The sequence below is a fragment of the Tachypleus tridentatus genome, chromosome 7, assembly GCF_004210375.1.
Source record: "Tachypleus tridentatus isolate NWPU-2018 chromosome 7, ASM421037v1, whole genome shotgun sequence".
Lineage (NCBI taxonomy): Eukaryota > Metazoa > Arthropoda > Merostomata > Xiphosura > Limulidae > Tachypleus > Tachypleus tridentatus.
In genome coordinates, this window is record NC_134831.1 from 117,021,811 (window position 1) to 117,165,989 (window position 144,179).

Genomic DNA, 144,179 nt, shown 5'->3' on the forward strand with positions numbered 1-144,179 from the left:
TACATATGGACAAATTAAAACAAAATATTGCTAAATACAAAATCCTTCAAAATCACAAATAACAAAACGACACTAAACAATCCTTCTCTAAAATAAATAAAAAAAAAACAACATAAAATAAAACAAACCCTTCAGGTCACATACAAAAGGTACAAAATATATCGCCTTTATAACATAAACAAAATACATAACAATATCAAAATCCTAAATAAAACCAAAATTTACTATTCATATAACGTTGGAGAGGTTATTTTAGATTATTCGATAAAAATAATGCTGGTTCAGTCCAAGTTACGATAACAATTTATTATCCAGTCAAGTTACGTACAGGTTATTAACTGGTAGGCATAATTTTACAAACAACGTTTCAGTGAAACTTTCTTAAACAAATGATAATCTTACAAATAAACTTACTCAATCCTTTACTAGCAAATCATCTCATCAATTGACAAATAACAAAATAATAACTAACTTACTGACGCGATGATAATTGACGTACACACCCAAGAACACTCACCACCTAACTCACCCAAACTCTTTTTAACTGACACAAAGCAGACTTGATTTATTATGAATTATCCAACGTTTCTTGTAATGTTTTTTTACTGTATTCCATTTAAGAAACATTCGAGATTCCATGAAGACGGCCCGGCATGGCAAGGTGGTTAAGGCACTAGAGTCGTAATCTGAGAATCGCAGGTTCAAATCCCCATCACACCAGACATGCTCGCCCTTTCAGCCGTGGGGGCATTATAATGTTACAGTTAATCCCACCATTTGTTAGTAAAAGAGTAGCCCAAGAGCTGGTGATAGGTGGTGATGACTAGCCGCCTTCTCTTTAGTCTTATACTACTAAATCAAGGATAGCCCAAGAGCTGGTGGTGATGACTAGCCGCCTTCTCTTTAGTCTTATACTACTAAATCATGGATAGCCCAAGAGCTGGTGGTGATGACTAGCCGCCTTCTCTTTAGTCTTATACTACTAAATCAAGGACGGTTAGCGCAGATAATCCTCGTGTAGCTTTACGCGAAATTTCAAAAACAACCAAATCAAATTCATGAAGGTATAAAGTTCTATGAAAATTCTTGGTTTCATACAGTTATTATGTCACGTAAAAAACAAATTTCATCCAGTGAATAAAATGTAAAAATTACAGCCTTCAACTATAACTACAGGTGCAACTTTTACATGTACACACAAACAGAACGTACAAAAATCACTGTACATAATAACAGTGGTGATTCCACAGTGTATTTACAATGAAAATAAACAAGAAAATCTTGCCTACTGAAGTCCCATTCTACAACTGCTAAATTCTGTCCTGATAGCAATATTGCTGGCATGAGTATTCAACAAGTCAATATTCTGGAGTTTTCTCTGAAAGGTCAGACTTACTTAGTCACACTTCTTGCTCCATCCAATAATACTCATTGGTTTTACTGAGAGCAGACCTTGGTGCAGCGACATTGACCACAAAGGGTTGGCAATATAATGTAAAACCAAGGAAACTGTGTATTTCTCGTTACGTCGCGAGTTGAGGTAATTTGCGAATCGTTGCAGTCTTAGAAGCAACCCAATTTCTTATCAGAATATGTCCGAGAAATTCCACCTGTGTGCACGTGATTGGCATATTACAAATGGCTGACATAGTGTTTCGATCGAGATTTTATGATGTATTCATAGCATATCCAATAAGTTCTAGTGTTGAGTGAAAACGTCACACGCACCGTGATGTGCCGTTATGTTTTTTTATTGGATATCAGTAGTAAAGATAACGTTGTTCAAAATTATCACCACTCTTTATACCTTAGACGTTTCCCCACAGATGCAAACAGGGCGTAGATTTTTTACATCCGATGGGGGGGGGATGATTTTTGCAACCACTTATGTGGACTGTTCAATTTGCAAATGGTAATCTCTGATTACGTGAACCTAAAAACTGTAAACATGCAGTCACAGAGTAATCTTGTTGCCACGATACTTCAAGGTTTCCATGTAGGTTTGTATAAGTGAGGTGTTGTGAACAGCTTTCAAAATGTTAAAAGAATAAAGACAAAACACAAATTAACTGCCATATAAATTTATTCCTGCACACTGCACAGTATAAAAGATGGCCATTATACTTGACAAGGTTGCTAATAACTTTCATTGCATGAATTACGTTTTCAAATATTAATAAAATTAGTAATTACCCTTGATAAGTTTATATCTACTGAAAAACTGTTCATGTTGTTTGATAAAAATAATTAAAATGTCTTTGCGAACTCTTGAAAATTACACATCAATACAAAGGAGCACATAATTATTCATACTTTTTATTAAAGTAAGATTCATTTAGTCCTCTAGTCTACATGTTCCCAAACATAGACCTTCTTTGTGATGATCTATTTATGAATTATTTCATGAGCACTTCTATATTTATCTTGTCGAACTCATCTTTGTGAGTGTGACAAACTGCCACATGGTTGAAGCGGCACTGAGACATAGTTGACCTTAACCACGTCTTCAACCGTCTTAATGCAGAAAATCTGCGTTCACATTCGCAGTTGGATACTGGACATACAAGCAAAATTTTCATGAGAAGAAACACTTCACTAAACATCTGCTGGCTTGCTTCATGCATTTTACAGTAAGCATCCTTCGCACCTTTCAGAGATACTGCTTTTGTTGTTCCTTTGAACATTGGCAACTGAAACTCGAGCCGTTGTGCAGAGATTTCTGGATAGAAGTTTATAACCGAGTTATCAAACTTGCCAGATGTGATCTTGTTCTCAAGTGCCAGATATTGCCTCAAGTCATTGTTGTTTGCATTGAATCTAGTGGTCAGATGTTCTATGACTGTGTCCACAAATTCAAAAAATCGGCTTCTGTAGTAGTCTCTAGCTGTTGCAGAATGGTGTGCTGAGCTATCACCTGTGATCCTTCTGGGGGATCTGTGAATGGGGGGTCTTGTTGTATTTTTCCTCTGTTCGCAATACCCGCAATTGCACAACTGTCATTGCAGATGCTTCAATCATGCCAGATACTGTCGCTGATTTTGCTTGGAATGCACGGTTTAGTTCCTCTAATGCAGCTAATGGATGCTGAGCCATCAACAATCCTAAAACTGTCTTTCTTTTGTCAAATCTGTCCAGCAGACCTCGTGCTTTCACTGCTACATATGATTTTTCATTTGCTAATTCAGGCAAAGAATCAACAATGTACTGTAGTGATCATTAGCACATGTAATTGCAGATAGGCGGCACAACCAGCGTGTTGGACACAGTGGGCGGAAGTATTCAACTGGACCATATGTGGCTGTCTGACGATACAATATTTTCAAAAATTCTCTTGTATTTGCCTGACCTCTGAAGCAAGACACCAAGTTCATGTACCCACTGGATAGAATCTCGAACACATTCACAAGCTTTAACTGCATGTTGGATTATTAAACTAGCCTTGTGTGCTCCGCAGTGAAAAAACAAAGCTGACGGTTGCTTCTCTTTTATTTTTGCCTGGCATCCACTGTACGTACCATTCATGTTAGCGGCTCCATCATAAGTTTGTGCTCTTAATCTTGACAGTGGTATATTGAGTCTAGTCAGTACATCAAGTATAGTCGAAGATATTAATCAGTGATGTCGATAAAACCCACTTGTAGAGAAATATATATGCAAAAACGGCTCGTTTGGGTTGAGAAAATATTTTATGTAGAAGAGTGAACAACGTTTCGACCTTCTTCGGTCATCGTCAGGTTCACAAAGGTTCTACGTAAAATATTTTCTCAACCCAAACGAGCCGTTTTTGCATATATAGTCGAGGATATTGTTTCACCAGTTGTATTGGAATCACTGTACAAACCAAGAAATGTCTCATGGACGTCAAGGTTCTCATCTACGTATCGTACACATATTGCTTCCTGTTCGGTACCTGTAACATCTCGAGTGCCATCAACCATTAATACAAAGATTTTACTTTGCTGCACTTCGTGTGCTATGTTCCTCAGTATTTGATGGCTGAACATCTCCATTATTTCATTCTGAGCATGGGGTGATGTGAATGTGGTTTTCTTTGACAAGTAGGCATCAACTCAGGATTTTCCTCTTCCAGGAGCTGCATTAACTGCAAGAAGTTCCCCTCAGTATCAGTATGTCCACGTAATGCTAAACCTTGACGCAGTAAAAAACGTAAACTTCTGAATATTTTTGGCTGGACTTTTTTTGTATTCTTCCTGCTGCTTCTTTTTTCCATCATGTAGCTGGACAGTCACTGGAGTTACATCAAGTGAACCTTCTGGAGATCTAGCGAATTTGTGCTGAGAGGAGGATTGGTGCTCGTTGAATTTCTGTTTTGCCTTTTTCCAGTTGCAAAAACCGGTGGATATGAAGGTATACTCCACTGGCCTCTCTAATTTCCCTGTAAAAACGCCTCTATTTTTCCGCCTTGGCACAATGAAAGCATATGACTTTTTGAGTTTGATTGTCGAAGTGCAGCCATGGGAACTCATCAAACCACTTGCCCTGGAAGTTCATATTTTGAGATTTTGCTTTCTGTCGTGGTATTAGTTGTGCGTCTGGATGATATGGCTTTCCGCACTGTATCTGTGGAGTGTCAGATTTTTCATTACTGTACAAACTTGTTTCACAACTATCTGGAGATTCATGATGTGCAATAGTTGCACAAGCATTTTCAGACTCGTCCTCTGATGAACATGGTATTTCATTTGCATGGGAAGTTTTTATTCTTTTCCTTGATGTTGTTGGATTATCTGCATCTGCATTGCCACTTGTAGTACTAGTAACTGGCTTGTAGAACTGTGTAATATCAGAAAGTTTCAGACGCTTGCTTGTCATAATTGGAATCTGTTTCCCAGATGACTCAACAGGCTAAAATACAGTCTTTATTGAAAAACTCTAACGTACGACGAACGAAGATTGAAAAGAATGGAAGTAGGACTGAACTGTGCAATGTATTTAAGTCGAACGCGCGAACCTCACAGTAACTACTGAGCCGACTGACCGCCTGGGCATCGCTGGGACAATAATGTGTGCTAGTTACAACACAAGTAATTGAAAGTTTCTCGAAAAATACTTAAACAATCACAAATATATTATATTCTTGTTAAAGCTCATCAAACGACAAACACGTTGTAATATAATGTCTATAAGCATGTCTATTAAATAAAAACACCCAAAACAAAAACTAACAATACAATTCGAGTAGAGGCTTCAGTCCGTTGAAATCGCTCCTTTTGTATTCTAATTATACAAGAAAATACAATATTTTTACTATCTATGATAAGAGAATATGTTGTTCTTTTACCACAAAGCACCAGCACTTTATTAGAGGGCGGTGATAATCTGAAATTTCATGGATTAATGAGGGCCACAAACACAGGTCTAATGAGCCCTGTTATAAAATCGAGGCTCAGACTAAAGGGAGCAGAGGGGAGTGATGTAGGGCGCGTCTGGATCCGAACGGCTCGAACCTGTCCTTAACTGTACACTTTGGTCAGCGGATTCGGCAGCTCAGAAGAGTAAGGCGTTTGACAATAAAACCGGCTATACAAGCATAAGAACAAATGGCGTAGGAAACCCGCACAATATACACAAGATTGATGCAGCTACATGCTACAAATGGCCTGCCAGATCCAGATCACAGAAGTTTACGTTTGGGAGTAATATTTTCGAATTTCATGCTCTGTTCAATCTGTTGTAATGAAAATTGTACTTAATCTTACACTACGTACAAGACGTAGGTAGATTCTGTGATAGTGCTTGCAAGCCTTGCATGTATACTTAGGCCTACTGACTGATACTTACGAACTGTCGCTTAGATCGAAAAGCTTAGAAGCACGCCTATATTAAAGATGTACATTTCGGCAACTGAAAAAGCCTACATCTAGGCCTAATTATGTAATTCGATTGGTAAGAACACGAGAATCACAAGAAAAAACAGACAAGTTGTTGGCCTGTGATGCAATAAAACAGACCAAACTATAGGGGGGATGATTGTTTGCACCATACCCCCCACCCATCTTCCCAGGATCTACGCTCCTGGATGCAAACGTTATCGCTGGTTTTAAAACTTTAAGTTCAACAGTTTGTCGGCCCGGCATGACCAGGTAGGTTAAGGCCTTCCACTCACAATCAGAGGGTTCGAATCCTCGTTGCACCAAACATACTCGCCCTTTCAGCTGGGGGGAGGGCTTATAATGTTACGCTCAATCCCACTATTCTTTGGCGGTGGGTGGTGATGGCTCGCTACCTTCCCTCTAGTCTTACACTGCTAAATTAGGGACGGCTAGAGCAGATAGCTCTTGAGTAGCTTTGCGCGAAATTATAAATCAATCAACAATTTTTATTGAAATACGTTTGATAAAATACAGCGTAAATCACGAGAGAGCACATTGCTTCAACAGTTATTTAGCGCGTTTATCAACAGACTTCCCTCCCTAACGAATTTTTCCGATTTATTTCGCCAAACAAACATCAGTATTGTTTGGTTGTTTTTGAATTTCGCACAAAGCTACTCGAGGGCTATCTGTGCTAGCCGTCCCTAATCTAACAGTGTAAGACTAGAGGGAAGGCAGCTAGTCATCACCACCCACCGCCAACTCTTTTACCAACGAATAGTGGGATTGACCGTCACATTATAACGCCCCACGGATAAAAGGGCGAGCATGTTTGACGCGACGGTGATGCGAACCCGCGACCCTCAGATTACGAGTCGTACGCCTTAACACGATTGGCTATGCCGGGCCCAAACATCAATAATGATACTCTGAGGAAATTAAAAAACAAATAACCTTTAACCCGAGATAGTTCTGCTCCAGGTGCAAAGTGGGAGGTGTCCTGTAGTTGATACAAAATATAACGTACAATCCGCTTTTCTCGCTATGATTCGTCTTTCACGTTAAGAGTTGAAAGCGCCCTCTAATACTATATATCATGACGACTTCAATTGATGTTCTTACTGTCAATAAATTTCGTGTGATAGGTGTTTTACTTTTATATAATTTATCACGAAAATTCCAGTCCAAAAGTTCTTAGGTTACTGAAAAAAAATGCCACATTTTCTGTTTCTCCCCTGAGTTTATTCTTAATTTATAGCTACAGCAAAATCTGTAAATAAAGCTAATTTTTATAGTTTTGTCTCCTCCGGATTCTAAACTAATGGTAAATAAATTTAATTTGTTTGAGAAAAACATTAACAGGTTTAACCAACTACGTGGAAGTAACATTAATATATCGTCTTACAGACGATTATTCTAATGTGATTTTGCTTAAAGTAACTTCATGTACGAGACATTATTCAATAATGACATATGAAATTAACAGTATTTTACATTTAGGGTTAACTTTTAAAATTAAACTCATTTTTCTGTGTATCTTGCATCAGTAATAATACTGAATTGCCTAGTGATCATGAGCTATGGTATGAAAAATAAGTTTATTTTTGAAATTATGTAATAGTACTTGTTATATTATTTACGTCTTAGATGGTGATATTTTGTGAATGAAGTAACGGAATCTGTTGTCTTATGAGACAAAGAACTCTCTTGCACAAAAGATTTTATTGACAACTGGCAACACAGCATCCAAGTATAACCAACCAACCTGCTATGAAACAAATGATTTTTCTCGTCTTCAGTCCACTCTGTCATTTAGTCTTAACTTTATAAGTGCCTGAAGAATCAAACGGTTACTTGAACAACACAGAACCACTGTTTACTATCTGAAACATGAGGGGCTAAACACATTCAACATGGTGGTACGCAAGTTAAACATAAGTTTAAACAGTTTTAATTTTTTACTGCAATGTAATTGTTAACGTACTTGGTAAAATGGGAGAGGGTTTTTACTAGTTCATTTTTTGTTTAGGTATTTAAATCCATACAACTAAATAGCCAGCAAACACATTTGGAATACATTTAGATATTGTAAACACAAGGTGGAAACATTCCATTATTTCTTAAGATTTCAATGCTACAAAACAGCAAGTTTGGTGAAACTACCTGGACAAGAATATAACCAAATTTCAAATTTATCTTTAATGTTCTTAGTTATTATACTAAGGCAAAAATAAGGAATGGTTTGTAAGACTTCTTGACTATAAAAAGGTAGAAACAACATTCCATACATTTCTCAAAGCAATACCTGCCTGTAAACATTACATTTGAACACCTTACCCTAAAACTTCTTATAACAACCAGTTTGAGTCAGTAATTTGTAGCATAGCTTACCATACAAATATTTTTCAATTGTCTGCTAATGGAATTAATACTTTGTAGAGTATGAAATGAAAGAAATATACCAATACACATTTTTGAGCTTACTATAGAAATGTAACTGTGTGTAATACTGCACATATATAAGAAAGTTTATTTTATGAATACTATTCAAAATACTATCTTTTTAGTACTTTTAAATTTATGTAGAATATTTTTATTAGAATGAATATAAGCAGAAAAAAAGGAAAATTACAGACATTACAATTACTGTGTAGAAGCAACACTTCTGTTTCTAGGTAATGTACAATTACCATTAATTTTACATCCTTAAATCTCTCTCTATTTTAATTACATGTAATGACCATTTTCCCCCTCTATTCTGACACTAGTTTTACTGACAACCAACAAAGATTTCACAATGGAAATTTCAGTTAGTAATAATTTGACTGACAGACTAAATACAATGAATTGAATATCATCTACACAAAATATATTTTAAACTAACAAAGAGCAGGCCAAAACCTCCTAGAATTATTATGCAATAAACATGCAAGTAACACAATAATATTTCATAACAGTTTTTAAATTGTGTATTAAACCTGTAAAACTTGCTAAAACACATCAACTGGAACAAATCCCAATGTAGAAGAAAGAATACATAAAAATTCATCTTAATTATGATCAATTGCCACAATGAAGAAAAACTAACCAATCAGTGGTATACTTTTCAAATTCATGTGCAGGGCTACAATATTCAATATAACATTAATTGTTTGAAAACAAAATCAACAAAAATTATAAGAAAAAACCACAAAGAAAACCATGTTGACTTCCACAGATGTAATACGTTCACCACAACTTGTGGTTACTGAATTACATGCTATTGTATTACATTTCAATTGAAGATGAGTTACATCACAAAACACATCCATTTTTTATGACTGAATATTATCAAAAGCAACCAGAATATTATAAGTTCATGAAATATCTAACAAGGTATATATATATATATATAATTACAATTATTTAAACTATCATTAATACTTCTTGGAACAAAATCAGCATGTGGGGTTTTAACATTCAGAATAACATGCACAAAGCATAGAATATTCTGACAAAAGTCTCCATCACTTCCCAAGCAAGTACAATAAACAATTTACTGTAACACCAATGAAAGTCAAAAGATGTTTATCTTTTGAAATATCAAATCAGAAATTCTAGGATTAACAAACATCAAATTCTATAACAGGATACATACTGAAAAGTGACATAAAGAAGTCTCATGGTGGGTACACATACTCATGAACTGTAAAGTACATGAAGAAATACACATAGCCCTGTTGTTATATTTAATAGTACAACTCTAAAATTCATATCAGTAGTGACTCTTAATATCTCAGAATAGAAATGGATACAATTACATAAGGTTTTTTTCTCTACCACTGAAGGAACTACCAGAGTACACCATTTACTAACACTGAAAAACCTGCTTATAAAACAATTTTTTTTCTTCAGTTGCAAACAAACGTTATTAAATCAGTACAAAACAGCTGTTTTTCCAGGTACTGTTTTATGCAGGTATATTAAAGCAAGCAGTTTAAGTCACTTCAGTAAGACAATTACATCTGCTATAGTAACATATTAATATGATTTCTATATCATAAAGCAACTACATGGCTCTCATATCTTAAAATCGCTGATTTACATCCGCGATAGTATTGACAACTTTATGTGTTTTTTACAAACACAAACATAACCTCGACTTACACCCACGTTAAACGATTTAGGTTTACAGTATCTGTTATTATTCTATTTAAAGCAAATATACTGTTTACTCATTTTTATAACATGAAACTTACAATAAAAGATGGTTTAACTTAATCCAACAAAGCATTACACATTCATTGTCAGCTGTTTCACATAGAAAAGTATACACTGCATCATTAACAGATACGAAACGCACAAATTATATCGTCAATATTACCGTCACAAACTCTAACTTGTTTTAATACCAGAAAATTAAAAATACGATAATTTTGTAATCAGTACCTTTAACTTGTTTGAATATTAAAAACACATTTAGTCTTTCTCAGAATTTCAAACAAAAAGTTATCCCATAGTGTAAGAAACACTTTATTAGAATACATTCTTATAAATATTAGACAAAGCTTTTAATCTTTGACAACATTAAGTGTAATCACTTTTTCTACTTACTAAATGTTATTACACAGTGTAATTTTTCTGAATACACTGTTTTAACTATGACATATGTACCGGTATCACACATTAGGTTAGACTATTTTTTATAGTCTATACTTGTTGTTAAGAGTTATTTTTTGAATACGTGTTAAAGCAAATTCGTTAGACACATTTTTGTTAGTAATCTTAAAATGTTTATAACTAATCCAGTTTTATATATAATTCACAATGCCCACTCTCCAACTTTCAGACTTACAAAAGTAATACGTTTATATTCTCACACTGAAGAAAGGAAAGTTCAGACTTAACAATAAGACGTGTAAAACCCATTTTCACAAGTAATGGTTCATGCTTCCATAGAACAATCCAAATATACTAGCCAGTATTTTATCTTTCGTTTGTTTTGTGTGTGGCTAGGTTACAAGTTAAGATTAGTTTAAAAGTAGCAAAATCGTTATTCAGAATTGAATACTGTTATTTCAAAGAAAAAAAAATCATCTCAGGTTATTGTCTTTTTTTTTTTTCTTTCTCTTTTTTTTATATTCTAAATGAGCTGTAATTTCACAGAAGCTCTTCAACGTCGGTGAATATTAACAAGCTATTAATGTATGTTTATCCTTCTTACGTTACTATACAAGTTATTGTAGTGTTCAAGACATCAAATAAGGTAGGAGACGTACCCTAACATATTACTGGTTTAAGAACTTCTGGCTCATTTGTTAATTTTTTTCCACTTATGATTACATTATACCAACGTTTCAAAACTAACTTGAAAACTTCTTGTCCAGTTAGAGGGTTGCTCCACAGTATTATTACGTAGAATGCCTGTGATCACAATAATCGTGCTTCTTATTGTTGAAATCCTGTGTACTCAGTTTTAGATATTTTGAATCTTCATGAGTCAGGACTGAAGTCCTGGCTTTTCTGTCTAATTGTAAAAGAAATAACTCTCTTCTATAGAATTCTGAATGCCATTCGTTAAAAGTAATGACAAGTTTGACACATGGCATTTACAGTGTTTCATACTTTTAACAGTTTTGCTCTCTCTCTTTTTGATTTTTAACAGTGAATCTTTCAAACAAATCATTTTACACAAGTCCTAGCACCAGTGATTCCAGTCAAAACACTCAAGACAGGAAGTGTAGCATTCTCCTGACCTGCATTTTCAAAGTGTCCTAAAGCTCATATATCAACAGCTGAAGAACTCGTCAGCTGTAAAAAATCAACATTACAAAAATATCTTATCTTTAGCATAGTTCTAAACACAAAACAAAACAAGATGTGGTTCGTTAAACATGCAGCTACAACATCAGAATCTAATGTCTTCTATGAAAAAAAAAAGCTGCATTTTTAAAGAAACACATGAAAAAATGTTTTTTTTTTTCTTAACTGGCTTTAACTTTGTGGTGGGACTTTCTGAAAACAACCAGTCAAAAGTTGAATCTGACTGTTTGAATACCACCATGGCTGAAGAGATTCAAGTTTTATTGAAAACTGTCTCCTTTACCCTGGTTGTCAGTAGCAACAGGATAGGGTCCGTCATTGAAATGGTTATAATTTTCTTTCTCTGTTTTGTACATGGTCTGGTTATCTTCTGAGTCAACATGCTGATCACCACCACCGTATGGTACATTTTTACCATTAGCTGCACTTGTATCAGGTGTGCTACTTTTTACTGGAACGGTCTGACTGATAAAACAAACGAAACATTTGTTATTAACCAAGAAAATAAATCATCACAAATCCAGTCAAAGCTAGTTTTGTTGTATGACCCATAACTTTACCCACTCAATTTTTCTTTATTAACAATACAGATTTAAATACTATCTTTTGATGGTAAAATTGTAAACTTGGAAAATATTCATTGTGGATTAAAAATAAAAATTCGAGCCTATGTAATATAGCAGAACTCTAGAAATTGAATTAAAAAGACTGGCAGATAATTATATACTTGTTTGTGTTGGAAAATTTTGAATATTTTGTTTTGAACCAGAAATAGAAACAGTTCAATTAATGTATGTTCAGTTGTAAACAGTATTATTTTGTTTCTTATAGTGTGACCAAAATGAAATTATCTGTTTCCAAACAGGTCTCCTTAGCCATAAGATACAAACATATAAAGTTAAGTCGAGGGTATCTTGAAGTTTGATAATGAAATGCTAAACTACTCAGTATGACACAACAGCTTCATCTATACAGTGGTTCCAGCTGACTCATGTTCACCTCATAGGATTACTTGCATTTACCCAATCTATGAGCATTTTTAAAAAGTATTGAAAAATACTTGGTTCACAGTTTTGTATTATGAGATAGTTGTGGGCCAATGATTAGTGTACCAAACTGTTCATCGAAGGGTTCAACATTCAAAATGTGAAGTTGTGGGTATATTATAAATGTGACTGTCAACCCCTTCATTTTATTTAAAGAATCAGATAAGGTACTTGTGGCACACCTTATGTTGATAGCTGCCCTTCCTATTGTCAGTTGTTCAAAATTAGGGAAGGCTATACCAAAACCCTAGAGGGCCTGATCTTGCTGCTTATAAGGAAAACCAAAATTCTAATTATAATAATTATAAACCATGTGACTGTAGCCACTGGTCAAATTTTAACAACATTATTACAAAGTGACTGTAAACAATTTTATGACAAGCCACTACATACAAGATTTACAATTTAATGTACTTCTGGAAAACAAGTTTTACATTTAAGAGCAATTTTTGAACAAACTCTTTTATAAGAACTATTACCTTAAAAAGTACATCTATAAAAACCTTACTAAGTCACAAATAGTGATATAACTGACTTAACCATTTAGTTAACCCTATGCACATGGGTGTGTGACATAGTGCATAAGCCATGACCTTTTACAGATCTTTATCAAGTACACATTTTATCCCACACTGCTGCAGCTTGTAGTAGTGGAAATACTGGACAAAATACACAGATACTGAACAAACTGTGCAGATACAAAGCCATGATGGACAAAAATAATTTTATCCTTTAGAAGAACACAGCTTTGCACCCTGACTTCTCAGAGTTTGAGTCAGATTGATGTCATGTATCTAGATACATATCTTAAGTACAAATACATTTGTAATCCATCTGATATTTTGTGCTTGATGTACTTGTATATTTTACCAAAAGCTTGTTGCATTTTCTTTAGAATACACAAAATACATTCAGAATTATAACCAATGTTCCTTCTCCAATTTGAAGTCACTTCAATGAACTAACCAACATAAGTTTGGTTAATTTGCACAAAAGATTACGAATAAAATAATATAATTTAGTTAATCCAAACAAATGATTATGAATATTGTCATATTTACAGTTTACTTTATTCATACAGTTAATATTCATAGAAAAATAAGTCCACAACCTCTATATATAAGTCATGAGAGTCTATATTTCTATTTGTCCCTTATCTAACTACTTCTAAATTACTAGGCCAGTCTCAAACAACCTTTGTGGAATGATAGCTTGGAACAAGATGCATGCTACTGGGGGTATACAACCCCCTTCATTATTACTGACATGGAACATTTAGTATCTCTGAAGTAAGTTACCATTAACTGCATTCATAGATTGTGCCATGTCCTTACACCATAAAAAAATTCTTTATCAAATTTTATACAACACAACATACAATTTGATGGAGGACACACAAACATTTTTTATATCTCAGAAAGTGTACAAACACTCTATACAGGGGAATGCAATAAAAAAACTGCCACCAATATATTGCAATAATACATAAACTCAGCATTATTACTGATGCAAAATACAGAGTAAAATATGAGTTTACTTTTACAATGTTAACCCTAAAAGGAAAATACTATTAATTCTATACACAGTTGTCATTATTGAATAATTTCTCACACACAAAAGCTGTTTTAAGCAAAATTACTATATTTGGCTACCAAATCCAGTCTTATTTAATTTGATCAAAAATGTTTTGGACATTTTTACTGACCAAAAAATAAGACATTTCTCACAATCTTTTAGTGCTAGGGTTGTGAAATGTAATTTGAAGTGGTAATGTGATTGTTAGTGTGAATTAATGATGCTAAAAACATGGCTTTATATTGATATATATTGAATTTACTCCCAGCAAGTAGAAATAAGTACTAGTTAGTATGGAGACCTGAGGATGCTGTATTTCACTAAAAAAAATTATCAGTTAACGTTTTTGTAATGGGCTCAGTATAACGTATAGATGTTCATATACACAGTTGCACACATTAATAAATATTTACCCTATAACTTTTGATAAATGTACCTTCACAAAATTTGGTATTGTACAAAAACATTCAGATTTTTTAACAAAACATTTCTACTTAAGATTTGTTTAAGTGTGAAGTGATTTCATGATGTGTTTAAGTGTAAAGTGATTTCATGATATGTTTAAGTGTGAAGTGATTTCATGATATGTTTAAGTGTGAAGTGATTTCATGATATGATTAAGTGTGAAGTGATTTCATGATATGATTAAGTGTGAAGTGATTTCATGATATGATTAAGTGTGAAGTGATTTCATGATATGATTAAGTGTGAAGTAATCTCATGATATGATTAAGTGTGAAGTAATCTCATGATATGATTAAGTGTGAAGCAATTTCATGATATGATTAAGTGTGAAGCGATTTCATGACATGATTAAGTGTGAAGCGATTTCATGACATGATTAAGTGTGAAACGATTTCATGACATGATTAAGTGTGAAGCGATTTCATGACATGATTAAGTGTGAAGCGATTTCATGATATGATTAAGTGTGAAGCAATTTCATGATATGATTAAGTGTGAAGTGATTTCATGATATGATTAAGTGTGAAGTGATTTCATGATATGATTAAGTGTGAAGTAATTTCATGATATGATTAAGTGTAAAGCGATTTCATGATATGATTAAGTGTGAAGCGATTTCATGATATGATTAAGTGTGAAGCAATTTCATGATATGATTAAGTGTGAAGCGATTTCATGATATGTTTAAGTGTGAAGTGATTTCATGATATGTTTAAGTGTGAAGTGATTTCATGATATGATTAAGTGTGAAGTGATTTCATGATATGGTTAAGTGTGAAGTGATTTCATGATATGATTAAGTGTGAAGTGATTTCATGATATGATTAAAAACAAACTATTCTTCATCCCAAAAATATCATTTGTTTAATTTCTAAAACATCCTTAATACATTTCAAACATTTATGTTGTTTTGTACACACTATGTACAGTCTGTGAACAAAGTGATCTCATAACCATAAAAAAGGAAATAAATATAAATTATCATGTTTTTTTCATTCTAGAATGACTGCATATTATTACACAAAAATACAAATGTTTATTCAAAGTAGATTAAATTTCATAACATTATATATTTATTATTGTTTTATAATACTGACCTTCTAGATGTGCCTAGCTTACATTACATAACTTGGATCGACACTGTAAACATGCATTGATGTTATGGCATCCAGTAATATAAAACTGACCTGTCGTGACTGTGTTTCAGTTGACTCATATTTTGTATTATACAGTAACATTTGAATTATTATACATTACATATGTATATAGGTCATACCTATTTAGAAATAAGTTATGAAATTTATTTTTCTTAAAATATAGAACAATAAATAAAGAATGGCCTTTGAACTCGGGAGCTTTTGGATATAGGTTGCTTAGCCTTTTAAAACTTCACAATACAGTATATCAAATAAATTGTTTTTTAGGTTTTATATATATAACCAAAAAATCCCAAATAACTATATTGATACCATAGAATTCCACTACAACTTAAGTTTAGTAATTAAGATGTATTTAGGTCTAAAAAATTATTAAACTTCAAGTAGACTAATGACACAACCTACTTTTCACAGATTAAAATGACTGAGAAACCCACCAGGAGGACATTCTGAGCAGTTGATTGGTTAGTCACATGTCACATATTGTAGTTAGAGTATATATAAGGCTGTTTCTCAAAATGGAAAGAAGTGAAAAGGACCACTGTCTGATTCAGTACCTAACCCATATTTGAGCAAAATAAAAGGATACGAGGTTCTTATTTTATATTCTAGCTTGTAAATATTAGTAATTTGAGTTCCTAATTTGTATGAAACTATAGACTTAGTATTCTGACATCACAAACATCTAATTTTAAACAGTGCTGCATTCAACATACCATGTGACTCATTAAAATCTATATTTAGGTGGGTTCTTTTAACACAGTCAAATTAAGAAATTACCTCATATATAATATTAAAGTTTAAATTATCATCTACAATTTGACTCCAAACTTATTAACATAAGTTCATAAAATATTAGTTCAATAAAATTTTCAATGCAAGTCAACAAATGAGATGAGATGGCCTTTGACCTGTGACCCATCATGAAAGGTTTAAGAAATGAAAACTTACCTTGAAAACATACATCCAAAACTACACTCTTTGGGAGTTTCCAGATTGAACTTACTTTCAATAATCAACAAACTGTAGTGTATAGACACCCTTGGCTCCTGAGGATTGTGTAAAATAAACGTTTGATATTTCTCTGGTTAATCTTCCTGGAAATTTTCATTGTAAAAGCTTTTACATAAAGCATGTCTTGTGCAAGTACATTATTGAAATCTTACCTGTCTGACGTTTCTGAAGAACAGTCAAGACTTGTCACAGGTTGAATGGAAGATGGATCTTTCACATTATCTTGTTCTTTGGTTTCATTTCTGCTCCTCTGTTTCTTTTTAGTCATATTCTGTTAACAAAATAAAAGCTATTATCAAACACTTAATTATTATAATGACTAAGACATAACCAAGTCTTACCAATGCTGTCAATTATGTCACAACCTGTATAAGGACTGAAAAGATAAGTGAAACGCACAGTAAGTGAATATGCTGTATTTTATTTCATACTGTAAAAATATTAGTAACTCATAACACATTCAACTGAGGTCGTACATTACATCTTTTTAAAAATGAGCTTCAGACATGTCAAGTTTTACCTTTGTAACAAAGACCTACTGACTTGAAATTACAAGAATAAAAAAACCTCAGATTACTAGAAATATGAATATAGATTAATAAAACTTTCAGTATGCAATTACATTCTCGAATAAAGTATTTAATAAGTAGACAACAAATAAGGTTTTCTAATAATTCTACAAAAAAAAATTATATGAGCCCCAAAAGTGTCACCTTTTGGAGGGTATGGAGTTATTTGTGGTGGACACTGTATTTTATTAGCACTTTAAGTTTTAAGTTATGAATGTTTACATACACACACGAACACATACATTCAGCATTTTGTGATTAAGACTGTATTTTTGTTAAACAGTCCCATATGCATGCATCACACTTTTGTGCAAATTATGAAGTTCTGTGACAAGCTTTAGACCATTTCTTGTTAAAGTGAGCATCATCCAACTTAGTTCTGTGACAAGCTTTAGGTCTTTTATTGTTAAGATGAGTCATATCCAACTTAGTTCTGTGACAAGCTTTAGATTATTCCTTGTTAAGGTGAGTTTCATTCAACTTGGTTCTGTGACGAGCTTTGGATCATTCCTTGTTAAGGTGAATTACATCCAACTTAGTTGTGTGACAAGCTTTGGATCATTCCTTGTTAAGGTGAATTACATCCAATTTAGTTCTGTGACGAGCTTTAGACCATTCTTTGTCAAGGTGAGCTACATCCAACTTGGTTTTGTGATAAGCTTTAGACCATTCCTTGTTAAGGTGAGTTACATCCAACTTATTTCTGTAACAAGCTTTAGACAATTCCTCATTAAGGTGAGCTACATCCAACTTTGTTCTGAGACAAGTTTTACGTCATTCCTTGTTGAGGTGAGCTACATCCAACTTAGTTCTGTGACGAGCTTTAGACCATTCTTTGTTAAGGTGAGCTACATCCAACTTAGTTCTGTGATGAGCTTTAGATCATTCCTTGTTAAGGTGAATTACACTGAGCCATTTGACAACACAACTGTTAATTTATTTTATTCTTGTTTGCTTTTGTTATCTGTTTTAAAAATATTTCTCAGTTATTTATTTCAAGCAATTCCTTTAGACAAAATACAAATTTGTGATTTACTATTAGTCTCTTAGGCTTATTTCAGGATTGGAAGAAAACTGCAAAATGTACCTTGTTCACTAAATGCTTAGAGAGCACAGTTTTTCTTTGGTGCATGTTTTATAGACATATTGTATAATTTTTAACAATTCATTATGTAACAGCAATACTTAAACTGCTGTACTGCAGAACTTATAAGTATCATAAACCTGCAGTTTGATGAAACAATCACATTCAAATGTAAGTACAAAATGTTTGTAGTGTACTTCTCTTAGATGGTTTGTAACAGGCCAGACAACCACACTTCACATCCATCCTTCACGTGTCACAGTTGATCGTCCGTGAGCACATCCACGCAGTATCAAAATTAATTAGCTGTGGTTTACCACATACAAGTAAAAACGTTATTTCTAGTTGTTTGAAGCTGCTTAAGTGAAAGAGTCTCTCCGTGCCTACTGTAAGTATTAAAGCATGTGAATCAACAACAAAAATGGTGTTTCTGATATCTGTATTTTGTCTGCTCCTTCAACAGGTCCAGCCTATATGCTAAAAAAGAAAAAAACTCCTGTGGGTAATGGATGTGAATTTGTAGTTTTACTCATTTTAAATGAATATTGTAAAAAACAACCTCAACCAATCGTAATATCCAAACATCTTATATATTGTGAACCTTGGTTTCTGTCCAACCATTCATCTATCTTCTGTTTGAAAAGCTATGCATGCAAATGAAGCTCAACATTCACTTTTGAAATGGTGGGAGAAAGGTACGAACGATGTTAATGTTAAATTTTATTTCATAAGCAGGATGTTCTACACTAAACTGGTATCAATGAATCACATTGTCATTCACATTTTAATATGTGACATAACTTAAAAAGTAGAAATGTTGATTTACCATATGTTATTGCTAAGTGGTTCTTAGTGCAACTGAAATGTTCAACAAGTATTTTTCATGGTATACAGTATAAATATCTCAGTGTTTTGGTTCTAAGTGAAACCAAGAGTGCAATACAGTTAACCTTTTTATAGTCCAGGAAATAATTTACAGTGATAAAACTTTTCCCATCACTGGAAACAGGTATTTTTGCTTGTACACAATACATTCATGGGGTCCAAAATACTGGTGAAAGTGACTTCTTTGAACTACAAACTTTCATGTAGAAAAACTGAAGAGTAAATTTGTAAACAAAAAAGGGAGAAAAAAATAAACAAAAAGAATGAATTTTAACACAAAGTGGAACAAAGAAATATGACTTCTTTAAATAACAGATCTGGTAAATGTAAATAACAGAGGAATCCCACCTGAATAGCTCCAGTGTTAGATTTGCGAAGTTTGGTAGAAATGGTTCGACGAGGGGTAACCCCTCGACCAAATCCACTCATATTAGAGTTTCCATAACTGCAAATAAAGATTGTTGTGACATTCATTAAAAACATGTTAACAGTAAATATTTTACATTTTGGGGTTTTGCACAAATTATGGTTCATAATATTCTATGAAAACTTTGGAAAATGGAATTAAAATAGCATGGAGGAAATTTAATGTTTTTGGTTTCTGAGTCTATTTCAAAAGTTTGTTTATTTTCAGTTACGAGGTAAATCACATTGGGCTATCTGCTGTGTCAATTGCAGAGAACAGAATACTTGGATTTCAGCACTGTAATAAAGTCTCAGATTTATTTCACAAGGTACAAGCTAAATTTCAACTAAACAGTTTGTAAATAGTTTCCTAATAAATGAAACAAATAAATATTAAAGAAAGTAAGTTTGTTCAATTCACCTTAAAAGTATTTTAGCATCAAAACTAAGTAGAGATTGTTTATCACAATTTGCCTGTTAGGCAGATGAAAAGCAACATTAGGAGGGTTACAACACTTGTAACAAATTAATATTTCAGTGCAAATTATCTTTATTAGGGCATGACCAGGAAGAATAAATTGGGTTTTACAACCTGCCAATTACATAAACAAAACAATAACATCCAAAAACATTTTTTATAAACTGTCTCTCTATGCTGGGACAATTGGTTAAAATACCTAGGCCTGGAATGTGTACACTGTAACTGAAGACAAATCTAATTGAATTCTAGGCTTATGAAAGCACTCAACTAAAGTTCATTTAAATTTCCCATTTAGAGATTATTGTAAGACCTAAAACATTTTATAGATACTTAATGTTTCTCTGTCACACATGCATAAATAATTCTTTATTTCAGACTCAAATAATGCATAAAAATGAATTCCAAAGTAAGTCAAGTAAAATTTAAAATCATACTAAACTGCTATTACATACAAGGAACTTGGGTGGTAATAGAGCCAGGTAAATTTTAACCTGTATAAGGACAACAAAGGACCTATTGGTCCATTTCAGCTATTCTATCCTCTCAGCCTAATTAAAACTATTAATTTAAAAAATGTGAATCATACATCTATCAAGCTTTCTTTTAAACTTGCTCAAATTTACATTTTACAGCATTTCTAGTCTTTACAATATGAATTAAAAATATATCACAACAAAAAAGCTTTTTAACATACACATGGTTGAATACTGGGGTATTCAAATCTTGGGTACTTCTTCTGCAGTTTCTTCCCCCCAAATCAACATACATACAGAGTAATGAAAACCACATCTAGTTATTTTGACAAATAATTACAATGTAATTAACTTTGAAAGACCTATTGTGTAACCTTTCACTCACTAAATGATTCATCTACTACAGCTTGGTAAAACTGACAATAGTAGAGTACCAACTCACTAAGGATAATTACTCATCGCCCCACGAGGTGGTACCTGGCCATAATTAGCTCCCCAGCTGCCCACTACAACACCTGCTATCTCCAGTTGTCCACCACGGTCTATAACTCGGCCTAGAAGTAACAAAATGCTTAGGTTTATGTTGTATTCACCTAATATAAAATGCTATATGATGTTTAACAGTCAGTACACAGTTTTACCATATACTACACATTACTAAAGGTTTATTTGCTCTGTAACAAATTAAATTATTAAGAAATCTAACTTAATCTAGGCTTGCATCTCAAGATGGCTAGATGGGAATTAAAACTTTTATTAAAATAAAGAACAATATTTTGACCTTCGTAGGTCATCTTTGTTAACCTGAAGATGACCTAAGAAGGTTGAACTGTTGTTCTTTACTTTATTGTAATAAAAGTATTAATACCCATACCAGTTGTCTTGAGATACATTATTACTTCAAGTGGGTTTCTCGTCATCACAAATTAACCTAGGCTTGTGGTCAGGACTTGAGGGCACTTAGATGAGTACTCTACCAACTAATTAATAATGTACTTGGAACACCTGTGATTTCACTGAAAATTGTACTTACAAGATATTAAATAAAAATTTCCTACTATACTTCATATGCTACTAATTAATCAGTAGTGTATTTAGAACTTTGACACTTCACTGGAATTTCATTTAAAGAAATATATCACAAGGAAGCAACTTTTTTTAAAAAACAAACAAACCAGGGATAGGGAAAAATAGCATTAGTGGTTGAAAAGGACTCTCCACTAGTTATTTCAGTACTAGGACTAATATTATAAACATCCATACATTAAGACCTGGACAGAATGTGTTCCACATACTGTACAGAAACTTTATATAAATAAAGAAATGAAGGATTACCATACCTCATTTTACTCACAAACTTACTGTTTCAAGATTAAACAACCTATGAAATATGGACAGAAATTACACACTTTGTGTGGCTGTGCTTTAAATAACCCTTTGAATTACATAAAAACTGGATTAAGAAATTAACAGTAAGCTGTGGTAATGTTTATGATGACTTTGAAGAAACAGCATTTAACTAACTATTAAAAACCAAAACCACACAAGTTTGAACTACATCGCACACACAACAACAGGAGAACATACAACAGATATCATGTTCTAAAAATAAGTCTATGAGTAAAAACACACTTGTGAAAGCAAGAATACCTTGCTCGTTGTTGAGTATCTTTACTGCAAACATAAATAATGCAGGAAACATTGTATCATACTCATAAAAACAGAGGATCTCATCGTTACATGCATTGTTTTATATTACATTATACATAAAAATAGAGGATCTCATCGTTACATGCATTGTTTTATATTACATTATACATAAAAACAGAGGATCTCATCGTTACATGCATTGTTTTATATTTCATTATACATAAAAACAAGGGATCTCATCGTTACATGCATTGTTTTATATTTCATTATACATAAAAATAGAGGATCTCATCGTTACATGCATTACTTTATATTTCATTATACATAAAAACAGAGGATCTCATCGTTACATGCAGTTTTATATTACATTATACATAAAAACAAGGGATCTCATCGTTACATGCATTGTTTTATATTTCATTATACATAAAAACAGAGGATCTCATTGTTACATGCATTGTTTTATATTTCATTATACATAAAAACAGAGGATCTCATTGTTGCATGCATTGTTTTATATTACATTATACATAAAAACAAGGGATCTCATCGTTACATGCATTGTTTTATATTTCATTATACATAAAAACAGAGGATCTCATCGTTACATGCATTGTTTTATATTTAATTATACATAAAAACAGAGGATCTCATCGTTAGATACAGTTTTATATTACATTATACATAAAAACAGAGGATCTCATCGTTACATGCATTGTTTTATATTACATTATACATAAAAACAGAGGATCTCATCGTTACATGCATTGTTTTATATTACATTATACATAAAAACAAGGGATCTCATCGTTACATGCATTGTTTTATATTTCATTATACATAAAAACAGAGGATCTCATCGTTACATGCATTGTTTTATATTACATTATACATAAAAACAGAGGATCTCATCGTTACATGCATTGTTTTATATTACATTATACATAAAAACAGAGGATCTCATCGTTACATGCATTGTTTTATATTACATTATACATAAAAACAAGGGATCTCATCGTTACATGCATTGTTTTATATTTCATTATACATAAAACAGAGGATCTCATCGTTACATGCATTGTTTTATATTTCATTATACATAAAACAGAGGATCTCATCGTTACATGCATTGTTTTATATTACATTATACATAAAACAGAGGATCTCATCGTTACATGCATTGTTTTATATTACATTATACATAAAACAGAGGATCTCATCGTTACATGCATTGTTTTATATTACATTATACATAAAACAGAGGATCTCATCATCACATACATTGTTTTATATTACATTATACATAAAACAGAGGATCTTATCGTTACATGCATTGTTTTATATTACATTATACATAAAACAGAGGATCTCATCGTTACATGCAGTTTTATATTACATTATACATAAAACAGAGGATCTCATCGTTACATGCAGTTTTATATTACATTATACATAAAACAGAGGATCTCATCGTTACATGCATTGTTTTATATTACATTATACATAAAAACAGAGGATCTCATCGTTACATGCAGTTTTATATTACATTATACATAAAAACAGAGGATCTCATCGTTACATGCAGTTTTATCTTACATTATACGTAAAAACAGAGGATCTCATTGTTACATGCATTGTTTTATATTTCATTATACATAAAAACAGAGGATCTCATTGTTACATGCATTGTTTTATATTTCATTATACATAAAAACAGAGGATCTCATTGTTGCATGCATTGTTTTATATTACATTATACATAAAAAACAAGGGATCTCATCGTTACATGCATTGTTTTATATTTCATTATACATAAAAACAGAGGATCTCATCGTTACATGCATTGTTTTATATTTAATTATACATAAAAACAGAGGATCTCATCGTTAGATACAGTTTTATATTACATTATACATAAAAACAGAGGATCTCATCGTTACATGCATTGTTTTATATTACATTATACATAAAAACAGAGGATCTCATCGTTACATGCATTGTTTTATATTACATTATACATAAAACAAGGGATCTCATCGTTACATGCATTGTTTTATATTTCATTATACATAAAACAGAGGATCTCATCGTTACATGCATTGTTTTATATTACATTATACATAAAACAGAGGATCTCATCGTTACATGCATTGTTTTATATTACATTATACATAAAAACAGAGGATCTCATCGTTACATGCATTGTTTTATATTACATTATACATAAAAACAAGGGATCTCATCGTTACATGCATTGTTTTATATTTCATTATACATAAAAACAGAGGATCTCATCGTTACATGCATTGTTTTATATTTCATTATACATAAAAACAGAGGATCTCATCGTTACATGCATTGTTTTATATTACATTATACATAAAAAACAGAGGATCTCATCGTTACATGCATTGTTTTATATTACATTATACATAAAAACAGAGGATCTCATCGTTACATGCATTGTTTTATATTACATTATACATAAAAACAGAGGATCTCATCATCACATACATTGTTTTATATTACATTATACATAAAAACAGAGGATCTTATCGTTACATGCATTGTTTTATATTACATTATACATAAAAACAGAGGATCTCATCGTTACATGCAGTTTTATATTACATTATACATAAAAACAGAGGATCTCATCGTTACATGCAGTTTTATATTACATTATACGTAAAAACAGAGGATCTCATCGTTACATGCATTGTTTTATATTACATTATACATAAAAACAGAGGATCTCATCGTTACATGCAGTTTTATATTACATTATACATAAAAACAGAGGATCTCATCGTTACATGCATTGTTTTATATTACATTATACATAAAAAACAGAGGATCTCATCGTTACATGCATTGTTTTATATTACATTATACGTAAAAACAGAGGATCTCATCGTTACATGCATTGTTTTATATTACATTATACGTAAAAACAGAGGATCTCATCATCACATACATTGTTTTATATTACATTGTACATAAAAACAGAGGATCTCATCGTTACATGCATTGTTTTATATTACATTATACATAAAAACAGAGGATCTCATCGTTACATGCATTGTTTTATATTACATTATACATAAAAACAGAGGATCTCATCGTTACATGCATTGTTTTATATTACATTATACATAAAAACAGAGGATCTCATCGTTACATGTAGTTTTATATTACATTATACGTAAAAACAGAGGATCTCATCGTTACATGTAGTTTTATATTACATTATACGTAAAAACAGAGGATCTCATCATCACATACATTGGTTTATATTACATTATACGTAAAAACAGAGGATTTCATCGTTACATGCATTGTTTTATATTACATTATACATAAAAACAGAGGATCTCATCGTTACATGCATTGTTTTATATTACATTATACATAAAAACAGAGGATCTCATCGTTACATGCATTGTTTTATATTAAATTATACATAAAAACAGAGGATCTCATCGTTACATGCATTGGTTTATATTACATTATACATAAAAACAGAGGATCTCATCGTTACATGCATTGTTTTATATTACATTATACATAAAAACAGAGGATCTCATCGTTACATGCAGTTTTATATTACATTATACATAAAAACAGAGGATCTCATCGTTACATGCAGTTTTATATTACATTATACGTAAAAACAGAGGATCTCATCGTTACATGCAGTTTTATATTTCATTATACTTAAAAACAGAGGATCTCATCGTTACATGCAGTTTTATATTACATTATACATAAAAACAGAGGATCTCATCGTTACATGCATTGTTTTATATTACATTATACATAAAAACAGAGGATCTCATCGTTACATGCATTGTTTTATATTACATTGTACATAAAAACAGAGGATCTCATCGTTACATGCATTGTTTTATATTACATTATACATAAAAACAGAGCATCTCATCGTTACATGCATTGTTTTATATTACATTATACATAAAAACAGAGGATCTCATCGTTACATGCAGTTTTATATTACATTATACATAAAAACAGAGGATCTCATCGTTACATGTAGTTTTATATTATATTATACGTAAAAACAGAGGATCTCATCGTTACATGTAGTTTTATATTACATTATACGTAAAAACAGAGGATCTCATCGTTACATGCATTGGTTTATATTACATTATACATAAAAACAGAGGATCTCATTGTTACATGCATTGTTTTATATTACATTATACGTAAAAACAGAGGATCTCATCGTTCCATGCATTGTTTTATATTACATTATACGAAAAAACAGAGGATCTCATCATCACATACATTGGTTTATATTACATTATATGTAAAAACAGAGGATCTCATCGTTACATGCATTGTTTTATATTACATTATACGTAAAAACAGAGGATCTCATCGTTACATGCATTGTTTTATATTACATTATACATAAAAACAGAGGATCTCATCGTTACATGCAGTTTTATATTACATTATACATAAAAACAGAGGATCTCATCGTTACATGCATTGTTTTATATTACATTATACATAAAAACAGAGGATCTCATCGTTACATGCATTGTTTTATATTACATTATACATAAAAACAGAGGATCTCATTGTTGCATGCATTGTTTTATATTTCATTATACATAAAAACAAAATAATTCCTGATTTTAACAAATCCTATACGATTAATTTTCTTGAGTGTTCTTTCAGACCATAACCATCACTGACATTTTACCTACACAAATACGATTCATTGTTTATTATGGATGTTTTTTGCACTGTTAGAATCCATTAACTCTTCTACAAGATTTCTTGAAAAACAACTCACTAAAACACTGCAAATATCAAATCATTCAGGCCTTATATTCAGATAATTAAAGATTCATAATAGACTATCAAGCAGAAAATCTTCTCTGGGAATACCAGTGTTTACATTTATCTAACATTCACTTAGAAAACAACTTCCTTTAAGACTTTAGTGTACTGGTATCATTAGTGTAAAAGATTAGGCTTAAGTTTTGATAGTTCACAGCACAATATTTCTTTGTTTTAACACATATTATTTTCTATGAATATAAAAGTAACCAAAATGTGAACATTAGAAACTTCTTAACTTAGATTAGTGACATAATTAAAAGAATCTTTACAAGCAGCTGGTTCATTATGTAATTCAACATAGTAGCTTGACCTACATGTTCAGTGTGTGATTTACAACTTTTGTGGCAGGATTATTAGCTAGAGACTATGATCAAATGGTAATAATATAATCAAGTTAAGTATAAATATGAGCATTAAGCTATTTAAGATAAACAATTATAGTTTATTATTAAAATCTCCATTTATTCTAAAATGAAAAAAGAGAACTTAGATTTATTTATGGTCATCATGAAGTAGCCTAAACTGACTTAATGAATATGCAGTATTGGTAGAAAAAATAACAGATAAAGTTTTACTTGAAAAAAAAACTTGATATTTATTTAGGAAGTTTTAGAAATTACATAAATGAAATTTGAGAATTTTAGGTCAAGAAAAATGTTTTTAATATTAACATGAAATTCATTTTGCACTTGGAGCAGTCCAACACTCTGAGCCCATATATTCATGGACACATTTTAGTGAAATTATTCAATCAAATATTAGATTTTTTTGTATATGAAACACTTATATTCTTGACTGAAAGGTTTCCAAATTTCTTGAAGATACACAAAACACAGTTATAGTATGGAAACCCTGATGGCTACTTTGTGTTATGAGCTCAGCTGAATTGATTGAGCCTGTAGTAGGAGGATTACAAGTGATTCATTTTGACTGCTCTAAGATATTTATTGTCTTTAGCAATAAAGTCATACCAAACCTAAAATAGTTAACTTCATAGTTGTCATTATTACACATGGCTTACTTCCACATATAACTATGGCCATAGCTAGTGGTCAGTTAAAACTTGAAAATAGAGATGACATAGTATTTAATTTCATACCTATATATATAAAACATGTACAATATGTAAGGGTTATCCCACGTACTTTTCGGTTTTTGGACCTCAGGTTAATTATCACTGTATTTTTGGCCATGCACATAAACTCTCTTTCTTTTACTGATTCATTGCAGTGTTATACCATTAAGCTCTTTTGATCTCCTGCCACTTAAGTATCGGTCAACACCTGTGGTCACTGATGCTGTGAACTCTTGAAAATGTGCCAACATTTTGGATTGAGAAAACTATTATTTGATTTTCTGAAATTGTGCTAGTTGCCACTTTGATATTAAACCTCAAGGATAAGACGTACACAAAATGGAAGAAATAACTTACTTTTTCGACACATAAGGTACTGAAAGTAGTTTTATACAAATCGATGAAATGTTAACGACTCACCTCCAGGTCCATAACGAATGCCTCGCCCACGACCACGATTTGAAACTGGAGTGGGTAAAAGTGGTGATTCGTAGTATCCACCAAAGGGAGGATTTACAGGAGGAAAAGGTGGATATGCAAATTGTGGTTGGAGTCCTTCAAGGATGGCTGCACGCATACGTTCTACTGTAGAAACTTGGTCAATCTAAAACATGAATGTAACACCTTACAACACAGATGGTAACCAAGAGCTCTTCTAGCACTGTATAATCAAACTCCTTCATGTATTGTAGTTCAAATTAATCATTAAGTTAGAGAAATTAAATACAGTTTGCGGAGTGGTATATTCCTGGGTACTGACAAAACATGTCCTTATGACAGCAATAACTAAATAAATATGGCATTATTAATCTAATTAGTCTTTACCCCTTCCAACCTCACAATTAATGGAAAGACGAGCAAAAAGTTGTTAAACTTGTTAATGTTCTTTGCTAAAAATGGAGAAAGAACATATATTAGGAATCAATTCACATTCTTTCTATCAATCATTTCTTTGTTTTTGAATTTTTGTGCAAAGCTATACGAGGGCTTTCTGCACTAATCTACCTTAATTTAGCAGTTACAGACTAGAGGGAAAGCAGTTAATCATCACCACTCCCCAGAAACTCTTAGGCTATTCTTTATCAATGAATAGTTGGCTTGATCATCACTTTATAATGCTCCTATGGCAAAAAAGGCATGCATGTTTGATGGGACAGGGACTCAAACCTGCAACTCCCCCCCATTACAAAACAAGCACCCTAACCACCTGGCCATGCTGGGGCCTATTTCTAATTATGTGTTTGTTATTGAATTCACTGACTGATCTAGGTTTGAAGACTTTAATTGCAACTCTTCTTATTTCTTACACAATGTTTCATAAGAAAATTATATACAAATATTCTGTCTAATTACAACCTTAAAACCCTGTTTCTAATGTGTTGGTAAATGAAGTGTGAGCATCATAATAACCCTTCAACAAATACATCATGACATGTTTATATTTTGCACAACAAATAGAAGTTTCTGTATCACATGCATTAGTAAGGTTACATCTATGCTTATAATACTGAATATACCCTTGACTTGCTCTGCTGAATTTCATTTATTAATTCAACTTTCTCGTACTTCTCTCTCTTCAAATATTCACTTCATTTAAACTTTTCTATTAAAACTTGGAATTACCCTCTTACATTTAATCCAAGTAGAACTACATTAATACACACAGATACCTTTAAATTAACAGTACAAATCAATGCAATGTAGTTTTAGTTTAAGTTAAAAAACATCAATTCGCCTAGGATGACGAAGGAGCATTTATGTGAAGGTAAGAAAATTAGTCTAGGTGGAAATATTAATAAAACTGCTATCAAATCAGATGTATATCAAGTAATAAAGGTTTCACCTGTCCGTCACATATGTCAACAAGGTTCTTGGCACCAGCAGCTTTAAGCAACTTCTGATGAAAGAGTTTGCCATCGAAAAACAACCATGGACAGCACATCAACCATGGAAGTGGAGCACCACAGCTATCATTGACAAACAGTGCACACTCGACTCCTTGCATAAATAAAGTGGCCAGTTCAACACCTCTGTTGGTGATAACTGGTATCTGAAAGTTCATTCTAACACTTTAATATATTCTTTAAGGAATACTGCCACTCAGCACTATTTAGTTGAAAAATCTGTTTTTATTACAAGTAAACTTTTTTCTTTATTAAACTCTGTTTTCAAAAAGAATACAATGTGTGATCTTTCTCATGTGAAACTACAATATGCTATTTTAATTTCATAGTTCCTAACCAAAATAAAAACATCCAGGTTAAAAAAAAACAAAATAATGAAAACATGTACTTTTAGAGCATGTAATACTCAAAATAAATATAATTCTATTTCAAAAATAAGAATCATTACGTGTATTACATAAATGTTTTAAACATGATTTCTCAGATTTTATATCCATTACTTTAGTGCTTCTCCACAGCAGTGTTATGTAGTCACAAAAATACAAATATTTACAATACTGAAGCTATACAGATCAATCCTAGCTATGAAAAGAAAATAATGAATTATTAAGAAACTAAAGGAACCAATAATGAAAAAAGTGTATGAATATTTAATGAAAAGTATGACGTTTGGTAAAGAAACCTAATAATACTGATGGAGGGTGGGGAGTTTTGAAGAAAAATAATTTTAATTAGTTAATCTGCCAAATTAGTCTTGATGATATATACATGTAATGAAACTAACAGGAGAAAATTAAGAATTTTTTCATTCATAAAACAATAAACATCACATATTCATTATGTGGTCCACAGCTGCACACAAGAAATGAGACAGTTTTATAATTAGCAAGAACAGTGGGGTAAACATGTCTAGAAAGCTACAAATTAACCTACAATACACTGATGCAGTGGCCAACAAGTTTGGGTCCCAAATCTATTTCTCGTATTCAATTTTTATATTCATAAAAAGTACATTAATACACAAGTTATTCATGTGATATTAACTGACTGCCACTAATAAGTTTGTTATAATTTGTCTTTTTTTTAGTTGAAAAGTGTGAACAGAGAAAATGCAATATTAATTAAAATGTATCAAAGTACTTTATGCAGCTAAACACTGAAAGTTTTAAAACTAAACTATCACTACAGTGTCTACTAAACACTGAAAGTATTAAAAGTAAACTATCAATACAGTGTCTACTAAACACTGAAAGTATTACAACTAAACTATCACTACAGTGTCTACTAAACATTGAAAATATTAAAACTAAACTATCACTACAGTGTCTACTAAACACTGAAAGTATTAAAAGTAAACTATCAATACAGTGTCTACTAAACACTGAAAGTATTACAACTAAACTATCACTACAGTGTCTACTAAACATTGAAAATATTAAAACTAAACTATCACTACAGTGTCTACTAAACACTGAAAGTATTAAAACTAACTATCACTACAGTGTCTACTAAACACTGAAAGTATTACAACTAAACTATCACTACAGTGTCTACTAAACACTGAAAGTATTACAACTAAACTATCAATACAGTGTCTACTAAACACTGAAAGTATTACAACTAAACTATCAATACAGTGTCTACTAAACACTGAAAGTATTAAAATTAAACTATCACTACAGTGTCTACTAAACACTGAAAGTATTAAAACTAAACTATCACTACAGTGTCTACTAAACACTGAAAGTATTAAAACTAAACTATCAATACAGTGTCTACTAAACACTGAAAGTATTACAACTAAACTATCACAACAGTGTCTACTAAACACTGAAAGTATTAAAACTAAACTATCACTACAGTGTCTACTAAACACTGAAAGTATTACAACTAAACTATCACTACAGTGTCTACTAAACACTGAAAGTATTAAAACTAAACTATCAATACAGTGTCTACTCAACACTGAAAGTATTAAAACTAAACTATCACTTCAGTGTCTACTAAACACTGAAAGTATTACAACTAAACTATCACTACAGTGTCTACCAAACATTGAAAGTATTAAAACTAAATTATCACTACAGTGTCTACTAAACATTGAAAGTATTACAACTAAACTATCAATACAGTGTCTACTAAACACTGAAAGTATTAAAACTAAACTATCACTACAGTGTCTACTAAACACTGAAAATATTAAAACTAAACTATCACTACAGTGTCTACTAAACATTGAAAGTATTACAACTAAACTATCAATACAGTGTCTACTAAACACTGAAAGTATTAAAACTAAACTATCACTACAGTGTCTACTAAACACTGAAAGTATTACAACTAAACTATCACTACAGTGTCTACCAAACATTGAAAGTATTAAAACTAAACTATCACTACAGTGTCTACTAAACATTGAAAGTATTACAACTAAACTATCAATACAGTGTCTACTAAACACTGAAAGTATTAAAACTAAACTATCACTACAGTGTCTACTAAACACTGAAAATATTAAAACTAAACTATCACTACAGTGTCTACTAAACATTGAAAGTATTACAACTAAACTATCAATACAGTGTCTACTAAACACTGAAAGTATTAAAACTAAACTATCAATACAGTGTCTACTAAACATTGAAGTATTACAACTAAACTATCACAACAGTGTCTACTAAACATTGAAAGTATTACAACTAAACTATCAATACAGTGTCTACTAAACACTGAAAGTATTAAAACTAAACTATCACTACAGTGTCTACTAAACACTGAAAGTATTAAAACTAAACTATCACTACAGTGTCTACTAAACATTGAAAGTATTACAACTAAACTATCAATACAGTGTCTACTAAACACTGAAAGTATTAAAACTAAACTATCAATACAGTGTCTACTAAACACTGAAAGTATTAAAACTAAACTATCAATACAGTGTCTACTAAACACTGAAAGTATTACAACTAAACTATCACAACAGTGTCTACTAAACACTGAAAGTATTAAAACTAAACTATCACTACAGTGTCTACTAAACATTGAAAGTATTACAACTAAACTATCACTACAGTGTCTACTAAACACTGAAAGTATTAAAATTAAACTATCAATACAGTGTCTACTAAACACTGAAAGTATTACAACTAAACTATCACTACAGTGTCTACCAAACATTGAAAGTATTAAAACTAAACTATCACTACAGTGTCTACTAAACATTGAAAGTATTACAACTAAACTATCAATACAGTGTCTACTAAACACTGAAAGTATTAAAACTAAACTATCACTACAGTGTCTACTAAACACTGAAAATATTAAAACTAAACTATCACTACAGTGTCTACTAAACATTGAAAGTATTACAACTAAACTATCAATACAGTGTCTACTAAACACTGAAAGTATTAAAACTAAACTATCAATACAGTGTCTACTAAACACTGAAAGTATTAAAACTAAACTATCACTACAGTGTCTACTAAACACTGAAAGTATTACAACTAAACTATCACTACAGTGTCTACCAAACATTGAAAGTATTAAAACTAAACTATCACTACAGTGTCTACTAAACATTGAAAGTATTACAACTAAACTATCAATACAGTGTCTACTAAACACTGAAAGTATTAAAACTAAACTATCACTACAGTGTCTACTAAACACTGAAAATATTAAAACTAAACTATCACTACAGTGTCTACTAAACATTGAAAGTATTACAACTAAACTATCAATACAGTGTCTACTAAACACTGAAAGTATTAAAACTAAACTATCAATACAGTGTCTACTAAACATTGAAGTATTACAACTAAACTATCACTACAGTGTCTACTAAACATTGAAAGTATTACAACTAAACTATCAATACAGTGTCTACTAAACCATGAAAGTATTAAAACTAAACTATCACTACAGTGTCTACTAAACACTGAAAATATTAAAACTAAACTATCACTACAGTGTCTACTAAACATTGAAAGTATTACAACTAAACTATCAATACAGTGTCTACTAAACACTGAAAGTATTAAAACTAAACTATCAATACAGTGTCTACTAAACATTGAAGTATTACAACTAAACTATCACAACAGTGTCTACTAAACATTGAAAGTATTACAACTAAACTATCAATACAGTGTCTACTAAACACTGAAAGTATTAAAACTAAACTATCACTACAGTGTCTACTAAACACTGAAAATATTAAAACTAAACTATCACTACAGTGTCTACTAAACATTGAAAGTATTACAACTAAACTATCAATACAGTGTCTACTAAACACTGAAAGTATTAAAACTAAACTATCAATACAGTGTCTACTAAACATTGAAGTATTACAACTAAACTATCACAACAGTGTCTACTAAACATTGAAAGTATTACAACTAAACTATCAATACAGTGTCTACTAAACACTGAAAGTATTAAAACTAAACTATCAATACAGTGTCTACTAAACACTGAAAGTATTAAAACTAAACTATCACTACAGTGTCTACTAAACACTGAAAGTATTACAACTAAACTATCACTACAGTGTCTACCAAACATTGAAAGTATTAAAACTAAACTATCACTACAGTGTCTACTAAACATTGAAAGTATTACAACTAAACTATCAATACAGTGTCTACTAAACACTGAAAGTATTAAAACTAAACTATCACTACAGTGTCTACTAAACACTGAAAATATTAAAACTAAACTATCACTACAGTGTCTACTAAACATTGAAAGTATTACAACTAAACTATCAATACAGTGTCTACTAAACACTGAAAGTATTAAAACTAAACTATCAATACAGTGTCTACTAAACATTGAAGTATTACAACTAAACTATCACAACAGTGTCTACTAAACATAGAAAGTATTACAACTAAACTATCAATACAGTGTCTACTAAACACTGAAAGTATTAAAACTAAACTATCAATACAGTGTCTACTAAACACTGAAAGTATTAAAACTAAACTATCACTACAGTGTCTACTAAACACTGAAAGTATTACAACTAAACTATCACTACAGTGTCTACCAAACATTGAAAGTATTAAAACTAAACTATCACTACAGTGTCTACTAAACATTGAAAGTATTACAACTAAACTATCAATACAGTGTCTACTAAACACTGAAAGTATTAAAACTAAACTATCAATACAGTGTCCACTAAACATTAAAGTATTACAACTAAACTATCACAACAGTGTCTACTAAACATTGAAAGTATTACAACTAAACTATCAATACAGTGTCTACTAAACACTGAAAGTATTAAAATTAAACTATCACTACAGTGTCTACTAAACACTGAAAGTATTAAAACTAAACTATCACTACAGTGTCTACTAAACATTGAAAGTATTACAACTAAACTATCAATACAGTGTCTACTAAACACTGAAAGTATTAAAACTAAACTATCAATACAGTGTCTACCAAACATTGAAAGTATTAAAACTAAACTATCACTACAGTGTCTACTAAACATTGAAAGTATTACAACTAAACTATCAATACAGTGTCTACTAAACACTGAAAGTATTAAAACTAAACTATCACTACAGTGTCTACTAAACACTGAAAATATTAAAACTAAACTATCACTACAGTGTCTACCAAACATTGAAAGTATTAAAACTAAACTATCACTACAGTGTCTACTAAACATTGAAAGTATTAAAACTAAACTATCAATACAGTGTCTACTAAACACTGAAAGTATTAAAACTAAACTATCAATACAGTGTCTACTAAACATTGAAGTATTACAACTAAACTATCACAACAGTGTCTACTAAACATTGAAAGTATTACAACTAAACTATCAATACAGTGTCTACTAAACACTGAAAGTATTAAAACTAAACTATCAATACAGTGTCTACTAAACACTGAAAGTATTAAAACTAAACTATCACTACAGTGTCTACTAAACACTGAAAATATTAAAACTAAACTATCACTACAGTGTCTATTAAACATTGAAAGTATTACAACTAAACTATCACTAGTGTCTACTAAACACTGAAAGTATTAAAACTAAACTATCACTACAGTGTCTACTAAACACTGAAAGTATTACAACTAAACTATCACAACAGTGTCTACTAAACATTGAAAGTATTACAACTAAACTATCAATACAGTGTCTACTAAACACTGAAAGTATTAAAACTAAACTATCACTACAGTGTCTACTAAACACTGAAAGTATTAAAACTAAACTATCACTACAGTGTCTATTAAACATTGAAAGTATTACAACTAAACTATCACTAGTGTCTACTAAACACTGAAAGTATTAAAACTAAACTATCACTACAGTGTCTACTAAACACTGAAAGTATTAAAACTAAATTATCACAACAGTGTCTACTAAACATTGAAAGTATTACAACTAAACTATCAATACAGTGTCTGCTAAACAATTCTATTATTCATATTTTATGAAGATTTACCTGCATATTCTGAGTAAATTCTGCATTTGTAAGATGTGGAGAAATAGCCTGAGCAAGGAAAGCATCTAGTTCGTATTTGAGGAAAATGGGACGTTCGTCCGTCATCATGTACCTGTAAAGTTTAAAATCAGAACTTATTTCACATTTCCAAGAACTGAAATGGATTAGGTATCTTTTTACACAATCAAATACATAAGGATATGATGCACAGCTAACATTTTTTTAAATATAAAATACCTGAAAATTCATTAATATCTTCAGAATACATAAAATGTAATACCAATGTTGGCAAGAACCATGTTTATAAGTACACATTTAGAGAAAGTTGTAATAAAATATATAAATGTATGCACAAAGAAATCTGAATACCATCCACTTTTTAATATACATTTAAAACTTATGGCATTTTTGACTGACTAGCAAAATGCAGTTAACCCTGTTTTAATAAATTTTAATTAACAAACACAGTACCTTAACACACAACACAAAACAAGAAGGTGCTGCTGTGCACGATGCTGTGTTTAACATCAGTGGCGTGTCACTACGATGCTGCGTTAGAAAAGCTCTTAGACGACGCTTCTTCTCATCGGTGCAGTACCACACCACAAACGCTGAACAGTGGGAACAGCCCAGCCTAGAGGTACAGCAGGAACTAAATCTGGACTAGTGTACTGTTTATGTTTGTTCCAGGCCCATTCCTTAATTATAATATCTGGTACTTTTTCTGTAGGGTGACAATAATAAGCTTGGTTTTAGGGGAAGTTTTGTAGACACGGTACACTTAGTCCAATTCATAAGTTTTGTAGACACGGTACACTTAGTCCAATTCATAAGTTTTGTAGACACGGTACACTTAGTCCAATTCATAAGTTTTGTAGACACGGTACACTTAGTCCAATTCATAAGTTTTGTAGACACGGTACACTTAGTCCAATTCATAAGTTTTGTAGACACGGTACAGTTAGTCCAATTCATAAGTTTTGTAGACACGGTACACTTAGTCCAATTCATAAGTTTTGTAGACACGGTACACTTAGTCCAATTCATAAGTTTTGTAGACACGGTACACTTAGTCCAATTCATAAGTTTTGTAGACACGGTACACTTAGTCCAATTCATAAGTTTTGTAGACACGGTACACTTAGTCCAATTCATTATCTATAAGCTGATTTTATGACTTCATAAAAAACAAATTTCAAGCTGACATTTTTACTTAAGACTTTCAACAGCATTTTAATTTTATAGTAACTCACACAGTTTGCAATTCATCTAATATTTCAGATCATTTAAAACTTTCAGTTTATTTCAAACTAGAATTATTCTTGCTTTAATATTTTCAAAAAAATATACAGAAATCATGTGGAAGAGATAATTACACAATAATTAAAGTCATTAATTTAAAACAAATAATTTAGTGTGAATATTTTAACTCGATACAATCACATCTGTTCAAATTAAATAATTATTATAAATTAACTTGAAAATATATCATTCAATTTAAATATCATTACTCCATGAATAAAACACTGAATATTGTTTAGAACATGTCTTTTTGACTGTATCATACACATAATTTACTGCACACAATGCCAACAGTCTCAAGAACCTAATAAAACACACACACTGTGGAAGATGATAACCATATATTCCTGCACAGTGCTAGCCTTAATGTCAAAAGAGTATAAACCTGACAGTTTCTTCTAACTTTTTAAATACTAATTCCAGAAATTTGTTTTTGCCATTAAGTAGAAAACTCCTGTACAAAATACATATGAAAATACACTAGAGTAGAAGATTTCTGTATTTGAATTTTATTTGCTCAAAATAAATCTGATGTTCAAGTACATTACTGTTACTTCAAAAGAGAAAGCTGGATTATTCAGTTTTATTATCCACTAGTTAGGGACAAACACGTTACAAAAATCTACTTGTACAATCAATATTAATAATCATGTTACCTTCGACTCCTTCTTTTTCTTTCTTTTGTTTTGCTAAGAAATGTTGATGGTGCAAATTAAACAAGATAGCATAGACCATTTGTCTTAGTGGCCTAAACAGTATTGCTCCAAGAGGCACATCTCTAGGGATGTCTTCTTCAATTGTAACAGGCAATTTAATTTCACCCTGATTGGAGAATAGCAGACATTAGGTTCAGGCTCCAACTCCCTTATATTAATTTTAGTAATTATCAATGAATTTACCTCCAATACAAATAAAGGAAAAGCTTTCAAAAGTGAAGTAAACAAATTTTCTTGAAAAAACTAGCAAAATGAATGAATTTCCATTGTCAGATTTGGTGTAAATTGTCATATTCACTTAACACTGATTTTCCTTTATAATCTTTTTGTTTATTAAAGAAACCAGAACTAACAAAACAAGGTTAAGACAAGCTCTGATCTGCAACATTAACAAATAATTCTTAACTAATAGCATACGAACACCTGACAATTAAGTTACAGTGACCAATGATAGTCATACAAACAAGGCTCAAAGTAGATATAAGATGTTCAATAAAGTTCTGAAACTCAATCAATGTAATAATTTCGTACACATTTTACTGAAAACATACATTTTAAAATTCAGGACACCCAATAACAAGAGCAGCAGTAAACAGATTAATTATACTTGAAAACAACAACAACAAAATATCTAACACAGAATATAATTCACCTAACTGTTTCAGTTGTGTCATTTTAAATCTAATACACTGGCAATGCTGTGCTATAAGCATACCTGAGTTAAAAGCTGATATATCCATGGAGACATCAAACCACGCTGGTGACGTTCACTAGCAGTCCTCATTACTTCTGGAGTGACCTTGGGCAGTTTGGGAATCTCAATGCTAGTGGTTCTGCAAGTATGTAGCTTATCCTTAAAAGAAAAATTTAAGTTTACAATTATTAACACTACCCACATAATGTAATAATAGACCAACTCTAATGACCTAAAATACACATACCACAAGACAGAGGTAAGATAACACTCGTTACATCTTTTCAGTCTGTTCATTAACAGGCAGCAGATGGTAAAATTGCTGTCCACAAACATGTTATACATTGAAAACATTTTCAGACTTTATAATTAAGCTATTAACTAAGTAGAAAAACAAAAACCATGAGTGAAATTCACTATTCAAGAAAGCAGATATTTTATAGATAGTTCTATTTATGTATTTATTTTAAAAGTTGTAGTTGATGAGAAATTTGTCCCCCACCCCCCAATTAAATTGTTTTTTCAAGCTTGCAATGAGAAGGTAAATAGGTGAATGCCATCACAAATTATTCTACCAGAAAATCACAAATAACTGTCATAGTGGTTTGGAAATTATGTAGTGGACACTAGATTATAACAAAACTGACCACAAGAATAATATACAAATAAATCTCCTCACTGATACCTTTTGTTGGCTAATTGATCCCGACCAGGAGCTTTCTGGACTTGTTCTATTAGGGCTAGAGATATTACTTCCTGAGGAGGTATTGCTAGAACTGACCACTGTTGTTCCATTGAAACCAGTAGAAGTATTACCTAATACAGCCCCAAAAGCATTCAGCTTACCATTGAAAAGTTGTCAAAATATTCTATACTCAAGACTGTAGTCAACTTTATAACATTAAGTATGAATATGTAATTAGAAGCATTAAAAAAGTTGCTAAAACCTAATCTCCCATCAATATCTGTTAAACATCATTCACAATACTGTAGCAGCCACCATGTCTGCAACACAGATACACCAAACATACGAATAACTGTACATTTCTTACCCTAAATACGATTTATTTGTAAATTTACAGTTTTACAAACCATATGATAAACAGTATCATGAGACAATCCTTTTTACTGAAATACTTTGATATACATTTATCTTATATTACAAAAAAAAACTCCATATTCACTTCAGAAATTACGTACAGTTGTTTAAAATACTGTCATGATAGTAGTTAAGGCCAGTGCAAGGCTCCAGAGCATAAAAATACTGGGGAAAGGTTTTGAAAAGCAAAAAAGACACTATTAGTTAATTACATGAACAAAATAACAAACAAATATGCAGCACACAACAATAGAAAACCATGTTATACTTAGATTACTGCAAGTTGTGTCTTCAATGTAACACACAAAAATACAAAACTATTTTATATAGTTGGATTATTCAAAGGTGCGACTTCAACTGAGGACACAAAAATATAAAACTATGTAATTGTTGGATTACTACAAGATGTGTGATTAAAAAAAAACAGGAACTCAAATAATTAAAAGTTTAGAATTTCACTGTCCATATAAAAATGGAGTGAAAAGAGAAAGAAAGACTGACATAAAACCTTTCAGTTGGTACACTTATGATTCTGTTAGGTTTAGATGCTTTGAAGTTGTAAAACAAAAAAATCAAGTTAATTTGGAAACCACTAATTTCAAATATTTATTGTTTTCATACTATCTGAACTCTTTCAAAGTTTTTTTGTTTATAAAGATTAAGAAAATATAAATCAGGTATAATGTCATAACCTCATCAAACACAAACCTTAAATTCTCTTGAAACATTTAAATCTACAGGCTTATATCAGGCAGTTTACCAACAATGTCTCAATAAATTAGTTTATATGTGAAAGATAACTCTTTTTAATATTTAAGAATTGAAGGCACTGTGTCTGATTTAATTTTAGCAGGTCAGGTTTTTTGAATTACTTAAACTAAAAGAAATGTTATTACAGCATACTACAACACAAAGATAAAAAAGCTGAACACTTTAGTTATAATATTATTTCATCGTGGTTTGAAGGAATATATGAGACTGATTTTCTTAAATGTTCACAATGCTATATTCTCTCATAAAAGACAAGATTCCAGAATGAAAATGGTTAATAATATTAACTATTAACTTTCTAGTTACATTATTAAGTTGTCATCAACAAAACAACTGACTTTATTGTCACAATTCCTTTCAGTAGAGTAGAATTATTTCTATGAGTTTTCAAACTCCAGTAATGTATGTGATTTTCTAAATATGAATTACCTGGACTAGTATATCCTCCTCCAACTTGATATGTAGAAAGAGCTGAAAACTGTTAAGAGAGGTTAAGAATATTTTTTATGTACCGAAGCATCTTTCTAATATAAACTAATCTGTTTTATAATCTAAAGAAAGAAACAATCAATGATTTACAACTGACATAATGTAAAGACTTAATCCCACGTTTGCTTTGATAATAACAATTTAATTACTCAATACCTTTATAGGTATCACACCACAAAATCTGTTTAATCATTGGTATATAATTTTCCACTAACCAACAACAAAAATGATGTTGAAAAGGTCTCACCTCTCCCACTGTTGTTTCTGAACCCAAAGCATTTGTTTTGGGGAAGAAGTCATTGCTGTTCGCTGACAGTGTTGAGGTTGATGTGTTATTCTTCTGTTCTCCTTTGATTGCCATATAAAAACAGAAAAACTTTTCTTATGAAATTAATAAAACATTAATACCAAACATATCAAATCACATTAAAATCACTTTTATTATTCATGCCTGATAACATATTAGAGGAACAAATTGTCACATTAGACAGTCAATTTAAGAGTGTACTTCATTATTTAATTTCTGTGGTTTCATATTGGTATACACATAAAATTACAATAGTAGAGATAAACTACCTTATAACATCAAATTTGTTATTTTTATTTAATTGGATAATTCACTGTACAGCTTCTTGAGGAGCATTCCACAAAAACACGAACTTCACACTCCAATAAGGAAAAAAGAAATTCCATGCGTCTCAAATTTGATTTGCCCTCTAAGCATTCCTAAAAAAATGTGCACTAACATCCCACGAGTCTATTATACCCCTTTATTTTCACACTTATTTTGGAACTAATCATACTGGCACCACGAGCACTCTCTACTGTTCTAGCACAATCATCACTTTTGAGAATTGGAAAATTACAAACTAAAATACCAACATATCACTGGTGAGGGAGAGATGAATTAATTACTTGTTTGAAATACATTTTCAGTGTAGGAAAATGTTAACTTCCACCGAAACCTGAAATCCCACAATGAAAAAGTGGAAGAGAGGAAGTGCTTTGGATCCAGAATGGTATGTTATTGTCTATTCAATAATTATAATGGCAACAGCCCTTTTTTTCACTAAGTAAGTATTTGTGTTTTTCATTTCTTTCATTGTACAATCCCCCCCTTCAGGAGGAAACCTCCATGATCCTTCACTCCAGTGACTGGGAACCAGAGTGGTAAGGACTATTGTGCTCTACTAAAAGGCACTGAGAGGTCCAAAGGAACGACACATTGAAGACTGTGGAATGGATGATTGTGATTCCCTATTTTGAAAAGCAGAAAGACTCAGACTGTAAAAATCTCAGGTCACTGGTGATGGGAAAAAAATCATTTGCTTTTCTAGTGTAGCCCATGAGTGAGGGTTCTTTATATAAAATACACTGATAATAAACTTTTAATATACACACACACATTACAGGAAAAGTGTCTGGTAGTCTTACAGAAACACCTCAATCTCTACAGTGAGCATTTAGAAATAATAGTTTTAATGTAAAGATCTGACATTCAGCATACCAAACCAGGCAACACATTCCATTTTGTGAGAACCTCAAATATGTTGTATATCGACTGAAAGAGATACAAAATAATAACAAGTCAATTTATTCCAGTCAAAGATGATGATTCTCCACACATCTGTTCACAATGCAAGGTGAAAGGGCAACAGGATGAACCAAGGGATCATGGGAGAAGTTCCAGTGATCAATAAGCATCCATTGAAAGAAATGTGTGTGCCAAAACCAAGGGAGTAAGAGCTTCCATGGAAGCCAAAATCCCCAAAAGAGATAGAACCTTTCATGCGGTGAGAGAAGGTAAATGTACTACCTTTTTTGTCTGTGGAAATGGAGAAGGATGGAACCTAAATAAGATGGGAATTGAAGAACCCTAAATGATATAGGAAAGAGTATAGGGATTAGAAGGGACTTCTCTGACTTGATAAGAAACCCCATCTAACCAGCTTCTTGAACAATTAATTGCATGCGAGAGATTGACTGGGTCTGGGAAGAGGTAAGCAGAAGCCATTCATCTATGTAATGATAAATTCAAAGACCCAGAAAGCTTAGATGGCACACAAATGAGCAAACTACTCTGACAAAACATATAAAAAGTTGAAGCCAGACCAAACAGCAACGTATGGAACTGAAAGATAGCCCTTGTAGATGAACAGAAGAAAATAAAATGACCCTGGATCATGTAACTAGGTAATTTTTATATACCATGAAGATACCTTTAGTGGTCTTGCAGATCATCTCATCTTGACACTGGTAGGACCAGAGCATATCGGTTAACCTCTTTCTGTTCCCTCTGGCTCAATGCACATTTTGTGAAATAAGCATACCTTGGAAGGTAACACCAGCTACTTTGAATGATCCTGTTGAACAGGGAGGGAGAGGAAAAGAAAACATATTTACCAATCTCAAAGACAGAGGTTCAACTGAAAAACAGTGGCCAGCAGAAGTCAAAATCCTGCTGATGGAACAGCCCAATGATGAAAATTATGAGAAATTAATGGGTGAGAAGTCTGCCAGATGCCTGTCTGGATGATCTTTTCTAAGGACACCAAAAATAAGAAGAAAGAAAGTGAGGTTGCAAAAGACAAGAAACCAGGGAATAAAAGGAAAACTGATGATGGGCTACTTCAATACATTGAAACCTGAACACCATCAAGGGCTTCTGGAGAGAAGGAAAAAAAAAAAGACTGCAGAGATATGAAAAAAGGCAGATGCACATTAGTGGGGAGTATATCCACAGGTTATGATGTTATAGAGAAAGGAAGAAACCTTTCTGGAAAACTCCTGAGGAGTACATTAACGTGCCTCAGACAAGGAAGAAGGAGGGGGAATGTAAAGGTCGAGTGAGACAAAGAAGGCAAAACAGTGAACTTAAGAATGAAATACAGGACACAAGGGGTTCACACCTGAAGCAGACAAAAGAGGTTCTGAAAATTGGAAATTTAGAAAAGGAAAATAAAAATGTGTGAGGGGAAAAGGCATGTATGTGAAAGTGTGGAGGTGCTTATGAAGGAAATCAGCACAAAGTGTAATATTAGGAAAACAAAGTAATCTCGAGAATGGGTTTCATGGAGGAAAGAACAGCTAGAATCAGACACAGCCTAGAGATAAAAAAAGGAACATCTCTGAGAAATTAAATCCAGAAAGAGACTGAAAAGTTCAGGACTTTCCCTGATTTGTAAGGCAGTATCCAAAGCAAACTCAGGTGAGGAAAATGTTACATTCATTTTTCTCCTGGCAATTTAATGTACTCAGGAGAAAAGACGTGACCAAAAGGATGGAAAGAAAAGGCCCATTGTGTATGAGGGAATCCACAACAATAGCTGTAATGTTGCCAACAATCAATATACCTCCAGAAACCAAAGTAAAAATAGATCCCGTGTTTGTAACTCAGTCGCTTACACAGGATAAATGCGAAGTCACTGTCACTTGAGAAAACATCATGTCCATCAGTAGTTTTGAAACAAAAGGAAAGACAAAATAAAAACATAAGCTTTAGTGAATATAGGCTAAAAGAAATTAACATATCTGTTCAAGGAAAAGAATGAAATTATTTGAGGTATTTAATGGATGCAACTATCATATGACTGTTGTCATACCCCAATATTGTTCACATTAAACTTGAATTTAGGTGAGGGTTATCTCATAGCTAGTAATATGCAAAATTGTAAAGCAGACATGACACGACATGACTATTTTGTGTGTGAAAGTGAGATATCTTCAAAATATAAACACATTTACAAGAATAATTCAAGTTCGTTGACAAAAAATTTTACAGAAAGACCACTTTCACAGTTTAGGTCTTATCAGATTTCATATGTTCACTGGGAGACTAAGTTTAAGCTTTAATAGATTTTATATGTTCACTAGGAGACTAAGTGTAAGCTTTAATATATTTCATATCTTCACTAGGAGACCAAGTTTAAGCTTTAATAGATTTTATATGTTCACTGGGAGACTAAGTTTAAGCTTTAATAGATTTCATATGTTCACTAGGAGACTAAGTTTAAGCTTTAATAGAATTTATATGTTCACTAGGAGACTAAGTTTAAGCTTTAATAGATTTCATATGTTCACTGGGAGACCAAGTTTAAGCTTTAATAGATTTCATATGTTCACTGGGAGACCAAGTTTAAGCTTTCATAGATTTTATATGTTCACTGGGAGACTAAGTTTAAGCTTTAATAGATTTTATTTGTTCACTACGAGACTAACTAACTATTACCAAAAAGTAAAATTTTTAAACAGTTAAACAGTTGGTACTACATAGTTGGTGCAACTGGAATTATACAGTTAATGCTGATGAAAATATACAGAAAACTGAAACCAATTTATTTATTGTTTATTTTGTAGTATAACACTAGATATTAAACTACATTCTCATTCTAAATGAAACAACTGTATAGTCACTTTTAACCCAACCTGTGTAAGGAAATAAAAATATATCACTAGAAATTTTACACTAACAGTTATAAAACAAATATTTATTTATGATAAACTTCCATCCAGAAGTCCAGCTGTCATTTGTAGGGAAAACACGAGTGACCACACTTCTTGATTTGAAAATATATAAAGAGCAACAATAAAACATGTCAAACCTTTGAGATTATCTTAATAATTAATCATTTTGTGAACTTCACCAAAAATTCAAGAAACTTCATCCTATGTGTCACAAACTTAAAAACTAACCTTGTGGACCACAATTTTGAAACTTTTGTGACGTCTCATCCCTAACCTCAGCTTTTACAGGATAACAACCTGGTTCAGCCTTACCACCTGCAAATAGAGAATTCTACTACACAGAAAGCAATGATAACTTTCAATTATATATTAAGTTAGAGATTCATCTCCTGATATGCATATTTCACAAGAGATGTGTGTAAACTAACCTGTTGCAACATAATAAACCATTTTCATTATGCAAAGAAGTACCAGACTGCATACTTTAACAGCTTACATAAAAGTGTGGAATAAACCAAAATCAGAAGTGTGGTATGCAGATCATGAAAAAGAGAAAGAGATTACAACTGTGAGATTATATGATTTTAAAAAAGTAAAAAAAAATAATGAATTAATTTTCATGTTTATCAACAATGGATTAAATATTAAAACTATCAGACCTTGTAAAAAGCATCTCCCAAAAGCTTAAAACTGATTGAAGTAAGTAAAAATATATGGCTTAAGAAATACAGAGACTCGTGTTTCTGATGTCTTTGGCTATATGTTGGACTGGCCAATGAAATGTACTGAGATTGTTAGAATAAACATTCCTCCAATAACATTTTAATACTAAGCACAGTATATACGTGACCACATAACATAGGGCCAAGTACAAGTAAAATGTATAAAAAAATGTTAAACAAACACTTCATATTGACTGTAGCCACACTTGAGATCTATGTCATGTAAACAAAAGAAATAAATGTTTTTGGTTGTTAAAAAAGGCATATATACTCATTAAATTTTCCAGATTAGCTGACAGTTCAAACTTCATTTAAGTGTTCCAAAGCAAAACTAAGAATAAAACATATAAAAACATATCCTTCAGTTACAGTACTTTGAGAATAAATGTATGACTTAAACATTTATGGTTATAACATGTATGTGTGTGTGTGTGTGTGTGTGTGTGTGTGTGTGAGACTGAACCCTCCACAATAACACACAATAAAGTTACACGACCTCCACCAAGTGGTTTAAGCAAACTACACGAAGTACTGCTCTTGGAAAGCAAATAATAAAATTTCTCAAATTATAAAAATGCACTTTACAAACAGTTAGTTAAAGCTACTCACTTGTCGGAGGAGTGGCTTCCTTTCCTCTGATAGTCCTGTGGTCTGTAAGTGTATATTTAAGTCAAGGTATATAAAGTAACAAAGTTAATATCTTGAATTATACACTTCATTACCAATATAATAAAATGTGTTTTTAATACAATGAATAAACATGATGTTGGTGGGAATTTTACTAACTGTTACTGGCTTTTTGCTATTCCTTCTACCTAAGTTATCCAGACTACATCGATATTCTTTGAAGATGTGCAGAAGCTATCAGAAAAAGTAAAAACTGAAAGAAGCTGAACCATTTGATGGACAAAAATCTAGACTTCACACTGAAAGTGGTATGGTTTTACATTATGGAAGGAGGAATGCACTAACAGATATCAACGACATACCAAAACCCAGTATCCTTCTAAGCCTTGCAAGTTACATTATAATAAATGTTACACAAGGTTTTGACTTCAGCTAATAAAAATTAGGTATTAATTACCATTTTGGAATGCTATTAAATTGGTTAACTTTTTTTTTAATTAAATGAAAGGTTATTCTACTTTAATTAACTCTATCAATGTTTACTGAAGCCATCACAATTTTTCATATGGTATTTCTAGTTGTTTTCAATAAATAATTAAATAACTATTATGATTTTTGAAATAATCCAATGATCACACAATCTAAGGAAAATTAATTTCAGTTATTGAAGAATGCATGAAGTATTTAGTATTCAATCCAATCATGGTGTAAATTTATGTTTGATAATACAGGGGTGGTCAAAAATTGTTAAATTTCTCTTAGTACCTTCCTTGGCTGGTATAATAACTGAAATTCTGGAGATTTGGTTTTTGTTTTCAGGTTTGATCAAGTTTTCAGTATTTAGTAACAGTAAAACACCAATTACATGCAACAATGTTCAGAAAAAAAAAAAGAGAGAGAAAAAATGTAAGTTAACTTTCAATACTCACCTTGCAAAGTTGGTTGATACTGTAAAAAGCCATCCTTAGTTCCATTTAGGTAATACTGAGTGCTGTGTTTAAATTTCTGGATTTCTTCTTGTCCAGCTTGCCCAAAAATCTGGGTACCTATAGTATCCAAGTTGTCAACATTGTTAAGTGAGCGTACAAATTCAGCCAAGGCCTGAATGAGAATTTCTGAAGGGATTGGCTAAAAAAAAATCAAAAAAAATCAGATAAGCTAAATATTTTTCTTTATAAGATTTTCACTATATTATTTTTATTCAGTACTTATGTTTTAAACTATATATACATATATTGTTTTTTTATGATAATTACGTATAGCTTTGCTTAGGTTACTGTATTGTTTGACTTGAAGAATACAACAATACTTACAATAAATTTTGCTAAAAAATTAAAAAGAAATTAAATTAATATAAAAATGATAATGGAAGGTTAGTGTACAGAAGTATAAAGTGAAAAAGAAGTCAAATATTTTAATTAAACAAAAATCTTTGAGAAGGTAGTGATAACTGAATTAGACTTCTGTTGAACTGTTTAGATACTGAAGGTTTAACAAGTTAAATTTTAATTCAAGAGTACAACTTAATATTGTGGTTGATTAACACTAATGACAGATATAACTGATGTTATTTTGAAGCAAATAACCCATTTTAATTCCTCTGTAAATGGCTTGTAGAATATTATTCTGTTGTTTATATCCAATGAAATACCAAAAGTTATAATTCTGCTGTGCTAATAATGTATTTCCTATAGGTACTTCCCTCCTCTCGTAACATTAGCTGTTCTTCTTCATTGCTGTCCTATATGCAAATGTTTTATTTACACCTGCCAAAAGCATTACGTCCTCCCTATTGGAATCAAATGATTTCAACAAGTTTCTCACGTAAATCATCATTTGTCACCTCTCCACCAAGAGGAGCACAGTATACTCACAATACACAAGACTCCCTCTATGAAAATCTACTAAACTATCACAATGAATTTTGGCAGATGTAAGCACCAAAAGAGCACAGGGAGGAAGGGTGGGAAGTGTGAGAAAAGTACCTGTTGGAAATACATTTTCAGTACAGGAAAATTATAATTTCTGTAATTCTACTTCTTTCCACTTGCAAGATTAGCTAGAATCCCACAATGCTCAATAGGATCCAGAGGATACTTCCATAGAGGAGAGTCAGATTGGAAGATCTGAATGGGAGAACATCCAAATAGGAGAAAACTGAGGGAAGATATCTTTCAGAACCCTTAAGTAGATATACACAAGTCAATTCCATGAAGCTAAAAACGTAGGTTAACAAAGGAAGAACCCAATGATGTAGAATGGCTAGGGTGCAATGAACTGTACTCGAAAAGGCAAATGAATCCAACACCCATGTTGCTGGAAACCAACATCCGTGCAGGTGTAGGATGAAGATCATACTTTCTTCACCTTAAGACCCAGAGACTGGAGAGAATCTTGATCCACTCCAACTTCAGGGCATAACTCATGTTATTTAAAGAATATCTTGATCTGGGAACCAGTCATCCACTATCAAAAGAATGTCTATGTAAACAAAATATACTCCCCCAACAGAACCATCTGATATAGCAAAAGGGTAGAACTGGAACAATTCCCCTTACCAATGCTGTAGCTATCAGCTCAAGAGAAAAAGACAACCTTGAACATGTGCAAGAACATAAGTTGACTGATTCATTCTAAATTTAAAACCTAGCTATAGTGTACCAACACCCCTGTGGAGGTAGGATGATGGTTCCCATTCAAAGTGGTGAGCTGCAATTCAAAGTCTCACTAATTAGTAACTATATAATGCATACTGGAGGAGAGCATGTCATCTGCACCAGCAGAACACCACTTCCATACTCTGTACTGAATGTTGTCATCTTTTTTGTGTGGAAAACATTCAGCTGGGTGCTTCCACATTTGACCACCACAACAGCTTGGAAATGGTAAGTGGTAGGGATTCCCATACCCAACTTGAAATGGAGGGGGTGAAAATGTGTAGAAGAATCCAGAGGAACCCAAGCCAGTGGAATGTGTAATCATAAAATTATATTTTGAAAAGCGGGGTATCCTCATTTATTTAATCAAGGTATGGCAAGGGTAGACAGCCATCCTTTTCTGCTTTACCCATAAAGTCTATGGGTGATACAATCCAGAATGGTTAAGCTTATGAAGCAGCATCACAAGGTTATTCAACTTCAAATGATCTTGTAAAACACCCCACCACAACAGTGAACACTGCAAAGCCATGGAATGGAAAGCACAGGTCAACATGGATATGCAGTGAGGATTTTGCATTGCAGAATACATGGTAAGGAATCACTCACCACATAGTGAGATCTACATAACAATGGTCTGAAGGATGTACCTCTGAAATAAAAGAAAGCATTACTATAGACTAATGCTGTCTCATAGTTGCACTGAAGCTTGAAGAACAGCCATAAGTTTGAGGTCAAAACCTGATGAGACTGAAAGCACAACATGATGTAAGTAATGGGAGATTACTAAGTTTGGTGTAGTCCACATGCCTAATTCAGGACTTCCTCCATTGGCTGTCAAAGACAAGAAGTAAGGGAAAAGATGAGGTGTCAAATCTGATGAGAAGTTACTTTACACAGACAGTTAAACAAAGCAACAGGTTAATAATTTGTTAAAATCGTGGGATCCTTCCAAGACACAGAAAAGTGTAGTATAAATGCCTGGCACCAAGCATCAGGAAAGACATCCTCCTGCCAAATCCAGTTGAAAATAACCAGAAGAACAGAAAGAGAGGCAGGAGATAAATGACATAGCATCTCGTAATGAATATTGTTGGGTCTGACTGATACTGTCAGAATGATGAATAGCGATTTGCAATTCCATCACAGTGAATGGGCACTTTCAGTCAGAGAGAACCACTTCCCAAAAGGAAAATGACAATCTCTTGGTCTGAGTCTTGATGGCCAAGGATGGGGAAAAGGTAGAAGAGCTAGAAAGATAAGAAAACCTCTATCCAAAGGTGTTAGCAGTGTCAACTTCTTGGCCATCAGAAAGCAAGACTGAAAGAGGTTGGGAGATATATAACCTACCAAAATTCTGAATCTTGTCCCACACAACTTTGAAGTTGGTGGAACTAGAGATGTTGGAGGTGAGGCTAATTCAAGATTCTTTCTAGCTTTGATGCCTGACCTGCCAAGTGTAGGTGCAGGCCTGCTGATAAACAATGTGGTTAGAAAAAGAGGAATATTATCAGAAGGTATGCAAGGCTTGTTTTTGAGCCTTCCGTGCCTCCCAGCAGGCCAATTTCACCATGGACGGAATACCATGAAAAACATTGAGGTCACAAGAATAGAAAGAACAGATGCCTGGACTATACACTCAGTCATTGCTTCTATGCAGTCATCAATAGATGGCAGACAGACAACAGCAGGATCAAGTTTCAATTGAGTGAGGAAAGAAAGCCAGTCAGCCTGGTCCAACTTTCACCATGGAATGCAGATCGGGTGTCACCAATCATGGCCAGTTTCCTGCAAGATGATGGGAAAATGGTCACTGCCATATGAGTCACACTCCAAAAAAATGAAAATAAAGTGAGGGTGAGGCAGACAGATATATCTATAGCAGTGAAAGAATGACTGGGTGCATGAAAGTAAGTAAAAGAATCATTATTGAATAGAGAAAATTATGATCTGAGAGTATACATTCCTCAGAACAACCCCTCCCATCAATGTCTACATTTCCTCAGAGGGAGCTATGCCCATTACAATTACCCAAGAGCAAAATGGGAGATGGCAACCGATCTAAAAGAACATCTAGATTTAACTGATAGTAAGTCTGTCCTGGACACAGGTAGATGGAATAAATTGTGATGGTACAACCCACAGAGAGACATGATGTAAATATAAACTGACTGGATGGTATGAATCAATCAGGGTTTTAATGTCATCCAAGTCTTAATGTAAGTCAACAGTTCCACTTTATCAGTGTGGTCATTGTTATATAGAAAGGAACGAAGGTAGAGGGGCCTTTGGCTTGCAACCATGTCACTTATCCTTAAAAGACAAAAGGCTTGTTGACCTCCATGGATTCTGCTTGAGGAGTGAGTGGGCAGATCTCTATCAGAAGATGGTGAGTCTAGTGCAAATGTATAATGATTTTGCACCTCTGGGCCATAGGTAAGGACAGAGACATGAGTTCGTGTTGACCTATTGACTCTGTTTTTCATAGAGGGCAACAAATTCTGAAGAGGAAAAAGACTCTTCAGAAAACATGGAAAGGTTGGTTTGCACACCTAATGAGGTAGCAGAGTGGAGGATGGCAGCATACGTCTTTGTCTGCATGGAAGACAAAAATTTCTGTGCCTCAGGATATGACATGTTGTTAACAGCCCTCAATCACTGTACCTTTTTTTCCTCAATCCACATGTGACAAAAACAGGAATATAAAGAATGGGAGCTATCAAAAGTGATGCAGTGAGGCTACTAGTCACACAGATCTGCCTTGTGGTCTTTGCCATCATAATGGGTGCAGCACAAAGAGCTATGACAAGAGGTCTTATGGTGACCAAACAGCTGGCATTGGAAATAATGGAGAGGTTTAGGAATATAGAGCCAAACATTACAATGTAAGTAACCCACCTTCACAGATGTAAGAGAATGCAGAGAAGTGAATGTCAAAATGAGAAAGCAGTAGGCTGACGTACCCCATCTTTGAGGGTGAAGGTCACACAGTTTAAACTCCTTAACTGGAGAAATTTGTGAAAATTTCCAATTTGGGAATGTTAAGAAGATCCCTCTCAAATATAACTCCTCCAGATGTATTCAGAATAGCATAAGGAGTAACTGAATAGATAAATCCTTTAAAGTCTTGGACTTAAAGAGGAGTTAGGTGTGTTACAGTTTTGATGTTTAAACCAAAATATCTTTTTAACTTAATTTTTGGACATATTTGGGATAGCCAGAAAGCCCCTCCAATCTCTTCTGGAAAAAAAATATAAAAATGGTGACATTTGTCCAAGGGACTGTTCAGACAATGTGTGTAAAATGAGAAATTGAGATACATTATCAACTGTAGTTTTGAACCATGTATTACAGACCTCCAAGCATGGTCACTTACCAATCAAGAATTGTTTAACCTCAGCAGTGAGAGGTGTGAGAAGCCATGAGACAGAGAAAAGCTTGGTGTCCACTGACCCCACCCACCATGGAGCCCTATGAGGGGACAGGCTACTAAACTGGAAGCAAAAGGCTCAGCAGCAATGCCAGGGTTTTATGGACACTACACCCAAACACCAGAATTAGATGCAGTGTCCACAACACCTGATGAGAATGTCCAATACTGGTTCTTGGTTGACCCCTGCCCTGGAGAACCAGTCAAATTACCCTGAGAGGGGATACCTCAAGGTTACCTGTTTACAGGAAATCAAGGTCAAAGTGGTGTCTACCAACAGGATCCTCTCCTCCCCTTTATGGGTCACCACACAGAGCAAATATGGGTGAATGTTTAGATCCCAGAAGAAAAAAATGAAAAGATAAAACCTTCTCTGGGAGGTCCCCCTGCTACACATGGGGTGGGGGATGTTAGAACTGTTGTCAGAGTTCATTTGCAAAAAAGCTGACAAACGTAATTAAATATTCTCAAAAAAAGGTTTAGAAGACAATCCTCACCAAATTTATCATGTTTTTACAGAGTTTCTACTATTTTGGAAGAAGGCAGCTTGGTTGAAATTGTATATTTTGACGTTTGAATATCCTTTAATCAGCTGTATCTAAAAAAATTAATTACTAAGAATGTGATCACAGAATTTGTATAAAATTTAATAAGTGAATAAAAAAATGGCGTAATAGAAAAACAGTGACTTCTGGTGTTTAGTAGAACCATCTTGTGAGGGAACACTTACAAGTACAAGCAAAATCTGTCAGTCCAAATGAAAGACCTGCATTAGCAGTAGTGAATGAGGTATGAAAGGAATGCATGAAAAAGGAAACCAAATAAAATGAAACTATTACAAACGTTGTTCTGACTGAAACAAAATATTTGGGCTGTGACGATTACATGATTAACCTGTTACGGTTCGGTTACTGCTCTTAACCAGTTACGGATTTCCTAACCGGTTAATCTAAGATTTTTTTCAGAGAAAAATAAATGAGTGAAAACAATACGATTATCGACATTTGCGTGTAAATATTCCATTATTTGATCTTGACATTGGTACGTTTGCCTATCGCGATTTTATGAACTGCTTGCCTTTTTGTTTGGCTGAATTTTCATTGTTGTTGTTGTTGAAAGCCCTTAGAGTTTTTGTTAACGTTCGGTACGGCCGTCACGCGCAAATTCCTAGGGCTGTGACGATTACACGATTAACCGGTTATGGTTTGGTTACGAGGCAAAGATTAGCCGGTTACAAAAGTCCGTAACCGTTGCAGCCCTACAAAATATCAAAAACGAATTAGGATTTGAGAAAGTTAGGCACTTGCAATATGGAAGTTTAACTTGAGAAAGAAAATTGTCAAATAGGAGAAACATTTTTACTGTTAAGAATAAAAACTAAAAACAGAAACGTAGAGTTATACACTTGTTACTTGTGTATATTTCTCAACTGAGAGAAGCATGTGTTACAAACAAAATTTAAGTAACCATGACTGACTGCATAGAAAAACAGTAAACAAAAAACACAAGTTCTATTAGAAATTTGTTATTTATGAGTTAGAAGGTTATTTTAATTTTGAATAAGATCCAGTAACATCTTATTTATAATACTGAGTGTACTCCTGATACGCTCTTTTAAGTAACTACATGAGTTATATGTTAAAAAAGGCCGAGATGGACTAGTAGAAAGATCCATAATACAAGTGTTTTATACTTGTTTAATTTGAAGTGTGAATGAATTAGACTTGATTTAGGTCTTCAACAATCTATGGATGGTTTGAGTAGTTGAATGAGGTTAGAAATACCAACCTGAATTTGTTGAGGAAATAGGTGCAACTTACTAGAAGCCTAAAAGTACATTCTCAGGATGTGCACCTAATCTCAGTCCTTCAAGGTTCTGCTAGTTATACAGATCTCGATGGTTATGCTTAAGTTTGATGTTTTTTTTTTACTTTTAGGAATGATTTTAAAGGAATGAATGACCTGTAATTGTTTCTTAACAACCTGAGTTAATTCCTATTTATGACCATTCATTGTAAAGCCACCTACACACACATGTATATGAAGACTTACAATGAACAGTGATGACAGAAAATCAAAATTACCTTGTTTATTTTTTCCTTCAAATTACAATAACATAAGAAAAAGTCGCAAGGTTCTATTCCACACCTATAAACATGTACACACTTTAAAGTAATGTATATCTTTTCTTACCTTTCCTTTTGGCTGATCTGGACACAAATAATGATGAAAAGGTGTTAGATCCTCTTCTGTCAACAAGTAATTACCCAACAAAGCTGCAAAGATGCAGAACCGATTCTGTTGAAGATTTAGAGATTTGGCAACCTCATTTAGAATAAATTCTTTAGTTTCAAGTGAGCCCTAGAAACCAAAGCAATCAATTATTTAAAAAAAAAATCAGAATATTAATTTACTGCACCAAAAAAACTACTTGAGCTGCTTCCCTTTTATTTTGTAAAAAATTCATTTTATAAACTTTATCATTTAAAAGAAAAAATTGGAAAGTCCAAGTGATAATGTTTTTTTTTTTTTTTTTTAATTTTGCACAAAGCTACATGAGGGCTATCTACACCAGCTGTCCCTAATTTAGCAGTGTAAGACTAGAGTTAAGGCAGCTAGTTATCACCACCCACCACCAGCTCTTGGGCTACTCTTTTACCAACAAATAGTGGGATTGACCATGACATTATAACATCCCCAAAGCTGAAAAGGCAAGCAAAGTTTTGGGTGATGGAGATTTGAACCTGTGACCCTCATATTACAAGTGCCTTAACCAACCAGCCATGCTGGGCCACCAAGAGGTAATGACAAAAGAAAGATGTGAGAGTGGTTAGTCAAAAAAAGGTTAAACCTCCTGGTAAATATTGAATATTTCTGGGATAATGTGACTCAAACACAAATAATTCAAAGTGGATTTTACTTAAATCTTTATTCAGTAACCTGAAAACTAGGAATTCAGGGGGTCTACTTATAGAAATGTTTAACTTAAAAGAGTAATAAAATTATTGTAAGTTCAAAAGAGGCAATGGTAAGGCCTTATACAGAGTATGGTGACGATTTCTGTCCTTATAATACAGGAATTCAGAAAAAGTGAAGGACAAAATATTCTTTAATTCTATGATATAAAATTTTTTATAGAATATAATACTTTCTGTAGAAGGTAAGTGTTCATTTGAGGGTAAGCAAAAAGCTCTAAGATGGGCTACCTGTGCTTTGCTCACAATCAGTATCAAAACCCAGTTTCTAATATTGTAAGTCTGTAGACATACTGCTGTGCCATGGGGGGGTTTGCTATTATTAAAGTTCAAAATATTTATCTTGACATACTTGTTACACCAATTAGGACAGGCCACTTCGGTTTTACTTCTGCCAGTTCAGCCTAATGTCATGAAATTATACTTAATACTAGATTGCTAGACTTAACTTGTTTTTATGAAACAGTACTGTGTTGTAAGATATTAAATATATTAAATACTAAAATACAGAATTATCATAAATGTTAGATAAGTAAGGAGAATATATTTATCCTATGAGTTGAAATAGTTTCTACTATTTAGTAGCTGCTGTAATTTTAATACATAACTAAATGATTAAAATCATAATTTAGGCATATGTAATTAGACATATGTCATTTCTGCACTATTAGTGGCTGATAATATCAGTATTATTTATTAGAGAATTTTAGCTTTTACCTATAAACTGTATAAGAGATTAATATAAAACTACTAAGTTAGTAGGCTGGAAATAATGAATAATGGAATAATGATTACTAATTTCAATACGGTTACAGGTAGTTCAGGGATAAGTATGGTGGAACCTCTAGTGTACTAGCAACGCCACGACTGGATTAAACTGAAGAACTGTGGAACTTGTAGGGTGCAAGCAACGCCACGACTGGATTAAACTGAAGAACTGTGGAACTTGTAGAGTGCAAGCAATGCCACAACTGGATTAAACTGAAGAACTGTGGAACTTGTAGGGTGCAAGCAATGCCACGACTGGATTAAACTGAAGAACTGTGGAACTTGTACGGTGCAAGCAATGCCACGACTGGATTAAACTGAAGAACTGTGGAACTTGTAGGGTGCAAGCAATGCCACGACTGGATTAAACTGAAGAACTGTGGAACTTGTAGGGTGCAAGCAATGCCACGACTGGATTAAACTGAAGAACTGTGGGCTTGGTTGTTACTTTAAAGAAGCTAATAAACTACAGTATGTTACACCTGTAAATCTTGCTTGCTTGCAGATAAGTTAATGATCCCTATGGAAAAGACTGAACTGTTCTATTAGAGGGAGCAGAAACTGGAAACAGGACAATAAGTAGATACTAATGGTTGCTTTAGGGAAGGGAGAGAGCCAGGTTTACTATAGTAATAAAAAAGTTAAAATTAGAGAGACACGTTTAGTTAGCATTCAAATATACTGGTCTCCAAACAACTTGAATCTTTGGCTACTAACAAAGATGAATGAGGTTACAAAAAATGTACATACACAAAGTGAGAGAGACATTAATTATACTGAAGGTTTTTGTAGTAAGGTGCACAAAATGAGCAGGATTGGATATTAAAATCTGTTGACACAGTTTCTGGTTCAAGGGAGTATTCTCTTATTGCAGTTCAAATAAGAGCAAATGATGGTCAAAACTGTAAAATCAGAAGAGCTGCTTAAAAGGTTTAAAACTTCTTTCAAGAGATTTATGGACAGACACAGATGTATGTATGCGCCCTTTAAGGAGTGTGACCTGAGGTTGGATGTAGGAATGTCTAACTTAATATGGTCTAAAATCTAACTGCACGTTTATCAGGGATCTGTTTTATGTGAGAGTTGGGCTGGTTGAACCAAAGGGGTAGCTTTCAGGGTAAGTCTATGATAGTTATGAGCTATACTTAAGTTAGGCAATAGTACTTTTAAAGTAAATTTATTAAATAGAGTTTGAACTAAGCTGAGGGGCCTTGAAAAATTTATAATAAACAAAATTGTGCAATAATTAGGGAAGAGTTTTGTAAAAGGGAAATTTAGAGCACAGTAACTTATATAACAGCTATAAAGCAAATTCTGTCAGATTTAAAGATAAACACAATAGGTTTGAGAATAAGCTTGGATGTTATTATTCTAGGAACAAAATGGATGAATTTAGGACTCTAACAGAAATGTAATATGATATAATATGAATTACTGAAAACTTGTTAGATCTGGAGAAGTGTAATAATAGGAATTATTCTGAATTTTCAAGCTACAAGTTATCTAATACCAACACTTTTTTAACAATAGTTATTGGCTCTTTATAAAGGGGAATAAATGCATCCTGTTTGGAAGGAAGACATAAAAAGTGGTAGTCTAGAGGCTGAACCCATTACGTTTCAAGGGTAGAAAGTTTTAAATGGTAGTTGTCGCAGGTAACCTGACGAGACAGATGATGTCACTGAGAAATTGAACAGTGACATCTATTTTTGTTAATAATAATAATAATACTGATGCAATAATTAAATATGATATGAATTTCAGACACTGATTAGGACTGTATGGAGTTAGGTTTCTTGAAATGAGTTATTATGGCTTTCTATACCAAATTGTCAGTGAACCAATCTGGGAGAGAGTTATTTTAGCCTCACTGTTAACTACAAATGAGGATATGGTTCCATTGTAGCAGGGAAACATTTGGGGATGAGTGATAATTGCACATTTAGGATTGATGTTAAGCTAAATATATGAAATATATCAAATTCTAGTTCCTAATTTTCAGGATAACAGACAAAATTTATCACCAGTGAATTGAGATGAGTTAAAACATTATGTGAGAAAGTTTTAAAATAAACTGACTATTGTTTAAAAGACATGTTTCTAAACTCAGGATAGCGGTAACAGATCATATCTAACTGGCTTATAAAGACATGCAGGAGATAAACAAGGATAAATGGCATTAAGTTTAAACAGACAAATTCACTGGAATATTTATAGGATGGAGATATAGTTAACAAAAAAAAATATGAGATTATGAGAAACAGATAGTTGATAATGTTAAAACTGATGTCAAGGAAGTTTTTGTAAATTTGTAATTAAAACATTAAAAATACATAATGGATTCTTAGAGAATACTGAAGGCAAGATGGTGTTGAAAAATGTAAAGCTAATTGTTTACTTAAATTTTAAGATATATTTTACCACTGTCCTGTTTCCACAAGAGAAAATATTAGCATTAATCCTGACTATGAACATTCTATAGGAAATAATGTGATTTATCTTAAAGCTAGGCTTAATATACCTGGACAGCTATTCAAAGTTTCCTTCAAAAATATTTAGCACATATTATTCCATAGCTGAAACTATAAATGAAAAATCCTGAACATTTAAAATAAACTTAAGACTCCTTTTCATTGAGAGTAAACTAGAAATGGTGATCCACCTTTTAAAGCCACACAGGGTTTTGTATTTTTGTGTTAAATTAATTTTTGATCCTGTTGTCTTCTTAATGTCATGAAAGATAAACTGATGATATTGATTAGAACTAATATGTATTCACAAAACAGAAATCTTGTTGTACCAAGTTATCTTTTCTTTGTGACATTACTTATAACTTGAATGACAGAAAGGTAGTGTACTTGGTTTATGTTGATTTTCAAAGAGCTTCTGATAAGTTGCCACAGAACCAGTAGCTAAGAAAATGACAATTAATTATTCTGAGTAAAAAGTAATACACTTGGATTAGTATAATTTGGATCAAAACTTTAACACAGATGGAAACTCGCTCAATAGCATGTATCTTGGCACAGTGATGATTTAGTCATGAAAGCCTTTAAAGCAGTGCTCTGTTGCTAGTAGTAAAGCTAATTGAATTTTCAGGTACATTTATATACACCAATTACACAACTAAAGAGAAAAGTATCTAAACATATTACATGAAAAGAAGGAATACTATGTGCACTTTTGGACTCCTTATCTAGGAAAAAATATTGACTCATTAGAAAAGGATCAGAAAGTGCTACTTGGGTAATTCTGTGAATGTAAGAGTCATCTTAAAGGGATATGTTACAATCACTTGTTTTCTTTTGAATTTGTAAAATGTTACTCAACATGATGAAGGCCTCAAATTTCTTTGTGTGCTACATTATACAGGAGGCAAGAAGGAACAAAAGATTGTAAAAACCAGACCAAGCTACAGTTACTATCATTTAACTTTTCATTATGGTAACCAACTTGTAAAACGAGATGCTATTGGTAACAGTGGAAACAAACACTTTAGAAGAATTTAGGAAGTCAAACAAATAATTTCCTACAAAATATAGCAGGTTTAAATTTTTAACTTTTCACAAGGTGATTGGTGTACAAGGACCAAGGGTCTTTTGTTGTTATTAAGTTAGTAACAAGATGTACAAGGACCAAATGGTCTTTTGTTGTTATTAAGTTAGTAACAAGATGTACAAGGACCAAATGGTCTTTTGTTGTTATTAAGTTAGTAACAAGATGTACAAGGACCAAATGGTCTTTTGTTGTTATTAAGTTAGTAACAAGATGTACAAGGACCAAATGGTCTTTTGTTGTTATTAAGTTAGTAACAAGATTAATATTTAAAAAAAAAAAGAAAGACAGTGGTTACTGACATAGAATGATAAGACTTTTGATATCTATTTCTAATTCACATTGGGCCTGGCATGGCCAAGCTCGTAATGCATGCGACTCGTGATCAGAGGGTCGCGGGTTTGCGCCCGCGTCGAGCTAAACATGCTTGCCCTCCCAGCCGTGGGGGCGTATAATGTGACGGTCAATCCCATTATTCGTTGGTAAAAGAGTAGCCCAAGAGTTGGCGGTGAGTGGTGATGACTAGCTGCCTTCTCTCTAGTCTTACACTGCTAAATTAGAGATGGCTAGCACAGATAGCCCTCGAGTAGCTTTGTGCGAAATTCCAAAAACAAACAAACAAACAAAAACTAATTCACAGACAGTTTGTTCAGAAGTCATTATTCAGCAATTACAGGCCTACACAACAACGTGAGAATAGACTTAAAACTAGCCATGATAATATTGAAGTTAAAGATGGGAACTAGAAAGAACTTTAGCAAACATTAAGTTGAATGATCTCTCATCCCATTTCACTGCTTTCAATTATCAACATTGACTCATAAAAAGAAGTGTTAGAAATGGAGCTTAACTACAATAAACATTTATACTTTTTCATCTATCATTTCTCCAACCACTAAATTTTTGTGTATTAGAAAATGCATTACCTAACAAAATTTTCTATAAACTCTAATGCAACCACTGAAAATAAAACAAAGAGCAAGTGTGTGCTTGAAAGAAAGGCTTAGAAAAATTATTTTCTTAGAAGTGCAAAACTGAGAGGACTGATTCAAGTGTTTTAAAACTGTCTGAAGCCTTAATATTCTGCATAATGTTTTATTACAGTGGCAGAATAGGGTGTGAAAGTATAAACCTGAATATAAAATAGTAAATGTAAGCTTATTCCATTAAAAATATACACTTGTCAAATGCATAAGACAAAACTTTCTTGAACATTTTGTTGAACTTATAAGTGTGATAATGAGAAAGTCTGCATTTAATATGTTTTTACTGATTTAACATTTTGATGGAAAAGTTGAACAGTTATTCCTTAAAGGTCTTTTGTGGGCAGCTTTACTATAGCGTTCAACATGTAATGACAACAAGGGGCTTTTTAGCCCATAAAGGCTGTTCAATCCATTAAAACAAACTTTAAAAACATATAATAAAATATAACAACAATTAAATCATTATCAAGGCCAGCCCTTATAAGTTAAGTGTTTACCAAGTTTTCCCATAAACTTATTGCATCAACCATGTCTGAAGGCAACTTGTCCCAAAGATCATCCACCTTGTTAGAAAAATAAAAGTCTGAAAATGTCTACTATCCTTACAACATTTACACTTGTGTCCCCTTGTTTTCATTCCATAGCTAAAGATAAGCACTATCCTAACAAAACTTGTGTCCTCTTGCTCTATCATTTCCACCATTAACAAACACAATGACTTTCTTTGTCAACCTACAAAACCTCACTCAAATCTCTTCATTTTTCAGGAGAAAACAATTTTACATATCTTTACCTCTTCTCATATGGTAACCTTTTCATTACAGGTATCATTCTAGTAGCCCTTTTCTGAAGACTTTCCAACAATTCAGTTTCATTACGAATAAAAGCCTAACCAGTGACCTATACCAGTGGTTCTCAACCTTTTTAAATACATGGAACTTTTCTGCCATCAAATTTCTGTCACTGAACCCTTCACAGCATTCATTCTAAAAACTATTAGTATAGTACCATACCAATAATTCCAGACAGTGTACACACATTAAGTGCAGCTGTATACCTACACATATACATACAAAGCACTAAACATTTTTCAATCCAAGTGCTTGGGAACACAGACACACACGTAATGAAAAGCATGATCTCTCAAAAAATAAAAGTTTATGACTCAAGTACCTGCTTATACTTTGTCTTGCTTGCTGATTTAAAACAATGCAGTGACCTATTGTGTCATTATGAAACCTCTTATACTAATAAAGAAATATGATGGAGTTGAATTACAATTACACAACAAGAATGTACTTGTGCACAAGAATATGTGGAACTCTTACGCTCTGCAGAACCCCAATATCTCACAGAACACCTGGAAGTTTGTCAAAAAATCCAAGGATTCCACAAAACCCTAGTTGAGAAACACTGACCTGTACCATGAAGTTATAACTTCTTTAGATTTGAATTCAATTTTTTTTCTGAACATCCAACCTACAATTTTACTTTCCTAGTTTAGTAATGACACACTGAAAAGACTAATCAATCAAACACCAAGATCCTTTTCCTCCAAACACTGTTAGAGTTACTCTAATCAAAATTATAAATTAAATTATGATACCCATATGGATTACCTTCCGTTTATTATAATTAAAACCCATCTACACTTTATTCACTCAATTTCAATCCCTATGTAAAGCAGTAACATCCACATAACAACAACTAACACTCAGGTATACATTAGCAATTTATTTACCATTACTCTACCCATATCAAATGTAAGTCAAACATAGCAGGGATTTAAACACTAAGCCTTGTTGTGCCCCACATTAGACATTAGTTTTAGTGAAATCCATTTACTTCTGTCCAATTTCTTAGAGTCATTTTTTATCCAATGAGTCAACGTATTCCCGATACCTTCAGTTGTTTTTATAACAATCCTAATGTGTGGCACCTTGTCAATGCTTTCTGAACTTCCAAGTATACTAAGTCTGCACCTTTACCCTAATCTAAATATACTAATACTCTACAAGGAAAACACTAAATATTTCAGAATAGCTCACAAATACTGTTCTTAAGATATATCTTTTTCATAAATTTAATTAGCTACATTTTGTATATGTCAAAGCATACATGTAAATCAACTTTGTAATTCAAAATGAGATAATTTTTTCTTCTTAAATTATTTTAGTCAAAACAACTGTCATGGGGGAAAAGGTACAGCTAACTCACATATTTACACATCACATATAAGTAAATTTTGACATAATACTGTTAACAGTTTAAGAAATAATAATAAGTAAACAGCTAACAGAATAAAAACTACAAAAATCATGCTTCACTTTAAAGAGTTTTGATTCTCTCATAACTGAAACCTAAAGAAAAATAAGTTTAACATTTATTTTTGGTTTACCTTGTATGTAAGCTTGAGTTGTTCTGATGAAAAGTACCGTGGTGGATCAAAAATAATATATTCAGCATCTTCTGCCAATAACCCATGGAAGTTATTCTCTCTACAGAATGCAATCACTTCTTGGTGATGATCATCCATACTGCAGACTACTGGCACATTGAGTGTTCGTAAAGCCATTCTAAGACAGGTACGTAAACAAACTGGTGGGATCCACCAAACTTTTGGGGGTGGAGTTGCTCTTGTTGCTACGTGTTTAATTACTTGGTTTATTTTTTTACGGTCAGCTTGCTGCTGTTTTACCCATTCATCCATTCTTTGTGGTTCAAGCCCACCATTAAAAAACATCACCACTTCTATGTTGTTGTTATGGATTGTGTCTATTAACACTGACAGGAACTGGACCATTCGATTCCACTGTCCACCACACACCCAGTCAGAAAAGTATCCACCATAAAGTCTATCTAAACAACATTCTCCATCTACTACAAGACATAAATGGTCATAATAAGGTAACAATGGATTGCATCTCCCACCTCCAATGCGTCGAACAGCTACACTACGAGCAATTTTTAGAAGGTCAACGGGAACACTTGCACCAGGGCAGTGCTGCTCAATAAAATGTTGTAATATCTGAACACCCATAATTAAAATTCAGAGCTTCAAACCACAACGTCTAGTAATATAATTTGCTGTCTTTAAATACTGGTAACTGGTGCACTTTATCCAAAATTGGTAGACATAAAAATTTCATCTTAACAAGTTTGATACACAGACATAACAAGAATGAGATGTATTCAATAGATACAGCTCAGTAGAGGAATAACCTTGATTATATATATATATATAATTTTTGATATACTGTTAAGATAGTAAAATGACTCTAAACGATCAGCTTATTAAAGTTCTATGAATTACACTAAACATCACATTACTCTGCTTTGACACACTTATTTTGAGATTTATTAATCGCACACCTTATCCCAAATTAGTGACGATTTGTTTTCCTCGAAATAAGTTACAGTAAGTTCGTAGCTACGCGTTAGGCTTAAACATTAACGTTACTTTTGTCCAGTTTCAATTACGTTCTTAAACAATAAGTATTGTGTCCCACTGCAATTTAACCTATGCATTCAGAATTTTGTATTTATGTTAAATCGTAACGTAATTTTTTAAATCTTGGTAACATTATGTTACTTAGCTCATAGGCCTATTCTTCATTCTTACGAATCTCAGAGTTAAGTCTTGACTTGCAGTTGAGACCTGGTGTAAGTCTAAATGTGTTGATACTAGCAACTGTTCTTTTATTAGAAAATTCCTTTTCACAATTTTCATATGAGGTTTTTCGTTATTAATGCACAAAAATACAGATTAAAGTTTTAAACGTCACATATCACTGAACCATAGAGCAAGGGTTTTGCACACTCAGAACACGCCACACAACTGCCGGTACCTTTCAACATGGCGTAATGAATCAGCCGCCGCCTAGAAATGTTTAAATAATACAGTACGAATATATATATACCACACATATTAGTTTCCAACTGACATTATACCTTTTTCAACTACACCTTTTCAACACCAGAGTATCTCTAAGGTATTAATTTTAACGGCCATGTATGGTCACTTTATATTTCCTGAGCTCTTGTAAAAACCTGTATGTGTAACTGAGAGAAAAGAAAGAAAGAATTTCTTTGTTTTACATATTTCATTTACGTTTTGTACCATTTTAAAAATACAAAGATATTAATTTTCATTTCATTTTTTTTAAGTCACCAAATCCATTGATGATTTTATTTTTCTGATCAGTTTGTTTGTTTAGAATTAAGTAAAAAGCGACATACTGGGCTATTTGTTCTCTGCCCACCTCGAGTATTGAAACCCAGTTTCTCGCAGTGTGAGTCCGTAGACATGTTGCCGTGTAAAAATTATGGTCTACGTACTTTAAAGAAAATTAATTTTTTTTTTTTTTAATTTCGCATAAAGCTACACGAGGGCTACCTGCGCTAGCCGTCTCTAATTTAGTAGAGTAAGACTATGGGGAAGGTAGCTAGTCATCACCACCCACCGCCAACTCTTTTACCAAAGAATAGTGGGATTGACCTCACATTATAACACCCCCATGGCTGAAAGAGCGAGTGTGTTTGGTTCGACGGGGATTCGAACCTACAACCCTCAGATTAGAAAATACAGTCTAAGGCGGAATCGCACGGGACCGAGTAAAATTTCCGGCTCAAGCAGGTTTTCCGGCTTAGACATAATAAACATACATTTCGTTAATTATACGTAACGTTTGAGCTGAACGTCATACTTGCTTGACTCAAGGGAAATAAGACGTTTGTGAATAAAACGATTACACTGTTTATGTTATATTTATTATAACAAGAACAAAAATAGACATTCAAAATATACATAAGTACATAAAATTCTTAATAAAATTTATGTGAAGAAAGTGTCCAATTTCAACTGTTTCGTTTTTTAATGTGCGTTCTCATGCGGTTGAAAGAAAACGTAAATTCTACAGCCTTTTCATGAAGTTCATTTTTCCCCTTTATTTTTGGATACAGTTTGATAGCATTAATACAACTTAACACCTGTGATTAAGTAGGAATTTCTATTTCCTCACTATTTTTTCCATTTTGTTCATCTTCTGAACATCTCACATTGCTACCAACTTGCGATTCTATTATAGATTTCAAATCAATTTCATCAATTTCTGTTAAAACATTCTTGTCAAAGTTCACAAAACTTTCCGCGTTCACAGAATCATCTGCATCAATCTTCTCAATTAGAGTTTGTATTCCACTAGAATCGTATAACAAACAACTTCTGCAGAATCTTCGCCATTATCAAGAATAAATCCACAGTTTCTAAAGCACTTTATTACGTATTCATCTTTTACGCATTTGATTGAATGACTTGTAAATGCAATTGCATCTAACATGCCAATTTTCATTCTTATTTCAGATGCTCTCTTACAATCGTCAGTATTTGCAATAATATGCTGAAGCATCAATTTTCTGTATTTCAATTATATACACTGTATAATTTCATTATCTAGTAGATATAGAACTGATGTTGTACATTGAGGTAAAAAGACTAAACGAATATTTGAAAGTTGAACTCTTGGATGCCAAGTTGCATATTCTAAGAAAAGTAGAATATTCCTATTTTCTTGTTCCATTCTTTTGTTTAATTCTGTCTAAAAATTCGTCGAATATGGCACTTATCCACGCTTCATCATTCGTTTTCCATTCCACAGGAAGTTGATTCTTCCTTAAATTGTTGAAACAGCGCGGATTTTCACTTTTACCTATTACTCGTGGTAAATTTTCCCTAAATTTTAAAATTAGGGAAGATAGGAATTTATTTTTTTTTTGTGAGAATTTTTTAAAGAGTATAATTTTGAACTTAAAAGACAAATATATTTCTACAAATCATAAATCTAATTTAACTGCAAAAATAATGACGGCAGAAAAAAAGAACAGAATATATTTAACCAATACCTCCTGTAACAAAATGCCCGATAATTTACTAATATTTATATAAATTATTAATTAAAGAAGAATGTATCAACATTTAGAAAAATTACTAATTAAATAAGAAATTAAGATTTAATCAAAAACATTTTTTCGCCTTACTCAGGTTCTAATCCTACTTCTTGATAGATGAGGTACGTGAAAGATAGTTTTCCGTCCGCGTTACGCAGGTTCTGCCATATAGAAGGCCTCTAATAAGATAAATCTTAAGATAATGCTGCAAAATGTTGATATTTCTGGCTTGTACAGGTTTTCACTCTATGCAGTTTCCGGCTTAGACAAGTTTTACTCTATTAATAAAATCTTTATTTATAGGTTTTGTAACAAGAAACGGACGATCAATAAAAATCTAGTCTGGGCTTAATTTCAGTAAATGTAATTGTGATATAACCGACTGTCATAATAAAACTACACTCAGAGGCCACTTTATAAGGTATATCAGCTCTTTAACGCAAATAGCCAAACAGCGAATCATGTGGCTGCAACTCAATATACAAAGCATGCAGTCACGGTCAAGGTTCAGTTGTTGTTCGACCAAATATTAGAATGGGGAATATGCATGATCTAAGCGACTTCGACCGTGCAATGATTGTTGGTTCCAGACGTGGTTGTTCTGGCATTTTATTTTGAATAGAACATATCAGAACTAGTAAAAACTGGTAATTTTACTTGTTATATGAGCGGTTTGAATAATTTGTTAGAATTCCAAACCTCCCAATAACCACGTGCAGTAGTTCTCGTACTAGCCATGTACAAGTTAGATCCCACTGGCATTTCACTCAGACTTAAGTGTCATGGCCGCAGATTCGAATGGAAACGTAAATAAGTATTCTTATCTGTCTTTCACATAAGCTGATAAACTATTTCTCAACTGATTATTATAGCTTCCAGATCTCTGATGAATACAATGACCTTACAGTTGGGTATCTACAAAGAGGTATTCCTGAAGTGGCGACAATTTTCCGGTACTGTTATATTTTGTCTGTTTCAAGACATTTAGTTATCAGTTTTTTTCTTTCTTCCTTTGAGCGACACGAAAACACACAAAGGAAGAAATACACCTTCCAAATCACAAATACTAGATCCTGGTCGAAATAGTAAAATATTAGTATTGCTAAGACTTCGTAAGCTAAGTCAGTGTTTGGCACAATAAAAGTTGGATCTTGTTTTAGGTCAACAAGTGTTATTGAAACGAAGAACACTGAATTTTATGACAGCATAGATAACACTAAATTATATTTTAATATAGTGTAAAGTTCTTCGTGGTATAATGATTAGGCTTGAAGCAAGTGCAGTTTAAAGAGTAAGTCAAAATTTTATTGTTTGTTTTTTGAATTTCGCGCAAAGCTACTCGAGGGCTATCTGCGCTAGCCGTCCCTAATTTAGCAGTGTAAGGCTAGAGGGGAAGCAGCTAGTCATTACCACCCACCGCCAACTCTTGGGCTACTCTTTTACCAACGAATAGTGGGATTGATCGTACACATTATAACGCCCCCACGGCTGAAAGGGCGAGCATGTTTGGTATGACGGGAATTCGAAACCGAACCGCGACTCCCGAATTACGAATCAAGTGCTTTAACCACCTGGCCATGCCGGGTCTCTCATTAAGAGACGTCGCACCAGAAACACCTTGAATGTTTCACGTAGTTTCTGCTGCACTATTGTCCTTTTTTAAAACTCATAAAGCATTTAATACCTAATGTGCTCCTCAGACACATCCATCTTCATAAGGGTTTATTTGATTAATGCTCTGAAAAAGTGGAGTTGGGTTAGTTTCTGTTATTTGTCTGAAAATTTTTATATACGTTCTACTACATATTTTAGTCATTGAAGCCTTCTACAAAGACGGAAATGATGATGCACTTTCTGTATTAAATTTTCGGACATTACTTATGGGATGACCTGATATAAGCGATAAAAACAAGATCACGTTCTTAGTTAATACGAGAGACGAAAGTAGTTTAGTATTTGCTGAGCGTGAAATAAGTTTTCATAATGGGACACAGTTAACTCCGGTTGGGTGGATAACTTAACTGGCCTTCAGCCTGAGAAGAAAGGAAATTGGAATTTTCGACATGCACAACGTTTTATGTGCACGTGAGCTAAAAGGTCACGTCTAAGAGACCATAAGGTAGCCGGTCCACAGCAGCCGCTGCCTCGAGAGCTTTATCCGGCTTGTTGAACCAATTAAGAGGATTAGCTGTCACTTTTATAAGTGCTGCGCGTGCTACTGATGCTGAAAATAACTTCAAGTAAACGTTGAAAAAAATTTAACGTTTGAAGCTACATTCAAGATTTTACTACTGATGTTCGGTGTTCGGAAATAGTGAGTGAAACTTTGAAAACTGAACATTTTTTAGATTCGCTATCGGCGACAACGTGTGAGCTAATTTGAATATTTTTGTTGACAGTTAACAAGCAACTAAGTGTACAGTTTACAACTGAGTGAGCATAAAGTGTTCCTTCTGTGCCACTGTACTCTTGACGAGGATTGCGTAAATATTTTTTTTTTTTTTTACAGGCGCAAAAGAGAATTAAAATAAAATACGTAAATGTTTAAAAATGTTATCGGAGAGCCTCCATGTTTGACATAGAACACATTATATAAAAGCAAATAATAGGAAACCGAGAAACTCAAAAACTTGCTTCCCTGTGGCTCAGCGATAAATCTACGGCATTTAAACCATAAAAATAGGGTTTTAACACCTGAAGTAGGCAGAATAGAGACAGCCAGTTTTGTATCTTTGTGATAACAACAACCAAGCCAACCCAAAATCTCTTTTAATGTACGGAGACAAACTGTGAATTCACGCTCAATATTTAAGGCGTCTTTACTATTAACTCAAACTACTAGAAGTTACTGAAAATATTCTTAAAAGCAGATGACGTGATGAAAAACATCGATAAATGATATAATTAGGGAAATGAAAGTATATTCGTTATAAGGTTCAAATACCACGTTGTGAGTAAACATAAAATGACACATCCTTTTCATTGCACAAATAATCACTTGAACTTTCTGTCTTGCTCTATTTCCTTTACCCGCCGCTGGGTGACACTGATGATCCTGTTATGGGAGGAAGCTACAGAGACACACTGAATTCTTAGATTTGTATGATGATGTCAAAAGTAAGATGTCCCTACGAGATATTGTAAGTTGTATACATCACAAATAATCGTCTTGAAATAAAAGATACAACAGCAAACTTAGCTGACTTTGTATAACCACGACATTATATGTTTCACATCGTCTTGATTGTTGTTTTTAATGACTATTTATTCTCTGCCCACTACGAGTATTGAAACATGGTTTCCAGTAGTGTGAGTCCGCAGACTTGCCACTATGACACTTGGGGGCGTTGATGTACATGTAACACATCTAGATATCATTTTCTTTGGATTTTGTTGTGGTCGGAGGATGAGTGGTCCAGTCAGTATTTAATTATGCATGTTCCACCAGAGAGCGCTGACGTGGTGAAATATTAAATCTAAGATATGCTAAAAGTATTTATTGTGAGTAGAACGTCGGATTTTAGCAAAGAAAAATTACAGAACTTGAAGATCAACGAATGTTGTAAAATATTTCAAATTAATGTATTTTCAAAATATTCAGAACTACATGGACTATATTTTCTGGAGTTTAAGCCCATTCATACAGCTGTTAATAGTGTTTAAACGAATAAGTGTTATCTGTTACGTAGCGTAAGTTTTTTATATTGTAGGAGCAGTCAACTGATTTATCGGTAGTTACACAATGGGTACACCACAGGTATCGAAACCCTGATTCTAGCGTTGTATGTCTGCATAAATGCCACTGCGGAGCTTTGGCGTAGGTTTGAGTTCAACAAAAGATAAGAAGTGTGGAAGTCGTGAAAGAGAATAAATAAACCGATAGAGGCGAAGAAAGAACGTTATATGCTACCAATAAAAAACAAAACATGCTTATAAGACTATGTACTATTTGACTATCAGTAATGTTACGTTTACATTGTTAAGAATCAGTTTTTGATAGAAATAAGTACAACTTAAATAGTTGGATGAGCATAAGAAGGGAAAGAGAAATGGAAAAATGGCACGATCATAGCAACTCTTCACACTTTAAGCTCTGAGAGTGTTATAAGAGTGACAGTCAATCCAGTTATTCGGTTTAGAGTAGTCCCATAATGGCTACGATTACATAGCTTTCCTTCTGGCTAGCAGTTCTAAGTTAGTGAAGGTTACGCCAAAACCTTAGGGGTCTCTGACCTGTCATTTTAGCCCAAATGTCACATATGGTGCTGTAGAGTGTGGCCATCAAATAATTACAAAATACTTGAAGGATTATAAAACTAAAAATTAAGGTAACTCATCGTGTAGCTTTGGGGTTAAAAACAAAGCAACTTGAACTAATAAATTTACTCAATTTTTCCTCGTTGAAGCTAACCTTTCAGTTACAATTAAAACGATCAATTCGGTTTATATTTCAAGCAGAGCTAATACGGCGTACACTTAGTGGACACTTTATTAGGTACACCTGCTCTTTAACGTAAATAGCCAAAGAGCGAATCATGTGGCTGCAACTCAATATATAAAACATGCAGACATGGTCAAAGGTTCAGATGTTGTTCGACCAAACATTATAATGGAGAATATGCATGGTCGAAGCGACTTTGATCGTGGAATGATTGTTATTTCCAGACTTGGTGTTTTGTTTTTCTCCAGCATTTCAGAAACCGATTACCTCTTGGGATTTTCACGTACTACAGTTTACAGAGAATGGTCCAAAAATCAAAACCAAAAACATCATCCAGTGAGTGGTAGTTCTGTGAGTGAAAACACCTTGTTAATGATAAAAGTGAGAGGAGAATGGCCAGACTCATTCATTTGAAAGGAAGGTCACAAATACTCAAATAACCACTCTTTACAACAATGGTGTGTAGAAAAGCGTCTTTGAACACACAACGAATCGAACTTTGAAGCAAACGGGCTACAGCAGCAGAAGACCACGTTGGGTTCCATTCCTGTCAGCTGAGAACAGGAAGACGAGGTTACAGTTGGCACTGGATCATTAAAACTGGAAAATTAAAGACTGAAAAACATCGCCTGATCTGACGAATTTCGATTTCTGTTGCGACATGCAGATGGTAGCGTCAGAATGTGGCGTAAACAGCATGAATCCATGGATCCGTCCTGCCTTGTGTCAACGGTACAAGCTAGTGGTGGTGGAGTAATAGGCCCCTTGATACCAATTGAGCATCATTTGAATGTCACAGCGTGCCCAAACATTGTTACTGACCATGTGCATCCTTTTATGGCCACAGTCTACCTGTTTTCCAATGGCTACTTCCAGTGGGACAATGTGCGATGTCACAAAGTACACCTCATTTCAAGCTAGTTTCACGAACATGACAGTTACTTCATTGTACTCCAATGGCCTGCACAATCCCCAGATCTCAATCCAGTAGAGTACCTTTGGGATGAGGTCGAACGGGAAGTTCGCAGCATGAATGTGTGGCCGACAAATCTGCAGGAACTGTATGATGCTATCGGTCAGCATGGATCAAAATCCCTAAAGAAAGTTTCCAACATTTTGTTGAATCCATGCCGCGAAGACAAAAGCGGGTCCTAATCGGTACTATATAGGTGTACTTAACAAAATGGCCACTGAGTGTAATTGCACCTTGTTTAACCTTTTTATTTTATGTGTGCGGTTTTTCTTATGACAAAGCCACATCGGGCTAACTGCTATATCCACCGAAGGTGAATCGAACCGCTGATTTTAGCTTTGTAAGTACATAGACCTACCTCTGTCCCAGCAGAAGTCTCATTTTTACAGAAACAAAACAAGAACTTTGAAATAACGCTGCACTTCCTGGGTGTGAAGTTTCCATATAAACTAAGAATATCATTTTGCAATATTTGTCAAAATAAGTTGTTTAAAACCCACAACAAAATTAATTAAATGTTAATATTTTAAAGAAGTCATAAGAATAAGAATAAGCTTAATTGTAAATGTCTTCTAAAAATATTCTTATTATGAGGTTTTATACCAATCATAGAATTATCTTAACGGGAGTGACTTTATTAAAGGTTGTCTGTTTTATATTTTCACAGAACACTTACACGATTTTCCATTTTGTTTATAAGTTCCTACCTATATCATGTAGAGCAGGCTTTTGCGAATAAGAAAGGGTGTGTTTGGGACAGTAAGTAACTCCATTTTGCCCATTTGATCCATTTTAATATCAAATAAAGTTAGGTGATGCTTGTATAATTAAGACTGTTGATTTGAGATTGATAATATACAGAAATATTTTCATAAACCACGCAACGTTTGCCCTTCCTCATATGTAAACGGAGGGTTGAGTACGTTATATTACAACATATCTGAGCGTAAAATAAGCAAGACACGTGACAACCACGCCCAATATAAAGTCTCGGTAGAATGACGTATATCAGAAGAACATTTTAACTTTTCTTAGTTGCTTGAAAACAGAATGATGCCTCTGAAAGGTTAATGACTTTGGTATCTGGAAGTACCAGTCATTTCCGACGTAAAATGTTCATTCGCTCAGGTCATAAAGATGCGTTCAAATCGTGGATTTGGAAATTTCAATACAGGGATATTCGATATCCTTTGCTCTTAATTACGTTGGCAATAAATAAATGTGAATAGATTTGGGATATAAGGATTATCCAGGGAAAGACCTGCCATAAGTCGTACCCCAGCCGTGATAAGAAAAGTGCGGAGTTCTGTAACAGGTAAGAATCCTAAAACACATAAACCAAGGAAGAAAGTCATCTACGCGCACCACGCAACAGTATACAACGTAATCAAAAAGTACTTTTATCTGGTCAAGTAAAACAAGCCACTTTTGCACGAGCTGATTCCACGATATATCAATTCAATCATCCCATATCTTCAGGTACTATTCCGTTCAAAGACATACTAAACCAAATTGCCAGATGTAGCAAGTATGACAATTCTGATTCTCATACATTAGATAAATTATGAAAAGCCATCAGGAAGGAGGGTATGGTTTCAATACGAAAGTTTTGGAACAAAGCCTCTGCGTAACATATGTTGATGGGAATTAATAACATACGTTGGACTTAATTACCACTGTCTTTCTTCTGCTTTTTGTTGGTTGTATTCGTTGTACAGAGCTATTTAATAGGCTGCCTGCGCTTTGCCCACCACGGGAAATCGAACGCGGAGTTTTTTCATTGATAGTCCAGAGACTTACTGATGACCCATTGGAGGATTATAAGAGAAAAATTTCAGTGTAGAATTTGCAAACTGAATGGCTTGTTTGACGCAGGTAGGCTAATCAGGTAAGTCAGAGGCTTATAAGGTTCAAGTGACAATCGTTCCTAATTCTGAACCACGGACCACAGGAAAAGTAACCAGTAGCAGCGTATGTCTTCACAAGAAATTTGTTTGACTCTATGAACCAAATAATGGGCTTGATTTTCACTCTTATAACACACTCACATATGAAAGTACGGAATTTGTTAAGCGTATTACGTCTCGAACCGAGTACGCTATGTACGCTGCCTGGCATGACAACCATGAAACACTTCGGGCGTGCTTAGTAATGAGCTCATTCACTGTGCAGTTTTTGCATGTGGTATTAAGTTTATAGGGCACAACTATAATGGTGCAATCAAAAACTTTGTATTACTTCGGAGACGTGCTAGTAGTTTCACTAGACTAGTATCTGACAGGACCGAATGTGGTGAGTGTACAACTCTCTTGCTTTCTGAGTACTAAATTTCGTCTAACTGATTTAGACGAAATGTAACTGTAGACTTCATAAGATATTTCGAGTTTTGCTTTACCCACTGACAGTTACAACATAGCTACACTCTGGAAAAAAAAAAAACACAAATAAAAATCTCGTATTCAGAGCAATGAACACAAGCACGCTCTGTCATCTCATATTGACCTTATTTTCTCCGTTAAGCACGAACTTCTTGCAGAAAAAAACAACAACCAACAAACATTACCACACGTGTGTGGTACATATACAGCACAATGTTCTACGCAGTTGTGGTTTAAACTATCAGTCTAAGTTTTCCAGGGGACCGAATGGCCGTTGTGACAGTTTTGCTCACTGTTATTCCGCTTGTTAGTTGGTTTAGTCAGCGGATTCAATAACCTTAAACGTGTTCTTTCGTTCCGTCTCTGTTTTCTCAAAGTAAACTCGACGTTCTTCAGTTTGTTTTACATCAACATGATAGGACTGCGAACAGAATAATATCACAGTAAAAGTAAACATACACGTACTTTAGCGTGTATGTAAATATAACATACGTATATTTCATCGTTTACAAAAACACTAATGCGCACGAGGATTTAAAAGCAAATTCAATTGCATATATGTAGATAAATATACACAAGTATATGTGTGAGTGTGTGTGTATATATACGTCATAAGTGAGGCAACAACATAAAACTAAAAATATCTTTTCAATGCAGAAATACTTTTATTAATCTGCTATATACCACCGAACTTTAACTTATGTATTGAACTAGACCAGAGTGAAAGCCCTTTCGAATTTCATTATAGATACTATAAGAAAAAAAAGAATAAGTTATATACTCAGTGTGACGAAGATAGAGATTTAGTCCAAGAAATAGGTTTGTTGGTGAGTTTCAACTACCCTGTGTGACGAATGTATAATTTTAGTCCAAGAAACAGGTTTGTTGGTGACTTTAAACTACCCTGTGTGACGAAGGCAAAGTTTTAGTCCAAGAAACAGGTTTTTTGATGAGTCGCAACTACCCTGTGTGACGAAGGTAAAGTTTTAGTCCAAGAAACAGGTTTGTTGGTGAGTCTAAACTACCCAGTGTGACGAAGGTAAAGTTTTAGTCCAAGAAACAGGTTTTTTGATGAGTCTCAACTACCCAGTGTGACGAAGGTGAAGTTTTAGTCCAAGAAACAGGTTTTTTGATGAGTCTCAACTACCCAGTGTGACGAAGGTGAAGTTTTAGTCCAAGAAACAGGTTTTTTGATGAGTCTCAACTACCCAGTGTGACGAAGGTGAAGTTTTAGTCCAAGAAACAGATTTTCTGATGAGTCTCAACTACCCTGTGTGACGAAGGTAAAGTTTTAGTCCAAGAAACAGGTTTTCTGATGAGTCTCAACTACCCAGTGTGACGAAGGTAAAGTTTTAGTCCAAGAAACAGGTTTTCTGATGAGTCTCAACTACCTAGTGTAACGAAGGTAAAGTTTTAGTCCAAGAAACAGGTTTTCTGATGAGTTTCAACTACCCAGTGTGACGAAGTTAAAGTTTTAGTCCAAGAAACAGGTTTTCTGATGAGTCTCAACTACCTAGTGTAACGAAGGTAAAGTTTTAGTCCAAGAAACAGGTTTTTTGATGAGTCTCAACTATCTATCTCACTAAATGTTTAGTTTCAGAAGAACTGAAAGTGATTAATCTTTGTTAAGCACAGAGCTCTGCTCACCACTTAGAAGCCAGACTTCTAGCATAATAAGCCTTCGACATTATCGTGGGGATATGCGGTCGGATATCCTTTGGATGACTCCGGAATGTTATACATCTGATCTTAACATTAAATTGAACTTTAAACTTTTCAAGTTGGTTTCTAGTGGCACAACGGTGTGCGTACTATAAAACAGAAACCGGATTTCGATACGTGTGGTGGGCAGAGCGCAGATAGCCCATTGTGTAGCGTTGTACTTACGTTCAAACAAACAGACTTCTTAACTTACACAGAAAAGGTTCAAAATAAACTTTAAAGTGCACTACATTCTTTTAGAATATTTTATTTTATAGTTCACAACAGAAGGCAATAATACGAAAATACAAAACGGAAAACATATCAACCATATATCCTTTATATTTTTATAATGCTCTTTGATAAACTCTTCTGTTTTTGTAAAACCCCGAAACATAATTATGCCGAGAGGAATAACAGACGGATGGGTTAGCTTTTGGTTTTATTCATGTATCTTTCGCATCGTTTGTGTTATTATTAATTTATTGTTTATTTTGTAATTAATTTTCGGTTTGCGATTTTATAAATCTGTCATTGGTATCTTTAATACGTGTTTTAGTTTATCGTTTGTGCTTTTATTAGTTTTTCATTTATTTAATAAATCATTATTTCATTTCTATTATTGTTTATATTTTATTAATTTATTGTATGCTTTTTATTTTTTAACTTTTGTATACTTATTAATTTAATGTTTATGCTTATTAATTTAATGTTTATGTTTATTAATTTAATGTTCGCACTTTTATTAAGTTAGTTATGCATTGCAGCCCGTAATGGCTAGGTGGGTTAAGGCGTTTGACTCGTAACCTGAGGGTCGCGGGTTCGAATCCCCGTCGCACCAAACGTGCTCGCCCTTTCAGCCGTGGGGGCGTTATAATGTGACGGTCAATCCCACTATTTGTTGGTAAAAGAGTAGCCCAAGAGTTGGCGGTGGGTGGTGATGACTAGCTGCCTTCTCTCTAGTCTTACACTGCTAAATTAGGAACGGCTAGCGCAGATAGCCCTCTTGTAGCTTTGCGCGAAATTCAAAACAAACAAACAATAATGATGCATTTCCTCAAGCACCCTCAAAAACCGAATAAAGTACGAGGCTTAAACTTGATAAAGCTAAAAAAAATAATTTTTCTCAGTCTAATAGCTGTGTATTAAAGTTCTATTAACCTGCACAATTCAGTGTAAAATTAAAAGTAAGACATAAGAACTTTCGATTCTTTGTGAAAGATTCGAAATCATAAAATAGTTTTTCTGTTAGCTACGCTACGTTTGCATGTATACCTTGTGAGAGCTGTTTGTAAAAACAAAAGAAAAAAGAATACAAATAAACGAACATATATGTACATCTGTTTCTAATAGTTTTCCACATTTATTGATCAGTCAGCGCTCTGCTTGACACAGTGATACAGGATGGTACGAAGGAAGGTGATGATAGAATCTTTGAAAACGGTATTTTTAATGTTTAACATCTTAAGAAAAATGGAGAACAATTTCTCATTCTTTGCTACAAACGAGTTTTTATTTCACCTGCCCAGTAGAAGGATAATCCAGTTAGTATTATTTTGAGACTTAGTTTTTGTCTGTCCAGAAAATGCTCCCGCAGTTCATTTCAACTAACGTAAACCATTGGTGGATGTAAATATATTTTAGTAGACATTTTATACAGCGACATGTTAATAGCTTATTCATGTTTTTGTAAAAGTCCAGCGATAGGTGTAGAATAACATTACAGGTTTATTTATAGTATTATGTACGATGAAGTGTAGACCTAATTAAACTAAAGCAAAAAAAAAAAAACGCACATAAGTTAGTGTTAATTTATTTCTTTATCGAATATTAGCCATACGTAAAAAAGGCTTAACTGAAGTTAGGCCTCAGGCAAGTGGACTATCTGATGATATCTATGAGCTTTAAGTAAGACAGGATAAATATATTGAATACTATTGTGATCTGGCCCGGCATGTCCAGGTAGGTTAAGGCGTGCGACTCGTAATCCGAGGGTCGCGGGTTCGAATCCCGGTCGCACCAAATATGCTCGCCCTTTCAGCCGGGGGGACGTTATAATGTGACGGTCAATCCCACTATTCGTTGGTAAAAGAGTAGCTCAAGAGTTGGCGGTGGGTGGTGATGACTAGCTGCCTTCTCTCTAGTCTTACACTGCTAAATTAGGGACGGCTAGCGCAGTTAGCCCTCTTGTAGCATTGCACGAAATTCGAAAACAAACACACTGTCATGATATTGTTTATATACATGGTGTTTTTCGGGTCTTTTTTATGTGGTTGTTTTAAGCTCAAAATTACACAAGGGCTGTCTGTGCTCTGCCGACCACAGGTAACGAAACCTTTTTTATTTAACTTGAGAGCTAGGTATGTGTGTTATGTGTGGGTGTGTTTTTCTTATAACAAAGCCACATCGGACTTTCTGCTGAATCCACTGAGGAGAATCGAACCTCTGATTTTAGTGTTGCAAATCCGTAAACTGACGGCTGTATCAGCGGTGGACAGGGGTGTGTCATGAGCTAATCATTTTGTAATGTCCAAGTCTCTCGTTTGTTCGTTCAGTGGGATACAACAGTTTAATAGATAGATGACGCTCACAAGAAACCAGTTGATTTACTTTTGTTGAATTTTGTTTAAAGATATATCCTCTCCGAGTAAGATGTGGAATAGAGTCGGAACATAGAATGTGATGTGAATTTAAAGGCGGACAGATGTTATTGATGGAAGAACCCGAGGGATTTGATTTGTCAAACGTTTAAAGCCACTCATTGTAATCTTCTCAAGTAATGACTGAACCATGTGTGCCTACGGAGTTTTCAAAGTGATAACTAGGAGAGAATGAGAAAAGATATTTCAAGACTACACGTTCTTTATAATGTACGATGATTAGATCAAAGCGTAAAAACCTAAGAATTTTAAACTTGATATCTTATAACGTTTAAAAAAAACAACTACAAAAACAACAGGTTTTAATTAAGCGAACTTGTATCAGTTTGAAGAATGATATTTTCATTTAACCATTAAACATTAAAAGCCTGATACACGGTTTTCACTTTGTCTAAACAATTGATTAATGATTTATTCGCAAAGCTTTCGAACGATACTCCTGTAGTTCACTATGTTCAAGTTTAATTTCTTGCCGAGACAAAGATCATTCGGGAATGTTTTGTTGTGTGTAGATGTTTATATTCACTTTGAAAAATGCATTATTGTAGTCATACAACAATAGTACTAAACACTCATACAACAATAGCACTAAACATGCGTACAACAACAGTATTAAACACCCAAACAATAACAGTAGTAAACACTCATACAACAACAATAGTAAACACTCATACAACAACAGTAGGAAACACTCGAACAGCAACAGTTGTAACCACTCATGCAATAACAGTAGTAAACACCCGTACAACAACAATACTAAACACTCGTAAAGCAATAGTTGTAAACACTCATATAACAACAGTAGTAAACACTCATACAATAACAGTAGTAAACACTCATACAACAACAGTACTAAACACTCATACAATAACAGTAGTAAACACTCATACAATAACAGTAGTAAACACTCATACAACAACAGTAGTAAACACTCATACAACAACACTACTAAACACTCATACAATAACAGTACTAAACACTCATACAATAACAGTAATAAACACTCATACAATAACAGTACTAAAAACTCGTAAAGCAACAGTAGTAAACACTCATACATTAACAGTACTAAACACTCATAAACAACAGTTGTAAACACTCATACAACAACAGTACTAAACACTCATACAATAACAGTAGTAAACACTCATACAATAACAGTTGTAAACACTCATACAATAACAGTTGTAAACACTCATTCAACAACAGTAGTAAACACTCATACAATAACAGTAGTAAACATTCATACAATAACAGTACTAAAAATTCGTAAAGCAACAGTAGTAAACACTCATACAATAACAGTACTACACAGTCATACAACAACAGTAATAAACACTCATACAACAACAGTAGTAAACACTCGTACAACAACAGCTGTAAACACTCATACAACAACAGTACTAAACACTCATACAATAACAGTACTAAAAATTCGTAAAGCAACAGTAGTAAACACTCATACAATAACAGTACTAAACACTCATAAACAACAGTTGTAAACACTCATACAACAACAGTTCTAAACACTCATACAACAACAGTACTAAACACTCATACAATAACAGTACTAAAAATTCGTAAAGCAACAGTAGTAAACACTCATACAATAACGGTACTAAACACTCATAAATAACAGTTGTAAACACTCATACAACAACGGTTCTAAACACTCATACAACAACAGTGCTAAACACTCATACAATAACGGTGCTAAAAACTCGTAAAGCAACAGTAGTAAACACTCATACAATAACAGTGCTAAACACTCATACAATAACAGTACTAAACACTCATACAATAACAGTGAGTAAACACTCATACAACAACGGTGCTAAACACTCATACAATAACAGTAGTAAACACTCATACAATAACGGTGCTAAAACTCGTTACAACAACGGTGCTAAACACTCATACAATAACATTATAAACACTCATACAACAACGGTGGTAAACACTCATACAATAACGGTTGTAAACACTCATACAATAACGGTTGTAAACACTCATACAATAACAATACTAAACACTCATACAATAACAGTGAGTAAACACTCGGACAACAACAGTGAGTAAACACTCATACAATAACGGTGCTAAACACTTATACAACAACGGTGCTAAACGCTCGTTCAATAACAGTGCTAAACGCTCATACAATAACAGTAATAAACACTCATACAACAACGGTGCTAAACGCTCATACAATAACGGTGCTAAACGCTCGTGCAACAACGGTGCTAAACACTCATACAATAACGGTGCTAAACACTCATACAACAACAGTAGTAAACACTCATACAATAACGGTGCTAAACACTCATACAATAACGGTTGTAAACACTCGTTCAACAACAGGTGCTAAACACTCATACAACAACGGTGCTAAACGCTCATACAATAACGGTGCTAAACACTCATACAACACCAGTGGTAAACACTCATACAACAACGGTGCTAAACACTCGTGCAACAACGGTGCTAAACACTCATACAGTAACGGTGCTAAACACTCATGCAACAACGGTTCTAAACACTCATACAACAACAGTTGCTAAACACTCATACAATAACGGTGCTAAAACTCGTAAAGCAACAGTGGTAAACACTCATACAATAACGGTGCTAAACACTCATACAATAACGGTGCTAAACACTCATACAATAACAGTGAGTAAACACTCATGCAACAACGGTGCTAAACACTCATACAATAACAGTAGTAAACACTCATACAATAACGGTGCTAAAACTCGTACAACAACAGTGCTAAACACTCATACAATAACATTATAAACACTCATACAACAACAGTGAGTAAACACTCATACAATAACGGTTGTAAACACTCATACAATAACGGTTGTAAACACTCATACAATAACAATACTAAACACTCATACAATAACAGTGAGTAAACACTCAGACAACAACAGTAGTAAACACTCATACAATAACGGTGCTAAACACTTATGCAACAACGGTGCTAAACGCTCGTTCAATAACGGTGCTAAACGCTCATACAATAACAGTAATAAACACTCATACAACAACGGTGCTAAACGCTCATACAATAACGGTGCTAAACACTCGTACAACAACGGTGCTAAACACTCATGCAATAACGGTGCTAAACACTCATACAACAACAGTGAGTAAACACTCATACAATAACGGTGCTAAACACTCATACAATAACGGTTGTAAACACTCGTTCAACAACGGTGCTAAACGCTCATACAATAACGGTGCTAAACACTCATACAACACCAGTGAGTAAACACTCATACAACAACGGTGCTAAACACTCGTACAACAACAGTGCTAAACGCTCGTACAACAACAGTGCTAAACGCTCATACAACAATGGTGCTAAACGCTCATACAATAACGGTGCTAAACGCTCATACAACAACAGTGAGTAAACACTCGTACAACAACAGTGCTAAACACTCATACAATAACGGTGCTAAACACTCATACAACAACAGTAGTAAACACTCATACAATAACAGTGCTAAAAAACTCGTAAAAAGCAACAGTGAGTAAACGCTCATACAATAACGGTGCTAAACACTCATACAATAACAGTGCTAAACACTCATACAACAACAGTAGTAAACACTCGTACAACAACAGGTAGTAAACACTCGTACAACAACAGTGAGTAAACACTCGTACAATAACAGTGCCAAACACTCATACAACAACAGTGAGTAAACACTCGTTACAACAACAGTGCTAAACACTCATACAATAACAGTGCTAAACACTTATACAACAACGGTACTAAACGCTCGTTCAATAACAGTGCTAAACACTCACACAATAACAGGTGCTAAACGCTCATACAACAACAACGGTGAGTAAACACTCATACAACAACGGTGGTAAACACTCGTACAACAACAGTAGTAAACACTCATACAACAACAGTGGTAAACACTCATAAACAACGGTTGTAAACACTCATACAACAACAGTGCTAAACACTCACACAACAACGGTGAGTAAACACTCGTACAACAACGGTGCTAAACACTCATACAATAACGGTGAGTAAACACTCATACAATAACAGTGCTAAAAACTCGTAAAGCAACAGTGAGTAAACGCTCATACAATAACAGTGCTAAACACTCATACAATAACAGTGCTAAACACTCATACAACAACAGTGGTAAACACTCATTACAACAACGGTGAGTAAACACTCATACAATAACAGTGCTAAACGCTCATAAACAACGGTTGTAAACACTCATTCAACAACGGTTCTAAACACTCATACTACAACAGTGCTAAACACTCATACAATAACGGTGCTAAACACTCATACAATAACAGTGAGTAAACACTCATACAACAACAGTGCTAAACACTCATACAATAACAGTAAACACTCATACAATAACGGTGCTAAAACTCGTTACAACAACAGGTGCTAAACACTCATACAATAACAGTGAGTAAACACTCATACAACAACAGTGGTAAACACTCATACAATAACGGTTGTAAACACAAATACAATAACGGTTGTAAACACTCATACAATAACGGTGCTAAACACTCATACAATAACGGTGAGTAAACACTCGGACAACAACAGTGGTAAACACTCATACAATAACGGTGCTAAACACTTATACAACAACGGTGCTAAACGCTCGTTCAATAACGGTGCTAAACGCTCATACAATAACGGTGCTAAACGCTCATACAACAACAGTGCTAAACGCTCATACAATAACGGTGCTAAACACTCGTGCAACAACGGTGCTAAACGCTCATACAATAACATTATAAACACTCATACAACACCAGTGAGTAAACACTCATACAACAACGGTGCTAAACACTCGTGCAACAACGGTGCTAAACACTCATACAACAACGGTGCTAAACGCTCATACAACAATGGTGCTAAACGGCTCATACAATAACAGTGCTAAACGCTCATACAACAACGGTGAGTAAACGCTCATACAACAACGGTGCTAAACGCTCGTGCAACAACGGTGCTAAACACTCATGCAACAACGGTGCTAAACGCTCATACAACAATGGTGCTAAACGCTCATACAATAACGGTGCTAAACACTCATACAACAACGGTGGTGAAACGCTCGTTGCAACAACGGTGCTAAACACTCATACAACAACGGTGCTAAACGGCTCATACAACAATGGTGCTAAACGCTCATACAATAACGGTGCTAAACGCTCATACAACAACGGTGAGTAAACGCCCATACAATAACGGTGCTAAAAGCTCGTAAAGGCAACGGTGAGTAAACGCTCATACAATAACGGTGCTAAACGCTCATACAACAACGGTGAGTAAACACTCGTGCAACAACGGTGCTAAACACTCATACAACAACAGTGAGTAAACACTCGTGCAACAACGGTGCTAAACACTCATACAACAACGGTGCTAAACGCTCATACAACAATGGCACTAAACGGCTCATACAAGTAACGGTGCTAAACGCTCATACAACAACAGTGAGTAAACGCTCATGCAATAACGGTGCTAAAGACTCATTAAAAGCAACGGTGAGTAAACGCTCATACAATAACGGTGCCAAACACTCATACAATAACGGTGCTAAACACTCATACAACAACAATGAGTAAACGCTCGTGCAACAACGGTGCTAAACGCTCATACAATAACGGTGAGTAAACGCTCATGCAACAACGGTGCTAAACACTCGTTACAACAACGGTGCTAAACGCTCATACAACAACGGTTGCTAAACGGCTCATGCAACAATGGTGCTAAACGCTCATACAATAACGGTGCTAAACACTCATACAACAACGGTGGTAAAACACTCGTTACAACAACGGTGCTAAACGCTCATACAACAACGGTGCTAAACGCTCATACAATAACGGTGCTAAACACTCATACAACACCAGTGGTAAACGCTCATACAACAACGGTGCTAAACACTCGTGCAACAACGGTGCTAAACGCTCATGCACAATAACGGTGCTAAACACTCATACAACAACCAGTGAGTAAACACTCATACAATAACGGTGCTAAACACTCATACAATAACGGTTGCCAAACACTCGTTCAACAACAGTACTAAACGCTCATACAATAACGGTGCTAAACACTCATACAACACCAGTGAGTAAACACTCATACAACAACGGTGCTAAACACTCGTGCAACAACGGTGCTAAACACTCATACAACAACGGTGCTAAACGCTCATGCAACAATGGTGCTAAACGCTCATACAATAACGGTGCTAAACACTCATGCAACAACGGTGGTAAACGCTCGTGCAACAACGGTGCTAAACGCTCATACAATAACAGTTGCTAAACGCTCATACAACAACAGTGGTAAACGCTCATACAATAACGGTGCTAAAAACTCGTGAAACCAACGGTGAGTAAACGCTCATACAATAACGGTGCTAAACGCTCATACAATAACAGTTGCTAAACACTCATACAACAACAGTGGTAAACACTCGTTGCAACAACGGTGGTAAACACTCGTGCAACAACGGTGAGTAAACACTCGTTACAATAACGGTTGCCAAACACTCATACAACAACGCTGAGTAAACGCTCGTTGCAACAACAGTTGCTAAACGCTCATACAATAACAGTTGCTAAACACTTATGCAACAACAGGTGCTAAACGGCTCGTTCAGTAACGGTGCTAAACACTCATACAATAACGGTGCTAAACGCTCACACAATAACGGTGCTAAACACTCATACAACAACAGTGGTAAACACTCATGCAACAACGGTGAGTAAACACTCGTTACAACAACCAGTGAGTAAACACTCATACAACAACGGTAGTAAACGCTCATAAACAACGGTTGTAAACGCTCATGCAACAACGGTGCTAAACACTCATACAACAACAGTGAGTAAACACTCGTACAACAACGGTGCTAAACACTCATACAATAACGGTGGTAAACGCTCATACAATAACGGTGCTAAAAAACTCGTGAAAGCAACAGTAGTAAACGCTCATACAATAACGGTGCTAAACACTCATACAATAACGGTGCTAAACACTCATACAACAACAGTGGTAAACACTCATTACAACAACAGTAGTAAACACTCATACAATAACGGTGCTAAACGCTCATAAACAACGGTTGTAAACACTCATACAACAACAGTTCTAAACACTCATACTACAACAGTGCTAAACACTCATACAATAACGGTGCTAAAGGATTCGTAAAGCAACAGTGGTAAACACTCATGCAATAACGGTGCTAAACCTCAAACAATAACAGTGAGTAAACACTCATGCAACAACGGTGCTAAACACTCATACAATAACAGTAGTAAACACTCATACAATAACGGTGCTAAAAACTCGTACAACAACGGTGCTAAACACTCATACAATAACAGTGGTAAACACTCATACAACAACAGTGGTAAACACTCATGCAATAACGGTTGCAAACACTCATACAATAACGGTTGTAAACGCTCATACAATAACGGTGCTAAACACTCATACAATAACAGTGGTAAACACTCAGACAACAACGGTGGTAAACACTCATACAATAACGGTGCTAAACGCTTATGCAACAACGGTGCTAAACGCTCGTTCAATAACGGTGCTAAACGCTCATACAATAACGGTGCTAAACGCTCATACAACAACCGGTGCTAAACGCTCATACAATAACGGTTGCTAAACGCTCGTACAACAACGGTGCTAAACGCTCATACAATAACGGTGCTAAACGCTCATACAACACCAGTGGTAAACACTCATACAACAACGGTGCTAAACACTCGTACAACAACGGTGCTAAACACTCATACAACAACCGGTGCTAAACGCTCATACAACAATGGTGCTAAACGCTCATACAATAACGGTGCTAAACGCTCATACAACAACGGTACTAAACACTCATACAACAACGGTGCTAAACACTCATACAACAACGGTGCTAAACGCTCATGCAACAACGGTGCTAAACGCTCGTACAATAACGGTGCTAAACACTCATACAATAACAGTTCTAAACGCTCATACAACAACAGTGACTAAACACTCATACAATAACGGTGCTAAAAACTCGTACAAGCAACGGTGGTAAACACTCATACAATAACATTGCTAAACACTCATGCAACAACGGTGCTAAACGCTCATACAATAACGGTGGTAAACGCTCATACAACAACGTTGCTAAACGCTCATACAATAACGGTGCTAAAACACTCATACAATAACAGTGCTAAAAACTCGTACAACAACGGTGCTAAACGCTCATGCAATAACGTTATAAACGCTCATACAACAACAGTGAGTAAACGCTCATGCAATAACAGTTGCTAAACACTCATGCAATAACGGTTGTAAACGCTCATACAATAACGGTGCTAAACACTCATACAACAACAGTGGTAAACACTCAGACAACAACAGTGAGTAAACACTCATACAATAACAGTGCTAAACACTCATGCAACAACAGTACTAAACGCTCGTTCAATAACAGTGCTAAACGCTCATACAACAACGGTAATAAACACTCATACAACAACAGTGCTAAACGCTCATACAATAACGGTGCTAAACACTCGTACAACAACAGTGCTAAACACTCATACAATAACGGTGCTAAACACTCATACAACAACAGTAGTAAACACTCATACAATAACGGTACTAAACACTCATGCAATAACGGTTGTAAACACTCATTCAACAACAGTGCTAAACGCTCATACAATAACGGTGCTAAACACTCATACAATAACAGTAGTAAACACTCATACAACAACAGTGCTAAACACTCGTACAACAACGGTACTAAACGCTCGTACAACAACGGTGCTAAACGCTCATGCAAACAATGGTGCTAAACGCTCATACAATAACAGTACTAAACACTCATACAACAACAGTAGTAAACACTCGTGCAACAACGGTGCTAAACGCTCATACAATAACAGTGCTAAACACTCATACAACAACAGTGAGTAAACACTCATGCAATAACAGTACTAAAAACTCGTAAAACAACGGTAGTAAACGCTCATACAATAACAGTACTAAACACTCATACAATAACAGTGCTAAACACTCATACAACAACGGTAGTAAACACTCGTACAACAACAGTAGTAAACACTCGTTACAACAACGGTGAGTAAACACTCATACAATAACAGTACCAAACACTCATACAACAACAGTAGTAAACACTCGTACAACAACAGTGCTAAACACTCATACAATAACGGTGCTAAACACTTATACAACAACAGTACTAAACGCTCGTTCAATAACAGTACTAAACACTCACACAATAACAGTACTAAACACTCATACAACAACAGTAGTAAACACTCATACAACAACAGTAGTAAACACTCGTACAACAACAGTAGTAAACACTCATACAACAACAGTAGTAAACACTCATAAACAACAGTTGTAAACACTCATACAACAACAGTACTAAACACTCACACAACAACAGTAGTAAACACTCGTACAACAACAGTACTAAACACTCATACAATAACAGTAGTAAACACTCATACAATAACAGTACTAAAAACTCGTAAAGCAACAGTAGTAAACGCTCATACAATAACAGTACTAAACACTCATACAATAACAGTACTAAACACTCATACAACAACAGTAGTAAACACTCGTACAACAACAGTAGTAAACACTCATACAATAACAGTACTAAACACTCATAAACAACAGTTGTAAACACTCATTCAACAACAGTTCTAAACACTCATACTACAACAGTACTAAACACTCATACAATAACAGTACTAAACACTCATACAATAACAGTAGTAAACACTCATACAACAACAGTACTAAACACTCATACAATAACAGTAGTAAACACTCATACAATAACAGTACTAAAAACTCGTACAACAACAGTACTAAACACTCATACAATAACAGTAGTAAACACTCATACAACAACAGTAGTAAACACTCATACAATAACAGTTGTAAACACAAATACAATAACAGTTGTAAACACTCATACAATAACAGTACTAAACACTCATACAATAACAGTAGTAAACACTCAGACAACAACAGTAGTAAACACTCATACAATAACAGTACTAAACACTTATACAACAACAGTACTAAACGCTCATTCAATAACAGTACTAAACGCTCATACAATAACAGTACTAAACACTCATACAACAACAGTACTAAACGCTCATACAATAACAGTACTAAACACTCGTACAACAACAGTACTAAACGCTCATACAATAACATTATAAACACTCATACAACACCAGTAGTAAACACTCATACAACAACAGTACTAAACACTCGTACAACAACAGTACTAAACACTCATACAACAACAGTACTAAACGCTCATACAACAATGAGGAAACTAAACGTTCATACAATAACAGTACTAAACACTCATACAACAACAGTAGTAAACACTCATACAACAACAGTACTAAACACTCATACAACAACAGTACTAAACACTCATACAACAACAGTACTAAACGCTCATACAACAACAGTACTAAACGCTCATACAATAACAGTACTAAACACTCATACAACAACAGTAGTAAACACTCGTACAACAACAGTACTAAACACTCATACAACAACAGTACTAAACACTCATACAACAACAGTACTAAACACTCATACAATAACAGTACTAAACACTCATACAACAACAGTAGTAAACACCCATACAATAACAGTACTAAAAACTCGTAAAGCAACAGTAGTAAACACTCATACAATAACAGTACTAAACACTCATACAACAACAGTAGTAAACACTCGTACAACAACAGTACTAAACACTCATACAACAACAGTAGTAAACACTCGTACAACAACAGTACTAAACACTCATACAACAACAGTACTAAACGCTCATACAACAATAGTACTAAACGCTCATACAATAACAGTACTAAACACTCATACAACAACAGTAGTAAACACTCATACAATAACAGTACTAAAAACTCGTAAAGCAACAGTAGTAAACGCTCATACAATAACAGTACCAAACACTCATACAATAACAGTACTAAACACTCATACAACAACAATAGTAAACACTCGTACAACAACAGTACTAAACACTCATACAATAACAGTAGTAAACACTCATACAACAACAGTACTAAACACTCGTACAACAACAGTACTAAACACTCATACAACAACAGTACTAAACGCTCATACAACAATAGTACTAAACGCTCATACAATAACAGTACTAAACACTCATACAACAACAGTAGTAAACACTCGTACAACAACAGTACTAAACACTCATACAACAACAGTACTAAACGCTCATACAATAACAGTACTAAACACTCATACAACACCAGTAGTAAACACTCATACAACAACAGTACTAAACACTCGTACAACAACAGTACTAAACACTCATACAATAACAGTACTAAACACTCATACAACAACAGTAGTAAACACTCATACAATAACAGTACTAAACACTCATACAATAACAGTTGTAAACACTCATTCAACAACAGTACTAAACGCTCATACAATAACAGTACTAAACACTCATACAACACCAGTAGTAAACACTCATACAACAACAGTACTAAACACTCGTACAACAACAGTACTAAACACTCATACAACAACAGTACTAAACGCTCATACAACAATAGTACTAAACGCTCATACAATAACAGTACTAAACACTCATACAACAACAGTAGTAAACACTCGTACAACAACAGTACTAAACACTCATACAATAACAGTACTAAACACTCATACAACAACAGTAGTAAACACTCATACAATAACAGTACTAAAAACTCGTAAACCAACAGTAGTAAACGCTCATACAATAACAGTACTAAACACTCATACAATAACAGTACTAAACACTCATACAACAACAGTAGTAAACACTCGTACAACAACAGTAGTAAACACTCGTACAACAACAGTAGTAAACACTCGTACAATAACAGTACCAAACACTCATACAACAACAGTAGTAAACACTCGTACAACAACAGTACTAAACACTCATACAATAACAGTACTAAACACTTATACAACAACAGTACTAAACGCTCATTCAATAACAGTACTAAACACTCATACAATAACAGTACTAAACACTCACACAATAACAGTACTAAACACTCATACAACAACAGTAGTAAACACTCATACAACAACAGTAGTAAACACTCGTACAACAACAGTAGTAAACACTCATACAACAACAGTAGTAAACACTCATAAACAACAGTTGTAAACACTCATACAACAACAGTACTAAACACTCATACAACAACAGTAGTAAACACTCGTACAACAACAGTACTAAACACTCATACAATAACAGTAGTAAACACTCATACAATAACAGTACTAAAAACTCGTAAAGCAACAGTAGTAAACGCTCATACAATAACAGTACTAAACACTCATACAATAACAGTACTAAACACTCATACAACAACAGTAGTAAACACTCATACAACAACAGTAGTAAACACTCATACAACAACAGTACTAAACACTCATAAACAACAGTTGTAAACACTCATACAACAACAGTTCTAAACACTCATACTACAACAGTACTAAACACTCATACAATAACAGTACTAAAAATTCGTAAAGCAACAGTAGTAAACACTCATACAATAACAGTACTAAACACTCATACAATAACAGTAGTAAACACTCATACAACAACAGTACTAAACACTCATACAATAACAGTAGTAAACACTCATACAATAACAGTACTAAAAACTCGTACAACAACAGTACTAAACACTCATACAATAACAGTAGTAAACACTCATACAACAACAGTAGTAAACACTCATACAATAACAGTTGTAAACACTCATACAATAACAGTTGTAAACACTCATACAATAACAGTACTAAACACTCATACAATAACAGTAGTAAACACTCAGACAACAACAGTAGTAAACACTCATACAATAACAGTACTAAACACTTATACAACAACAGTACTAAACGCTCATTCAATAACAGTACTAAACGCTCATACAATAACAGTACTAAACACTCATACAACAACAGTACTAAACGCTCATACAATAACAGTACTAAACACTCGTACAACAACAGTACTAAACGCTCATACAATAACAGTACTAAACACTCATACAACAACAGTAGTAAACACTCATACAACAACAGTACTAAACACTCGTACAACAACAGTACTAAACACTCATACAACAACAGTACTAAACGCTCATACAACAATAGTACTAAACGCTCATACAATAACAGTACTAAACACTCATACAACAACAGTAGTAAACACTCGTACAACAACAGTACTAAACACTCATACAACAACAGTACTAAACACTCATACAACAACAGTACTAAACGCTCATACAATAACAGTAGTAAACACTCATACAATAACAGTACTAAACACTCATACAATAACAGTAGTAAACACTCATACAATAACAGTACTAAAAACTCGTACAACAACAGTACTAAACACTCATACAATAACATTATAAACACTCATACAACAACAGTACTAAACACTCGTTACAACAACAACTAAACGTACAACAACTAAACACTCATACAATAACAGTACTAAACACTCATACAACAACAGTAGTACTCGTACAACAACAGTACTAAACACTCATACAATAACAGTACTAAACACTCATACAACAACAGTAGTAAACACTCATACAATAACAGTACTAAAAACTCGTAAAGCAACAGTACGCTCATATAACACTCATACAACAACACTCGTACAACAACAGTAGTAAACACTCATACAACAACAGTACTAAACACTCATACAACAACAGTAGTAAACACTCATACAACAACAGTACTAAACACTTATACAACAACAGTACTAAACACTCATACAACAACAGTAGTACTCATACAACAACAACACTCATACAACAACAGTACTAAACACTCATAAACAACAGTTGTAAACACTCATACAACAACAGTACTAAACACTCATACAATAACAGTACTAACAGTTGTAAACACTCTCAACAACAGTACTCATACAATAACAGTAGTTCTAAACACTCATACAATAACAGTACTAAACACTCATACAACAACAGTAGTAAACACTCGTACAACAACAGTACTAAACACTCATACAATAACAGTACTAAACACTCATACAACAACAGTACTAAACGCTCATACAACAATAGTACTAAACGCTCATACAATAACAGTACTAAACACCTGTACAACAACAGTAGTAAACACTCGTACAACAACAGTACTAAACGCTCATACAATAACAGTACTAAACACTCATACAACAACAGTAGTAAACACTCATACAATAACAGTACTAAAAACTCGTAAAGCAACAGTAGTAAACGCTCATACAATAACAGTACTAAACACTCATACAATAACAGTACTAAACACACATACAACAACAGTAGTACACACTCGTACAACAACAGTAGTAAACACTCGTACAACAACAGTAGTAAACACTCATACAATAACAGTACTAAACACTCATACAACAACAGTAGTAAACACTCATACAACAACAGTACTAAACACTCATACAATAACAGTACTAAACACTCATACAACAACAGTACTAAACACTCATACAATAACAGTACTAAACACTCATACAATAACAGTACTAAACACTCATACAACAACAGTACTAAACACTCATACAACAACAGTAGTAAACACTCATACAACAACAGTAGTAAACACTCATACAACAACAGTAGTAAACACTCATACAACAACAGTAGTAAACACTCATACAACAACAGTACTAAACACTCATACAACAACAGTACTAAACACTCATACAACAACAGTACTCATAAACACTCATACAACAACAGTACTAAACACTCATACAATAACAGTGTAAAACTCACAACAACAGTAGTAAACACTCATACAATAACAGTACTCATACAATAACAGTACTAAAAACTCATAAAGCAACAGTAGTAAACACTCATACTAACACTACTCAACAACAGTAGTAAACACTCATACAACAACAGTTCTAAACACTCATACAACAACAGTAGTACTAAACACTCATACAATAACAGTACTAAACACTCTACAACAACAGTAGTAAACACTCATACAACAACAGTACTAAACACTCATACAACAACAGTACTAAACACTCATACAATAACAGTACTAAACACTCATACAACAACAGTACTAAACACTCATACAACAACAGTACTAAACACTCATACAATAACAGTACTAAACACTCATACAACAACAGTAGTAAACACTCATACAATAACAGTACTAAACACTCATACAACAACAGTAGTAAACACTCATACAATAACAGTACTAAACACTCATACAATAACAGTACTAAACACTCATACAACAACAGTAGTAAACACTCATACAATAACAGTAGTAAACACATATACAACAACAGTAGTAAACACTCATACAATAACAGTACTAAACACTCATACAACAACAGTAGTAAACACTCGTACAACAACAGTACTAAACACTCATACAATAACAGTACTAAACACTTATACAACAACAGTACTAAACGCTCATTCAATAACAGTACTAAACACTCATACAATAACAGTACTAAACGCTCATACAATAACAGTACTAAACACTCATACAACAACAGTAGTAAACACTCATACAACAACAGTAGTAAACACTCGTACAACAACAGTAGTAAACACTCATACAACAACAGTAGTAAACACTCATAAACAACAGTTGTAAACACTCATACAACAACAGTACTAAACACTCATACAACAACAGTAGTAAACACTCGTACAACAACAGTACTAAACACTCATACAATAACAGTAGTAAACACTCATACAACAACAGTACTAAAAACTCGTAAAGCAACAGTAGTAAACGCTCATACAATAACAGTACTAAACACTCATACAACAACAGTACTAAACACTCATACAACAACAGTAGTAAACACTCGTACAACAACAGTAGTAAACACTCATACAATAACAGTACTAAACACTCATAAACAACAGTTGTAAACACTCATACAACAACAGTTCTAAACACTCATACTACAACAGTACTAAACACTCATACAATAACAGTACTAAAAATTCGTAAAGCAACAGTAGTAAACACTCATACAATAACAGTACTAAACACTCATACAATAACAGTAGTAAACACTCATACAACAACAGTACTAAACACTCATACAATAACAGTAGTAAACACTCATACAATAACAGTACTAAAAACTCGTACAACAACAGTACTAAACACTCATACAATAACAGTAGTAAACACTCATACAACAACAGTAGTAAACACTCATACAATAACAGTTGTAAACACTCATACAATAACAGTTGTAAACACTCATACAATAACAGTACTAAACACTCATACAATAACAGTAGTAAACACTCAGACAACAACAGTAGTAAACACTCATACAATAACAGTACTAAACACTTATACAACAACAGTACTAAACGCTCATTCAATAACAGTACTAAACACTCATACAATAACAGTACTAAACACTCATACAACAACAGTACTAAACGCTCATACAATAACAGTACTAAACACTCGTACAACAACAGTACTAAACGCTCATACAATAACAGTACTAAACACTCATACAACAACAGTAGTAAACACTCATACAACAACAGTACTAAACACTCGTACAACAACAGTACTAAACACTCATACAACAACAGTACTAAACGCTCATACAACAATAGTACTAAACGCTCATACAATAACAGTACTAAACACTCATACAACAACAGTAGTAAACACTCGTACAACAACAGTACTAAACACACATACAACAACAGTACTAAACACTCATACAACAACAGTACTAAACACTCATACAACAACAGTAGTAAACACTCATACAATAACAGTACTAAACACTCATACAACAACAGTAGTAAACACTCATACAATAACAGTATAAACACTCGTACAACAACAGTACTAAACACTCATACAACAACAGTAGTAAACACTCATACAACAACAGTACTAAACACTCATACAACAACAGTACTAAACACTCGTACAACAACAGTACTAAAAGCTCATACAACAACAGTAGTAAACACTCAAACAATAACAGTACTAAACACTCATACAACAACAGTAGTAAACACTCGTACAACAACAGTACTAAACACTCATACAATAACAGTACTAAACACTCATACAACAACAGTAGTAAACACTCATACAATAACAGTACTAAAAACTCGTAAAGCAACAGTAGTAAACGCTCATACAATAACAGTACTAAACACTCATACAACAACAGTAGTAAACACTCGTACAACAACAGTAGTAAACACTCATACAATAACAGTACTAAACACTCATACAACAACAGTAGTAAACACTCGTACAACAACAGTACTAAACACTCATACAACAACAGTACTAAACACTCATACAATAACAGTACTAAACACTCATACAACAACAGTACTAAAACTCTACAGCAACAGTAGTAAACGCTCATACAATAACAGTACTAAACACTCATAAACAACAGTTGTAAACACTCATACAATAACAGTAGTAAACACTCATACAATAACAGTACTAAACACTCATACAATAACAGTTGTAAACACTCATACAACAACAGTTGTAAACACTCATTCAATAACAGTACTAAACACTCATACAATAACAGTAGTAAACACTCATACAACAACAGTAGTAAACACTCATACAATAACAGTACTAAACACTCATACAACAACAGTACTAAACGCTCATTCAATAACAGTACTAAACACTCATACAACAACAGTAGTAAACACTCATACAACAACAGTACTAAACACTCATACAATAACAGTACTAAACACTCATACAACAACAGTACTAAACGCTCATACAATAACAGTACTAAACACTCATACAATAACAGTACTAAACGCTCATACAATAACAGTACTAAACACTCATACAACAACAGTAGTAAACACTCATACAACAACAGTAGTAAACAGTACAACAACAGTAGTAAACACTCATACAACAACAGTAGTAAACACTCATACAACAACAGTTGTAAACACTCATACAACAACAGTACTAAACACTCATACAACAACAGTAGTAAACACTCGTACAACAACAGTACTAAACACTCATACAATAACAGTAGTAAACACTCATACAACAACAGTACTAAAAACTCGTAAACAACAGTAGTAAACACTCATACAATAACAGTACTAAACACTCATACAATAACAGTACTAAACACTCATACAACAACAGTAGTAAACACTCGTACAACAACAGTAGTAAACACTCATACAACAACAGTACTAAACACTCATACAACAACAGTAGTAAACGCTCATACAACAACAGTACTAAACACTCATACAATAACAGTACTAAACACTCATACAACAACAGTAGTAAACACTCATACAACAACAGTAGTAAACACTCATACAACAACAGTACTAAACACTCATACAACAACAGTAGTAAACACTCATACAACAACAGTACTAAAAAGTAAAGCAACAGTAGTAAACGCTCATACAATAACAGTACTAAACACTCATACAATAACAGTACTAAACGCTCATACAATAACAGTACTAAACACTCATACAATAACAGTAGTAAACACTCATACAACAACAGTACTAAACACTCATACAACAACAGTACTAAACACTCATACAATAACAGTAGTAAACACTCATACAATAACAGTACTAAAACTCGTACAACAACAGTACTAAACACTCATACAATAACAGTAGTAAACACTCATACAACAACAGTAGTAAACACTCATACAATAACAGTTGTAAACACTCATACAATAACAGTTGTAAACACTCATACAATAACAGTACTAAACACTCATACAATAACAGTAGTAAACACTCATACAACAACAGTAGTAAACACTCATACAATAACAGTACTAAACACTCATACAACAACAGTACTAAACGCTCATACAATAACAGTACTAAACGCTCATACAACAACAGTAGTAAACACTCGTACAACAACAGTTATAAACACTCATACGATAACAGTACTAAACACTTATACAACAACAGTACTAAACGCTCATACAATAACAGTACTAAACACTCATACAATAACAGTACTAAACGCTCATACAATAACAGTACTAAACACTCATACAACAACAGTAGTAAACACTCATACAACAACAGTAGTAAACACTCGTACAACAACAGTAGTAAACACTCATACAACAACAGTAGTAAACACTCATAAACAACAGTTGTAAACACTCATACAACAACAGTACTAAACACTCATACAACAACAGTAGTAAACACTCGTACAACAACAGTACTAAACACTCATACAATAACAGTAGTAAACACTCATACAACAACAGTACTAAAAACTCGTAAAGCAACAGTAGTAAACACTCATACAATAACAGTACTAAACACTCATACAATAACAGTACTAAACACTCATACAACAACAGTAGTAAACACTCGTACAACAACAGTAGTAAACACTCATACAATAACAGTACTAAACACTCATAAACAACAGTAGTAAACACTCATACAACAACAGTTCTAAACACTCATACAACAACAGTACTAAACACTCATACAATAACAGTACTAAAAACTCGTAAAGCAACAGTAGTAAACACTCATACAATAACAGTACTAAACACTCATACAATAACAGTAGTAAACACTCATACAACAACAGTACTAAACACTCATACAATAACAGTAGTAAACACTCATACAATAACAGTACTAAAAACTCGTACAACAACAGTACTAAACACTCATACAATAACAGTAGTAAACACTCATACAACAACAGTAGTAAACACTCATACAATAACAGTTGTAAACACTCATACAATAACAGTTGTAAACACTCATACAATAACAGTACTAAACACTCATACAATAACAGTAGTAAACACTCAGACAACAACAGTAGTAAACACTCATACAATAACAGTACTAAACACTTATACAACAACAGTACTAAACGCTCATTCAATAACAGTACTAAACGCTCATACAATAACAGTTCTAAACACTCATACAACAACAGTACTAAACGGTCATACAATAACAGTACTAAACACTCGTACAACAACAGTACTAAACGCTCATACAATAACAGTACTAAACACTCATACAACACCAGTAGTAAACACTCATACAACAACAGTACTAAACACTCGTACAACAACAGTACTAAACACTCATACAACAACAGTACTAAACGCTCATACAACAATAGTACTAAACGCTCATACAATAACAGTACTAAACACTCATACAACAACAGTAGTAAACACTCGTACAACAACAGTACTAAACACACATACAACAACAGTACTAAACGCTCATACAACAATAGTACTAAACGTTCATACAATAACAGTAGTAAACACTCATACAATAACAGTACTAAACACTCATACAATAACAGTAGTAAACACACATACAATAACAGTATTAAAAACTCGTACAACAACAGTACTAAACACTCATACAATAACAGTAGTAAACACTCATACAACAACAGTACTAAACACTCATACAACAACAGTACTAAACACTCGTACAACAACAGTACTAAAAGCTCATACAACAACAGTATTAAACACTCAAACAATAACAGTACTAAACACTCATACAACAACAGTAGTAAACACTCGTACAACAACAGTACTAAACACTCATACAATAACAGTACTAAACACTCATACAACAACAGTAGTAAACACTCATACAATAACAGTACTAAAAACTCGTAAAGCAACAGTAGTAAACGCTCATACAATAACAGTACTAAACACTCATACAACAACAGTAGTAAACACTCGTACAACAACAGTAGTAAACACTCATACAATAACAGTACTAAACACTCATACAACAACAGTAGTAAACACTCGTACAACAACAGTACTAAACACTTATACGACAACAGTACTAAACGCTCATACAATAACAGTACTAAACACTCATACAACAACAGTACTAAAAACTCGTAGAGCAACAGTAGTAAACGCTCATACAATAACAGTACTAAACACTCATAAACAACAGTTGTAAACACTCATACAATAACAGTAGTAAACACTCATACAATAACAGTACTAAACACTCATACAATAACAGTTGTAAACACTCATACAATAACAGTTGTAAACACTCATTCAATAACAGTACTAAACACTCATACAATAACAGTAGTAAACACTCAGACAACAACAGTAGTAAACACTCATACAATAACAGTACTAAACACTTATACAACAACAGTACTAAACGCTCATTCAATAACAGTACTAAACGCTCATACAACAACAGTAGTAAACACTCGTACAACAACAGTACTAAACACTCATACAATAACAGTACTAAACACTTATACAACAACAGTACTAAACGCTCATTCAATAACAGTACTAAACACTCATACAATAACAGTACTAAACGCTCATACAATAACAGTACTAAACACTCATACAACAACAGTAGTAAACACTCATACAACAACAGTAGTAAACACTCGTACAACAACAGTAGTAAACACTCATACAACAACAGTAGTAAACACTCATAAACAACAGTTGTAAACACTCATACAACAACAGTACTAAACACTCATACAACAACAGTAGTAAACACTCGTACAACAACAGTACTAAACACTCATACAATAACAGTAGTAAACACTCATACAACAACAGTACTAAAAACTCGTAAAGCAACAGTAGTAAACGCTCATACAATAACAGTACTAAACACTCATACAATAACAGTACTAAACACTCATACAACAACAGTAGTAAACACTCGTACAACAACAGTAGTAAACACTCATACAACAACAGTACTAAACACTCATACAAGCAACAGTAGTAAACACTCATACAACAACAGTACTAAACACTCATACAACAACAGTACTAAACACTCATACAACAACAGTAGTAAACACTCATACAAAAACAGTAGTAAACACTCATACAACAACAGTACTAAACACTCATACAATAACAGTAGTAAACACTCATACAACAACAGTACTAAAAACTCGTAAAGCAACAGTAGTAAACACTCATACAATAACAGTACTAAACACTCATACAATAACAGTACTAAACACTCATACAACAACAGTAGTAAACACTCATACAATAACAGTACTAAACACTCATACAATAACAGTAGTAAACACTCATACAACAACAGTACTAAACACTCATACAACAACAGTACTAAACACTCATACAATAACAGTAGTAAACACTCATACAATAACAGTACTAAACACTCGTACAACAACAGTACTAAACACTCATACAATAACAGTAGTAAACACTCATACAACAACAGTAGTAAACACTCATACAATAACAGTACTAAACACTCATACAATAACAGTAGTACACACTCATACAATAACAGTTGTAAACACTCATACAATAACAGTTGTAAACACTCATACAATAACAGTACTAAACACTCATACAATAACAGTAGTAAACACTCAGACAACAACAGTAGTAAACACTCATACAATAACAGTACTAAACACTCATACAACAACAGTACTAAACGCTCATACAATAACAGTACTAAACGCTCATACAATAACAGTACTAAACACTCATACAACAACAGTACTAAACGCTCATACAATAACAGTACTAAACACTCGTACAACAACAGTACTAAACGCTCATACAATAACAGTACTAAACACTCATACAACAACAGTAGTAAACACTCATACAACAACAGTACTAAACACTCATACAACAACAGTACTAAACACTCATACAACAACAGTACTAAACGCTCATACAACAACAGTACTAAACGCTCATACAATAACAGTACTAAACACTCATACAACAACAGTAGTAAACACTCGTACAACAACAGTACTAAACACACATACAACAACAGTACTAAACGCTCATACAACAATAGTACTAAACGTTCATACAATAACAGTAGTAAACACTCATACAATAACAGTACTAAACACTCATACAATAACAGTAGTAAACACTCATACAATAACAGTACTAAAAACTCGTACAACAACAGTACTAAACACTCATACAATAACAGTAGTAAACACTCATACAACAACAGTACTAAACACTCATACAACAACAGTACTAAACACTCATACAACAACAGTACTAAACACTCATACAACAACAGTACTAAACACTCAAACAACAACAGTACTAAACACTCATACAACAACAGTAGTAAACACTCATACAACAACAGTACTAAACACTCATACAACAACAGTAGTAAACGCTCATACAATAACAGTACTAAACACTCATAAACAACAGTTGTAAACACTCATACAACAACAGTACTAAACACTCATACAATAACAGTTGTAAACACTCATACAATAACAGTTGTAAACACTCATTCAACAACAGTAGTAAACACTCATACAATAACAGTACTAAACACTCATACAATAACAGTTCTAAACACTCATACAATAACAGTACTAAACACTCATACAACAACAGTAGTAAACACTCGTACAACAACAGTACTAAACACTCATACAATAACAGTTGTAAACACTCATACAATAACAGTACTAAACACTCATACAACAACAGTAGTAAACACTCAGACAACAACAGTAGTAAACACTCATACAATAACAGTACTAAACACTTATACAACAACAGTACTAAACGCTCATTCAATAACAGTACTAAACGCTCATACAATAACAGTACTAAACACTCATACAACAACAGTACTAAACGCTCATACAATAACAGTACTAAACACTCGTACAACAACAGTACTAAACGCTCATACAATAACAGTACTAAACACTCATACAACACCAGTAGTAAACACTCATACAACAACAGTACTAAACACTCGTACAACAACAGTACTAAACACTCATACAACAACAGTACTAAACGCTCATACAACAATAGTACTAAACGCTCATACAATAACAGTACTAAACACTCATACAACAACAGTAGTAAACACTCGTACAACAACAGTACTAAACACACATACAACAACAGCACTAAACGCTCATACAACAATAGTACTAAACGTTCATACAATAACAGTAGTAAACACTCATACAATAACAGTAGTAAACACTCATACAATAACAGTAGTAAACACTCATACAATAACAGTACTAAAAACTCGTACAACAACAGTACTAAACACTCATACAATAACAGTAGTAAACACTCATACAACAACAGTACTAAACACTCATACAACAACAGTACTAAACACTCGTACAACAACAGTACTAAACGCTCATACAACAACAGTATTAAACACTCAAACAATAACAGTACTAAACACTCATACAACAACAGTAGTAAACACTCGTACAACAACAGTACTAAACACTCATACAATAACAGTACTAAACACTCATACAACAATAGTAGTAAACACTCATACAATAACAGTACTAAAAACTCGTAAAGCAACAGTAGTAAACGCTCATACAATAACAGTACTAAACACTCATACAACAACAGTAGTAAACACTCGTACAACAACAGTAGTAAACACTCATACAATAACAGTACTAAACACTCATACAACAACAGTAGTAAACACTCGTACAACAACAGTACTAAACACTTATACAACAACAGTACTAAACGCTCATACAATAACAGTACTAAACACTCATACAACAACAGTACTAAAAACTCGTAAAGCAACAGTAGTAAACGCTCATACAATAACAGTACTAAACACTCATAAACAACTGTTGTAAACACTCATACAACAACAGTACTAAACACTCATACAATAACAGTTGTAAACACTCATACAATAACAGTTGTAAACACTCATTCAACAACAGTAGTAAACACTCATACAATAACAGTACTAAACACTCATACAATAACAGTTCTAAACACTCGTACAACAACAGTACTAAACACTCATACAATAACAGTACTAAACACTCATACAACAACAGTAGTAAACACTCATATAATAACAGTACTAAACACTCATACAACAACAGTAGTAAACACTCGTACAACAACAGTACTAAACACTTATACAACAACTGTACTAAACGCTCATTGAATAACAATACTAAACACTCATACAACAACAGTACTAAAAACTCGTAAAGCAACAGTAGTAAACGCTCATACAATAACAGTACTAAACACTCATAAACAACTGTTGTAAACACTCATACAACAACAGTACTAAACACTCATACAATAACAGTTGTAAACACTCATACAATAACAGTTGTAAACACTCATTCAACAACAGTAGTAAACACTCATACAATAACAGTACTAAACACTCATACAATAACAGTTCTAAACACTCGTACAACAACAGTACTAAACACTCATACAATAACAGTACTAAACACTCATACAACAACAGTAGTAAACACTCATATAATAACAGTACTAAACACTCATACAACAACAGTAGTAAACACTCGTACAACAACAGTACTAAACACTTATACAACAACTGTACTAAACGCTCATTGAATAACAATACTAAACACTCATACAATAACAGTACTAAACACTCATACAACAACAGTACTAAACGCTCATACAATAACAGTACTAAACACTCATACAACAACAGTACTAAACGCTCATACAACAATAGTACTAAACGCTCATACAATAACAGTACTAAACACTCGTACAACAACAGTAGTAAACACTCGTACAACAACAGTACTAAACGCTCATACAATAACAGTACTAAACACTCATACAACAACAGTAGTAAACACTCATACAATAACAGTACTAAAAACTCGTAAAGCAACAATAGTAAACACTCGTACAACAACAGTAGTAAACACTCGTACAATAACAGTACTAAACACTCATACAACAACAGTAGTAAACACTCGTACAACAACAGTACTAAACACTCATACAATAACAGTACTAAACACTTATACAACAACAGTACTAAACGCTCATTCAATAACAGCACTAAACACTCATACAATAACAGTACTAAACGCTCATACAATAACAGTACTAAACACTCATACAACAACAGTAGTAAACACTCATACAACAACAGTAGTAAACACTCGTACAACAACAGTAGTAAACACTCATACAACAACAGTAGTAAACACTCATAAACAACAGTTGTAAACACTCATACAACAACAGTACTAAACACTCATACAATAACAGTAGTACACACTCATACAATAACAGTTGTAAACACTCATACAACAACAGTAGTAAACACTCGTACAACAACAGTACTAAACACTCATACAATAACAGTACTAAACACTTATACAACAACAGTACTAAACGCTCATTCAATAACAGCACTAAACACTCATACAATAACAGTACTAAACGCTCATACAATAACAGTACTAAACACTCATACAACAACAGTAGTAAACACTCATACAACAACAGTAGTAAACACTCGTACAACAACAGTAGTAAACACTCATACAACAACAGTAGTAAACACTCATAAACAACAGTTGTAAACACTCATACAACAACAGTACTAAACACTCATACAATAACAGTAGTACACACTCATACAATAACAGTTGTAAACACTCATACAACAACAGTAGTAAACACTCATACAATAACAGTTGTAAACACTCATACAATAACAGTTGTAAACACTCATTCAACAACAGTAGTAAACACTCATACAATAACAGTAGTAAACACTCATACAATAACAGTACTAAAAATTCGTAAAGCAACAGTAGTAAACACTCATACAATAACAGTACTAAACACTCATAAACAACAGTTGTAAACACTCATACAACAACAGTTCTAAACACTCATACAACAACAGTACTAAACACTCATACAATAACAGTACTAAAAACTCGTAAAGCAACAGTAGTAAACACTCATACAATAACAGTACTAAACACTCATACAATAACAGTAGTAAACACTCATACAACAACAGTACTAAACACTCATACAACAACAGTACTAAACACTCATACAATAACAATAGTAAACACTCATACAATAACAGTACTAAAAACTCGTACAACAACAGTACTAAACACTCATACAATAACAGTAGTAAACACTCATACAACAACAGTAGTAAACACTCATACAATAACAGTTGTAAACACTCATACAATAACAGTTGTAAACACTCATTCAATAACAGTACTAAACACTCATACAATAACAGTAGTAAACACTCAGACAACAACAGTAGTAAACACTCATACAATAACAGTACTAAACACTTATACAACAACAGTACTAAACGCTCATTCAATAACTTTACTAAACGCTCATACAATAACAGTACTAAACACTCATACAACAACAGTACTAAACGCTCATACAATAACAGTACTAAACACTCGTACAACAACAGTACTAAACGCTCATACAATAACAGTACTAAACACTCATACAACACCAGTAGTAAACACTCATACAACAACAGTACTAAACACTCGTACAACAACAGTACTAAACACTCATACAACAACAGTACTAAACGCTCATACAACAATAGTACTAAACGCTCATACAATAACAGTACTAAACACTCATACACAACAGTAGTAAACACTCGTACAACAACAGTACTAAACACACATACAACAACAGTACTAAACGCTCATACAACAATAGTACTAAACGCTCATACAATAACAGTACTAAACACTCATACAACAACAGTACTAAAAACTCGTAAAGCAACAGTAGTAAACGCTCATACAATAACAGTACTAAACACTCATACAATAACAGTACTAAACACTCGTACAACAACAGTAGTAAACACTCGTACAACAACAGTAGTAAACACTCATACAATAACAGTACTAAACACTTATACAACAACAGTAGTAAACACTCGTACAACAACAGTACTAAACACTTATAGAACAACAGTACTAAACGCTCAGACAATAACAGTACTAAACACTCATACAACAACAGTACTAAAAACTCTTAAAGCAACAGTAGTAAACGCTCATACAATAACAGTACTAAACACTCATACAACAACAGTACTAAAAACTCGTAAAGCAACAGTAGTAAACACTCATACAATAACAGTACTAAACACTCATAAACAACAGTTGTAAACACTCATACAACAACAGTACTAAACACTCATACAATAACAGTTCTAAACACTCATACAACAACAGTAGTAAACACTCATATAATAACAGTACTAAACACTCATACAACAACAGTAGTAAACACTCGTACAACAACAGTACTAAACACTTATACAACAACAGTAGTAAACACTCATACAATAACAGTTGTAAACACTCATACAATAACAGTTGTAAACACTCATTCAATAACAGTACTAAACACTCATACAATAACAGTAGTAAACACTCAGACAACAACAGTAGGAAACACTCATACAATAACAGTACTAAACACTTATACAACAACAGTACTAAACGATCATTCAATAACAGTACTAAACGCTCATACAATAACAGTACTAAACACTCATACAACAACAGTACTAAACGCTCATACAATAACAGTACTAAACACTCGTACAACAACAGTACTAAACGCTCATACAATAACAGTACTAAACACTCATACAACACCAGTAGTAAACACTCATACAACAACAGTACTAAACACTCGTACAACAACAGTACTAAACACTCATACAACAACAGTACTAAACGCTCATAGAACAATAGTACTAAACGCTCATTCAATAACAATACTAAACACTCATACAACAACAGTACTAAAAACTCGTAAAGCAACAGTAGTAAACGCTCATACAAGAACAGTACTAAACACTCATACAACAACAGTAGTAAAAACTCGTAAAGCAACAGTAGTAAACACTCATACATTAACAGTACTAAACACTCATAAACAACAGTTGTAAACACTCATACAACAACAGTACTAAACACTCATACAATAACAGTTCTAAACACTCATACAACAACAGTAGTAAACACTCATATAATAACAGTACTAAACACTCATACAACAACAGTAGTAAACACTCGTACAACAACAGTACTAAACACTTATACAACAACTGTACTAAACGCTCATTCAATAACAATACTAAACACTCATACAACAACAGTACTAAAATCTCGTAAAGCAACAGTAGTAAACGCTCATACAAGAACAGTACTAAACACTCATACAACAACAGTATTAAAAACTCGTAAAGCAACAGTAGTAAACACTCATACATTAACAGTACTAAACACTCATAAACAACAGTTGTAAACACTCATACAACAACAGTAGTGAACACTCATACAACAACAGTTGTAAACACTCATACAACAACAGTACTAAACACTCATACAATAACAGTACTAAACACTCGTAAAACAACAGTAGTAAACACTCATACAATAACAGTACTAAACATTCATAAAGCAACAGTAGTAAACACTCATATAATAACAGTACTAAACTGAAGGGGTTTTATCGTTCTGTTTAACTGTTCTGTGAAGAAGCAATGTCTCACAAATATTCTTTTAATTTAATATGGTGCATTGTAAGAAGTTTTTCTGTGTAATGTAACGTAATGTTGTTTTTTAATTGATAGCGTTCGGTATTGTATAATTCTATCAAACTTTAAGTAACCTTTAAAATAAGCTCATGGTGTTTTACACTGTTTACTAATAAGTGAATGTCTGAGCTACACAGTAGGGTACTTTTGTTCTAGCATCACGGGGAATCGAATCTTGAATTTTACTTCTCTACGATCATAAACTTACCAACAGACGTTAAAAACCCGAGTGAACAAGCACTTTACGTATTTACAATGATTTTACTGACGAAAGTCTAATTAAAGAACTTGACTAAACTCTGCATACAACAGGATTTAAGATCCCAGCTCTAGAGGTAAGTAAATACACTATTTTATAGTTTCGACTTTTTGATTTTCTCTATTATATCTGGCTATGTAACCTGAGGACGGTGAGGTGCTGGATATAAAATACTAGGCGTATAGATTATTTTTTAAACTTGGGGATTTAACAGCTTGATGAATAGATTATTCTTTAAACAGGGGGATTTAACAAGCTTGGTGTGTTAGATTATTCTTTAAACTAAGGGAATAAACAAACTTGGTGTGTAGATTATTCTTTGAACTGGGGGATTTAAAAGCTTGGTGTGTAAATTATTCTTTAAACTGGGGGATTTAACAAGCTTCGTGTGTAGCTTATTCTTTGAACTGGGGGATTTAACAAGCTCGGTGTGCAGATTATTCTTTACACTGGGGGATTTAACAAGCTTGGTGTGTAGGTTATTCTTTAAAATTGGGGTGTTTAACAAGCTTGGTGTGTAAATTATTCTTTAAGCTGGGGGATTTAACAAGCTTGGTGTGTAAATTATTCTTTAAACTGGGGGATTTAACAAGCTTAGTATGTAGATTATCTTTAAACTGGGGGATGTAACAGGCTTGGTGTATAGATTATTCTTTGAACTGGGGTATTTAACAAGCTTGGTGTGTAGGTTATTTTTTAAACTGGGGGGTTTTACAAGCTTGATATGCAGATTATCTTTAAACTGAGGGATTTAACAAGCTTGGTATGTAAATTATCTTTAAACTGGGGGATTTAACAAGCTTGGTGTGTAGATTATTTTCAAACTGGGGAATTTAACAAGCTTGGTGTGTAGATTATTATTTAAACCGGGGTATTAACAAGTTTGGTGTGTAGGTTATTTTTTAAACTGGGGGATTTAACAAGCTTGGTGTGTAGATTATTTTTCAAACTGAGGGACTTAACAAGCTTGGTATGTAAATTATCTTTAAACTGGGGGATTTAACAAGCTTGGTGTGTAGATTATTTTTCAAACTGGGGAATTTAACAAGCTTGGTGTGTAGATTATTCTTTAAACCGGGGTATTAACAACCTTGGTGTGTAGGTTATATTTTAAACTGGGGGATTTAACAAGCTTGGTGTGTAGGTTATTCTTTAAACCGGGGTATTAACAACCTTGGTGTGTAGGTTATATTTTAAACTGGGGGATTTAACAAGCTTGGTGTGTAGGGTATTCTTTAAACTTGGGTATTTAACAAGCTTAGTGTGTAGGTTATTCTTTAAACTGGGGTGTTTAACAAGCTTGGTGTGTAGGTTATTCTTTAAAGTGCCTAGACGTTCGGACAGTCGTCACCTTGGATTTAGCATTTTTTGATGGTGAATTCGCTCTGGGTTGTAAAACAACGATCAAGTATTATTTCAGAAAATAGTCACGAAACAATCGACTGTGAATGTCGTTAAATAGTTGGTTGGCTTCCTTGTTGTGTCAAGAGCTCAAAATTAGGGACAAATTTGCGTAGTTAACCCGATTGTCTTAGTAGAACAATTCTAAAACAAACAAACTTGGCTTTATTGTATAATTAATAGAGACGATTTATCTTGCAGCGTCTCATTCCATACTTTCTCAAAGACATTGGGTGTTAGGAATGTATTTTAGAATGCGTTCGGTGTGACACGTTTTCCATGTTTTACAGAACTGAATTAAATGCCTTGAGAAAATTATATAGAACGATTTTTACCAATCACATGACATCAAGATTTTCGCGATAAGTTATAATTAGGGTAAGTCTTAAAATAAAAATACACGTGAAAATACACGTTAAAACTGTGATTTGTTGAAAAAGGTCAAAGGGTCATTCCACGCCAACTCACATAGGGCGAATGACATAGATTTTCTTGAAAAACATTAAGCAAAAGTTTTATTTTGACTTATTTAGCCACGCCCCCGTCCCGCCAAACATGCTCGCTCTTTCAGCCGTGGGGGCGTTATAATGTCACGTCAATCCCACTATTCGCTGGTAAAAAAGTAGCTCAAGAGTTGGCGGTGGGTGGTGATGACTAGCTGCCTTCCCTCTAGTCTTACACTGCTAAATTGGAGACGACTAGCACAGATAGCCCTCGAGTAACTTTGTGCAAAATTCAAAAACAAAAACAAACAAATTAGCCACGCAGTACAGCTTTAGGATGTTCCATGACTGAATAAATCCAAGAAAAGCTGTGACATGAAATGGGAAGGGTTTTTTTTTTTCTGGGTCAGTTGGTACGGAATGACCCCATTGGAAGATGTGAAGGAATTGATGGTGACTGTACGAAACTTGTAACAATTGATAGTTTACTGAACAAAAATATGAATTACAAGAGCACGAAAAATAATATTAATATTATTTAGATAATCCAGGATTAATCAGAACCAGAGAATGAAACTTTTTCCGATATTCAAGGCCCAGCATGGCCTCGTAATCTGAGGATCGCAGGTTCGAATCCCTGTCGAACCAAACATGCTCGTCCTTTTAGCCTGGGGGCGTTTTAATGTGACGGTCATTCCCACTATTCGTTGGTAAAAGAGTAGCCAAAAGAATTGGCGGTGGGTGGTGATGATTAGCTGCCTTCCCTCTAGTCTTACAGTACTTAATTAGAGACGGCTAGTGCAGATAGCCCTAGTGTAGCTTTGCGCGAAATTCCAAAACAAACAAACAAACAAACCCGTATTCAAGAAATTTTAGCTATTACAAACAGTCATCTAGATAATATCTCGGCTGTTACAAACGGTCATCTGGATAATATCTTAACTGTTACAAACACAGTCCTCTCGTAACATCTTAGCTGTTACAAACATAGTCATCTTGTGAATATCTCAGGTGGTGAAGACCCAATCGTTTTGACAATATATCTCAGCTGTGTTAAACATTAATAATAGAAACTGTGAAACAGTTCTGAAACTTAAGACTACAGTAATAATTAGCCTCGAACAATTATGGAGATTTTGCATTAATTAGAAGAATAGCTGTCAACGCTCTTGCTTCTGTCTACTGTACAGCGCCTGATTATTACAGTGAGGAGAAGGGGGTGGAATAAGGTACAGTCATTTTCAGACCACGAATAATAATAACCAGCTAAAGATTAATAACACAAGACGTCGTTTTCTAAGCCTATTGAAGTATTCAGTGGTGATGTGAAATATCTGTTAGCTCGACTTTAGTTCATGAAGATGAATTATCCTTTTCACTTATATTATAATACGAAAACAACTGTTGCTGCACCAGGCGTTGAGTTTTGTAACAAGCTTCCCAACTTTATAGTCACCTTAAGTGTAAATAACTTACAGCTATCCTTACAAATAACTTACAGCTATCTTTCGCTACTGTCAGAAAGGTGGATAATTACGCACGATGATCAAATCCTGGTATCAGTTCTAGGTTCTCGCTTTTATTATCATATGAACATTTGTGCATTTCAAACGATTTAAATAACTGTAATGTTTAAAGAGATAATTGTCCACACAACTCAATAACCTGACCAGTACAAGGCAGTGGTTAAAGTCACTGGGATAAGCAACTCTCGAGTTGACAGTACAGAACGTAAGCAACAGAGAACATTGCAATCTTCTGAAGCGAACAATGAAACAGTTGGTTGATGGATTAAAGGTCATTATTTGTTCACATTATTGTATGCTAATATCATATAATTGTCGTTAAGTGAAGCCATAGAATCCACAATATTTTTTTGTAACTATATGACACAACATTGTAAGTTCTGCAATATAAAAGTATGTCGTAAAATATACGACTTTATATGCTACACATAATAAGAAATAATGGAAAATGCAATGTTATATGTTTCTCATATAATAATACACGATATAATATAGTTATATACCATACATAATAATATATCATACAGCATACAATTTTATATGGTACACACATAATAAGATATTTTAATACATATAATGTTATATACTATATATTTAATAAGATATCATAGAATAGAGAAGATTATATACCACACACATAGCACAGATTATCCAGTGTTATATGCTACACCTATTAAGACGTTATAAACTACATAGTTTTATGTTCTACAGAAATAATGAGATGATATAGAATACATATTGATACATATTGTTAAGAACCAGATATATAATGTGATATCTGATAGTTGTATCTAATGAACTTGACAGAGCTTGCATACTGTCACGTGTTTCTATTACTGTTCTTTATCTACTCAGCTATAGTATTTGTCTATACAGTACATTTGGTTCACTGAAAACAAAAACAAACTTAAAACAAAGGTAACGGTCAATCCCACTCTTCGTTGGTCAAACAGTATCCCAAAAGTTGGCGATGGGCGGTGACGATTAGTTACTTTCCTTCTGGTCTTTCGTTACTAAACCAACGGCGGCTACTAAAACAAACAAACAAACAAACGCTAATGAGATAAAGTGAAATCGAAGAAATTCGTCCATTTCTGTTAAAAACGAAATTTCATTCTAGTTCCAAATATCGCTGGAAAACAAGAGTTTGACACTGGAGTCGATTTCTAAAATACAGTTAATCAATAACTAATGTGATGTTAAACAGCAAATCTTCGCTACCAACCCACTATAGAGTTGTTACAGAAACATTTGGCGCCAGTGTTTATAGCCTCGTGTTATTAGTCACTGAACACTGAGAGCTTACCGCTGTCTTTATCTGGAATGTTGATGGCTACACAGGTGATGCTTGTTACGGTAAGTGTTTGTTCTTGTCGCCCACAACAACTAATGGGTTATATATGTTGTGAAAGTGTTTCTTGCCTGCCCTGACTTCGTGGATAACAGAAGTGTTTGAAGATTTCAGATATCACTAGCCGTATTAAACACATAAAAAGCTAAACGTTTTTGCTGTATAGTTGCGAAGATGGTTCGATGGAAAAAATAAATAAAACTTTGTAGTCTAATAAATATTTCTTGGAAATATGTTCAACGTTTTGGAGATTTAGGACTGCTGGTATTAAATATGTGAGTCAGTTTTGATACTTCAAATGAAAATAAAAGTTTAAGCTTCAGATGTAAAAAGCTCAACGACCGTGTTTATGTTCTTCTGGTTTTGCATCTGGAACATAACTTATGGTTGTTCACAGTGATGGTAAGAAGTGAAAGAACAGACACTGGATTCCTCAACTCATGCACAATACATGAGATGTCATTTCCTTTGTAGTGAGTGCGTAAGAATTCTGTTGTACACAAATGAATTTTGCAGCGCCCTTCTTGGCGGAGGAGTGCGTGGTTCTTTTTTTATTTTGGAATATTTTGTTTTTCGCTCGATTTATATATTTTAAAAAACGAAACAAAGTCTTTGCCAAACACTATTTTTAATTTTTCTAATCGCTTGGTTATTTTGAACTATGTCAGGGTTCCCCGCTAATACAGAGGTAAGCCTACCGGTTTACAACACTAAAATCAGGGGTTCGATTCCTCTCGGTGGGTTCATCAGATTGCCCGATGTGGCTTTGCTATAACAAAAACACACACAAACTATGTCGGAAATTTTATAAATACTTTTCATTATTTTCAGTTATTTAGGTGTTAAAAGATCGAATTGATATTTATCTTATGATAGGTTATCGGTTGACTGAGGCTTTGTGTGGAATCAATCATGTAAACAGTACTTTAGTGTATGAAACATATCAGCAGTGACCTGGGAAAAAGTAAATTAATCTAGAAACTACTATAAAAATACTTCAGTATTAAAAATTCAGCTCATCGACCTCTATCGTAGAATTAAGCCTGCAGTAGAGTCGTTAAGGCAGGAAAGACTAGGCTGGCCACAGAAATCACAAGCAGAGTCCCACTGTGGAAATCTACACATCATCGCGTTAGCAGATCAATACACATCTCTTTGATAAATTGTTTCCACGCGGTTCTAATGGTACACATTCCCTGAATCACTTATGTTAGGTTTCCAATATTACTGATCGATCAGACGAAGACATTAAGAACTTAGGTATAAATGATCCTCTGGTTAACATTCTAAGAGACCTTAAGAATGTTGTAAGATATTTACCCAGTTGGTGTTAAGTGTGAAGGAATGAGCCACGTATTAACTGTTATATATACGTATACATCTATTATATTGAAGAACGTTGTAGGGGAATATATTTTTTAAGTGTATAGTGTGTAAAGACCGTTACACCATGTTTTTTGGAACGTATAGCGTGTATATAGTATGTAAGAACTATTACGTGTTGAAGTATTTACTATGTAAGGACTATTACGTGTTGAAGTATACAGTATGTAAGGACTATTACGTTTCGTTCTTTTCAGTTATCCAGAACGTTCCAAAGTTGAAAACCGTCGACAAGCCAAAACCGAGTCTTATCTTTTATTTATTTACCAACAGATTCTGTCTTGTTCTAGGAATAGCCCTAATTTTACCACCCTTTTAATATAGCAAAACTGTATTGACAATGTATTTTATGATTATTAGTTTTTGCAAACATTAGAAAGCTTTGGCACACAGTCCATAACCTAGTGAAAAGTGGAAACTCAGTAAGGTAAAATTTTATTATCTATGTAATGTCAAGACAGCTTAGCCTGCTATGTTGTCATTAGCCAATCAAGTGATATGTCCACTTTCATCACTGTCTTGTTTGGTTATTTTTTTCAAGTTCAGTGGTCGCCCCTACATAGCTTGTTTATTTAGAGATAATTTTATTTCACAATACTTGGAGTGTATAAGAACGGATACTTTCTGTTTGTTTAATAAACTGATATTCCAGCTTTTGTGTAAGAAGATTTTCTCTCGTACACACTCCTAATAAGTATATTACTTAAACGGATTCCTAATTGTTTTATTTTTAGAACATACTTTTCTAGAAACATTTAACATCTTAGCTGATAAAATTCCTCAGTTTTTCAAACATATTTCCTTAATACTGATGGGTTCAGTAAACTTCTTGACAGTATGTCCAATACCAACCCCTCTAACCCTTTCTTACGACTATTACAATACTAGCGTCTTTAACCCTATCTTACGACTGTTACAATACCAGCCCTTTAACCCTTTCTTACGACTCTTACAATACTAGTCCTTTAACCCTTTCTTACGACTCTTACAATACTAGTCCCTTTAACCCTTTCTTACGACTTACAATACTAGCCGCTTTAACCCTTTCTTACGACTCTTACAATACTAGTCCCTTTATCCCTTTCTTACGACTCTTACAATACTAGTCCCTTTAACCCTTTCTTACGACTCTTACAATACTAGCCGCTTTAACCCTTTCTTACGACTCTACAATACTAGCTGCTTAACCCTTTCTACGACTCTTACAATACTAGTCCTTTAACCCTTTCTTACGACTCTTACAATACTAGTCCCTTTAACCCTTTCTTACGACTCTTACAATACTAGCCCCTTTATCCCTTTCTTACGACTCTTACAATACTAGTCCCTTTAACCCTTTCTTACGACTCTTACAATACTAGCCGCTTTAACCCTTTCTTATGACTCTTACAATACTAGTCCCTTTAACCCTTTCTTACGACTCTTACAATACTAGTCCTTTATCCTTTCTTACGACTCTTACAATACTAGCTGCTTAACCCTTTCTTACGACTCTTACAATACTAGTCCCTTTAACCCTTTCTTACGACTCTTACAATACTAGCCGCTTTAACCCTTTCTTACGACTCTTACAATACTAGCCGCTTTAACCCTTTCTTTTGACTCTTACAATACTAGCCGCTTTAACCCTTTCTTACGACTCTTACAATACTAGCCGCTTTAACCCTTTCTTATGACTCTTACAAACTAGCCTCTTTAACCCTTTCTTATGACTCTTACAATACTAGCCGCTTTAACCCTTTCTTACGACTCTTACAATACTAGCCGCTTTAACCCTTTCTTACGACTCTTACAAACTAGCCTCTTTAACCCTTTCTTATGACTGTTACATTATTACAATTCAACTCCTTCAGTATACTTTTCCAGACGTTGCTACACACTCGTTGTTCTAACATACTGTTTAAGATAGTTCAACCATGAACAATCTAACTGCCAAATAGACTGTTATTGTAAAACATTCTTTGAGAGACTGCAGCGTTACAGCCCAAATATTATTCTCTCTGAGAAAAGGTACTGATTTTATTAAACTCTATATAAATATATTACAGTTAGGCTTAAAACATGCATCACAGAAAGTTTCTATTTTCTCTTAATCCCAGACGTGGTCTTGAATTCTTTAACGCGAGAGAGTTAAGCATTTTTTTCCCTTCGGCTCTTTCAGCGATAGTAAGTAAGTTACTTCTTTCAAACCTGACCAATCATATCGTGGCTTTGTCTATCTTTAAACAGTTGATATCATAAGAGTTCATTAAGAACGTTCTTCAGGGAGAAAATTGAACACTACAGTTTGAGTTAAATAATCCAAAGCAAAAAAATTACAGAATCAACAGAGTTCGTCAGTCTTAGTTCCCTGGAGAACTAGTGTTGTGAGTTTAACAAAGAACAGTAGACAGTAAAAACAGATTGTCTTAGTTTTTAAGAAACCGTCATGATGGAATTTAATCTTGTTTAAAAAAACACACTAAAATAGTAATGAAATATAATACATTTTAACATGCTCTTTCAAACACTCAGAACTAACACTAAAGCTCTTCGTAATTTATTATCGTGACGAGTAAAATAGCATATGCCTAAAAAACTGTGTGAGCGTTTGTTTCACAGTCAGTGACTTGACTCATTAAATATAGATATATCTCAACAGAGAAACACGGATGTCACTAACGAAAAAAATGAAGAAAAAAATAAAATATATATTTAGAAGAATCTCTAACGGTTAATATTTCAAATATGAGTCAGTTTTGCCATAATATTTGTCTTTTACGTTTCATTTCGAAAGCATGGGTTAAATTCATGATAATTCTGTCGTTGTCCGTCAGGGATTGTTGGTTGAAGATACACTGTTGGCCAAAATCTTAAGGCCAATGAACATAAAGAAAAAATATGCATTTTGCGTTGTTAGACTCAACCACTTATTTGAGTAGAGCTTCGAAAGATGAAAATAATTAAAGGGAAAATAAAAATAAAAAACTTTTTTAGCATTTAATAGGGAAAATGTGAACAGTATGAAATTAGCATAAGTACTAGCTGGTCAAAAGTTTAAGACCATACTGAAACGAAGCGTTAATCGGTAAACACGTAACGAAATCTAGTCATTTGTGTTCAAGCATTAGCGTTGTCAACATCTCCCACTGACATCTCCTGTGTTACATTGGGTAAAAACATAACAAAGGCTAAAAGGTTGACAGAGTTTGAACGTGGCAAAGTTGTCAAGCTGCTAAAGCAAAGTCTTTCTCAACGTGCCATCACTGGTGAGATTGGGCTCGTAAAACTGCTGTTGCAAATTTCTTGAAAGAACCTGAGGAATACGGAACGAGAATTTCAAGTGGTCGGCTCAAGAAAATTTCGCCGGCATTGAGCAGGAGGATTCGATGGGTTGTCCGGCAAGACACCAGCCGATTGTCGAACCAGATTAAGGCCCTTACGAACGAAGAATGCAGCTCAAGAACAATAAGACGGTATCCACGAGAGAAAGGCTTTAAAAACCGTAAACGTCTTCAAAGGCCACGCCTCCTTTCACACCACAAAACAGCTCGGTTAAACTTTGCTGAGAAGCACCAAACATGGGACGTAGAAAAGTGGACGAAGGTTTTGTTCTCTGATGAGTAAACATTTAATCTGGATGGACCAGATGGCTTCCAACGTTACTGGCACGATAAGGATATCCCACCGGAGACATTTTCTACACGACACAGTGGAGGAGGTTCCATCATGATCTGGGGTGCTTTCTCCTTCCATGGAACAAGAAAGCTTCAGGTTATACAGGGGTGTGAAAGAGCAGCTGGTTACATTAGCTTGTTGGAGAGAGCATCCTAATTGACTTAAGGCCCTCGCTTGTGTGGAAATGACTGGATCTTTCAGCAGGACAACGCTGCAATCCACAATGCCCGAAGAACAAAGCACTTTTTTGTGGCGAATAACGTGATTTTTTGGACCATCCAGCGTGTTCGCCCCAACTGAACCCCATTGAAAATGTTTGGGGGTGGATGGCAAGGGAAGTCTATAGAAATGGACGTCAATTCCAAACAGTGCATGATCTTCGTGAAGCCATTTTCACCACTTGGAATAACATTCCAGCCAGCCTTCTGCAAACGCTTATATCGACCATGCCGAAACGAATGTTTGAAGTTATTCGCAATGATGGCCGTGCAACTCACTACTGGAACCTCTTGTTGGGAATTTCCTACACTGTTTAGGACTTCTTTTTAGTATGGTCTTAAACTTTTGACCAGCTAGTATTTGGGCTAATTTCACAGTGTTCACATTTTCCCTATTAAATGCTAAAAAAGTTTTTTTTTATATTTATTTTCCCTTTTCTTATTTTCATCTTTCGAAGCTCTACTCAAAAAAGTGGTTGAGTCTATATCGCAAAATGCGTACTTTTTCTTTATGTTCATTAGTCTTAAGATTTTAGCCAGCAGTGTAGCTCAAACACCAGATTGTTTAAATATTGTCGTTTGAAGATCAAATACTATATTATTTGAAGATTGTTGGCTGAAGATCAAACACCAGACTGTTTAAAGATTGTTGGTTAAAGATATTTCAAACAGTAAATTGTTTAAAGATTGTTGGTTGAAGATAGTTTAAACACTAGACTGTTTAATGATTGTTGGTAGAAGATAGTTTAAACACTAGACTGTTTAAAGATTGTCAGTTTGTTTAAGATAACTTCTAGTTTCATGACAAACGAATTTGAGGTTACTGAACGACAAGTGTATTTGTCTGAACGATGAAAATCATCTGTTTGTTAGTATGTAAGCACAAGGCTATCATAGATATGTCATTAATAAAACGACCTGAAACACCGTACTGCTTACCGCCCTGACTGACGCACTACAAGCTCCGAATACATCAAATATCGAAACTTAAATAATAAATATTCCGTGACAGACAGAACAAGAAAGCCAAAAGGACACGTGCTGAGTGCCTCGCGTCTCTAGTGAATACACTTTATCCTGAAATTCTTATTCAAATGTGTTTTTTTTCCAGAAAAGCTGCAATTATAGTAGAATTTTTTAGAATTTTTAAAATTTTTTATTAGACGTTGAAAGGTATAGAAAGGTGAGAAATTCATTTATGCGACCTCTGAAGGTTTTGCTGCTGTTCATTTTAGTCACCCACAAAAGGTCCCGGTTGAACATAGTAAAAATATGTTGTTTGTGTTTCACACTTTTAGGAAAAGTTTTTAGAATTTACTAGAATACATATATGCCACTTACATATTATTGTTTTATGTTAATATAAGTTCTGACAGGTTTTGCGCCACTCAAACTAAATGGTTACTTACTTTTTGTTTGAAATCATTTGATAACAGGTACATGAAGCACTGATGTCTTTTCAAGACATTTAATGGCCCGGAATGACCAAGCGAGTTAAGGCGTGCGACTCGTAATCTGAGAGTCGCGGGTTCGCATCCCCGTCGCGCCAAACATGCTCGCCCTTTCAGCCGTGGGGGCGTTATAATGTGACAGTCAATCCCACTATTCGTTGGTAAAAGAGTAGCCCAAGAGTTGGCAGTGGGTGGTGATGACTAGCTGCTTTCTCTCTAGTCTTACACTGCTAAATTAGGGACGGCTAGCACAGATAGCCCTCGAGTAGCTTTGTGCGAAATTCAAAAACAAACAAACAAACAGACATTTAAATCTCAATAGCTGGCGCTAAAACACGTTACATGTACCGATACATTTCTCAAGTCTTATCCTATATATTCCGAAAACCGATTTGCACCGTTCTTCGAGTCGTGAAATATGCATGGGAGCTTGCCTTGAGTCATAACTGGAAGATTCAACCAATAAGAAAGAAGAAAACAGTGATAAAAGCACATTCGTAACGAGGATAAATCTCACGTTCCATTAAGTTAGACGCCAACACGCATACCGAATGTAATGTGAGTTACTGTTGGAAACTCCTGCTTACGGCCGAAGAATTTGCTTGTAATAAAAATGGCGAAGACTTTTAGGAAACATAGCAAACACTAACTGCATACTACCGTAACAGTCGAGAAGGAAGGTAACAAGTTCGCTTATTAGTTGTATATAAGAAATGTTTAAAAAGGACACATGCGTTTTTCTAACAGCACACACATTTTAACCGTTACCCATGGAAATGTAACATTTCACATGCAGAATGTTCAAAAACCATTTAATGACTTCAAAGAGACGTGGGTTTCTTTCTAAATCTTAGAATAATAGTGTTAAAAAGTAGAGACAGTTTTGAAGGAAATGTGTGTTTGTTTCACACAACGTGTGGATCGAAGAATCGATACCGGGTACTAAACTTGTCATTTGAGGTACAGGATCTATCACACTTTTCGTTGGTAAATAGTTACTCGTTGATGGGGTTGACAAGTTACCTTCTTATTATAAAAACTGAGGAACTATGGAAAAGAAATTTATTTTAATAAAGATTGTGCTGTTGTCGTAAAAACTGAGATGTTCAGGGTGTTATGGAAATTTAAATAGTTCTCACGTAGGATGTCTTCTGATAAAAAAAATTAATATATCCAAGGATATGTGAGAAAGTGATTTGTTGTTACTGAAGGATGTGCTGTTATCACAAAAATTAATATATCCAAGGAAATGGGAGAAAGTGATTTGTTGTTCATGAAGGTTGTACTGTTATCACAAAAATTAATATATCCAAGGAAATGGGAGAAAGTGATTTGTTGTTACTGAAGGTTGTACTGTTATCACAAAAATTAATATATCCAAGGAAATGGGAGAAAGTGATTTGTTGTTACTGAAAGATGGGCTGTTATCACAAAAATTAATATATCCAAGGAAATGGGAGAAAGTGATTTGTTGTTCATGAAGGTTGTACTGTTATCACAAAAATTAATATATCCAAGGAAATGGGAGAAAGTGATTTGTTGTTACTGAAGGTTGTACTGTTATCACAAAAATTAATATATCCAAGGAAATGGGAGAAAGTGATTTGTTGTTCATGAAGGTTGTACTGTTATCACAAAAATTAATATATCCAAGGAAATGGGAGAAAGTGATTTGTTGTTCATGAAGGTTGTACTGTTATCACAAAAATTAATATATCCAAGGAAATGGGAGAAAGTGATTTGTTGTTACTGAAGGTTGTACTGTTATCACAAAAATTAATATATCCAAGGAAATGGGAGAAAGTGATTTGTTGTTACTGAAGGTTGTACTGTTATCACAAATATTAATATATCCAAGGAAATGGGAGAAAGTGATTTGTTGTTACTGAAGGTTGTACTGTTATCACAAATATTAATATATCCAAGGAAATGGGAGAAAGTGATTTGTTGTTACTGAAGGATGTACTGTTATCACAAAAATTAATATATCCAAGGAAATGGGAGAAAGTGATTTGTTGTTACTGAAGAATGTACTGTTATCACAAAAATTAATATATCCAAGGAAATGGGAGAAAGTGATTTGTTGTTACTGAAGGTTGTACTGTTATCACAAATATTAATATATCCAAGGAAATGGGAAAAAATGATTTGTTGTTCATGAAGGTTGTGCTGTTATCACAAAAATTAATATATCCAAGGAAATGGGAGAAAGTGATTTGTTGTTACTGAAGGATGTACTGTTATCACAAAAAATAATATATCCAAGGAAATGGGAGAAAGTGATTTGTTGTTACTGAAGGTTGTACTGTTATCACAAATATTAATATATCCAAGGAAATGGGAGAAAATGATTTGTTGTTCATGAAGGTTGTGCTGTTATCACAAAAATTAATATATCCAAGGAAATGGGAGAAAGTGATTTGTTGTTACTGAAGGATGTACTGTTATCACAAAAATTAATATATCCAAGGAAATGGGAGAAAGTGATTTGTTGTTACTGAAGATTGTACTGTTATCACAAATATTAATATATCCAAGGAAATGGGAGAAAATGATTTGTTGTTCATGAAGGTTGTGCTGTTATCACAAAAATTAATATATCCAAGGAAATGGGAGAAAGTGATTTGTTGTTACTGAAGGATGTACTGTTATCACAAAAATTAATATATCCAAGGAAATGGGAGAAAGTGATTTGTTGTTACTGAAGGATGTACTGTTATCACAAAAATTAATATATCCAAGGAAATGGGAGAAAGTGATTTGTTGTTACTGAAGGATGTACTGTTATCACAAATATTAATATATCCAAGGAAATGGGAGAAAATGATTTGTTGTTCATGAAGGTTGCACTGTTATCACAAAAATTAATATATCCAAGGAAATGGGAGAAAGTGATTTGTTGTTACTGAAGGATGTACTGTTATCACAAAAAATTAATATATCCAAGGAAATGGGAGAAAGTGATTTGTTGTTACTGAAGGATGTACTGTTATCACAAATATTAATATATCCAAGGAAATGGGAGAAAGTGATTTGTTGTTCATGAAGGTTGTACTGTTATCACAAATATTAATATATCCAAGGAAATGGGAGAAAGTGATTTGTTGTTACTGAAGGTTGTACTGTTATCACAAATATTAATATATCCAAGGAAATGGGAGAAAGTGATTTGTTGTTACTGAAGGTTGTACTGTTATCACAAAAATTAATATATCCAAGGAAATGTGAGAAAGTGATTTGTTGTTCATGAAGGTTGTACTGTTATCACTGTTATCACACAAAATTAATATATCCAAGGAAATGGGAGAAAGTGATTTGTTGTTACTGAAGGTTGTACTGTTATCACAAAATTAATATATCCAAGGAAATGGGAGAAAGTGATTTGTTGTTACTGAAGGTTGTACTGTTATCACAAAAATTAATATATCCAAGGAAATGGGAAAAATAATATCCAAGGAAATGGGAGAAAGTATCTGAAGGTTGTACTGTTATCAAAAATTAATATATCCAAGGAAATGGGAGAAAGTGATTTGTTGTTACTGAAGGTTGTACTGTTATCACATCCAAGGAAATGGGAGAAAAATTAATATATCCAAGGAAATGGGAGAAAGTGATTTGTTGTTACTGAAGGTTGTACTGTTATCAAAAATTAATATACAAGGAAATGGGAGAAAAATTAATACTGTTATCAAAATTAATATATCCAAGGAAATGGGAGAAAGTGATTTGTTGTTCATGAAGGTTGTACTGTTATCACAAAAATTAATATATCCAAGGAAATGTGAGAAAGTGATTTGTTGTTCATGAAGGTTGTACTGTTATCACAAATATTAATATATCCAAGGAAATGGGAGAAAGTGAAAAATTAATATATCCAAGGAAATGGGAGAAAGTGATTTGTTGTTACTGAAGGTTGTACTGTTATCACAAAATTAATATATCCAAGGAAATGGGAGAAAGTGAAAAATTAATATATCCAAGGAAATGGGAGAAAGTGATTTGTTGTTCATGAAGGTTGTACTGTTATCACAAAAATTAATATATCCAAGGAAATGGGAGAAAGTGATTTGTTGTTACTGAAGGTTGTACTGTTATCACAAATATTAATATATCCAAGGAAATGGGAGAAAGTGATTTGTTGTTCATGAAGGTTGTACTGTTATCACAAAAATTAATATATCCAAGGAAATGGGAGAAAGTGATTTGTTGTTACTGAAGGTTGTACTGTTATCACAAAAATTAATATATCCAAGGAAATGGGAGAAAGTGATTTGTTGTTACTGAAGGTTGTACTGTTATCACAAATATTAATATATCCAAGGAAATGGGAGAAAGTGATTTGTTGTTACTGAAGGTTGTACTGTTATCACAAAAATTAATATATCCAAGGAAATGGGAGAAAGTGATTTGTTGTTACTGAAGGTTGTACTGTTATCACAAAAATTAATATATCCAAGGAAATGGGAGAAAGTGATTTGTTGTTACTGAAGGTTGTACTGTTATCACAAAAAAATAATATATCCAAGGAAATGGGAGAAAGTGATTTGTTGTTACTGAAGGTTGTACTGTTATCACAAAAATTAATATATCCAAGGAAATGGGAGAAAGTGATTTGTTGTTACTGAAGGTTGTACTGTTATCACAAAAATTAATATATCCAAGGAAATGTGAGAAAGTGATTTGTTGTTACTGAAGGTTGTACTGTTATCACAAAAATTAATATATCCAAGGAAATGGGAGAAAGTGATTTGTTGTTCATGAAGGTTGTACTGTTATCACAAAAATTAATATACAAGGAAATGAAGGTTGTGTACTGTTATCACAAAAATTAATATATCCAAGGAAATGGGAGAAAGTGATTTGTTGTTCATGAAGGTTGTACTGTTATCACAAATATTAATATATCCAAGGAAATGGGAGAAGTGATTTGTTGATGAAGGTTGTACTGTTATCACAAATATTAATATATCCAAGGAAATGGGAGAAAGTGATTTGTTGTTCTGAAGGTTGTTGTACTGTTATCACAAAATTAATATATCCAAGGAAATGGGAGAAAGTGATTTGTTGTTCATGAAGGTTGTACTGTTATCACGAAAATTAATATATCCAAGGAAATGGGAGAAAGTGATTTGTTGTCACTGAAGGTTGTACTGTTATCACAAAAATTAATATATCCAAGGAGTTATGACAAAGTACACTGTTCATGTAGCTTTTCCTGTTACTATAAAAACCAATATATATCAAACGATTTATGTTAAAGTAAATTGTTGTTCGTATAGGTTGTTCTGTTACCACAAAAACTGATATATCAGAGGAGTTATGAGAAATTACCTTGTCCTGTTATCACAAAAACTAATATATCAAAGGAGTTATTAGAAAGTAATTTGTTGTTCGTGTAGTTTGTCCTGTTTCAATAAAAATTAATATGTGAAAGAGCTATGCGAAGAGTTGAAACACTCAGTCATTTCCACACAAGCGAGAACCTTCAATCAATTAGGATGCTCTCTCCAACATGCCAATGTAACCAGCTGCTGTTTCACACTCCTGTATAACCTGAAGCTTGATTGTTCCATGGAAGGAGAAAGCACCCCAGATCATGATGGAACCTCCTCCACTGTGTCGTGTAGAAAATGTCTCCGGTGGGATATCCTTATCGTGCCAGTAACGTTGGAAGCCATCTGGTCCATCCAGATTAAATGTTTTCTCATCAGAGAACAAAACCTTTGTCCACTTTTCTACGTCCCACGTTTGGTGCTTCTCAGCAAAGTTTAACCGAGCTGTTTTGTGGTGTGAAAGGAGGCGTGGCCTTTGAAGACGTTTACGGTTTTTAAAGCCTTTCTCTCGTGGATACCGTCTTATTGTTCTTGAGCTGCATTCTTCGTTCGTAAGGGCCTTAATCTGGTTCGACAATTGGCTGGTGTCTTGCCGGACAACCCATCGATTCCTCCTGCTCAATGCCGGCGAAATTTTTTTGAGCCGACCACTTGAAATTCTCGTTCCGTATTCCTCAGGTTCTTTCAAGAAATTTGCAACAGCAGTTTTATGAGCCCAATCTCACCAGTGATGGCACGTTGAGAAAGACTTTGCTTTAGCAGCTTGACAACTTTGCCACGTTCAAACTTTGTCAACCTTTTAGCCTTTGTTATGTTTTTACCCAATGCAACACAGGAGATGTCAGTGGGAGATGTTGAAAACACTAATGCTTGAGGACAAACGACTAAATTTCGTTACGTGTTTACCGATTAACGTTTCGTTTCAGTATGATCTTAAACTTTTGATCAGCTATATTTTCCCTATTAAATGCTAAAATATTTTTTATATTTATTTTCCCTTTTCTTATTTTCGTCTTTCAAAGCTCTACTCAAATAAGTGGTTGAGTATAACAACGCAAAATGCATATTTTTTCTTTATGTTCATTGGCATTAGAATTTTGGCCAGCAGTGTATATCAAAGGCGTTATGGGAAAGTGATTTGTTGTTTATGTAGGTCGTCTTTTTATCATAGAAACTAATGTATCAAAGGACTTATGATAAAATAGGTTGTTGTTCATATAGCTTGTCCTGTTACCAGAAAAAGTAATAAATCAAAGTAGTTATTGGAAAGTAATTTGTTGTTTATAAAGGTTGTCCTCTTATCACAAAAAATAATTTATCACAGGAGTGATGGGAAAGTAATTTGTTTTTTATGTAGCTTGCCCTGTTATCACAAACAATAATATAACGAAGGAGTTATGTTAGAGTAATTTGTTTTTATGTAGATTATCTTTTTAGCTTAAAAACTAATATATAAAACTAGTTATGACTGAGTAGCTTTTTTTTCCTGTAGTTTGTCCTGTTACTACAACAACTAATATATCAAAGGAGTTATGGGAAAGTAATTTTTTCGTCATGTAGGTTGTCTTGTTATCATAAAAATTAATGTATCAAAAGAGTTATGGGAAAGTAATCTGTTGTTATATAGGCTGTCCTGCAATCATAAAAACTTATATATCAAAGAAGTTATAGAAAAGTAATTTGTTATTTATGAAGCTTGTCATGTTATCATAAAACCTAATATATCAAAGGAGTTATGGGAAAGTTATTTGTTGTTTATGAAGGTTGTACTGTTACCACAAAAACAGATATATCAAAGGAGTTATGGAAATGTAATTTGTTTTTATGTAGCTTTTCCTTTTCTCGTGTTAACTAATATATCAAAGGAGTTATGACAAAGTAGCTTGTTGTTCGTGTTGTTTGTCCCGTTATCACAAAAACTAATATATCAAAGAAGTTATGGGAAAGTAATTTGTTATTTATATAAGTTGTCTTCTTATCACAAAAACTAATATATCAAAGAAGTTATGGGAAAGTAATTTGTTATTTATATAAGTTGTCTTCTTATCACAAAAACTAATATATCAAAGGAGTTATGAGAAAGTAATTTGTGGTTTATGTAGTTTGTCCTGTTGTCATAAAAACTAGTATAAAAAAAGAAGTTATTGGAAAGAAATGTGTTGTTATACAGTAATGTAAAAAAAGTTAGAACACCCTATGAAAGCCTGTGTATTTTTGTAACATTTTTGGATATACAGATATTTAATCTCAATTTTAACAATACTGAGAGATTATAGGAATATAATTCAACAATTAAAACTGAAGAAAAGACTTTTCAAGATCTTCTGTGAATGTAATTCGACAAAAATGCATATTCTAACTGAGGGAAAAGTTAGGACACCCCACATTTATTCCCACTTAACATGGCTCAACTCACACACAGGTGTATAACACCAGGAGCACATGATTAGAAGATCGTTACTCAGCATTTTCAATGAGGCTTGCCCTATTTAAACCTCATACATTTAGTTTGGTGTGCTCCTGTCTGTTGAAGCAAGAATGAATACCGTGGTGAAAGCAAAAGAGCTGTCTGAGGTCTTCAGGAAGAGAATTGTAGCAGCTTATGAGTCTGGTAAGGGATTTAAAAGAATCCAAAAGATTTGGAAATTAGCCATTCCACTGTCCGGAAAATAGTCAACAAGTGGAGGACTTTCAAAACAACTGCCAACATGCCCTGGTCTGGTCATCCAAACAAGTTCACCCCGAGAGTAGACCGCAAGATTTTAAAAGAGATCTTTAAACAACCTAATATGTCATCACGGGACCTACAGCAGGCTCTGGCTACTGTTGATGCGAAAGTGCATGCCTCTACAATCAGAAAAATATTGCACAAGTTTAACTTGCATGGGAGATGTGCAAGGAGGAAACCTTTGCTTTCTAAGAGAAACATCAAGGCCAGACTAAAGTTTGCCAGAGAGAATGTAGACAAAGACCAAGACTTGTGGAATAATGTTCTTTGGACAGATGAGTTCAAAATTGAATTATTTAGACACCAGAACAGATTATATGTTTGGCATAAACCAAATACAGCATTCCAGGAAACGAATCTCATACCAACTGTGAAGCATGGAGGTGGAAGTGTCATGGTTTGGGGCTGTTTTGCTGCAGCAGGACCTTGACAGCTCACAATAATAGAACCCACCATGAATTCTACTGTGTATCAGAGGGTGCTTGAGGATCATGTGAGACCATCTGTACGAAAATTAAAGCTGAAGCGGAACTGGACCCTGCAACACGACACTGACCCAAAACATATCAGTAAATCCACCAAGGACTGGCTGAAAACTAAGAAATGTAGAAGGGCCGATCCAAAGTCCAGATCTTAATCCCATTAAGATGCTGTGGGGTGACTTGAAACGGGCTGTACATGCAAGAAACCCCTCAAACATCTCACAGCTGACAGAATTCTGCATTGAGGAGTGGAGCAAACTTTCTTCAGATCGATGTCAGAGACTGGTAGATGGCTACAAGAAGCATCTCACTGCAGTTATTTCAGCCAAAGGGGTAACACTAGCCATTAGGGGGTAGGGTGTCCTAACTTTTTCACATGACTGTATATCTCTGTATACACTCAGCACTTTGAAGTTCGGGATAAGTATAAAACAATTCCTAATGTTTTTTAAAACAGTTTCGTTAGTTCGTTGTGGGTGGTGGATTCTGCTGACTTGTGTTGTGAAAACACTGTTACGTACTTTGTTGTATGAATTAGTCTCTGTTAAAATGGCTGGTAGCAGTTGCTATTGTATAGTGATACACCTAAACGTTTGGATAACGATCCGTTTAAGATAACAAAGCTTTTGCACAAGCGCCAAACAGAATGTTCGTGATGAGTTTTTTGTCGTTAATTTGTGAAAAATAGCTGTTACCAAACAACACGTTGCTAACCTGACTAGCGCCGAAACTTGAAAAAAAAACCTCATAAAGCAAAGAAAGGAGGAATTTTGTTAATTCGAGTTTTTTAATGGCTCATAAATAATTAGTTGAACGTCTGGAGGTCTGTTATGATGTACACGTTAATTTCCCATGAGCATTTGATTTTCAATATTGTATTTATTCCGTAACAGACGTGACCATACGCTGTTTTACAGGATTTATACGCCTTCAAACAAGCAGACGCGAGTTTGAGAAATCTCTCTGGAGATTTGAAGTTCTCTAGGGGCCGCTAACTTCGTTTTCTCTAATTAAAAACTGCATCTTAACTCTAACTTTGTGTAGGAAGAACAAAACACACTTTGTGCAAGTAAATAGATGTTATTTTACTTTTCAACAATAAATGTTTGTGCATCTCTTTAGATTTACTGAATACTTTAAAAATAATAAAGGTTTTCTTTATTTATTATTTATCTGTTAATGCTCTTATAAACAAATAAACGAACGTCTCGTATTTTACAAAAATGAAACAATACAAAATTAATATTTTAAATACATATAAAACATTAGTTTTGGTTTTTATGTGAATCTTTTTCTTACAGAGTTGCATTTTATCTGAAGCACTTGTGCACGAGAGAGAACTTTATACTTAAATTATATGAACCAGGTTTCTTTTTTCGTCATTAACTAAGTGCTTTTGGTTCCACAAATAAACTTCGCAACGAATATTAATGTCTCGTGGAGGCTCAGCACGATCAGATGGTGCTTGACTGACAACCTGAGGGGCGCGGGTTCGAATTCCTTTCCATCAAGCATGTTCGTCCTTTCAGCCGTGTAGGGGTTATAATGTTATGGTAAGTCGCACTATTCGTTGGTGGTGGGTTGAGATGAATATCTGCCTTTTCTCTAGTCTTTCTCCGCTAAAACATTTAGGTCAACTATCGCGAATAGCTCTGCTCCAGCTAGCTATATGCAAAATGTAAAACAAACCAATCGAAACATAGAAATGTCATCAGAACAATCCTTATCTGACAAAGTGCTGTCCTCGCCTCTTCTAACAATAAACTTTAGGGACGTTTTCACCTCTTTGTGAATGACCTCAGTTACAAACCTTTGCACAGTGTAGCGATTACGCCAGGGATTGTTTAAACTAACCCTCTTTCCAACAGAACGACTCTATCAGTCTCACTACTAATGTGTCGATAAAGAGTCCCAGATGTAATAAAGCCATCCGGGAGAATCCAACTCTTTCACACATATCTTCTGACAATGCACAACTAGTCTCCTTTCACACCGTTGCTAACAACTGTTTTCTCAGGGGAAGATGGAGAATTGATGGCATACTTTACAAAAGGATTTGGCTGCTGAAGACTTGTTATATTTGTGTCTGTACTCCCGAAGGTTCATATCTTGATACAGACAATCACGTTTAATAGGACAGCACCGTAACGAATACCAACCGTGTTATATCTAACACGACTGCTTAGTGAGGTTTAGATATATATAAATCAATGCAAATCAGTAGCTCACGCATTATTTTCATTAAATTCGTGGAAATTTCTTTCCTTTAAAGGAACATTTCTGATATATATATATAAAAGTTATTTAATTTTTAGTTTCAACTATTGACGCGTTTCTGGTTTTAAAATCCAATTAAAAATGGTGGATGTTAAAGTACACACACTGAAGTCAAAATATTAACTTCAATAACTGTAAGAAAAGAGTATATGTCCAATAAGAATGCTAACATGAAAAGTACATTATATACCGTATCCACAAAATTAATAATTACCCACTGGGTATCATATTATGAACATCAGTACACACGAAATGAATCATTATCCTCTGAGGGTAATGGAAAAAAAAAACATCAGTACACGCGAAATTTAATAATTATCCATCTGGAGGTAATAACATAAAAATCAGTACATACTGAACAAACGATAACTCTCTGAGGGTAATGGGTTTTGGTTTGGTTTGAATTTCGCGCAAAGTTACACATGGGCTATCTGCGCTAGCCGTCCCTAATTTAACAGTGTAAGACTAGAGGGAAAGCAGCTGGTCATCACCACCCATTACCAACTCTTGTGCTACACTTTTACCAACGAATAGTGTGATTGACCGTAACATTATAACGTCCCCACGGCTGAAAGGGCCAGCATATTTGGTATGACGGGGATTCGAACCCGCTACCCTTGGATTACGAGACGAGTGTCTTAACCACCTGGCCATGCCGGGCCGCCCGCACAAAATGAGTCATTATCCTCTGAGGGTAATGGAAAAAATCAGTACACAAAATTTAATAATTACCCATCTGGAGGTAATAAAATAAACATCAGTACACACGAAAAGAACAATGACCCTCTGAGGGTAATAGGGAAAAAAACGAAAACGTTTCTGATCTTAAGGAACAATCTTATTATCGTATGTGAAAAAAACAACACTAGAAATGACATCAAAGTTTTAAAATATATCTCATTTGTGGGTGTAAAAAACATGAATGAAAACAAAGGTGGATGTGTTAAAATACTTCAACCACACTACATCTGCCATAAAGAGAGCCGAAGAGAGCTGTCGTTCAACACCAAGGCTCGTTTTTCAAACAAGATTACGCAGATAATATTTGAACACAAAGAGCAATAGTGGTATTGACTGTAACTTTATAACGACCTCACGACTAAATTATGAATGTCTTTAAATATAATGCTTGCTACAAAATGCACTTTTATAATAACCAAAAATTTCGGTTCTGTTGTAAAAATACAGAGATACCAAGTATTTCAAATAACTGAGCTTAATGATTGTAGACAGAGCCCGTACAGATATCGTACAACTACTAGATACAGTTTTGAGTCATCCATGTCTGAGGATCCATCTGTAGCTAAACTGTAAACACTGTTAGTAAGTATGTTTGAAATAACTTTGTCATCTTCACAACCCAACAATTGTACAATGGCTGTAGTTTTGGTTCTAGTACAGCCATATTTTTCACTATATCAGAGTCTGGGAACATTTTTCTCAATAGATGTCCTGCATGATCGGCTACAGCTAGAGGTAAATTATGAGCAATGACGAATTGCATGAACATCACTTCTGCATTTATTGTTTCATATTCTGAATTCTTTCTCATAAATGTCGTTATCTGCATCGTTTTTGGCTTCATCTCAGCCTTTTGTTGGTGAGATTCCGATTTTGTATGTCTGGAACAATCGTTTATCCTGCCATGCGCCACAGAAAAATCGATGTGACAAACTGTACAAAACGCATGACTGTCACTGACTTTTGAAGCAAATGTAATGCTCGGATATTTTGCACTATACTCTTTCCTAACTTTTAGATTCACAGTTTTAGTTCTTTTAGATTTGCCAGAAACAAGATAATCTGGTGAATGAGGCCTCTTTTTTTCCAATTTGTGAACGATCGCATTGGTGTTTCTATACCGCTTATAAAACGAGAAATACCCAACTACGCAAGCGCTGATTGGCCGACAAGCACTGATGACGTAACTATGGATTCCCCCACGTACCTAGTATGGAGAAGCACCGCACTCAAACTATTGGTAGACGTCAAAGATAGAAATATTTTTTATTATTTCAAGCACAAACATGATTATCGCAAGTAACCATTTGGACTATGTCTTTTATTTATTATCTTTATTTGTATCTCATTAGAAATTTTCTTTTCACCCCTTTCAAGCCCTGGGGGAACAATTTATCACTTTATTGTATAGGCCTATATAATATATAATAACTTGGGAGTTGCAACAAGTCGTAATATTTGTCTGTATGAGCGTATAGTCGTAATGTATCCACCAAAATATTAATGGTTGGCATCTCTGCAAGTAATTTATTTTTCTATTTCGGAAACAAAAAAATCATGTATCGTCTGACTTAGCATGGCTTGTCTGTTAGTGCTCTCATTACACAATTGGGCCCGGCATGGCCAAGCGTGCGACTCGTAATCTGAGGGTCGCGGGTTCGCATCCCGTCGCGCCAAACATTCTCGCCCTTTCAGCCGTGGGGGCGTTATAATGTGACTTCCCAATCACACTATTCGTTAGTAAAAGAGTAGCCCAAGAGTTGGCGGTGGGTGGTGATGACTAGCTACCTTCCCTCTAGTCTTACACTGCAAAATTAGGGACGGTTAGCGCAGATAACCCTCGTGTAGCTTTTCGCGAAATTCAAAACAAACATTTTTAGTTCTTACCTATGTAGGTACGACGTTAATCAAGCTGTCCTTTTTTGTTATTTTTAACCTGAAGATGACCTAAGGAGGTCGAAACGTTGTCTTATACTTTATTTTAATTAAAGTGCTAATACCTATACCAGCCGTCTTGAAAATACAAGCAGTGATTAGTTTTAATCCAGTCTAAACTTGTGACTGGTTTAAACCTTCCTCCTGATCTCGTAAAGTAGTTTCAAGTTATAAAAACAAATTATTCGAGGAATTACGATTATTAGAAAAAATGTAAATACTTTTTTTTTACCTTTTAAGAACGAGGCCTAAATTAGTTTAAATTTAACTTTTTCTTACGGGTTCACAAATAGTTTACTCGTAACAGTTAATTCACAAGAATCTGTCTCTTGTTTACTTCATACTTGCGAACGCTGTTGTAAGTTTTAAAACTCAAGATAATTTTTAGACATTCTTTTTATCAAAACTCTGTTGTTCATGAAAATTGATTATATAAATAGCTAGATGAGTTTTAGCATTGTACGAAAGGCCTCGTCGGCACTGGATATAGCAGATATATTGTAATTGGCGTATTATTACAATCTTCTTTACTTTTTCTCATGAGTATTTCTAATAATTTACCTTTCTTCTCTCCAAAGGGACTTGAAAAATGGAAGATTTTCAAATATTTCAGAGGTGTAAATAGTTATTCCAAAGATTCTCTCCTTGTTTAAACCAATTTGTTCATTTAATTCATGTTTATCGAATAGGCAAATAAATAAACCCTTTTGTCAGCTTCAACTGATACTTGATCACGTTCGTCAACAAGACGACATTCTTGGCCATAATACTCTGAGGTGAAAAACACCTTTAATCTAGTTTCACTGACGAATTTTCATTTATTTGATCCAATTTGCTGTAGTTAAATGATAATGGTTGTTAAGTATTATTTTTCGTCCTTGGTTTCTGTTAAAAATTTTTAAAAAGTCAGATTTATGTAGCCATCATTTCAACATTCATAAGAGTAATCTTCAGATGTTCTTTGTTATTTACTAGAATTGTTTACGTTTGACTTGAACAGAAAAATAGTTATTAAAATATTCTTACAAAATGTGAACTTCCCTATCTTATTTCAAAAGCTGTTCGTGCTTCGTTAGCTAAAATATGAAAGGCAGATATTAAGTGAAGATTACTTCATGATGCTGTAACTTCCCTAGTCTAGATACAGATGTTTCATGATGCTCTGCCTTCTCCAACGTCGCTTAATAAATTTAATGTTAGTTAGAATATTAACTGTCCCAGATGTAGTAATGACAATGTATCTCTTGCACCTATTTATCTAAACTGATCATTTAATAATTTGTGTGCTTAAATAATGTACCTTCATTTCAGCTGTAACTGTAACAAATTTAATTATAGGCCTGGTATGGTCTGGCAGTTAACGCATTCGACTCCCAGTTTTCTTAGAGTTACATTGAGTATGCTGATACTTTCTGCCCAAGGGGTGGGGAATTATAATGTGACGGTTATTCCAGGTTTTGGTTAATAAAATAGCAGTTAAAGAGTTGGCGGTGGGTTGTGTTGACTAGCCACCTCCCTTCTAGTCTATCACTTCTAAATTAGAAACGGCTAGCGGAGATAGACCTTGTTTAGCTTGACGCAAAATTCCAAAAATAAAGAAACAACGAGTTTATTATTTCACTTCAACTACAAATGTCCATAAAACATTTATGTAATTTTATCTTTATATTAAATAAAAATGCTGTTTACAATAAATGTTAGCGAGTGAAAGAAAACGTGTTTGTTTTGGAGACACAATAAGTTATTTTGCATTCTTTGGGGCACAAAGTTTATTTGATGTTAAGCCCAACAAACGGGTGAAAGTCAACCTCATATTTCTGGAGACGAGTTATACGTTTTTCATATCACATTAGATACATTTCTTTATGCATAATATCTGCTTAAAACAAGGCGATGTGACCTATTTTTATTATTTTTCGTCTCTCAGAAAGACGTGGCTTACAATTGTTAATGAAAACATGTTTAGCTTACTAATTATAACTTTAAATCTAATCCTCCACTGAATTAATACGTTTAGAAAGTATCTCTGACAATATTTTTCATACATTCCTTTCACTGATATACACATGTGTGTGTGTGTATACATATAATAATTACGTTTTTAACAAAATCCAGTGTTAATTCTAGTCGTCACCTTAGTGTTATCGGATAGTGCCAACAACACCTTTGGTTTGTTTTGAATTTCGCGCAAAGTTATTCGAGTGTTACCTGCACTACCCGTCCCTAATTTAGCAGTGTAAGACTAGAGGGAAGGCAGCTAGTCATCACCACCCACTGCCAACTCTTGGGCTACTCTTTTACTAACGAATAGTGGGATTGATCGTAACATTTTAACGCCCCCAGGGCTGAAAGGGCGATCATGTTTGGTGTGACGGGGATTCGAACTCACGACCCTAGGATTACGAGTCGAGTGCCTTAACCACCTGACCATGCCGGGCCAACAATAACTTTAAGGTGACAACTGGAATTAACAATGGATTTGATAAAACTTGTAAATGTTTATTTTCTATTAAGTACATTATTGTTTTATAGCGTTGATTTTAATTACCTATTAATAGTGTTGAAGCTATTTAAAAAAAGAATGAAGCAAAATATAAAACATCTCTATCTAGCCTCTTTAGATCAACTAGAAACTGATATTTATTAAATTATATTTCTACAAATAAAATGTGTGTGTGTTTTCATTCAGCAAAGCCACCTCGGGGCTATCTGCTGAGTTCACCGACAGAAATCGAACCCCTGATGTTAGCATTGTAAATCCGTAGACTTACCGCTGTACTAGCGGGGGACAACTACAAATAAAATAAAATATGTTGATAACTAGTATAGCAAGAGAAAAAAAAATGCTTTTGGAAGCTCTAATTAAGCCATTGTTACCTTCACGTAATAGAACGTAGCTGACTAAACAGAGCACGGGCATTTAAACCTTGCAGAAGATTTTAATACAAAACAGAAAAAGAGCAAACAACATGCACGTAAGAACCATCTGCTACTTTTCATTTAAGTCAGCGGCTCTTACATGTTTCAGGATCGCGTACCACTTTTTTAATTTTTTTTTTCTAATTACAAACCTAGGCCTACTTTTAAAAAATAAAAATCCTAGTGATAAAAATTTGTATTTTTAATAAGTACCAATTAATGCGAGGGATGCCGCTGTTTGTTTCTGGTTTGACGCGATTGAAGAATACATGGTGGAATTGTTGTCAATTTTAATTAAGGGAAGAAAATATTGTTGATTCTATACAATTATAGGGTGAGTCTATAAGTGAGGAGAAAAGTACATGTATATACCTGGAAATCTCAGATAGAGCTTATTACAAATTTTGTGATTTTTATACTAATTGTGTCATGGTCCACGGATACTAGCTCTACGTATACCACAGTGTGGAGTCCCTGGTTTAGGTAACTGTGTGTACATTTACCTAATATTTAATCACCTATCGTTTCGTTCACCTAAAAACAGGGTGTTCGTAAAGTCACTGCACAGTTTTGTCTGTTAATAAATATATAAGTGCACAGTGACTTTCCGAAGACCCTGTATTTCATACACAGTAGTTATAATTAATATTTACATAAAGTTAGCGTAAAAATAGGAACAAGATCTTTACATACATTAAAACACGAGGGGATATTACAGATCAAGCTACAGATTTTACGCAAAAAAGCAACAACAAAAGCCTATAGAATCAAGTTCCCGGTTAAGATCCACAAATTCGTCGGTTACATCGTGGTAGTAAACACAATGCGTTAATTTTGTTCTATTGTGAATTTAGAACATTCGATGAATAAGGTGGATGGGAAATGGGCGAATGCGGTCCACCAAAGTGATTTGAAGGGCGCTTGATTTCCACGAGTACTCCAGTCGAGATCCATCAAACTTAATTAGTGTCTGTGAGCGTTTAATGAACTCATTACTTCCCACCGCCTATTTACATGGAAAGTTTCTCAGTATTAATACAGACATATATAACTCATACGATATAGTCGCAGCAGGGAAATTATTAGAATGATGATGCTCGATATGGCCTCGTAATCTGAGGGTCATGGGTTCGAATCCCCATCAGACTAAACATGCTCGCTCTTTCAGCCGTGTGGGCGTTATAATGTAAAGGTCAAATCCACTGTTCGTTGTTAAAAGAGTAGCCCCAAAATTGGCGGTGGGTGGTGATGACTAGCTGCCTTTCCTCTAGACTTACACTGCTAAATTAGGGACGGCTAGCGCAGATAGCTCTCTTGTAGCTTTGCGCGAATTTCCAAACAAATTAGAATGATGATATCACACAAGCAGTTTTGTTTTGTTGTCATACACATTTTGATCGAATGGGGGCTTAAAAAAAAAATGAAGTACATGTTACCTACGTTATTGCGACTATATTTTGGGTCGGTACGAAGTTTGAAAGATACATTTCAAACATGGTTGCAGTGACAGTCCCGTTTTTGTGATGAAGCTTAACGGAGCTTACGTCTATACTCAACAATAAAGAAGTTTGTTCTTGAAAACAGAATCACTACACATTTGCTTGTCGTGATGGCGGACGCTTCCAAATTCGCTTTCACCTCAATCCTTGCTTCATCTGCCACTTTTTGTGCTCACAGCCTTCCCCAGATTCTGTAGAATACGAAAACATGCGTGTATATGTTGATATTGTAAAGTTATCAATAACTCGTTCGTGGAGCTTTAACAGTTGTTAAGACTAATAAGTGTTTAAAACAATTGAATTTACGGTTGAACACCCAATGATTGAAACAGTTTTGAATTGCCTTTGTCTTTTCCTTATTTCAGTATAAGATTATAGAAGTTTACAGGTATTGTAGATTTTCATTAAGTTATTAAACCGGAAAAAAACAAGGGATTACTTTTATAACAAATGTACAGCCCTGGGTTTATAGTGACAACATTTGGACAGGCACCATCTGTGAGGCCTAACTAGTAAGCTTTCCGTTTATGTGATTGTTTATAGAAGAGATAGGACACACAAACTAAGACCTTCGGTAAAGCTCAGTATACTCGAATCTTGACAATATGAAGTTGTGAGATCTGTAGACTGGTAAAAGCCGTTTCAACTGTTTTTAGCCTGTGAAAACAGACTCGATATTCTCAGGTGGTTAAGACGTATGGTTCGCAATCTGAGGGGCGCGGGTTCGAATCTTCGTCCAACCAAACATGTTCGCCCTTCAAATGTGAGGGCGTTATAATGTGATGATGAATCCCATTATTCGTTGATAAAAGACTAGCCTAAGAGTTGGCAGTTGGTGGTGATGACTAGCTGCCTTCCCGCTACTCATTCGCTGCTAAATTACAGATGGTTGTTAGCAGAGATACCTTTCACGTGTCTTTGAACGAAATTCAAAATAAAACCAATGAAAGCTGACGGAAAAATAATGCCTGAAGCTTTTGAACATCTAAATGCTTATGTAGATGAATATATGTTGTACAAACAAATTCCATATACTTTCATTTTTACAAAAGCAAATTGGAATTGACCGTTACTTTATAATGCGCCCTCACTTGAAACAGCGAGCATATACAGAGATAGAATTCGATATCGCGACCCACAGGTTGTGAGTTGGGTACCATAACCACAAGGCCACGCCAGAATAGATTCAGAGGTTAATCCAACAAAGTATCAAAATCCACCTACTAGAATGACCCATTCAGGTGCTGTTGTTCAAATTGACGGGATAATTCGAAAGGCTGGTTTACAGGTTTCTAGTCCTATTCATGGATACTAGTTTATTCTAAATACACGATTACATACTTTTATTAAAGCCCCGGCATGGCCAGGTGGTTAAGGCACTCGAGTCGTCATCTGAGGGTCGCGGGTTCAAATCCCCTTCGCACCAAACATGCTCGCACTTTCAGCCGTGGGAGCGTTATAATGTTACGCTCAATCCCACTATTCGTTGGTAAAAGAATAGCCCAAGAGTTGGCGGTGGGTGGTGATGACTACCTGCCTTTCCTCTAGTTTTACATTGCTAAATTAGGGACGGCTAGCGCAGATAGCCCTCATGTAGCTTTGTGTGAAATCAAGAAAAAAACTATTGTTAAACGAAATTGTCAACATTTCCACAACATTATACTTAAAAAACTAAAATCTTCTTATCCTAATACAGCTTTATAACCTAGAAGCTAGCTTGGAATCTAATTAAATCATCTTTCATTTTCACAATCTTTTTATCATGAAATCGAATTTATTTTCTTACTTTAATTGATAATAAAAAAATTCGAGCTACTGCTTTCGTCATTAATTCTACACATTAGCCTACCACCAGTATTATTCATGGGATGACTTCTAAGTTTTTTGGATTTATACCATAAACTTTGTTTTGAAATACTCAGCTCGTCAAATGAGCTGACAAGTCTTCATGAATAATTCTGGAATCGAGCAAAAGACTTCGTCAGCAGCGTTGTTCGTTTGTTTTTTAATTTCAAGCAAAGCTATACGAGGGTTATCTACGCTAGCTGTCCCTACGTTAGCAATGTAAAACTACAGGGAAGGCAGCTAGTCATCATCACCTACCGCGAACACTTGGGACTAATCTTTTACCAACGAACAGTGGGATTTACCGTGACAGTATAACACCCCCACGGCTGAAAGGCGAGCATGTTTGTTGTTATGGGAATTCGAACCCGCGACCCTGAGATTGCGAGTCGAGCGCCTTAACCACCTGACCATCCTGGGCCTCGTCAGCAGTAACAAGCGAAAAGTGAAGTCCAGTAAAATTGGTATGACATACACTTCTTTTATAATTCTGGAAACACTTACATTAAAATGTTGTGATTGAAAGTATTATTAATTACACTGTAATGCGATAACAGAAACATATTGCTAAGCAGTGTCACATTTCACCAGGATCGATACAACAAAAATATCTTTGTTAATGCGTCTTCGTTTCTAGAATGTTGTTTGTATTACAAGATATTACTAACGTAATGTCCTATTTTCACCGCTGATATAAATGAAGTGCTCATACGATGTTTGTTACAAATGTTTGATATTTTTTCCTGATTGTCTTAATTCGTCTTTTCAATATTTACGTATTTCTAATAATAGTACCCTTAGCAACTCTGTATTTGTAATATACGTTGGCTAAATATTTCTGAACGTATCCTTTAAAATATTACCTCTGTCAATGTCTTGATTTATATTTTAAAATAATACTCCCTGTAAGAGTTTGAGTGCATATTTTGAAATAGTATTCCAGTCAGTGTACAAATATCGAAGTAATTTCCTAATTATAATATCGATGTGTCTTCTAAAATTATTTTTATGTGTTGCTTCAATTAGTGTATGGGTGTATCTTTCAAAATAATATCCCTTCTAGTGTCTAAATGTATTTTGTAACTTAGGTGTAAAGTACGCCGGTTTGAGTTGAGGAAGCAGCAGGCTTTGGATCAATCGGTAAGGGATATAGAGGATCGCAGCTCTCTGATTCATTAGAAAATTGCTAGCCACTACGGAGATTACAGGACCTCTTATTGTTATGAGACGTAGTAATCCGATAAAAAGGGAACAGATGTGAAAGGTCATGAAAAAAGGGAATATGAAAGACAGAAGTTCAACGAAAAGAAATAAGACCGGGAGACGTGAAAGAGAAACGAGTTATTCTGCGTCGCGCTAAACATGCTCGCCCTCCCAGCCGTGGGGGCGTTATAATGTGACGGTCAATCCCACTATTCGTTGGTAAAAGAGTAGCCCAAGAGTTGGCGGTGGGTGGTGATGACTAGCTGCCTTCCCTCTAGTCTTACACTGCTAAATTAGGGACGGCTAGCGCAGATAGCCCTCGAGTAGCTTTGTGTGAAATCAAGAAAAAAACTATTGTTAAACGAAATTGTCAACATTTCCACTACATTATACTCAAAAAACTAAAAACTTCTTACCCTAATACAGCTTTATAACCTAGAAGCTAGCTTGGAATCTAATTAAATCATCTTTCATTTTCACAATCTTTTTATCATGAAATCGAATTTATTTTCTTACTTTAATATATAATTAAAAAATTCGAGCTACTGCTTTCGTCATTAATTCTACACATTAGCCTACCACCAGTATTATTCATGGGATGACTTCTAAGTTTTTTGGATTTATATCATAAACATTGTTTTGAAATACTCAGCTCGTCAAATGAGCTGACAAGTCTTCATGAATAATTCTGGAATCGAGCAAAAGACTTCGTCAGCAGTGTTGTTCGTTTGTTTTTTAATTTCAAGCAAAGCTATACGAGGGTTATCTACGCTAGCTGTCCCTACGTTAGCAATGTAAAACTACAGGGAAGGCAGCTAGTCATCATCACCTACCGCGAACACTTGGGACTAATCTTTTACCAACGAACAGTGGGATTTACCGTGACAGTATAACACCCCCACGGCTGAAAGGCGAGCATGTTTGTTGTTATGGGAATTCGAACCCGCGACCCTGAGATTGCGAATCGAGCGCCTTAACCACCTGACCATTCTGGGCCTCGTCAGCAGTAACAAGCGAAAAGTGAAGTCCAGTAAAATTGGTATGACATACACTTCTTTTATAATTCTGGAATCACTTACATTAAAATATTGTGATTGAAATTATTATTAATTACACTGTAATGCGATAACAGAAACGTACTGCTAAGCAGTGTCACATTTCACCAGGATCGATACAACAAAATTATCTTTGTTAATGCGTCTTCGTTTCTAGAATGTTGTTTGTATTACAAGATATTACTAACGTAATGTCCTATTTTCACCGCTGATATCATAAATGAAGTGCTTATACGATGTTTATTACAAATGTTTGATATTTTTTCCTGATTGTCTTAATTCGTCTTTTCAATATTTACGTATTTCTAATAATAGTACCCTTAGCAACTCTGTATTTGTAATATACGTTGGCTAAATATTTCTGAACGTATCCTTTAAAATATTACCTCTGTCAATGTCTTGATTTATATTTTAAAATAATACTCCCTGTAAGAGTTTGAGTGCATATTTTGAAATAGTATTCCAGTCAGTGTACAAATATCGAAGTAATTTCCTAATTATAATATCGATGTGTCTTCTAAAATTATTTTTATGTGTTGCTTCAATTAGTGTATGGGTGTATCTTTCAAAATAA

At 33.9% G+C, this 144,179-nt stretch overlaps 1 pseudogene across 1 annotated transcript; it reads right to left on the minus strand.

The window, feature by feature from the left end:
- Positions 1–7,541: 7,541 nt before the first annotated feature.
- On the minus strand, positions 7,542–65,925 carry LOC143256461 (constitutive coactivator of PPAR-gamma-like protein 1 homolog; annotated as a pseudogene). The gene is made up of 18 exons (XR_013031366.1): positions 64,436–65,925; positions 55,947–56,114; positions 48,596–48,794; positions 47,649–47,690; positions 46,546–46,632; positions 42,101–42,201; positions 41,794–41,842; positions 40,180–40,310; positions 39,516–39,653; positions 38,741–38,906; positions 37,254–37,506; positions 36,783–36,894; positions 30,237–30,443; positions 28,814–28,997; positions 21,233–21,344; positions 19,780–19,876; positions 17,046–17,164; positions 7,542–12,101 (listed from the first exon to the last, which is right to left on the minus strand). The product of XR_013031366.1 is annotated as a constitutive coactivator of PPAR-gamma-like protein 1 homolog (transcript).
- Between the last annotated feature and the right edge of the window lie 78,254 nt (positions 65,926–144,179).